Genomic DNA, 141,904 nt, shown 5'->3' with positions numbered 1-141,904 from the left:
CCAGAGGATGAGGTGGGGACAGCGAGTCCCTACTGAGCGCAGAAGCCCCAGAGGATGAGGTGGGGACGGCGAGTCCCTACTGAGCGCAGAAGCCCCAGAGGATGAGGTGGGGACGGCGAGTCCCTACTGAGCGCAGAAGCCCCAGAGGATGAGGTGGGGACGGCGAGTCCCTACTGAGCGCAGAAGCCCCAGAGGATGAGGTGGGGACGGCGAGTCCCTACTGAGCGCAGGAGCCCCAGAGGATGAGGTGGGGACGGCGAGTCCCTACTGGGCGCAGGAGCCCCAGAGGATGGGGTGGGGACGGCGAGTCCCTACTGGGCGCAGGAGCTCCAGAGGATGGGGTGGGGACGGCGAGTCCCTACTGGGCACAGGAGCCATGTCTTGGTGGCAGCACCACGTCTTTCTGAGGTCCAGGAGCCCATAGGCGCCTGGAGAGAAGGACCATCTGTGTGCTCTCCAAGAGACCATTGTGGCCTCTCACAGAGCTGCACTCAACATAGACATAGCTAAGCCACACTGAGACAGGGGGTTACAGTGACAGGCACCACAGACTCAGCCTGCTGCACAGAGCAGCCAGCCCATCCAGAACAAGGCTATCCATGAGACCAACCCGCTCCTACCCCAAAGTGACTGTGTGGTCCCCAGCAAGCACTATCACACTCTCTTGCCTCTGTTTCACTCTGCAGAATGGGAGAGGGGAGCACCTCCTTAGAGGGAATGGAGTCCTGCCGTCTCTGTGGGTCTGCTTCCCGGCCACAGGGAGTGCTCAGCCTGGGCCAAGTGGCCTGCTGCTGCTGAGTGATGTGGCCCTTGACCCTCAGGTTGAGCAGCTGTGAGTAGGTCAGGACACTCCGACAGGCAGGGCTGACACAACATTGGACACTTACGGCCTCACCTCCACGCAGCCACCTGTCCTGCCCAATCCTGCTTCCTCCTTCCCTCTGTCTCAGCCCCTTCCTGCTGCTGTAACAAATTGCCCCCAACTGGTTATTTAGGAAGGTCAGGGACTTATTTCCCACTGTCTGGAGGCTGGGAGTCCAAGATCAGGGTGCTGCTGTTGTCTGGAGAAGGCACCTAGTTCCCAGAAGGCACCTAGTCCCCGCTCCCTCACCTGGCCTGAGCCAGCCACCTCCCCATCTACAAGACACTAATCCACCACATGACCACATCCCAAAAGGCCCTCTCTTGAAACCACCACAATGGGGACAAAGTTTCAATTTTGACAGGGATACCTGCAAACTGAAGCAACTCACCATGCATACCTACGCCCCGAACCCAGCTCACACCGCTCCTGAGCACCCAGCCTGAGAGGCAGGCCACATAGCCCACCTCTACCAGTGGGCAGGGCACACTCAGCTCCGTGGGAGACGGCAGTCTGGGGATCACAACTTTAGTCTGGGAAGAACTGGAGAGGGCACCCCTGGAGGGGACAAGGTGGCAGCAGGGGGATAACGGGGAGGAATGGTTATTGCAAGGTGCACGTGCCCTAAAGGGGGTGCAGGAGCCTGAGGGCCAGGAGCAGGAGGTCAAAACCCAGCCAAGGAAGCCAGGGAGCCTGGAGATTTGAGGGAACAGGATGTCTGTGACCAAGCCTGAGACTCAGTGGCCAGGGTGGCTGGACTTCAAAGACAGTTAAGTGTCCAGCAAGGTGGGTCTGGTCGGGATACTCTGGCAGACATGGCCCATCCATCCCTGTAAAGAGCCAGCCCCCAGTGCACCAAGTCCCTGCCTGGTGGCTTCTGCCCAACACACACCATGTGCCACCACCTCCCCATCTGTAACTAGGGTTGTCACATCACAGCCCCATCAGGGAATAGACAACTATTTCCTAAAGAAGTGGTCAGACCTGGGCAGCGTGGATCAGGGGTAGCCAGGGAAAGACGTGGCATTAGGTTCCCAAGGGACTGGGGCAAGGGACCATATCATAAAATGACATGGGGACAAGTCTGACTTGGCATATTCTCCTGAGATGCAAGATCTATGCCCCGGCTAGGAAAAAATACAAGAACCATCGGCAGAGCCAGAGTGAAGACCTGGGTCCCAGAGCGAGGGCACTTGTGTCCAGAGCTATGAGCCTTTCGTAAGGCCAGAGCCTGGCAGAAACGGGGGCCCAGACCTCCAAGTCCTAGGGTTGAATGTCCTAGGGCCCACGTGAGGAGGGCAGGAAGGCACCAAAAGCTGCAGGAGCAGTTGTCCCAGCCCTCGGCGCCTCCACCAGTGACAGCACCACCCCCAGCTCGCCCCCACTGACAGCACCACCCCCAGCTCGCCCCCACTGACGGCACCACCCTCAGCTCGCCCCCACTGACAGCACCACCCCCAGCTCGCCCCCACTGACAGCACCACCCCCAGCTCGCCCCCACTGACGGCACCACCCCCAGCTCGCCCCCACTGACGGCACCACCCTCAGCTCGCCCCCACTGACGGCACCACCCCCAGCTCGCCCCCACTGACGGCACCACCCCCAGCTCGCCCCCACTGACGGCACCACCCCCAGCTCGCCCCCACTGACGGCACCACCCCCAGCTCGCCCCCACTGACGGCACCACCCCCAGCTCGCCCCCACTGACGGCACCACCCCCAGCTCGCCCCCACTGACAGCACCACCCCCAGCTCGCCCCCACTGACAGCACCACCCCCAGCTCGCCCCACTGACAGCACCACCCCCAGCTCGCCCCCACTGACAGCACCACCCTCAGCTCGCCCCCACTGACAGCACCACCCCCAGCTCGCCCCCACTGACGGCACCACCCCCAGCTCGCCCCCACTGACGGCACCACCCCCAGCTCGCCCCTTGGGCTGTATGGGGGCCCCACGCCCGAGCTGAGGAGGAGGCAACCCTGCGTGCCGAGTGGGTTGGCTCCGTTCGCAGGTGTGAGCTGGAGATGGACAGATGAGGCTGGGAGGATGGGCAGAAAGACCCACCCGTGGCTCCTTCACTGACCGGTCAGGAAAGAACGACGGCTGCCTTAGAACTACATCCCAGGATCAGCCTCGTGTTTCCCTCAAATACTGAATATAAAAACATTTTTCCATTTCCCTTGAAAAGAGTATCAAAAACTGCATTTGAAGCATTTTTTAATATGTATTGCAACTGTCATAAAACCTAAAAGCTAATTTTGTCCACCTGGTCTCTGGATTTCCTAAATAAAGCCTCACAAAGCCTCGAGTTTTTCCCATTCCAAAGTGTGCACGGCAGCACATTCACAGGGCAGACGAGTCACCGTGCCAGAGCGGGTGTGGGGGACGCGGAGAGCAGGAACATGTGTCTGATTCCAGGAGGAAACCAGCCCACAGCTCTAATCCCATTTCATCAGGTTGGCCTGCCCCAGATTCCCGCGCCAGGGCTCCGCCAGGAGTGGGGCCCACCAGGCTCCCCACAGGCTGAGTCAGTTGATGTGGAGGGAAATGGTGGCGCCCGGGCCACCACACCGCCTAGACAGCTGATGGGAGGGCTGGGGCACAGCCGTCTCCAGGCTGACACAGGGGCAGCTGGGGAGGTCCCCACACTCACCCCTGGGAGTTCAGGGCCCTCAGCCCACTGAGCAGGTGCCAAGCAGGGTCCCCGGCCAGCAGTCTACAGAACATTCCAGAAAGGCACCTTGGAGGCTCTGGGTCAACAGGAGCAGCACAGCAACTCCTCCTGGAAGTGCAGACATGACGGGATCTCACAGCCATCCACATGCAGTGGGGAAACTGAGGCCCAGGCAATGGGCCCATGCTGGGACCCAGACCCTCCACCATCTAGCCCCAAAGCCTATGTCTTAACCAACAGCTCATTGACCCCTCCCAGGGCCACCTCGTCCCTCACACCACTGCGGGCTCAAGAACCTCTGGGAGCTCTAGATGTTTCCGGGCACCCCCCATGAAATGCAAGGGGGCTGGAATGGCAGCGTCCCTGGCTGCAGCCCCAAACCTGAGCTCACAGCAAACCCACCCACACTCTGGACTTTGGGGTGAGCGCAGGCGACTTGTGCAGGCTGAAGTCTGGGCTTTAGCAAGGAGACCAGATGGGAACAGGGGACAGAGAGAAGGGGAGGCTCAACCAGGACTCCGCCCCGCAGCCGGGCCCCACCCAGGGCAGGGACCCACTCAGGAGCAGCCACCGAGACTGCCTTGCCTCCTAGAGCCCCCACCCCCCCCACCTCCCTGGGAAGTGGCCCAGAGGAGGAGGAGGAAAAGTTCATTTCCTGAACACGCTGGGGAAGGGGGAAGGAGCAGGCCCAGCCACGTGGCGGAGCCTCTCGGTGCCACCCCGCCACCCAAGGCAGGGGTGGTGGTGAGATCCCAGCCCATTCTCCCCCCAATCTGCTCCTCATTCTCTCTGCTGCAGGGAAGCAGGTCCCTGAGAGATGCCCAGCCCATCTCTCCCAGTCCTGGGCAAGGCTGTCCTGTAGCCACATGAATCCACAAGTCCCCTCAGCATCTTCCACGTGCCCAGTGGGCCAGGACAGGGAAACAGCCAAGGGCAAAAAATGGCTCTGCTCTGGGTCCAGTGAGGACAGCAGATAACGCAGCATGCGGAGACATCTGCCCGGCAGCAGGGAGGCGGAGCAGGAGGAGAGGAGGAAGCAGAGTGGTGCAGAACCCACCTCCTGGTCCATCGGAGAAGGCTCCCTGGCACAAGTGGGCCCAACAGCAAGCAGCAAAGCTCCGAAGTCTGGGAAAGCCCCAGGCAGGGGCCCAGGACTGAGGCCCCCCAGCGAGGCGGGAGGCAGGAAGCGAGGAGGGGAGACCTGAACCCGGCTGCTCAAGAGCCCCTCGCCCCACTTCCAAGGATGCCTCGACCCTGGGGGTGAGTGCAGGAGCATGCCGCAGCTGTGTGTGCCATCCTCACAGTGAGCACACCCTGAGCACCGGCTGTGTGTGCCGTCCTCACAGTGAGCACACCCTGAGCACCGGCTGTGTGTGCCGTCCCCACAGTGAGCACACCCTGAGCACCAGCTGTGTGCCGTCCTCACAGTGAGCACACCCTGAGCACCGGCTGTGTGTGCCATCCTCACAGTGAGCACACCCTGAGCACCGGCTGTGTGTGCCGTCCTCACAGTGAGCACACCCTGAGCACCGGCTGTGTGTGCCGTCCTCACAGTGAGCACACCCTGAGCACCGGCTGTGTGTGCCGTCCTCACAGTGAGCACACCCTGAGCACCGGCTGTGTGTGCCGTCCTCACAGTGAGCACACCCTGAGCACCGGCTGTGTGTGCCGTCCCCACAGTGAGCACACCCTGAGCACCGGCTGTGTGTGCCGTCCCCACAGTGAGCACACCCTGAGCACCGGCTGTGTGTGCCGTCCTCACAGTGAGCACACCCTGAGCACCGGCTGTGTGTGCCGTCCCCACAGTGAGCACACCCTGAGCACCGGCTGTGTGTGCCGTCCTCACAGTGAGCACACCCTGAGCACCAGCTGTGTGCCGTCCTCACAGTGAGCACACCCTGAGCACTGGCTGTGTGTGCCGTCCTCACAGTGAGCACACACTGAGCACCAGCTGTGTGCCTCGTGAGGCAGGGGTTGGGGGGACTCATCTTCACTAGGCTCTAGGTCACAGGAGGGGACAGATGCACCAGCCAGAAGCCACCCCTTGGGGAGGTCCCAGCAGAGCAAGGATGTCACCAAACTCATTCTTAAAGTATCTCAAAATCAGACTTTGGGTGCCCCCCCCACCACCACTGGAGACTGTGAGGATGTAAAAGATGTCACCTCCACGGTGGCGTCAAATGACCGAGTCTGGGCACGGCACAGACCTTTGCTGCCTGCACTGGCCTCCCTTCAGCAGTCACCATCCTCACACCCAAACATGATGCCCTCTCCTCCCACAGTGGAGCAGCCCCAGCATCTGCAAATCCTCCCGCCTGGCTTGTGGTTGGGGTGAGCCCTGTCAAGGAGGTGGACCATGTGTGGCATTTGGTGGAAGAGGGCTGGGAGCCCCTGGTGGTCAGCAGGGTGGGTGGAGAGGTTGGACCTTGCCCTGGGGACAGTGGGCCATGCTTGCCACCTCACAGGGAGGAAGAAGTCCTCACCCTGCCCTTCCTGTTCCTCTCCACTCTCCATCTGTCCTAGCAGTCCACTCCAGTCCTACCAGCCTGGTCTCTCTACCTATTGTCCAAAATAAATACCAAAATCATACAGCTGTGCTGACTGGGGCTGGCCCAGCCCCCATGCACTATAGGAGCATGACTCACACCAAAGCAGGGCACGGTAGCCCCTACTAGGCCCCAGCTCCGGGGCCCCCATCCAGGTGCCAGCTGACTATAGGCTGAGCCACAGAACCCCAGCACCTGACTTTTTTGAGGAGACAGTGAGGCAAAGCCAGAGGTTCCCGGAGCTTCTAAAGCCAGCCCAGGGCCCATGGTCCCCTCACCAGAGCACAGCACTCTGAGGGGCTAGGACCTGGGGCATGGGGGCTGGCATGGCAGGCTTCCCAGACACCGCCAGCCTGCCTGGCCTCCAGGCTGCCCCAGCGACCACCTCTCCTTCTAGCACACTCACAGCTACACCAGCCAGGGCAGTGGCAGGGCAGGCCAGGTGAGGGACCCCACAGCCACATGCTCGGGTGGCTCCAAGAAGCCAAACAGAGCTCCCTCCCTGCATCCCCAGAGACTCTTGCTGTGCAGGGTTCCCAGAGAACACACCTGCCTAATTCCAGACCTGATTGGCATTAAGTTGGACATTCCAGAAGAGGAGGTTCAATTCCAAAATTGTCATGCAAACCGCCAGCGGCAGCTGATGAGACTGTGCGAGCCGGTAGTTGCTCATTTGATTGGAATAAGAGAGCCAACAACTGGACCAGTGTCTATGGAGAAGGCCACTGGCCCTATGGGAGAAGGAAGGCAGGGCGCTGTGATCCCCCGGCTGGCTGTGAGGCCCTGAGGGCCATGCTGCAGCTCCAGGACTCTGGGGTCTGCTCCCCTCCTCCTCCAGCCTCCCTTCACCACCCCGTCACGAGGAGGATGGGGTCTGAGCCTCAGTCTCACCATCCTATACCACCAGTGTGGACTCAGCCTCAGAGCCCACCTGACTGAGGACCTACCACCTGCTCCCCACCCAAAGGAAGAACAAAACAGGAGCACAGGGTGGGGGGATGCCAAAGTCCAGCCCTGTACATACTCAGTAGGCACTCAATTAATGTTGAATTGGCACCTACATTGAACCCGGCCACAGCCATGATCAGATGCTGTTCAACTCCCAAAGGAGGAAGCCCAAGACTCCAACAACCCGAACTTCTGTGGGGCAAAACTGACAATGGGGGGCTGGGGCCTTGGAGCTCCCATTCTGGCCAGGAATGCAAGTAAAGCTGAGACCCTAAGAAGCCCAAGGCCTCTGTCCTGGCCTGAGAGGCCCAAGTCCACACAAGTGTGGCATCCCTGGGCTCCGACCACCCAGATTCCTATTTCAGTGCATGGAAGGGTCCCATAGAGGGTCCATGGAAGCACCTCATGGAGTGGATCCTATGACCACCACTTTGGCGGCAGGAGCCAGCCCTCAGGAGGCACCAAGGGACATCCACAGGTCCTCCACCTTATGGCATGTGCTAAGCCTCCAGACCCAAGGCCCTGACACGGCTATGGCAGGGGACTCTACCCAAGCTGGGAAGCCCACCTCTCACCTCCTGCACTGTGGGTGGCCAGGCCCCTATTCGGCCCTCCTCTGCCCTCTAGTGTTAGCAACTTCAGGGCTGGGGGCAGCCACCAATAGGCTCTCAGCCAGCCTGGCTTCTCCTCTCCAGAACAGCAAGGCAGAAGAAGGCCCAGGCTCCTGTAGAGCTCCTGGCAACCCACCCGAGGGCTAGACACACCCACAGCCTCAGGGCACAGGCCCAGCCCATGCACCACCAGGGTCACCCACAAGAGTGAGAGCTGCAAATCCACAGGCCAGAGGCCCTGACTGTCCCACAGGGTCTCCAGCTCAGGAGGGGCTGGGCTCAAGGGGCCCCTAGGTGCTACTAAACTCCATACTCAGGGGCACCCCATGCTTAGGAGGACCCCCGTGCAGGGGGACCCCATGCTCAGGAGGATCTCATTCTCAGGGAACCCATGTTCAGGGGGACCCCACGCTCAGGAGGACCTCATGTACTGAGAGACCCCCTCCTCAGGACCCTGTATTTAGGGGGACCACGCACTTGGTTTAATGCTTTGTGGTTGTCCTCTTGAAATTCTTAAGTTATGTTTCAATTGCCCAGTCTACAAATTCTGTAGCGTGTCCAGCTGCCAGCTCCCACACTGGGCGGCTTCAAATCCACCACTCCCACCACCACACGTCAGCTGCCCATGTGTGGAATGGTCTGAGTGCCCACTTCCCAGGAACCTCTAGGGTGGCAAGAGAAACTGAGGCAGAGCTTTGCTGTTCTGGGGTGGGCATCAGGCAGGTGCGGGGGAGGACTGGAGGTGGGAAAGTGGGCCCAAGCTCAGTCCAAAGTCTCCAGCTCTCTTTTGGTCCCTGCTTTCCTCCTCCCACCAGTCTCTCCTGTTCACTCAACGCAAGGACTCGGCATGAAGCCCATGGAAAAGAAGTGGCTGCACATTTTCCGAGATGTTTTAAACATTGTTTTGGCAACGCTGTGCCATGGCCCCAAGTCTTCCTGACATAAAACAAGCCTGACCCCAGTATCTTGGTCCCGGGCCTGCGCCAGGGCGGCGGCTGCAGCCCCAACTCCCCTGGCCACGCGGCTCCAGCTGCCATCACTCATGGCTTTCCTAGCCGTGCCCCTCCCAGATGCAGACGCGCTGGGCAGGAGAGGGCAGCCTGCCCTCCTCAAGCAGCCTCTTTGGGGCCAAAGTGCACGTCTTGATGACTTGTCTCTGCAGCTGCTAAGAGAGCCATTGCATCCACCGAGACTCTGCATGGGTCCAAGGCTGGCGCTCCATGCTCTGCACAGACTTCACGGGCCAATAAGGGGCCCAGGTCATCTAGTGCAGACCCCTCACAGTGCAGGGGAAGAACATCGGGCCCAGAGACAGGGAGGAGCTTGCCAGGGTCCCAGAGCAAGTGGCCAAGCTGGAGACAGGTCCTGGCCTTACCTTTAACCTGTGCCTTGTACTGGCCTAGGGAGGGCCGTGTGCTCTGGAGCAGCCTGTGTCACCACTGCCTCATCTCTCTTCCCTCTGTATTGACCCCGTGTAACACGTGGTAATGTCACCTCCATTGTACAAAGACACCAAGGCTTAGAGAAGGGAGGTAACCTGCTCCAGTCACATGGCTGTCCCAGATGGAGTGCAGATACCCTGGGGTTGGCGTCTGACCTCTCAGGCAATCCTATCCTGCAAGCGGATGGGCCTTTGAGGTGTGTGCGGAGGCCTTGGCCTCAGCCTGTGGGGGCTCAGAGCCTGAGATAGGTGTAGGCAGCCTGGCCCAAACCCCACTGGGACCCATCTTCCTGCCTATAAGGAACAGGGTGGCTATAACCCTTGAGCACCTCATTGTGCCTGAACTACCTGGCCCGGGGCTGGGCTCTTTGAATGTAGCAGAACCAGCAGCACCCTTGGAAGGAGGAGGTGCCTAGGACGGGCTTACACGGGGCCGGGTCTCCCGGTGTGCAGCGGGAAGAAGGCCGCCAGACCCCACCCAGACACAAGCCAGCCGCCTCCTCCCCGCACCTTCCTCCCTTCGGTGCTCACAGGCCCCAGGGGCTCCTCCACTATCTTGGACCACCTGACTGCAGTCCCACCATGTAAACTGACAAGAGGCAAATTAGGAAGAGAAAAAAAAATGTTTTTCATATACAGAAGTATGTGGAGTCCACAGGAAATGTGACTCACAGGGAAATTCGAGTGTGGAGCTCATGTACCATGGTGGGGGGGGCAGAACTCGAGCAGGGGAGGGAAGAAAACACCTACAGGAAACAATTGGGTTTTCAGACAGATAAATGGCCCTTAGGAGAGCGGACGAGCCCGTCGCTCTGACAACATCTTCTCAGGCTGCTGTGGAGGTTTCTCGTCTCCTGTGATATGTTAGTCTTCCCTGGCCACTCCCAAGGAGGAGATTTACCAAAATTGGAACTTGTGGGGGGAGGCTCAGCATGTAGATAGGTGAGGTTTAGGCAACTCCAATGCCTTCAGCTCAGACCGACGTTGATGCCACGAGTCTGCTCCAAATCCCTCTACAGCTCTCTCGGCCCCCACCCCATCTCCCAGGAGGGCATCTCCACTTCCTGCTGACACAAGCAGGGGCTCCAAATAGTTCAGACTCACTCAGAGGCCAGGGGAGACACCATGGAGCCCGCCACACCCACATCCCTACAGAAGGCCACACTAACTGGCACTTGGCTGACGCGGGGCCAGCTGATGTGACACCACCCTGGGGGACCCCCAAGATGGCAGCTGGCCAGGAAGGCCTCCAGGCACAGTCCCATCTGCTGACTTCCCCTGAATGTGGGGGCATCCGTCATCACAGGCTGCTGGTCCCAGGGTCCTCCCCCTTCCGACCCTCCCCTCTCATAAACCCTCTGCTAGAAGGTGAGTGAGGCAAAGGAGAGCCCTGGGGAGCAGGCAAGATAGGAGTCAAAAATCAGAAGTGCTCCCTGGAGCGCAGTTCCCCTGCAGATCCCAGGCCATGGGCGCTGAGGGTCCTAACCCCAGGTGGCTTCCCTCCCAGGTGCAGCCTAGAATGGGCGTGTGAGCCAAGCCGGCAGGCCCAGGGGCACGGAAGCAAAGGTGTGGGTCAGTGTGTGCTCGGCCCCTGCAGTGTGGACCTAGGGGGTGGGGGCGTCGACTCATTGGAATTAGAGCCACAGTCCAAGTTGGTATTGTTTATGTCCACGTGACCCACTGGACTGTCAGCTGAGTCCAAAGCTGGCAACTCCCCTGGCCCCCGGCAATGCCATCACAATGCCTTAAAATGCCATGTCCCACTCACACGTCTGCTAGACACCCATGCCAGGCCAAGCCCTGGGCACAGGGAAGGGAGTCTGGGCCTTCACAGCAGTCACAGGGGAACAGGGGAGTGGGCAACTTCGCTTCCGCCCCAAAGGGGCACAGCATGCAGAGGAGGCGCCCACAACCCAGCAGGAGTCTCAGTGGTCTCCGCTGCATACCTGGGGATGCAGAGGGGTCAGCCAGGTAGAAGGAAGGCAAGGAACTGGAGTTAGATGCTCCTGGAAGGGCACCTTGCTGTGGGGTGGAGGGCAGGCACAGAGGTGGCCTGGCAAGAGGCTTCCAGGAGAGCAGTGCTCCCTCAGGGAGGGCTGGGGACTGATAGGCGTGGGCAGGACAGAGGCAGCTCCACTTCCACACAGGTGCTAGAGGCCCCTGGCAGAGACCTAGGAGCGCATGCATCCTGCGAGGCAGAGGGCAGGGCCAGGGAGGGGGCACCCTGACAGCCTCTGTCCTCCTTTCTAAACCTTATTCTTTGGTAATTCAGAGAAGCTTTGGGTGACTGGGAATGAAAGCCCTTGCCATAGAGTAGCTGGAACAGACACTGGACCTGTGACCTGTACAACCAGGGAAACTTGCAGACCATGGGGCGGGGGCAGGTGGCAGACCACGGACTGAGGCCACCCTGTGTCACCAAATCAGCACCCTGACCCATGATTCAAACCTCCTACCAGGCCAGGTTTTATTGTTAAGTTGCCTTAAAAGCTTACTTTTTCCCTTCTTCCAATAAATTTGATGCCCAAGCTCCTCATGCTCCTCTGTCTTCAGACAGAAAAATGCAACAGAGGGGCTCTGTGACTGTCCAGCGTGTCCCTGTGAGGGGGGGGCAGCATTATCTGGCTGTAATACAGAGGTAGAAAATAGGGCGGCGTCTGTGGCTCAGTAAATAGGGCACCAGGCCCATATACCGAGGGTGGCGGGTTCAAACCCGGCCTCGGCCAAACTGCAACCAAAAAATAGCCGGGCGTTGTGGCGGGCACCTGTAGTCCCAACTACTCAGGAGGCTGAGGCAGGAGAATCGCCTAAGCCCAAGAGCTGGAGGTTGCTGTGAGCTGTGATGCCACGGCACTCTACCTAGGGCAACAAAATGAGACTCTGTCTCTAAAAAAAAAAAAGTAGAAAATGTGCAAACACCAAATGCCCGAATGCTTGCAGGAGCCCCATGCACCTTTCACCACGAGCCTGGGTGATGAGGGGGCAGTAGAGGAGGCCCCAGGGGGAAGACCCTCCTCCCGCAGCCTGGGCCCCCCTCCCCTCCCCTGGATCTTGGCACCTGCTGTCCCCCAGGTGGAGTATGGGGCCCGAGCCTCAGGACCTTGGGCCTGTCTCCCAGCTTTCCCACCATAGCCCCCAACCATGGTCTGCAGCTGGGAGGTACGTGGCCCTCCAGCCGCCTCCTCCCCCTGCACCTCTCTTCTCCAGCCCCTCCTCCAGCCCAGCACCTCCCCATGGTGAAGGCCAAGAGCACACAAGAGCCATGTAGCTCAGCTGGCTGTGTGGTCAGGACACAACCCCTTTGGCCAGGGGTTGTGATGCCACCTTCAACAGCTTCCCAGTGCCCACAGGACGGGGGTCTGTCATTATCCCCACTTCATAGACAGGAAAACCAAGGCCAGGGAGCTTAGTGAGGAGCCCAAGGCCACAGGGTGGTGACTAGAACTCTCATGTCACTGCACTCTCCTCCCAAGCCATAAAATGGCCCCCACAGGCCCCCTGGGGTCCAACTAGCCTGCAGGCCTGGGTCAAAGGCAGCTGGGGCCCAGAGACACAGTTCAGCCAAACACATTGACAAGCTCTGCTCATCAGACACAAGGTTCCATTGAGGACAGGAACCTGGCATGTGAGGGAGTGGGCCGTGGGACAGTGACACAAGAGCCATGGTGGCCTATGCGGGACCTGGCCGGCCAGAGAAGGCAATCTGAGAGGTCAGGCGATCATCAGAACAGTGTGGAAGGGACAGAGCATGACTCCCAAGGCTGGCTCCCAAACAACATGGTGGCCTCCAGCTCCACCGGCTGGAAGACTTGCACTGGGGAGCCAGCCCCATGCTGTGAGGACACCCGAGCAGCACTGTGGAGAGGGGCAGTTTGCCAGCCATGAGGCCGAACCCTCAGGTGCCGCAGCCCTGGCCAATGTCTGGCTATAGCCTCATGGGAGACTGCGAGCCAGACCCCCCTGACACTGCTGAGCTGCTTCCCAACCTCTGACCTGCAGGGACTGTGACGACAGAGAACAGTGGCTGCCATCTTAAGCTGCTGCCTCTCAGTAATAAGAGCTGAGACCAAGCTCTGCACAGCCTCCCTGCCCTAAGGAAAGAAGGGGCAAAAGATCCCACCCAGGACCTGCCCTTGCATGTGCCTGTGTGGCACCCATCTCCCGGTGTTCTTTCCCACTCAGACCCCCATGGGCACGTGGCAGGTCCCCTCCCCACATGTGGAGCTCAGGGACCCAATTGGGAGTACAAGTGGGAACTCGCTGTCCTCTGAGACATTCCCAGGCCCTCTGACAGGCAGGGATGTGAACAAAGGGAGACACAGCACTCACTCAGCCCTTCAGAGAAGCCTGGCAGGACGCGGCTGCAGCCCGCGGAGGAAGGGGAGGGGTGGCCTGACCACAGGGCCACAGGCCTTCCTCATTGCCCAGCACCCCACGTCCCCAGAAACAGTGGGAGGGAGAGGCCACGCAGAGCAGAGTGCTGCCTGCTGACACCCACACCTGCCACACCAGGCTCTGCTACCTGCTGACGCCCACACCTGTCACATCAGGCTGTGCTGCCTGCTGACGCCCACACCTGTCACACCAGGCTGTGCTGCCTGCTGACGCCCACACCTGCCACACCAGGCTGTGCTGCCTGCTGACGCCCACACCTGCCACACCAGGCTGTGCTGCCTGCTGACGCCCACACCTGCCACACCAGGCTGTGCTACCTGCTGACGCCCACACCTGTCACACCAGGCTGTGCTGCCTGCTGACGCCCACACCTGTCACACCAGGCTGTGCTGCCTGCTGACGCCCACACCTGTCACACCAGGCTGTGCTGCCTGCTGACGCCCACACCAGTCACACCAGGCTGTGCTGCCTGCTGACGCCCACACCTGTCACACCAGGCTGTGCTGCCTGCTGACATCACACCTGCCACACCAGGCTGTGCTGCCTGCTGACACCCACACCTGTCACACCAGGCTGTGCTGCCTGCTGACGCCCACACCTGTCACACCAGGCTGTGCTGCCTGCTGACGCCCACACCTGCCACACCAGGCTCTGCTGCCTGCTGACGCCCACACCTGCCACACCAGGCTGTGCTGCCTGCTGACGCCCACACCTGTCACACCAGGCTGTGCTGCCTGCTGACACCCACACCTGTCACACCAGGCTGTGCTGCCTGCTGACGCCCACACCTGCCACACCAGGCTCTGCTGCCTGCTGACGCCCACACCTGTCACACCAGGCTGTGCTGCCTGCTGACGCCCACACCTGTCACACCAGGCTGTGCTGCCTGCTGACATCACACCTGTCACACCAGGCTGTGCTGCCTGCTGACACCCACACCTGCCACACCAGGCTGTGCTGCCTGCTCACACCCACACCTGTCACACCAGGCTGTGCTGCCTGCTCACACCCACACCTGCCACACCAGGCTGTGCTACCTGCTGACACCCACACCTGCCACACCAGGCTGTGCTGCCTGCTGACACCCACACCTGTCACACCAGGCTGTGCTGCCTACTCACACCCACACCTGTCACACCAGGCTGTGCTGCCTGCTGACGCCCACACCTGTCACACCAGGCTGTGCTGCCTGCTGACACCCACACCTGTCACACCAGGCTGTGCTACCTGCTGACACCCACACCTGCCACACCAGGCTCTGCTACCTGCTGATGCCCACACCTGCCACACCAGGCTCTGCTACCTGCTGACGCCCACACCTGCCACACCAGGCTCTGCTACCTGCTGACACCCACACCTGTCCAGGCCAAATCTGACCAATTCTCTGAGTAGCAGGGATGGGACTCTCAGATTCAGGGGGCTGTTCCACCCAGGTGAGGCATCAGAGCTTTCCCTCCCTGCCCGCAGCATCTATCTTTCAGCCTAGCCCAGCTCACCCAGGTAAATAATTCGTGTGGGGCAAGAAGCTTGTGACAGGCTCCTGGGTACTGCAGACACACTTTTCCTCAGGGGACCCAAATCCTGTCAAGCTCCTTGTGAATTTTAAAATCGAAATGCTGCCTGGTCCTTGGACCCAACGAGTCCACTGGTAAATTCCATCTAAGGGAAACACTTGCCAAAAGCTGGAGGGGGGGAGGGGTGTCCACGGCAGCAGGGTCATAAGGTTCCCAAGCGAGAGACCTGAATACCCACATCAGGGTCCAGGTGTCCCAGTGTCACCGTTAGAAAGAACAGTAGGTACCAGTGACTGTCCACTCTCCATCCTGGCCTTCCCTTGTCGGGCCCAGGAAAGGCCAGATCTCTGGCCATCTTATCCATTGTCCGAAAGCAGACTGCTGTGTTATCTTGCTCGGGAACAATTAACCTTGCGTGCCTGAGGGCTATTTGCCTTAGCAGAAGGGACAGAGAGAGAGAAACAGTCTTTGAGGAAGAGAAACAGTCTTAGTAAGAAAGTAGATCCTAGCAGTCTTCTTGGAAGGGCCTTGGGCAGAGGCCCTCTGAGCAGAAGGGAAAGAGTCAGAGTGAGCTAGTCCGTGAAAGAATAGCACGCTTACTCCTCTCCTGCAGCTGCTTACAGACAGGATCCCGCGGCTATTTGCACCACAGGTGGAGAGACTGCCAAGCACTGATGTTCTCATCTTGCGAGCTCCCGTGTTCAGAGCCGAATCCCTTCCCCGTGCCCTTATCACCTAGGTGTCATATTACTGAAACGTTACCGGTGTTTCTTATAATTACCGAGTGTTCCAAGCTTAACTCTCGTTTCTCCTACCCATGAAGTTATATAGTCTCTACAAGCAGGTCCATCTGCAAGGTCCAGAGGAGGGCCAGACGCCAGGCTGTGAAGGAGAGCACGTGTGGGACGTGTGCTAGAATGTTCTGGAATAAGCAGCAAACACCAGACAGGCTCACTGAGTGAGACACCGTCACCTTTCACTGAACCCACCTCTGGAAGCCTCCTCTCTCTCTCTCTCTCTCTCTCTCTCTCACACACACACACACACACACACACACACACGCACACACACACACACAAGGCACAGCAAGTATGGAAAACAAAACTTCCCAGCTGAGAAGCAGCCAATGTCGATCTTTCTTTGAGCCCTGGTGTCCCCTTTGCCACCTAGGAGGTCTCCCAGAGAGCCCAAGGAGGTCCAGCGAGTATCCCAGCCCATACTAGGGGGGTGCTACAGCTCCCAGAACAGACGCTCAGCCGAATGGAGGGGAGGGGGCATCAGCGTCTGGCCTCCCCATCCCCCAGGGCTGGACTTCGGCCACAGCTGCAGACTCAGGCTCGATTCTGGTCACAGGGGCCTGGAGCTCAACATCCCCCACCATCTGGGAAAAGTCTCGGGCTACCAACGTGGGCGGTGCTGAGCAGCGAGGGCCGATCCTACTTGACTCTCTATTGGAGGCAGAGCAGTGATTGCCAAAGCCCCCGTAGGCTCCAGATGCACAGATGGGCCGGAGGGAAGGGCATAGTCACAGCGAGATCCCGAGACAAGGCTGGTCTTGACAAACACCAGGAGCAGGTGAGGGTCAGCCTGTGTGGTCCACACGCTGGGCTGCAGCAAAGTCCAAAGGAAGAGAGCTGTAGGGGACAGCGGCCCTGTCCGCCATTCTCCCACCGCTTCCCTACTGTCCAGGGGGAAAGGAAGAAAGAAGGGAGAGAAGAGGAGAGGCCGGGGGGAGAGCCCCCAGGCTGGCCGCGGACCTCCACGCTCATCCACTTCACACAAGCCATATTTAACCACCCCAGACCCCTGTCTATCACACAGGCCCACAGTCTCCTGTGGGGAAGGGTGAAGCCTTTAAGGGGTTCCAGGGAGGATGTCCAACCAGCAGATGGCCAGTGTCCCCCAGTAGAGGACCAGCCAGAGGGAACACAGGCCTCCTCACCAGTGAGTGGGTCTGAGACCAGGGTGCCTTTGGGGACATTCAGGATGGGGCTCCCAAATTCAGCAGCATCATCCAACTCCCAAAAGGTCTGCCACTTTGGTGTCCCCACATTCCCCAGGCTCTAGGACAACCCTAGCCCCCCACCTTGCCCTTGAAAGTTAAAGAGACTTCAAGCCAGATGAGGTCCCGTTACTGCCAGGCAAGTCTTGTCATGCCCCCAGGCAGAGGCAGAACACAGGTTCTGAGGACGGGCACTCACTGGGGACAGCTGGGCCCAGGACCTGCTTGCCTGACCTCTGCCCCACCCCCACTGCTGGAAAGTCCAGCAAAGAGAATTAGCCTGAGAACAGCCGCGGCCCCCACCAGGGCCCCAGCTGGTGTGGGAGGGGGCCGGAGAGCTCCCTGGTAAGCCGAGAGCCAGCAGCTACTTTCTACGGAAAAAATGTCTTTAGCCTCCCCCAGAGACCAGGAGGCCCCAGCCATGACTCAAGGTTCTGCTGCTGCTGCTCCTAAGTCACTCCCGGGCCAGATGGCACCCCTGGCCCTGGGCAGGCCCTGTCCTACCCCCTACCTGGGCCCCAGGACCCCCAGGGCCTACCCTGCACAGCCTCAGCTACAAGCATCTGTGGGGTCTTCAGCCTCCCCCAGGGGCTCGGGGCTCGGAGCCACCCAGCTGCCAGGAGACGCTGGTGGATTTGAGTGCAAGCCCCTTCAGCAGGTGTCTGCTCACCTGCACTGTGTAACTGGGCTTCCCTTGATGAATTACCTCGAGACACATTTCTGAGACTTACCCTGGGGGTGACCCAAGGCTACACCATCTGACCAGACCCCCCCCATCCCATCTGTGACATCCTCAGAATCCACAGCCTTGTGTCCCATGTGGCTAGATGCCCTAACTCCCCTGGGGCCCCTGGCTAAAGAGGCAAGAAGTTGGGGGGCACAGGACAGGCTGTGACCTTCACCCAGAGGTCTCGGCTCCATCAGGGTGATGGTGGCAGTGCCTTTGGGAGCCCCTGGAATTTGAGGAAGGGGAGTCAGCTTCCTTTTCTGTTCCAGGAGCACCACATCGGCTCCTGCAGTTTCAGAGTAGGCAGGACCCCAGCTCAAAATCATGCCAGGAGGGGCAGAGGAGAGCCATTGTCCCCATCCCTGCCAGGGCCGTGGGTGGCCAGGAATTAGGACATAGAGAGGGAGGTAGTGGCTCCTCCCTGGGCTGTGGAACACCATGAGGGACATGGACCCTGGCCCCATACCCCAGGAAACTGTAGAAAGTGCTGGAGCTGGGACAGCTGAAAGTGGGGAGCCCTGAGGCAGTGGACCCCCTGCCAGGCACCACTGCCCCCACAGCAAAGGCCAGAGGGGGAGCAGAGTTGTTCCGGGAAGGGCAGGCATTTCTGTCCCTGGAGCTGGTGGGGTCAAGATGGGGCTGGGTAGAAACTGAGCATGTCAGGAGGCATCACTGGTGCTCCAGCCATCCCTCCATCAGAGACAGCCCAGCCAGGCCAAAGGCAAAGACCCCTGTGTCCCCCTCCTGCTTTTCCATCTCTGGAGCAAGCCCTGGTCATCAGCTGTCAGGTCTGAACGCAGGCCGGGGCCGGCCTGGGCTGCGTTTCGTGTGTGTGTGTGTGTGTGTGTGTCACCACACCATCCCAGAGCTCCATAGTTTCCCACTGACGTCACCAGCGTGGCTTGGATCTAAAGTGACTACAGAACCCTCAGAGGCATAATCGCAGTTGTCTTTGCAAAGTGAAATCAGATGGTTTTTCCAAACCTTCCCCAGCCCCTGTCTCCTCCCCAGCTCCTTCTCGCTCTCTCTTTTTTTTTATTATGTTCCTTGGACCACATCCAGATGTTTCCTGCAACAACAACCCTCCAAAAATTTACAAAAAGAGAGGGAGAGTGCGCAGCTTCCTGCCTGCTGGGTGGAAGTGGGACGTGGCAGGGTGGGGGTGGCCACGTCTGCAGGCTGGGGCAGCAGCAGGCTTCAGGCAGGCCCTGGTCCCCTGCCCCTCACCTGGAGCCCTGGACACCACGAGGACCCAGCCATGAGGCCACAGGGCATTAGGGGTAGCCCCTCTCCCCAGGTGCTGAGGTCCTGGACCCCACTGTGTGCTGAGCAGAGACCATGGTCAGGAAGGAACAGGGTAAGACAGTCCAGACTGGGCTCTGGGCTCAGGCTGGCTGGGTGCCACTCCCAACTGTGCTGCTCACTCTCATGGCCTGGAGAGCCACATCTCCACACAGAACCACATTTCCATAGTGACAAAGGTGTTTCTTGGGAGCTTCAATTAAGATGAACCTCTGTTGAGTGCTGCCGTTCGGAGGCCTTAGCTGGGCCACCTCACCTAGAGGTAGGTGTGGCCTCCACGCACCAGAACTGACCAGGAGGCCACCCATGGGAGAAGCAGATGAACCTTCAAGGAGGCCCAGCATTGCCCCAGGCACAGGCAGGGAAGGGCATCCCAGGCGAAGGAAGCAGCCTCAGCCCAGGCCTGAAGGCTGGGCACACAGGCTGCGGGCACACAGGCTGCGGGCCTGGGGCACCTCCAGCATGCCGTGTACGAGGGGCTATGAGGTGGGGCTAGGTCACCAAACTGTGTCCCTCCTGCCTTCCCTGGACACCACCAAAGCCTAGGTGATGGAGCCATGTGGGCTTCTCCTAAGCTACAGGACAGAGACCCAGATACTATCTCCAGAAGCCCCACCCAGTCCCATCCAGCTCAGCACAAATCTGTTCCCTTGTCCCTACCCTGGGAGCTAGCAGAGGTGTCCTGTCGAGAGTCCACCAGGCTGTACCCCTCCACCATGCCCATCTCCCATGCTCAGAGGACTCAGAGCTGCGGTGAGGCAGAGGGGCCAGACCATGCCTGGGTGCCAGGTAAAGTCTCAGGTGGCAGAGCTGAGAAGTACATGGAGCTGGGACATGGACAGGTGGAAGGACGTGTCCACAATGTCAAGAAGGGCTGGAAAATGCCCAGCAGGTGCCCTGGAACTTGGGCCTCCTCTATGGCTTGTCTGAGAAACCAGCCCTGACTCATACCTCCCCCTCATACCTTTAGGAATTGTCAATAAAACACCAGCCCTGCAGTTCAGACGTCCCTAAGACCACCCCCAGGATCAGGGGCAAGCTGGGAGGACTCACAGAACTTGACCAAGCAGGGACACGTGAGGTTAGGCCTCAGCACGGGGAGAGGACACAGCTTCCGCCAGCAAGGTGCAGGTACAGAGCACAGAGCTCCAGAGAGTCCAGGCTCCAACTCCAGCTGTGCCCTCCCGTGAGTCAGTGCCCAGCGTTTGATTCTCCCAAAATGTATGTGTGCCAACTGGGGAGCCCATCTGGGCCTCAGGGGCCAGGGTCTTTACTGGGGATCAGTCCCGTAGACACACCTGGCTGCCACCAACACATTTCCTGATACAGCCTGGCCATGGCCCCACTGTAAATCACGTCACAGGACTGCTGTAAGCCCAGGACCCCTGCAGAGGCACTCTACCAGGCAGGACCCTCCAAGAAGTGGGTAGAGGTCAGGGGTCAGCACCCAGGAATTGGGTTGGGGATAGACTTTTCTTTCAAAGACATAGGGTGTAGACAGCCCAGACCCGCAGTATTAACCCTTTCCATCGCCATGGAGGTGGTCAGCCAAAGGAGCCCCAACTCGGGCAGGTGGGGGAAGGAGGTGGAACAACCAGGGACAGCACAGCCGGGACAGGTGGGAACCGTGTTCCCAGCGCAGGGGCTGGGGGCTGGAAGAGGGTCGTGATGTGCCCGCAGTCACAGAGCTGCCTGTGGTGGAGCCCTAACCCAGCCCAGGCTCACGTGCTGGCTCCTTCCACCCACTCGCTCAGCCTGCTTCAAAGGCTCCTGGCAGCTCTCTCCTGGGAAGTGTCAGGCTTTCTTCCTTTAACCTGAGGTAGAGTCTGGGTTTTGAGCGGAAGCCCTCTGGCAGTGGCCACATGCTGGGGCCTGCTCAAATCCTCCTCGGACCCCCAAGAAGAAGGAGAAAGGACCTCCTCAGAGCCGGGACTTGCAGCAAGTATCTGCAAGAGGGGAGGACAGTGCTTGGCCCAGTGGGCAGAAGCCCTACCTGGTCTACCTACCTAGGAACCCCAGGTAGCAGGCAGAGCTCAGGGACAGAGGCCCTCCTATGCCCCCACTGGGTGACATGAAGCCACAGAATATGGACTCAGAGCCACTGAGGCCACATGAAAGCAGAGGCCCCAAGAGAGTGGAAAGGGCACACCTGTGGTCACACTGAGATTGTAATGGGCCCACCCCAACCCTGGTCATCTATCCAGAGATGTCCCTGATGTGGGTTTCTTCTTTTGATTCTTGGTAGAAATATTAGGGAATATTCATGTCCATGGGTTTCTATGAAAACAGCAGCTGTCCAGGCCAGTCATTTGGGTAGCATATGACAGCCCTGCAGGGCAGCCCTTACCTCAACCTCAACATTGGGAAGAGCAGTTGCAGTTAGAATAGAGGAAGGCCACCCAAGCAGAGGCCAGATGGACATGTTATGTCACACACAAGTTTCAGGGACCCCCCACCAGCACTGCCTTCCTGGAACACACAGGTAAAGGTCCAGGGATGTCACAGACACAAGCACAGTGTCCTGCACAGCCTCAGTGATCTCAGAGTATCTTTATAAAACAGTTGGACCAGGTGACACAGTCCAACAGCCTGGCCAGTATAGCTCAACATTTGGGGCCTGCTCTGTGGGCAGGGTGCAGGCAGCCCTCAAGGGTCCCCACAAAAGGAAAGGAAAGCTGTGCTTCTATTTAGCTGAGCTGAGAAATTGGGTCCCTGGGCAGTCTTGAGGGATGCCATCTACAGGAGAGGCCAGTCAGCACAAGGGCTGCTCTGCCGGCCCTCAGCAAGCAGCAGGCCCTCCTTGCCCTGCCCCTCTAGCCCCTTGACCAGGTGTAGGACTCTGGCAGAGGCTTCAGATGCTGCCAAACCTCTAGACGTCAGTGTTTTCACTATAAGCTGGGGAAACATCACAACTTGCCCCAGGGGCAGAAACAAGACCACCTGAATGGTGGCACCTGGAAAGAGGTCAGGAAAGGCCCTGATCCCAGACACAGCTGGATCCAGGTGATAAATGGGCTTCCAGGAAATTGGAAGATTTTCTTCTCCCTAATTCGCACCTGAAGAACTGTTCAGCACTCAGGGCCCAGCTCCAGCGCTGCCTCTGCCAGGAAGCGTTCCAGGCTCTTCTCTCTAGGTTCCCCCTCCTCAGTGTTCCCACAGCACCATGAATATGGCCTCATCCTGGCATAGACCAGCTCACATTTGCTGCCTGAGAATGTTCTAGACCTCCACCATCCAATACACGAGCCATTTGCCTCACATGGTCTGGGAGAGCATGAAATGTAGCCTGTACAAATTAAAATGTGCCATAAAAGTAAAATACTCACCAAATCAAAGACCTGCTACCAAAACATGAATGTGAGTGTCTCCTTTATAAGTGTTACATTGATTGTATGAAGAAGTTATAATATTGTTTAGTATATTGAGTTAAATAAAATATTAAGTTTATTTTACCTGGTTTTAATGCGGCTACAGGAAATTTTTAACGATTTACGCGGCTCACACTGGATTTCTACTGAACAGACTGCTCACTCCCAGAGCCAGGCACAGAGCCTGGCCCACACAGTTTCCAGGCAGAGTTTACTAAATGAATAAATGGATAAACCAATGGACGGATGGCTGGGTGAGTGGGGGGGGGTATGGATGGATGAGGGTATAAGTGAGGAGTGGATACATGGTGGATGGGTGGATGGATGGGGGTAGGTGGTGGATTGGATGGGTGAGTAGATAGACAAATGGTGAATGGGTGGGTTGTGGACAGATGGTGGATGGATGGTGGATGGGTAGATGGGTGAGTGGGTGGATAAATGATGGATAGATGGGTGGTAGATGGAGAGTGGCTGGTAGATGGGGGGGGATGGTGGATGGGGGTGGATGGTGGATGGGTGAGTTGGTGGATAAATTATGGTTAGATGGGTAGTGGATGGGGGCAGGATGGTGGATGGGTGAGTTGGTGGATAAATTATGGTTAGATGGGTAGTGGATAGGGGGTGGATGGTGGATGGGTGAGTTGGTGGATAAATGATGGATAGATGGGTGGTGGATGGGGGATGGATGGGGGATGGGGGGTTGGATGGTGGTTGGGTGGATGGATGAATGGGTAGGTGGATGGATCCCTGCATGGATGGATAGGTAGGTGGGCGTGAGAATGACTGGGCACTCAGAGCCAGCACCATGACCATTGCTTTTGTATGCTGGTGATATACAGGCAGCTTGTGAACCTACTGAACCACAGCTCCAAACAGTCATGTGGCCATTCCTCATGTGCAGTCTTGGGGACCTGGAGGCAAAGATGGGGAGCTCCAACCAGTGAAGAGCCACGGAGCTTTGCAAACACACTCATTTGGAGGAAGGTGGGGACAGAATCTCGCTTTGCTGCCCTCGGTAGAGTGCCGTGGCATCACATCTCACAGCAACCTCCAACTCCTAGGCTTAGGCGATTCTCTTGCCTCAGCCTCCCAAGTAGCTGGGACTACAGGTGCCCACCACAACGCCCAGCTATTTTTCGTTGCAATTCTCATTGCTGTTTTAGCTGGCCGGGGCTGGGTTCGAACCTGCCACCCTCAGTATATGAGGCTGGCGCCCTACCCACTGAGCCATAGGCACCGCCTGAAAACACATTATTGACTGAGCCTAAAGGGCACCCCCCCAGCTCAGCAGTACAGGAAGGCTGCATGTAACCCTCCTCTCGGGTAATGCTCTGTGGCACAGAGCAGGGAGGGGGGAGAGGAGGCAATGCTGAGCAGGGCACCCGCTGCCCAGGATCCCCCACCCCTTCCCTCTGTGCTGTGCACACCTGCTTGCTCCTGCCCTGAGCCCTTGCACCTGCTGTACCCACCTGGACCCCCTTTCTGGATCTCCATGTGGCTGAACCACAGGCAGACCACTTGTATCCCCACAGAATTGCTGTGTTGAAATCCTCCCTCCAGGAGTCAGGAGGGGAACTTTGGGAAGTGATCACGTCATGAGGGCAGAGCCTCATGGGTGGGAAAAATGCCCAGGGAGCTCCCCTATCCCTCCTGCCATGTGAGGACACAGGGAAAAGCCGTCTGTGAACCAGGAGGCGGTTGCCCTGCTGGTACCTTGATCTTGGACTTCCAGCCCCCAGGACAGTGTGAATATGTGTCTGTCCTGTATGACTATCCAGTCTGCAGCACTTTGTTCTGGCAGCCCGAGCTGACCAGGCCAGGTTGGTTCCTTGTGGAGGCCCCCCTCCCCCTACCTGTGCTGTCTGGACTGGGCCTCCCTACCCACCCCTCTCTGTGCTCAGCCCTTCCCCACGCCTTGATATTGGGAAACACATAGCTGGGACCAAGGGCAAGACCCACCAGGCCCAAGGCTAGACACCCTGGCAGGTCCCTCTGCCCTCAGGAGACTCCCTCCCAGGCATTCTACAGGCTCTGGGGGAGTGGGGAGTGTTACATTGGGGTTCAAGGTGAACAGAATTTATAACCACTTCACCCAGGGCAAGGTCTGCCATGGAGGGATTCCCATGGAGGGACCTCCCCTGGCCCAGCCGTTGTGATGTCCAGGGCGCCCCACTTCATGCCCCTGCACCCCTCAGCAGCAGGCAAGGGCAGGACGTTCACTCACCCTAGCCCACCCCACACAACTCAGAGAAGTAGCCAGGAGGGAGGAGCACAGAGGCCCTGCCCGGGAATCGCCAGAGGGTCACACCATCCCTGTCCCTGTGACCCTGGGAGCTCCCTGTCCTTACTCGGCTGTGTGCAGAGCGGGAGGTGGGGAGAAGGCTCTGGAGGGAAGGGAGGACACTGCAGCTGAGAGGGACGCGGGGCTTGCGCGGGGCTTCCTGGATGCTTCCACTGCCCGTGGTCCCTCTAGGGTGACCCTTGGGCCTCAGGCGTGGGGACAGACTAAAGCAGGCATCTGCAAATCAAACAAAGGGCGGGCAAATGTGAGCAGGAGGGCCCAGGAGGCGGCCGCCAGGGAGACGGCAGGGTCCAGCCAATCAGTGCCCCCCACTCCCACCCCGCGGTGGAGCTGCACTGGGCAGGGCGACACTGCCCTCTGCTGGTGGATGGGGTGCTCACAGGGACCGGACGGGGCACCTCACAATGTATCCCCTAGTTGAGCGGTGCCTACAGCCCAGGCCGGCCCCTTTGGGGAAGGAAGCCCAATACCCTGATAACCACCCTTCCTCCAGGGAAGTGGCTTTGCTGTCGGGGAGGCAAATCATTTGCAGGGAATAAAAATTGCTCATGACATGCCTTTCCTTGAACATGACTTACCCAATCTACAGTCCACAGAATTCAGGGCCCAAAGATGGGCCTACAACCCTTCCCCACACAGCACTCGGGCCAGCCCCTGGTGCTCCAGAGCAACAGCTCAGAACAGCCCTTCTGTCCACCTTGCGCTGGCTCCTAACTCATTTATTTTGGGGTTTTTTTTTTTTTTGTAAATTATTTGCTTTTCTCTAATTACAGTATCTTTTAATTTTGTAATCTTTATAACTAGATCTTGTTTGTAATTAAAGTAATTTGTTTGAGGGACCACCCCAGCAGCCCGCCGGCGGTATCATGGCAACCCAGAATCCCCTCCCCAAGACTATGAAAGTGATGACGACTCTTATGAAGTGTTGGATTTAACTGACTATGCAACACCACTGGTGGAATCAAGTGTTTGGCCACAGTTCTGGACCAATGGTAGAAAAATACTCAGTAGCTACCTGGATTTTAATGGGTGGCGTGACTGGCTGGTGTGCAGGATTTTTGTTCCAGAAGGTTAGAAAGCTTGCAGCAATGGCAGTAGGTGGCGGCTTTCTTCTTCAGATTGCCAGTCACAGTGGCTATGTTCAGATCGACTGGAAAAGAGTTGAAAAAGATGTCAACAAAGCAAAAAGACAGATTAAGAAGCCAGCTAATAAAGCAGCACCTGAAATCAACAATATAATTGAAGAAGCCACAGAATTTATCAAACAGAACATCGTGATATCCAGTGGATTTGTGGGAGGCTTTTTGCTAGGCCTTGCATCTTAAGGACATGAATGTTCTACTGCGGTGGATTTGGTAATGAAAAGAGAAGTGGTGGCAACAAGGTGGGCTCCCAACAGTATGTGCTGCCAAGGTCTGCAGGGCAAGGAGAAACCAACTAGCTGGACGATACTAAACTTACAACTTAGCATTTTGCCATCTGAAGCTTGGCAAACTTGTCCCTGCTGTTAAACAACCTGTATGTTATGTGAAAATAGTATTCCTGAGTAAAACATAGCTTTCATCAGTTTTTAAAAATTCGTTTAGAAATTAACCTATAAAATATCACCATTGGGTATAGATATGAAGGGAAAAAAGTCTGTTGGATTGAAATATGATTCTCTTTTTATTTAAATAACATGTTCTTTATTGTGGTTTATGGTATAGTGCTGACTTTTTTTTAGTGCTAACTTTATTTTAGAAGATATGTTTGTAATAAATTGAATAACTATAAAGCCCTTTTGTGGAAAGCTTTAGAAATATTATAATTACTGAAAACTTAAACAGAATCTATTGATATAACTTTAAAAAAACGTAATTTGTTTGATGTGTCCAAAGTTCCCAGGATTTGTACTTACCAGCTCATCCCTGGGCCCTTCCCTGTTGATCTGCCCACACCTAGGATCCCTCTGTGACCTTGGGGCCCTCCATGACCCTCTGTGCCCTGCACAGCCCACACTCTGTTGACCCTGAGACCCACAGCCCAGGCGAGCCCCCCGGCTCCCGCATACACACACACCTCGGATTCTCGCAGACCCACACAACCATCACAGGTTCCATGCACAGCACCCACTACCAGCCCTCGGAGCCCAGAGAAAGAACCTCGCTAGAAAAGGGCACAGACTCTGGGAGCGGGACCTGGAGCACAGCCAGGCTTGCCCATTGGAGCTAAGCAGGCCTTGGCTCAGTTGGGCACCACAACCCAGGTGCTGGAAGTCATCCCATTTCATGATGCATACCCTGAGGCCCACTGGCAAGAGAGAGAAAGCTGAGTGGGAGACCCCAGAGCCCACATGAATGACCCTGGGCCCTAAGCTCCTGTCCAAAGCTGCTACCAAAACATTTGCCATGGCAGACTCCCTCAGGGGCCCTCTGCCCACCATCCAACCCCAGACACATGAGAGCTCAGCCCACAAACCTGCCTCTCTGTCAGGACAGCACCATCCTCCAGTGCCCTGGTCCTGGGCCCTTCTGACCCAGCACCTGCTGACCCAGAGCCTGGGGGGTATCTCATAAGACAGTACATGTCACAGCTAGAAAGGACACCATGGGTGTCAAGCCAGGCCCCAGCCTACCTGCAACCCTGGTGTGTTCACAGACACTGAGCCTGGAGGCCAGGCCGGGATCAACCAGGGGGACACCCTCTGTGCATCCAAGCGTAGCTCCACCTGCCCTCGTCCTGAGCTGCTCCTGCATCAGTAGAGCCCAGGCCTTTCAGACTGAGATATAAACACTGAACTGTGGTATACACATGCCACGGGAAGCTCCGTGGGAGGATCATGCCACACCAAACAGTGACCACGCCTGGGGAGACTGAGGCTAACCACAAACAACAGTGACAGCCAGCCAAGAAGGGCCAGGAGCCGCCCTGCCTGCACCCCTCAATCTGGAGGAACCCTAGGGCTGAGTCTAAGACCCTCCAGGCTCCCAGTCTGTCAGCATCCCCCTCCCACCAGCTATCATAGGAGCCTAGTTTCCAGCACTTTCCTCCCTCAGAGGGCTAAGTCCAGGCTGCCCCAGGTGGAGGTGAGGTTCCTGGGTGCTGGTCCCGCTGAGCTCGGGTCACTGTTGCTCATGCCCCTGCCTCAGTTTCCCAGATGTGACAGCTGTCAGAGAACGACCTGCAATGAGAGGTGTGTGTCGGTCAGGAAGACACGCAGCTTCCGGGCCAGCTGCAGCCCAGCAGGTGCCCAGAGTGACAGGAGCCTGTCGAATAGCCTCAGTCACACTGCCCTCCCCGGCCAGACAGAGGGGAGCGGGAGGAGCACAAGGACCCACCTGCTTCCCTCCAGAGTCCTCTCTGCTCACCATGCGGGGATGAGATGTCGCACCCACCTAGGTGTCTGGGCCTGTGCTGTGATACCTGTCCCTTGGCAGGCCTCGGTTTCCTGTCTGTCAACCTGCGTTTTTCACCCCTGCCCAGGCAAGAGCCAGGCAGACAGGAGAGGAGCATGAGGACAGCACTCAGGAGGCACCGGAGCTGCCGACCTGCACAGGCTGTGCAGGACATGCCCCCTGGCCGGAGGGCCAGCCCTGGCTCATTCCATGGCCATCGCAGGTGAGCAGTCACCGGGGGAGCAGCTTCTGTCTCCCACATGCCTAGGCAAGGGTCACTCAGACCCTGACCCCGGAAGCGAGGAAGGAGAAAGGGGTGAGGAGGAGAGCTGGGGCCCCTCTTCTCTGGCTCCCTCCTCCTCCAAATCTCTGACTGTAGCATAGGAACAAGGGCTGGAGCTCCCAGGGGGTTTCCTAAATGCCTCGGCCACAGTTTGTGTGTGTGTGTCTCTCTCTCACACACACACACATACACACATGCATGCACTTTTTTGTTTTAATTTTAGGACAGTTTCAGGTGTCCTGAAGAGTTGCAAAGATAGAACCGCATGCACCCCGCAGCTTGTGCCCCATGTGCTGCCGTGTCACATGATACAGCACGTCAGCTCCAACCCGTGAACCAGCATTGAGGTCTTATCACACACGTCCAAACGTGACATGTAGTCATCCTCAGGCTCCTCCCGCTGTGACCATTTCTTAGCCTTACCTTGTTCGATGGCCTTGACAGTGTCAGGAGTACTGGGTAGTGCTGTGTTGGACACCCGCATCTGGGCTTTGTCTGAGGATTTCCCCTTGGTCGGAGGGGGCAGTGGTTATGAGGGGAAGACGGCACAGGGAGGGGGACGTCCTGTCACAGCATGTCAAGGGCGCTGAGGGCGCAGGCCTGGGTCACCGTAGGGTGTCTGGACCTCAAGTCACTCTTTGTTGTCCTCTTTGCTCTGTACTGTTCTGGGACATCGGGAGGCTCAGCCCACAGCCTCCCTCTGCCCTGAAGGGCCACGTATCTGCATAAACCATTTGGAATTCTGCTGCAAGGGGGTCTGTTCTGCATAGTGTATTTATTTATTCAATTGTTTATTTACATGAGAATGCACTCATGGATATTTATTTTTATACTCTGAGTTATAATCCCATACGATGTTATTTATTTTGTTTCAGCTCATTTTGTTCCTGCTTTGGACAGCAGGGACTCTTCTGGTCAGCTCCTGTGTCCCTTTGACATAGCCTCATCGTTATGTTTACTTTTGATTTTTTCGGCGCGTCTTTACTTTTTACTGGACGATGGTGTTAGGAACCGAGATGGGGGTGCTGTGTGTGCATTGCTACCGGGAGGTGTTCGTTATTTCTCGTCTTTCTCAGCAGACAGAGCAGGAAAATGATGCGGACATCCTACCCTGTACATGCTCCCACATCTACAGATGCTTCTGAATGAAGCTCAGCACAGTTCATGCTGACGTCTGCGACTCCACAACCACGGGGTCGTTCCAGCCTCTCCCCTGAGTGTTGTGTCTGCAACTCCTGCCCCAGCAGACACCAACCCAATCTCCACCCATCTCCACCAGCAGGCCCAGCTCGATAAGGAGTCACAAGACCTGAACCAAGGTCTCTGATAAAATAGCAGTGGTGGAGATGCAGCCAAAACCAGCTCGGGCCAAGATGGCGCTGCAGAATGACCAGGGGTTACCCTCACTGCTCAGTAGACCCCGCTTAGGACGTGCTACCTGCCACTGTCCAGTCCCAGGTCAGTTCTCAAAAACCAAAGCCATGGCAACTCCAGGAAGTGAACATATGGTTTAAAAAGAGGAGAAGCATCAGTAATCTTGTGAATAATCTTCCCTCCACTTCACATAAGGGGGTATAAAATAAAGCCCAGAGCTTCACAAAGTGCTCCTCTCCATGCTCTGACGCAGCACCTCTCTTTTCTTTACTCGCCACAGTAAAGTTGCCTTTGCCTTACTCTCGTATGCTCACTCTTGAATCCTTTCCTGTATAAAGCCAAACACCCACTTGACCTTCAGGCTGGATCCCACTCAGGGACTACTTTCCTGCGTCAAGGCAGGCTCGACCGCTGGAATCCAGCCTGCCTGTCTGCACAGCACGGTGCACACTCGGCTCCTCTCCCTGTGTGTTTACAGACTCTGCTCGCGTCCACGGCTCCCGGGACGGCACCTTCCCCATCCCCATGAGGTCACCTCACACGTGTGTCGTCTCAGTCTGCACCTCCTCCTGGGATCCCCCAAAATCGTACGTAACTTTTTGACATGCACACAAAAAGGTCCACGCTTTGTGCTGCTGAGTGCTGTGGGTTTTCACGAGGCCACAGTGACTAGCACCCCCATCCTGGCCTGTGGCCCCCCTGTCCCACCTGCCCCACCCTCTCCCCTTGTCCACAGAGTGGCCTCCCATGAACATCATGTAATGGCCTTGCACAGTGCAGCCTTTTCCTTTCTGAAGCTTCCTCCCCTTAGAGTCCTCTGGCTTCCTGTGGCTTGACAGCATGTGCCTTCAGATTGCTGAGCACTGCCCCTGACCTTCCGTCCTCCTACAGAGAATGCTGGGCACTTCTACCTGGGGCAGCTGTGAGTGACTTGCTGTAAGTATTCACACACGGGTTTTGGGGTGGACGTAAGTTTTCAAATCAGTGGGGTTCAAACCTTGGAGAGTGATTGCCAGATGATATTTAGCTCTGAAAACAATTGCTGCATGCCTACCGGATGGGTGCAGCCCTGGCCCACTGTCAGGGGTGACAGAAAGGCTAGAGGAAGCCTCCCACCTGGCCCCGCCTCTGGCAGCTCTCACTTCCCAGCCCTCAAACGGTGTCCATAGAGTCTGTCTCTGCAAAGCTGACACACCTCAGCCCCACTGTACCCCTCAGCCCAGCCTGGGCTGTCTCAGGGGACCAACATGCGCCACACTGCCTGCTCCCCAGCCTCTACCACACCCAAGCTCAGGCTGCAGAGATCTGCCCACACATCCACGCTCCACTGGCCGTGGATCCTCTAACACGGGCCCTGGGCCAGTTGTCCGGAGTGCCCTACACACCTCCTCTCCAGCCACATTTCCTACCTGGGCAACAAGCTAAGCTCCTCCTGTGAGATCATTACCTTCAGCTCTTTGGTGAGATTTCAGCCAGGTGTGACCTCCTGAGCTGTTACTACACACAACGCTCACTGTGATTCTTGCCCTACCAGAGAGACTGAGGCCAGCAGGAGAGTTTATGCCCACGGTCTCCAGCATGGCCTGGGCCCCAGGCCTGGCTTCCTGATACCATGTTGAGTGGGGTTACTACTGGACCCACAACAGGTAAACTCATTATCATGTTGAGTGGGGTTTCCAGAGGATCCGACACCAGGTGGACTGATTATCATGTTGAGTGGGGTTTCCAGAGGATCCCACACCAGGTGAACTGATTATCATGTTGAGTGGGGTTTCCAGTGGATCCCACACCAGGTGGACTGATTATCATGTTGAGTGGGGTTTCCAGAGGATCCCACACCAGGTGAACGGATTATCATGTTGAGTGGGGTTTCCAGAGGATCCCACACCAGGTGAACTGATTATCATGTTGAGTGGGGTTTCCAGAGGATCCCACACCAGGTGAAATGATTATCATGTTGAGTGGGGTTTCCAGAGGATCCCACACCAGGTGAACTGATTATCATGTTGAGTGGGGTTCCCAGAGGATCCCACACCAGGTGAACTGATTATCATGTCGAGTGGGGTTTCCAAAGGATCCCACACCAGGTGAACTGATTATCATGTCGAGTGGGGTTTCCAGAGGATCCCACACCAGGTGGACTGATTATCATGTCGAGTGGGGTTACCGGAGGATCCCACACCAGGTGAACTGATTATCATGTTGAGTGGGGTTTCCAAAGGATCCCACACCAGGTGGACTGAATATCATGTTGAGTGGGGATTCCAGTGGAGCCCACACCAGGTGGACTGATTATCATGTTGAGTGGGGTTTCCAGAGGATCCCACAACAGGTAAACTCATTATAATGTTGAGTGGGGTTTCCAGAGGATCCCACACCAGGTGGACTGATTATCATGTTGAGTGGGGTTTCCAGAGGATCCCACACCAGGTGGACTGATTATCATGTTGAGTGGGGTTACCACTGGATCCCACACCAGGTGAACTGATTATCATGTTGAGTGGGGTTACCACTGGATCCCACATCAGGTGAACTGATTATCATGTTTAGTGGGGTTTCCAGAGGGTCCCACACAAGGTGAACTGATTATCATGTTGAGTGGGGTTTCCAGAGGATCCCACACCAGGTGGACTGATTATCATGTTGAGTGGGGTTTCCAGAGGATCCCTCACCAGGTGAACTGATTATCATGTTGAGTGGGGTTTCCTGAGGATCCCACACCAGGTGAACTGATTATCATGTTGAGTGGGGTTTCCAAGGATCCCACACCAGGTGAACTGATTATCACATTGAGTGGGGTCACCACTGGATCCCACACCAGGTGAACTGATTATCATGTTGAGGGGGGTTTCCAGAGGATCCCACACCAGGTGAACTGATTATCATGTTGAGTGGGGTTTCCAGAGGATCCCACACCAGGTGGACTGATTATCATGTTGAGTGGGGTTTCCAGTGGATCCCACACCAGGTGAACTGATTATCATGTTGAGTGGGGTTTCCAGTGGATCCCACACCAGGTGAACTGATTATCATGTTGAGTGCGGTTTCCAGAGGATCCCACACCAGGTGAACTGATTATCATGTTGAGTGTGGGTTCCAGAGAATCCCACACCAGGTGAACTGATTATCATGTTGAGTGGGGTTTCCAGTGGATCCCACACCAGATGAACTGATTATCATGTTGAGTAGGGTTTCCAGTGGATCCTACACCAGGTGAACTGATTATCATGTTGAGTGGGGTTTCCAGAGGATGCCACACCAGGTGGACTGATTATCATGTTGAGTGGGGTTTCCAGAGGTTCCCACACCAGGTGGACTCATTATCATGTTGACTGGGGTTTCCAGAGGTTTCCACACCAGGTGGACTGATTATCACGTTCAGTGGGGTTTCCAGAGGATCCCACACCAGGTGGACTGCTTATCATGTTGAGTGGGGTCTCCAGTGGATCCCACACCAGGTGAACTGATTATCATGTTGAGTGGGGTTTCCAGAGGATCCCACACCAGGTGGACTGATTATCATGTTGAGTGGGGATTCCAGAGGATCCCACACCAGGTGAACTGATTATCATGTTGAGTGGGGTTACCACTGGATCCCACACCAGGTGAACTGATTATTATGTTGAGTGGGGTTTCCAGAGGATCCCACACCAGGTGGACTGATTATCATGTTGAGTGGAGTTTCCAGTGGATCCCACACCAGGTGGACTGATTATCATGTTGAGTGGCGTTTCCAGAGGATCCCACACCAGGTGAACTGATTACCATGTTGAGTGGGTTTACCACTGGATCCCACACCAGGTGAACTGATTATCATGTTGAGTGGGGTTTCCAGAGGATCCCACACCAGGTGGACTGATTATCATGTTGAGTGGGGATTCCAGAGGATCCCACACCAGGTGAACTGATTATCATGTTGAGTGGGGTTACCACTGGATCCCACACCAGGTGAACTGATTATTATGTTGAGTGGGGTTTCCAGAGGATCCCACACCAGGTGAACTGATTATCATGTTGAGTGGGGTTTCCAGAGGATCCCACACCAGGTGAACTGATTATCATGTTGAGTGTGGTTTCCAGAGGATCCCACACCAGGTGGACTGATTATCATGTTGAGTGGGGTTACCACTGGATCCCACACCAGGTGAACTGATTATCATGTTGAGTGGGGTTTCCAGAGGGTCCCACACAAGGTGAACTGATTATCATGTTGAGTGGGGTTTCCAGAGGATCCCACACCAGGTGGACTGATTATCATGTTGAGTGGGGTTTCCAGAGGATCCCTCACCAGGTGAACTGATTATCATGTTGAGTGGGGTTTCCTGAGGATCCCACACCAGGTGAACTGATTATCATGTTGAGTGGGGTTTCCAAGGATCCCACACCAGGTGAACTGATTATCACATTGAGTGGGGTCACCACTGGATCCCACACCAGGTGAACTGATTATCATGTTGAGGGGGGTTTCCAGAGGATCCCACACCAGGTGAACTGATTATCATGTTGAGTGGGGTTTCCAGAGGATCCCACACCAGGTGAACTGATTATCATGTTGAGTGGGGTTTCCAGTGGATCCCACACCAGGTGAACTGATTATCATGTTGAGTGCGGTTTCCAGAGGATCCCACACCAGGTGAACTGATTATCATGTTGAGTGTGGGTTCCAGAGAATCCCACACCAGGTGAACTGATTATCATGTTGAGTGGGGTTTCCAGTGGATCCCACACCAGATGAACTGATTATCATGTTGAGTAGGGTTTCCAGTGGATCCTACACCAGGTGAACTGATTATCATGTTGAGTGGGGTTTCCAGAGGATGCCACACCAGGTGGACTGATTATCATGTTGAGTGGGGTTTCCAGAGGTTCCCACACCAGGTGGACTCATTATCATGTTGACTGGGGTTTCCAGAGGTTTCCACACCAGGTGGACTGATTATCACGTTCAGTGGGGTTTCCAGAGGATCCCACACCAGGTGGACTGCTTATCATGTTGAGTGGGGTCTCCAGTGGATCCCACACCAGGTGAACTGATTATCATGTTGAGTGGGGTTTCCAGAGGATCCCACACCAGGTGGACTGATTATCATGTTGAGTGGGGATTCCAGAGGATCCCACACCAGGTGAACTGATTATCATGTTGAGTGGGGTTACCACTGGATCCCACACCAGGTGAACTAATTATCATGTTCAGTGGGGTTACCACTGGATCCCACACCAGGTGAACTGATTATCATATTGAGTGGGGTTACCACCGGATCCCACGCCAGGTAAACTGATTATCATGTTAAGTGGGGTTACCATTGGCCCCACACCATGTGAACTGATTATCGTGTTGAGTGGGGTTACCACTGGGCCCCACACCAGGTGAATGATTATCATGTTGAGTGGGGTTAACACTGGACTCCAACCAGATGAATTGATTATCATATTGAGGGGGGTGACCACTGTGACCCCACTAGATGAACTCATTATCATGTTCAGTGGGGTTACCACTGGGCCCCAACCAGATGAACTGATTATCATGTTGAGTGGGGTTACCACTGGGCCCCACGAGATGAACTGATTATCATGTTGAGTGGTGTTACCACTGGGCCCACACCAGATGAACTGATTATCATGTTGAGTGGGGTTACCACTGGGCCCCACGGATGAACTAATTACCATGTTGAGTGAGGTTACCACTGGGCCCCCACCAGATGAACTGGGCTAGGTGTTGGCAGCTCCCGGCTCAAGGACATTGGGAGCATGGAGGCCCTGGTGCAGGCAGCTGCCCAGAGAACGAAGCACCCTCTTCCTCATAGGCTCTGGAACTGTGTCTTACACTCAGCAGATGCTTCTCAAAGCACATCCTGGGCCCGCTGTGCAGTTCCATCCCTTGGGGTGCCTGAAAGCTCTGGATTCAGACCCAGATGCCCAGGATTTCAGCCTGTTGTGACTTCCTGACCTCAGGGAAGGAGGAGAAGATTAGAGGCCTTTGGGGCAGATCCTCAGCCTGGTGCTATCAAGTAAATGAATGGAAGGATGGATGAATGGAGGAAGAGAAAGATGGATGGATGAATGGAGGGAAAGATGGATGGATGAATGGATGGGAGGGAGAAAGGAGGAGAGAAGAACTATGGATGAGGGACGTGTAGAAGGATGGAAGGAAGGCCGTACGGAGGGGAGGGGGAAGGGAGGGCAGGTGAAGGAACGGTTGAATGGACAGAGGGATGAATGAATGAATGGAGTAAGGAACCACTTAGCCCCCTGCCCATGCTTTCCAAATGCCCCCACTTGACCTCCAGAGCAGCTCTGATCTGCCTCTGGACCTTGAGGGCCCCACTGTTCACCTTCAAGGGCATCATCCTGCCTGATCTTCCCAGCCCCTTCCCCAGTGGGCAAGATCAGTGATGCCACCTCCTGGACCCCACAGCCTTGGCCTTCTCCAGAAGGGGATCCCCAAGCTGAATCTCCAAGGGTTCCAGCCCCCAGCCCTTGCATAAGGAGCAAACGTCTGAGTTTGCCCATGCCCCTGCACTGGGGTCTCCTCACACCAGGACGCGAGAGCGACAGCTGGGGAACACCTTCCAGATGACCAAGCCTTTGTTCCAATAGCCCTGGGAAGTGGGATTCTGTCCTTGGGGTAAAGATAGGGAAACTGAGGTCCAGAGAAAGCAGGAGCCCCCACCCTGCTCTCACTTTGCCCACCCCAGGCTGAGCTCACCCTGCACACAGTAGGGTTGTGCCCAGCTCTGCACACAGCTGACTCCTGGTGGCTGGGGAGAACCCGAGTGCTGCTGCAGGTGATTCGCACAAGGGGTTGATGAGCCCCTGCAGGAGCCAGGTCCCACTGAGGGGCCTGAAGAACCAGCTCATTCCCATGCCTCCAGCAGGGAGCAGTGTTGTCCAGCATCTGAGAGGGACTCCATAGCCTTGGGGCATCTGTTCCTGGGACCTAGTGTACCCTGACAGCTTTGGACCTCTGAGCATGTCATAGCCAAGGGAGTCAGGCCAATGTGGGCACACTCCCTCGTTCTGGGGCTGTGAACTGCAGTGGGGGGTGGACCTGGGGCTGCAGTCCCTGCCCAGCTTCTTTAGGGTTCTCTGGGCGTCTGTGCAGAAAATTCTAGACTAAATGATCTATCTACTCCAACACTCTGAGTCCAGGAGATCACCAGCAGCCAAGAATCCTGTTCTGGCCCTTCCTGCCCAAGGGCCCCAAGACCTCCCTGACCACCTCTGCTCACTCTGGGGTGCTGCTGTCATCAGGCACAGCAATGGCCCTGCTTCTCTGTCCCAAGTGTCCACTGCCTGCACCAGGGCCTCACTGGGGGGCTCTCTCCATTCTCTCTGGGATGCCCCACTTCCCACATGTGGCCTTTCTTCCAACATGCTGCTTGCTGACAGAAGGACAGCCCTGCCCTGGCCCTCCACTCCCGGGGCCAAGCACAGAGCCTGAACAGTGGGTGATCAGAAACACCCATCCAAGTCCCTCAGCCTCCCCGCCACCAGAGACTTGAGACCCCTGCCCCCACCCTCACTTCTCAAATTACATCCCCCAAGCCCACACTGGTTGGGTGCTGGCTGGCCTGTCACTGCCTGATTGAGCTGGTGATGAACTTATCTAGCCCAGCATCTCTGGTCCAGAGGGACCGCCCTGTGCAGGGGTCACCATGGCAACCAGAGGCAGCAGGGAGGCCCAGGCCAGGCTGCCTGGTGAGGCAGGCAAGCTTCTTGGGGCTTCGGCTCTGCCTGTGAGGGTGGGAGTTGCTGCTCATGGTGCTAATGTCCCTGGGGGGCCAGTCCCTTCACCCCATGCTCACCCAAGAAAGTCCCATATTAGAGCCCTTCCCCACTGCCCACAGGGTCATTAAAAGCCAGCACCAGGTCTGTCCTGCAACTACACACCCAAGTGTTCGTCTCCACACCCCATCTGCAGCCTCTCTGCACCTTCTCTGGCTCACCCGAAGGACACACATCAAGGGAGGCTGTGCCCAACATATGGGGCAGAAGACAACTAGGGACAAGACCTATGTCCACCATGGCTGTCTCACACAGCAGTGCCCAGGGATGCAAGGATGTGCTCTCAGGACTCAGGGCCCCTCACAAGGAGGCAGCACCTGAGGCTGACCCCCCTGAAGGAAGGGACCCACAAGGCTCACAGATGGGAGATTTTATTATAGGCCCAACACGGTCAGGTGCTAAGGCAGAAGATAGGTGGGCACCTTCTGAAGCTACCATTGCACCCAGGCCCTGTGGGTGAAGCTGCAGGGCACATAGCCCAACCAGGTCCCTGGGAGCCATGGCAAGGGCTGGCGGTGTCACCTACGCAGATGACAAATTGCATCCCTCTTTCTAGAGTCCCACGGGAACTCACTCTTTAGCCATAGCTGGGAGCCCAGGGAGTGGCCCAGACATTCACGGTGCAGCCGCCCCTCAACACACACCAGCAAGTGGGAGATTGTAAAATGTAGGGTCCTGGCTGCAAACGTGTGTGCATGTGTAAGAGCATTCGCACATGTGTGCAAGTGTGATGTGTTAGGGTACATGTGAGCACGTTCGTGCAAACGTGTGTGTGCTCTCAGGGGATGACATGAGGAGGGCCTGCCCTTCAGGCTGCTGGCCTTAAGTTTCATCCCAGGAGCTGCCCTTGCACTGGGCCCTGGCCACACTGCCCTCTGTCCCACACCACAGGCAGGCCCTGGGCCCATCTTCAGAGCATATGGTGCTTCCCCAGGAAGGTACCTGGCTGGATGAAGGAGCCTAAGAGGGTTTGGGGCAGCACCTCCAAGTGCAGGCCAGAGGCAGCCCACCTCTAGACAGCACGTAGACAGATGGTGTGACCACAGGAAATGGTACAGATGGTGCCAGCAACCTATTAATCAGGCAGTCAGGTGGAATCGTTTACTCTCTGACCCTCTGGGTGCACCTACTGCCCACTCGGGCCAGTATGGACACAGAGCCTGGGTGGGGGCAGGGCAGGCAGCAACACATGGGCTTTGCAAGCACCCAGGAATGCTGAGGGAGGCTCACTCCAGAGGCCTCGGGTGAACTCCAGCCCCCAAGGCCACCTGGGGGAGCTTCAGGGACAGACATGGAACCTGTGGAGTGTGGTCCAAGATGGGCACAGGAACCCCAAGTCTGAGGTCTCCCTGCACTGGGGCCAGCCAGAAGGCTGGGGGTGTAGAGTGACCACAGGCCCTCCCTCTCCAAACAAGAAAACCCCCACACAGAACAAACGAGAACTAAATGGCGATGTATTTTTAAACGCTCGTATTTTGTTTCTCCTCTCACGTTTTTCTCACTGTTTCTTTTCCACAATTCCAACACCATTGTTCGCCAAACCCTGGCATCTGTGCCGTGATGTTGCAGAGAACAATTATGCAGGGAAGCAATTTCACAAACAGTCGCAGGAAGGCCGGCCGGTAATGGGGACGGAACAGAGCGAGGTTTTAACATTACTCGAAAGGGGAAGGAAACCCTTGATAGCCTCAGGCCCACCCTCCTGCCCCAAAGGAAGAACTACCCACGGGGGCAGCGTTTTCACACAAAGCCTCGACTCCCCGCGAGAACCTCTCCTCACAGTCCCCACGTCCCTGCGTCTCGCTGAGGAAGCTTCGCCTCCATCTCTAGAAGCAGAAACAAACACGCCCCAGCCCTCCCCCCACCATACCCAAGTATACATGAAGGATAAAATTACATTTGTACAAAAATAGATTTTTTTTAACCTTTCCCGATGCTTTAGACATTTTCTCTTCTCTTTACTCTTTGTGGATCTGTCGTCCTCTCTAAAGTATTAGCTACGCGTCCCCGCTAAGGCCTTTGCTAGGTGGGAGCGGTGGGAGCTGTCTGCTCCAAAGCATCTTAAAATAGATGCACCTCCTTGCCTTGAGATATTCATCTGAACCTGATTTCACCAAAGGAGGGGTCCTTATGCACTTGCTTACATGAAGCAAATTTATAGGAAAACAAGGGAAAAGTCTTGATTAAAAATAAACACAAAACATTGGTAACCACTTCGCACCTCCTGAGTGCGACAGTGTGCGGCTCTCTCCACACGCGGCTCTGTACAGCACATACACGTTTACACGACACACCTGTGTGGGATGGGCACTAGGTCACACGTGCCCCAATTCCATGATGGGGATAACATCAGCTGATGACCCACTGGCCACATGTTCCGGCAGGACCCCACAGGGCACCCTGCAGGGAGGGAGCCCGGAGGTCACCTCTACCACTTTGCCACCAAGCCACCAACCTGGAATCCTTGGGGAACGCTGTGACTTGGAAAACCAGGGATGTGGGGCAATGCTGCCCCGGAGACCGCATGCTTCCAGGGTGAGGAGGGTGGTAGCTGACACAAGCCCTCTGCAGGTGGAGCGTCCCTAGCAGGCCAGCTTCCCAGAGATGCCGGACTGGGTCAAGCAGGAGCCTGGCTTTGAAGTATCTTCACTCCTTGGCCACAGGAGCCCCACCTGGACCTCAAAGAAGGGAGGTGACCAGCCAAGGAATGTGCCCCAGGGGCCCAGGAAGTGGCAGCCACATCATCCGGTCAGGCTGAGGTGGGGACGGGCACGGTGGCTAATAAGCTGATGTTAGTGCTATCTTTAGAAAATTAAAGATTGTCCCACCAAAATAATAATAATAATAATTACCAAAAAAAAATCACCTTAATTGAACCAGATTGGTAATACTACTAAAGGTCTGGTTAAATAAAAACTCTACCTCTCTACTGGTAATGTGCCATTTCCCCACGTCACCTCTAAGGACAGCACTGTATGTGCTATAACGATGACAAGACCCTTGAGTGGGCGGGAAGCTCACAGACAGCTGACCAGACTGTGGGGTGGTGGGTAAGGCTGCGTGCACCAGAGGGTCCGGGGCTCTGGTTTAGGGGTGGTGGCCTGGGGGCCTCAGTGCTTTACAGACAAACAGCCAGGGCTGGGAATGACAAAGTTCCCCCAAAAGGATCTGACCCTTGCAACAGAGGGCTCTGTCCTCCTGGACTTTCTCCTCTGGAGCCACCCACATTCCCTTTTGGGCCCCATGGACTGTGAGGGCCCTGGCAGGGGCCTAGGTGAATGAAGGTGTGTTGGCTGCAGAAGGCACCATGCGTTGAGTGTGGACCGTCTCTGGCCTTCCCACAGAGGACTCCAGGCTGCCTGTGTCCTGTCACCATCACACAAAGGCTGCTGAGACTTTCTGGTAGAGTCTGTGGGGAGGGCCAGCTGGCCAGAGCCCTGGCACAGGTATGAGGCTTGCCTGCGCATCACCTCTGCCTCAGGCAGATGAGACAGAGGATGGCTCCTGAAAGCCACAACGTTGAAAGGCAGGGGTGGAGAGAAGATGTTTCTAGAATCTCTGACAGCTTCTGCCCAGGTGCCTCAGCTCAGCTCTGGCTGGGTAATACAGGAAGCAAAGAATGGACACTTCCTTCCCCTTCCCCCACCCTGAGTTTCCCCCTGGGAACCTCCCTCTCCCACCTGCCATCTCTCCACTGAGGAAACCCCTGCCAAGGGCACTCCCACTTCTCTGCTCCAGATGAGGCAAGAGAGTTTAGAAAAAGACAGCCCACTCCCTCTGCTCCAGGACTGCTGCTGGGAAGACAAGACCCCCCCCCACCTCAAAGCCCCTCCACCCCACCGCCCCTCCCTCATTCAGGCACCTGCTACTGGCAAAGGTCCATGGGCCTAAGACGTGAGCATGAGAAGTACTCAAGCCAAAGGGAGGCCTTCCAGTGCAAAAGAGGCTAGTTCAACCTGAGAGCGCCCCTGCACCATGAAAGCCCCACGCAGAGCGTGCAGCACGGGTGCTGGGCTGGAAGGGGCTCAACCAGGGAGGCCCCAGCCCGCCACCCTCAACCAGAGCATGAGATGAGCTTCCCAAATAAGGCTCTGGGTGAACAACACTGTCCACAGAGAACACTGGGCCGGGGGTCCCGAAAGGGCCTGTAGCCCCGGGCCCAAGGACACAGGACCCAGTGGTTCTCAAATTCCGAGAGTCTTCTAGACATAACCAGCCAGCTGGAGAGGGGGCCCGAGCAGGGATCCACACGGCATCTCCCCCACCTGCATGGTTCAAACGTCCACTAGTCCATTCCTGCTGCCTCCTCGGAGGGAAGCCAACCCACAGCCTCCACCCTCCCACCCCTGCAGGGCTTCCGGATGGCATGTCACAGAGCCCATGTGCTTCCAACAAGGTGACTGAGGCCATCACACCTGACCCTGCCCAAGACAGGGCCAGCTCTCCAGGAACCAAGGACTAGGCTTGGCCCACCTCGCAGACCAAGAGAGGAGACTGGGGGCAGGGGAGACACCGGGCACCCAGGTCTGATCATCCCAGGTTGAACATGGAGGGAGAATCTGAAACCAGAACAAGGCAGAGAAGACCAAGGTGGGCGCATGGGTGATCTGGTCCCTATAGCTGTCAGGTGGGCCCAAAGCTCAGCACAGAGGTCAGATCATGTTCTCATTGGCTCGAGGGCGAAATCGAGAGTCATCTTTGGAAAAAGAGGCTCCTCCCCTTCACTCTGAGCAAAGGGAGGCCTATTGGCCCCAAGAGTCCCCTCTCCTCTTCCCAGGGTGGAGGGTGCTTCTGCAATGAAACAGCAGCCTGCCCCCACCTGTCCCCACCTCCTGACCCTAGGGGCTGTCCTGGGCTGGCAGGCACCAGTATCAGAGTGAACAGAGATGGGTCACTCCCAACAGGAGGGCTGCACGGGGAGTTTGAAGACCAGCAACGATAACAGCGACCGAAGCTAAGCCTCCCTGCCCAGCACCTGCAGCCCCGGGCCAGGCCTGAGGAGCCCCAGGGTAGTGGCAGGCCTTACACCAGTTCTTGACACTCTTGGCTGCTGCCCCAGGAAGGCCACTGCACTGAGCCAAAGACAAGTTGTAATAGAATGAGGAGGGTGACAGCGTTATCTCAGTCAGAGCAGTGACAGGCTGCACCCACAGGTCCACGCAGGCCAGGCAGAGAAGGGTAGGGACAGGGCTCAGGCTGAGAAGAGCAGCTGGTGTCCAGGCAGGGTGGCCAGACCAGGTGGGTGGGAGAGGGGCCAGCGGGCCTAAGTCATTTGGTGTGGGGCTTCCAGCATCTCCATGAGGAAGGTGTCAATGGGTGTGTCCCCGATGAGCTTGAAGAAGAAGAGATGTTCCAGGCACTTGAGCCCAATGGAGCGCAGAGCAGGCAAACGGAGCAGGAGCTTGGCAAACCTGCCGGAGAGCAGAAGAAAGAACCAGGTGAGGTTGGGCCAGGCGGGGCTGGGCCAGGTGAGGGTTGATCCAGGTGGATGCTAGGCCTGGTGAGAGTTGGGTCAGGTGGGGGCCAAGGTGAGCGTTGGGACAGGTAAGAAGTGTATGGGGGAGGGGGGTGGCCATTCAGCCAGTCCTGGGCTGGGGATTGACGTGTAAGAGCAAGCCCTTCCCCACAGCACCTCAAGAAGGCTGTGCCCCCCAGATCAGGGCCACTAGTCCCAGAGAAACAGCTCTGCTGGAGCTGGAGCCAGAGGCACAGGTTGGAGGGAGGGAGCTCCTCAGGGCCCTGCCTACTCCCAGGGAATTTTCTGGGTGGTGAATGATGGCGAGGGAAAGTAAAGAAGTCTGGAGGCTGGCAGGGGTGTACCGGGATTAGCTACACCAAGTCCACGGCAGCAGCTGCCACTACAGTGTGGTGTGGGGATAAGGCCAGGTGTCCCCTCTGTGATGTCCACATATGCCCCAGACCTCCCCCTGGGTGCTGCCCGGATCTCTCCACATGAGCCTTCCAGGGGCTACAGGACCCTGTTAATTATTAATGAAGTCTTTTATTTCAGGGGGAAGCCCTGTGGTTGGAGGCCTCACAGTCCTCCTTCTAAAGGCAAAAACGCAGCCCAGAGGCTGGAGCTGGGCCAGGGAACGAACTGTTTTTGCTGAGCTGGCGAGACAGGCCAGGGCGAGAAGCCAGGAAAAACAAGAAGCCTGCCACCCCACCGTCCTGTCCTCCGGGAAGTTTCACTTTAAACCAAACCAGATGACAGCAGAAGCAGGCAGTGTGGACACAGTTAACCATGTGTACACCCAGAGGCGGGAGGCTAAGTGTCCCTTATCTGCTCAGCCCCCACTCCCCACTCCCCTAAAACATGGTTTGCAAATCAGGAAGCCAAGGAATGGCCCTTTCAGGAAAAGGGGCAGATCTGGAAAGCTGACTTGGAATTTCACCATCCAGAAATGTTTCTCTCTTGGACACCTACTACGTGCCCAGCAGCATGAACTTGAAATGAGAAACAATCTCAGCCCTCGGTCCATGGTCATCTCTTCTGCACACGCTTGTGAAATACCTATTAGGTGCAAACATCCAGCAATCTAGCCTGCACACACTTATAAAGGACCTACTATGTGCAGATGTCCGGCCATCTATTCTCTGCATGCTCGTAACGCACCTGCTATGTGCCCATGTTACCAGTCTCCAGTGGTCCTGTGTGGGGGCAGTGGGAGCTGGAACACAGCCTTCACCTATGTACTTAACAAACACAGGCACCGCCATGTGCCTGGTGCCAGGCAGTCTTTGCAGTGGGACTAAGAGTATAGGGTATGTGTCCCATGATCCATGGGCATGGTGGGCTCCCCCACTACCTGCTCAGGGCCCAACACAAAGGGCCTTAAGTGGGTTATGACAAGAACTCCCAGGTCTATCTGAGGGCAGAGGCGGGGGTGCTCACCTGCCTGGCTGTTCAGGGTACTTGTGTTTGCAGTAGGCCTCCAAGGACGCATACACCTTCTCCCTCAGCGCCTCTACCTCAGCAGGGTTCGAGAGCCCCTTGGAGTCTGCCAAGAGAAGAGGACGCAGGTCAGACCCTTACACTAGCAGTCCAGGCCAGAAGTCTCATCAGAGCGGTCTCCGCCCCCTTCGCCCGCCCCACCCTGACAAAGCAGGTGGCATGTGCTCTGCTCTGTCACCTGCAGGCATATGATCTTGGACCAGTCACTTGACCTCTACAGACTCAGTTTCCCCATCAGTTGAGTATGAGGAATCTGCTCACCCTACACCCCAACACACTAACTGGATGAGACAGCTGATGCTTTTATATTTCCCTCCATCACAGAAGCGACCAATCTTCTCCCCAAAACACCCACCCCACACCCCAGAGGGCCACGCCCCAAAGCCCATCTTCAAAGCCCAGAACTCATCAAGTGCTCATTTCAGGCCCCAGGAGTCTGGGGTCAGGGCCAGTCCAGACGGAGATGCTTGGGACTGCAGCCACCAAAACCTCTAGGCACCTGTGGCCCAGTGGGCGTGAGCGGTAGCCTGGGGTCCCCAGCTCCTGGAAATGTGCCAGGCTTCCCCCTTCCCCACCAGCCTGCCACAGCAGTCAGGTCACATGGGACCTGATGGAGATTCCACCGGCTGGGCCGTGGCATGACTCAGCCTCCTGAGTTGGCAGGAATATGGCCTGGAAGCACAAACCTGGGTGACGAAACGTCCCTGGGAACAGGCTCTCCCCACAAGATGACGCTCATGGCCACCCCAGCCTGGTCCCTCAGAGCAGGGGCTAGCACAGGGCAAGGGCAGGCCTGGGAGCTCTGACAGGAGCTCCCGGCTCCTTGTCTCTGCCCAGGTAGCCCCCTACAGCAGCCCTACCCCTGCACACAGTGGGGAGCATTTCCACCAGGGACCCCTCAGGGGTGGGTTCCCACAGCCCTGAGAGAAAGACACAGGTAGATTTCTACAGCTCTGCCTGAGCCACCCTTGCACCCTTGGGGGCTGTCACACCTCCGCCAGCCTACGCCTGACCCCTTGGCCACTTTCTAGATTTTGCCTCCTCGAGGAAGCATCCTGTATACCCCGAACCTCACTGTGTCCCTGGATCACACGGCCATGACTGCTAGTGGGCATTTCCCCCTAAACTCCAAGCTGCATGAGGACAGCCCCGCCCTGGCTGCTCCCAGAGGCCTCGCACACCAGGCACTGAGTAAACACTTACTTGTGGGGAGATGAACTAACATCCCAGAGGCTTCTAAAACAGAGAAACCAGAGGCCACAGAAGTGCCTCACCAGAGGCCAGGAGGCCTGGCCTGTGCTCCCAGCCCACTCAATCCTCACCAATAGGGGTCTTGAACCTGAGGTTCAGAGGACAAGGCTGGCTACCTCCAGGACACCCAGTGGGCCTAATCCGTCACCAGCACTGGCCTGCAGAGTTCTGCCTGGGCTGCAAAGCTGCAGCACCAGAAACACAAGACATAGCAGCCCCCCTGGAAGCAAAGATTCTGGTGCATGACGGTGGCGCCTGAGACAGCAGAGCCCAGAAGGCTCTGCCCCTGAGGCCCTCACGGCAAACGCGGCCCTACTGCATCCAGGCTGTGTCACCCCAGCTGGCCCTTGCAGTTAGGAGAAGGCACGTGGCCATGCTCCCACTACGGGAGAAAGACACCAAGGCTCGTGGACAGTGGGAGTCAGCCTCACACGGCAGCCACCAGAGGCCTGGTCTGGGCACACAACGCAGTTAGGCCAGGCCATACCAGGGTTGAAGAGGACGATGGCACGCAGACAGCCCAGCTCCGTCTTGTCCATCTGCATGTCCCGCATCTTGGACACGAGCTCTGTCAGCACCCTGTGCAGGAAGAGGGCAGACACCAAGGCCCACGTCACACCATGCTCCAACCAGGCCCCACCCCAGGAACACCCAAAGGACTCTGGGAAGCCCAGGGGGCCTGGAGGACAGCAGATGGGCAAGACCAAGCCCCCGTGCCAGGCCTGTCCAGCTCCTCTCCTTTAAGGATCCACCTGTGAGATTTCATTCTGGAACCCTAAGACACCAAGGAGGGATCATGACAGCCAGCCAAGGTAAGCTGGGACTGGGATCCAACGCCTCGCGTGCCCAGTGGGACCGCCATCTCTTGTGCCCAGCTGAGAAGCAGACGCCAAGCCCAACCTCACAGCCTTCTCTTGCTGCCCTGGGACACTGTTCTTCCCAGGACATAGCCTCCCCTAGGCAGGAGCTGCTGTCACCAGGCATTGGTGGGGGAACAACCTTCACAGCCTCATAGGAGGCGGGACCCCTGCATGGTGCCCCTTGAGACATTCTCAACCTTGATGCTCCCAGCGGCTGAATTCTGAACACCACTGGTCTATCTGCAGCATGGGAGTGCAGCTCCCGATCTAGGATTCCTGGCCTGCCCCTCAGCCCCCCAGACCTCACAATCCTCTCGAGGAATAGAAGTGGTTGGTGAGGCTGGGGCCTGGGGAGAGGAAAGGGAGTGGCCCAGGTGAAGCTGGGCCTTTCTCTGTGGACCAAGGGGAGTCCCTGAGGTCTGCAGCCTGGGGAGGGCTATGATCGCTCCTGAGGAGAGGCTGGAGGGGAGGCGGCCAAGAGCGCAGGGACCCCATAGAGTGTATGTCCACCACCATCACCTCTCTGCCTGCTGGATGGAGAACTGTCAGCTAGGGACATGGCTGGAGCTGTTTCCCAAAGCCATGTCCCTTCTAGAGAAGCTTCTGTAGGCAATAACACTGTACCCTGCAGCCCCAAAAGCTCTCCTAGACAGTAGTTTGTTGAAGGCCCTGAGAAGTCCTGCAGCAAAGACCCTCGCACATACCCTCTGCCACGGTACGTGCCCACAAACCCTTTCATACCACGTACACGGCAGGGAACTCAAGTTTCAGGGCCATCCTCAGGACCTTAAGGCCTGTTCATTGGCTCTATCCAGACCACCCTATCAGGCCATGCACCTTACACATTTATTCCCCAGGGGACGCTAATGGGCGGCCTCAGCCTCCCACACCCTCCCACACTCTTAGGGCTCAGCCAGGCCCCTCCTGTCACCTCCCCCTCCCTCATTCCTCACCACTCTTCAACCTGCCCAGCCCCTCCCCAGCCCCCCAGAAACAAAGCAGCTATTGTCCACCTCGCCTGGTGGACACAAACAGGCCCAGTGTTTCAGGGGACCCTCTTAAATGGAAATAGACCCCCCTGCCCCGGGCTGTGGCCCTGCAAGTGTGTCCCCTGAGAAGTGGCCAAGGTGCAGCCAAGTCCCCACCAGGAGGAGTGAGAGCAGAGCCCAGACAGCCTGCTCAGGCATGGTGTGAGGGCACAGTCCCAGCGCCCAGAAGTCTGTGATGTGCTGGATAATCGATGTTTTCAGAAAACTGCACCCACAGCATAATCTACTTTTAACAAAAAGCATAGCTCTCCTTCCCACAGCTAAACGCACAGGATTATGAAGAGAAAGGAAAGAAAAGAAATGAGCCAAAATGTGGTCACGAATTATCCCCAGGTGCTAGACTCAATAAAGGTGTTTTCATCTTCTCTCTTGTACTGCTCTATCTTTCCCAGATCGGTAACCCTCAGGGCCTGAAGAGCGGCAGACGTGCAGATGAGCTGTGGTAGCCTGAGCCCTCCCAGGGCCCACCCCCACCTGTCGAAGATGGCGCCCACTCCCGCGCTGTGGGCGCTGTTCCTGTGGACGTGCAGCCCGGTGGCGAGCAGGATCCCATCCTTCACGGCTATGGACCGGTGGGAGAAGGAGGCAATGAGCAGCTCGTTCCAGCCTGGGGGAGGAGGCACATGGTCACTCAACCATCTCAAGGCCCCACCCTGCCCTTCACCCAATCCCTAGTCCAACCCTCAAAGGCAGCAAGTCACAGGCCCAGCCCTTTGGGCTCCATGGAACCTTGACCCCAGGAAGCGCTCCACTGAGAAGAGGCCATGAGCACCTGCGTGTGGGAATGCAGCCTCTTCTGTTCTCAGCACACACTGGCACAGTAAAGGCCCTGAGACATCCCACACAAAACGTTTCCCTGAGCTGTGTGTGCCATGAGCAGGTGAGAGCTGCTGAGGATTCCCCCCGAGGTGGCCACAGAACCACTGCACCAGTCTGGTCCCAGGAGCAAAGTCCCAGAGAGCAGTGTGAGCCCATGTAATGCCACAAAATGGTAAAGCGTAAGCTGAAACCAGGCATGCCAGAGCCACAGTGCGGCCTGACACTCTTAACTTAAGCGTCCAGAGGAGACAGACTAGAGCAGGCTTCAAAGGGGAAAGAAAAACAAAACAAAAAAGTGTACATGCACAGATTTTGTACTGACTCCTGTAAATCAGAAACATCAACTCATCTTCAATAACAACAATAATTTTCAATGCTCCCTGAATGCGTGGCAGAGCCCTGAGGCAGCAGCACACAGTCCCCCACTTCATCCCCACTGTGATCTGAGAAGTAGGTATCAGCCCTGCTGTACAGAGGGGAAACTGAGACACCAGTGTGCCACCACCTGCTCCCTCTGTCACTTCAACTCACCACGGCTTCCCCACAGGCAACAACCCTTCCAGATGCCCTTCTCAGAAACATGGTTCCTTGTACTCCTCATGAGAACCCTTCCCCATTTCACACTTTGGCGATCAGAGGGCCCCAGAAGGAGGCCACGAAGACCAGACCCCACTGCCGTGGGGTACATGACCTGCACCACAGGAGGGTCTGAAGGAGACCAGAGAGAAACCAAGGCTAGAAACCATCACGGAGACGCAGAACTGGTACCTCCCCAAGTCTCTGTGGGGACCCACGTATCCCCAACATGTCCCCATTCCCATTAGCAGGGAAATAAGGCAGGTGGGGTTCCATGGGTGGGTGAGCCTAAGGACTGCCACATATCACCTAGCTATCAAGCCACAGGCTCGAGTGACAGGCTGGCTGAGGGACAACGGCGTCCCCTTGGCTCCACCCAACTTTCTCTGACGGAGAGGTCCATGAAACATTTTAAGCATCACATCACCCCCCAAACGCCTTCAGTCTGACATTAGGTAACTGAGGCCCAGGGAGGGAAGGGTGTGGCCTGGAGCATCCCAGTGGCTGTGGGATGGTGGATTTTACACCCCAACAAGGAGAGCAAAAGCTCTTCTAGGGAGGGGCTTTCCTCTGCCCCCTCCCACCAGGCCTGGTGTGGACGGACTTCCTGGGGCCAATGGCAGGGGCCCAGGAGACAGAGGACGAGAGCTTTGCCAGGGACCCCAAACCCACTTGCCCTCCCTCACCTGTCCCAGCCTCTGGAGTCCCTCTGCAGTCTCCCCCTCATCCAACAGGCCTCAGGGGTTCCCCGAGTGGCCACCTTTCCTTCCACTGTCCCAAGAGACCCTAAGGCCTGGGCTGGGACTGGGGTAGGGCTCGCCTCTGAGACTCTGGCAGGGAACAGCACGGGCCTGGCACACAGCTGGTGCCAGGAGGCACAAGTGAGCCCGGGTAAAGCTCTCGCCACAGCACATGAGGCAGGCAGGGGCCTGTGGTGGGACAGGGAGGATACCCCCAGCACCCTCCGCAGGCCACTGTGTCCTAGCTCTCCCACCCCGTCCCTCCTCCTCGATATCCTCACTCAGCTGCTTCTCCTCGCGTGCTCTGTATACCTGTAAGGTACCCTGCTCCCCCAAAGAGAGGAGCCCACGTGGGGTGACCTCCAGGGTTCATGTTCTGTGACTGTCTGCACCCCGCGGGCCTCCTGGCATGGCAATGGCTCAGGCATGGTTCATCCTGAGGACAAGGACCTTGGGGACAAAGGAGGGGACACAGGGTCTCCCTGCAGGCTCCAAGCTCATGATAAACAAGGGCCAGTCCTGGGCTGCCACCTTGAATGCACCATTCTCAACCCAGCCAGACACCAACACCCATTCTCAGCCCGCCCAGAGCCCCCCACCTATTCCCAGCCCGGCCAGAGCCCACCACCCGTTCTCATGCTGTGCAGGGTCTGTGGCTGCGGCATCCGACTCAGCAATACAGAAAACCATAGGTGGACACTCCCCGGGGAGGCAGAGGTCCTGGGCCATGAGGCTGGGCTGACCTGCAGCTCTCACAACTGGGAGCCCCCAGTCTAGGAAATAATTCCTGATGTTGTGTGGCAGAAATGGCCCTCCCAGGTCTAGGGGGCACAGCAGGAGGGCCCTGTACATAGGGTGCCAGGGGGAGCACCAACTTCTCTGCCCCCTGGCCAGGGCTGGGTCTGAGCCCACCTGCATCGCTCCCACCACAGACCCTGAGACCCCAGCCCCTGGAGGAGCACACAGAGCCCTGCTAGCTGGTACCTGCCAGCCAGACTCAGCCCTCGGCTGCCCCAGGTGTGCTCCAGCTGCTGGCCTAGTATAGACTTCAGATGCCAGTCCTCCACAGCAGAGCCACCCAAGCCGGGGCATCCTGGGGACATGGAGAGACCATCTGTTGGTGGGGTAGAACCCTAAGACGGCACCCAAGAAACAATGCTGCTGGGCCGTGTGGGCAGGACACAGGAGGAAACTGAGGCACATGGTGACTCAGCCAAGGTCAGATGCTCACAGGCGTGGGGCTGGGACTCACACCCAGCAAGTCCAACTCCAGACCCAGGACCAGCCACCCCCCCACGTTGCCTCTAATGCCAGGGACACATCTGGGCAGGGACCACCCAGATCTGAGCTCCAGTGGGCAGGTGAGTGGGGCAGGAAGCAGCAAAGCCCTCCAGGAGGGACGCCCACCCTGGGATATTGTGGGACTGTTTCCCCATTATCTGAGAGCTTGGGAGCATTTGAGGAGTAAGGACTCTGCAGAGGGAAAGGCCACAAGCAACCCACGAAACGCCAGGGGCTCAACTGCCCACGCAATTCAGAGCACCAACTTCCAGGGATTTTTCCTGAGATCCCAAAGGAAAAGGGCCCTGGGATCAGCTGGGCTGTGCGCCGGTAAGGGAGGGGCCACTGTTCTCTTTGGGTCTTGCCAAAGACCACTGGAGTCAAATGGACTCTGAGGCCAACAAAGTCAGCGATTCAGAACTGAGGGAGCAGCAGGCAGGACCCCTGAAGGCCAAGGCGGAGTTGGCAGACGTGTCCCTTGGTGGGAGGAATACCCACCACATCCTGGCAGCCTGCTCCCCACAAGAGCCGAGGGCCACTACCCAGCCCACAGGGGCAAGAACTCGCCCAGAGGCAGACACAACCCAGATAAGGACTCTGAGCTGGGAGGCTGCTCGGGCCCATACAGGTGGCCCAAGATAATGACAGGGGTCCAGGAAGGTGGGAAATGCAAGACCCCCATACAGCATGGGCCCAAGCAGCGTCCAGAATAGTCCAGGCTTCAAAAAGGGAGTCTACCTCAGCTTGGCTGTCTGCTCCTCATTTTTCACTCAGAGTCTGCCTGATATCGGCCAAGGATCTCAGGCCAGGCTGAGGTGGAGGAGGTCACAGCTCAGCAGCTGGAAACTGAGACGGTCAGGATACTGGCACTGTGGCCATGGGGGGCAAGGAGTGGCGGCCTCAGGTGCTTTGCCTGCCCGCGTCCCCACTGCACCTGCCAGCGTCACGTCCCTGCGTGTGCCCTGGTCCCCTGAGCCTGCCCGCGTCCCCACTGCACCTGCCAGCATCACGTCCATGCGTGTGCCCCGGTCCCCTGAGCCTGCCGTGTCCCCACTGCACCTGCCAGCGTCACGTCCCTGCGTGTGCCCCGGTCCCCTGCGCCTGCCCGCGTCCCCACTGCACCTGCCAGCGTCACGTCCCTGCATGTGCCCCGGTCCCCTGAGCCTGCCGCGTCCCCACTGCACCTGCCAGCGTCACGTCCCTGCGTGTGCCCCGGACCCCTGAGCCTGCCCGCGTCCCCACTGCACCTGCCAGCGTCACGTCCCTGCGTGTGCCCCGGTCCCCTGAGCCTGCCGTGTCCCCACCGCACCTGCCAGCGTCACGTCCCTGCGTGTGCCCCGGTCCCCTGCGCCTGCCGTGTCCCCACGGCACCTGCCAGCGTCACGTCCCTGCGTGTGCCCCGGTCCCCTGAGCCTGCCCGCATCCCCACTGCACCTGCCAGCGTCACGTCCCTGCGTGTGCCCCGGTCCCCTGCACCTGCCGTGTCCCCACTGCACCTGCCAGCGTCACGTCCCTGCGTGTGCCCCGGTCCCCTGAGCCTGCCGCGTCCCCACTGCACCTGCCAGCGTCACGTCCCTGCGTGTGCCCCGGTCCCCTGAGCCTGCCGCGTCCCCACTGCACCTGCCAGCGTCACGTCCCTGCGTGTGCCCCGGTCCCCTGAGCCTGCCCGCGTCCCCACTGCACCTGCCAGTGTCACGTCCCCTGTGCCTGCCCGTGTCCATGTCCCCCAGCTTGCTGGCAGGACTTGCACTAAGGATCCAGGGCTCACAGCCACCTGCTGGTGACTCAGTAGAAGCCACGCTCCAGTCCACACATCTCTGACACCCCTTATAGATGAGGAGAGAACCGGGGCAGCCTGCTCATCCAGGCCCACAGCAGGCCTGGCTCTAAACCCAAAGCCCACGCTCCTGTCTACCGTCCAGCCACTGGTGTCTTGTCCTGGGGCATGTGCTGAGCACAGAACAAGTATTTTTTGTCATCAGCTATGTGCATCAAGATCCCTGTCTAGAAACGTTGGGGGAAGAAGGCCACAGAGGGTGTGTAGCCCCCCCAGGTCCCTTCACGGCCCTGTACCTCAGAGACACTACCCTGCACCCACCTCGCAAGGGAGGGAGGGACACTGAGGCCCCGGGCCGCTCCCATGTGCCCCAGCCGGCCCTGCACTCACCTGCCCGTAGAAGGATGACCTGGTCGTCCAAGGGCAGCTCAGAGAAGTGCGGGATGCGCTTGGCCCACTCAACAAGGGTGAAGAGCTGCTTGTCGGCTGCCTGGCAAATGTTGGTGACAGGGTCGTTGGGCTGTAGTGGGAGGAGAGGGGCAGCCCGTCAGTCCCTGTGCCAAGGCACTCAAAGAGCACAGCCCCACGTAGGCCCCGCCCCGCAGGGGGCCAAACAGTGGCCCCAAAGACGCCCACGTCCTGATCCCTGAAACGCAGGAACATGTGACCCTGCATAGCACGAGGGACTCTGTAGATGTGATTAAGGCGTGGACCTGGAGAAGGGAGATCATTGTTCATCATCAGGCAGCCCAGTGTAATCACAAGGTCCCTCTAAGAGGGAGGCAGGAGGGTCAGAGTCCATGGAGGTGACCAAAGCAGAGGCTGAGAGGACAGAGAGGCTGCTGCTTTGGATGCAGAGGGGGCCAGGAGCCGGGGAGCACCACCACAGGGAGCCCAGCCCTGGGACACCATGGTTAGGGCTGGGGTTTCTGACCTCCAGAACAATGAGATAATGACATCTGTGTTGATTCAAGCCACTGGGCGTGTGGAAGCTCGTTGCAGAAGCCGTGGGAAACCCACCGCCAGACAGCGCTTAGAGTCCCCACATGGGAATGTGGGAGAAGCTCTGACGGTCATGGTGGCCCTTCTAAAGATAGGGCTGGCCCCTTACATTCTAGCAGACATGGGCTCTCAGGAAGGAACATAGTTTGGCCAGATGGCCAGTGCAGGCACAGAGATGAGTGAGTGGTGCCCACCCTCAAAGACCCAGGCGGACCTCAGCAGTGGGGCAGGGAGGCACTCCTTGCCCAGCTCACGGCCAGCAGAGCTAGAGTCACTTGGTCTAGGGCAGAGGGGAAGGGACAGTGGGACCCAGGAATCCCTCATTCCAGAAAGCACCAACTGGGTCATTCACAGGGGAGGAGGGACCTGCCTTCGGGCAGCTCCTGCTCATGGCAACGTGCAGAGGCCTGTGAGGGCTTCAGTGGGGAGGCCACGACAACCTGGCACCCACCTGCCAGGGCCTGCAGAGGCCAAAGGAGCCCCGGGTACTCAAGTTGCAAGAGCTGCTCAGAGGGGCAGGTTGCCTTGGCCACCAGGGGTTAACCCACCATCTATACAGGTCTTCACTCACTCATGCCTCAGCAAACCTTCCCAGAGCAGAGCCAGAGCCCCAGCTCTCACTGGGCACCAGGCTCTGTGCTCGGCCTCGGTCTCCCCTCCTGTCACGCAAAGGCTAGAAAGCACCCACCCCTCTCACCTGTCCACTGGCTGATGGGCAATTCCCAGAGGGGAGAAGCCAGGCCAGTGGACAGAAGGCCTGGGGCCATCATCCAGGATACAGGCCCATGGGGAAAACCAGCCCCAGCACCCGTCCCCACTGGGGACATAGGCACATCCTCATGAGTCCCCAAGGAATTGCTGTCTCTCTGGCCACTAGCCAGCCACACCCTTGAAACCCTGCACAGATCCCAGAGCAAGCCTAGGTGATGTACTGTGACTATGGTAGAACGGACAGCTCAAGCCCCTCTGGGCAGGCTGAGTTCCTGCAGGAGTGGACACGGGTCACCATGTACTGTCCACCTAGAGTAGGCACAGACAGTCCAGGAATAGACACGGGGGCTGGGGAGCCAGATGGCCAGGACTAGGGGGCACCTGCCCCACCAGGACTGAACCAGGAGAGGGCCCTTAGGTGGGGTTCCAGCTCTACCCAGCTTTACTTCTGCTGTGTGGCCTCGGGCAAGGGCTTCCCTTCTGAACCTCCTTCAGCACACACATGATCTTTCCCACCTCGTGTGGGAAGCAGCGTCCACAGAACCAGCCCAAATAGAGGCCCAAGGCCTACCCAGTACAGGAGACTCAATGCCAGGCAAGCTGCCCCTCTCTGGAACTCAGGCTGCCCACATGAGTGTCCACCGTGAGGCCAGGACAGGTGGGAGGGAAACACCCTTCTCTGGAAGAAGGGCTCTTTATGCCGAATAAGCCCCACTCTTTCCGTGGTTCTGACCACCTGAATTTTTATGCAGCAATGGAGAGAGCAGATGGCAGGGTTTCTTCCCGAGAATAACATCCTTACTTGCAAAAATAAAACACGGCGACCCTTTGCTGCCCTGCCAGTGTTTGCCGTGGAGTTTTGCTCCATCACGACACCTCACAGCCATCCTCCCCCCCTCCACTGGTGAGTGGGGTTGGGTGAGGCGCAGACCACACACCATAGTCATGGGTCAGAGCTGGCTGGGTCTGCCCCAGTCGCTACTGGGGAGTGGCCATCCCATGACCCAAGGAGCTTTCCCTGAGAAAAGTGGTTGCCTTTGGGAGCCAGGTGTCTTTCCTTCTGCTGGGCAGCCTAGCTCCCTGCCAGAGAGGAGGACTGTGCAGAGGTAAGGTCTGGGGCACTAGGTGTCCTATCACAGGGAGGGCAGGAAGCAGGGTGGCTGAGGGGCCTCAGGAGTAGACAGCAGGGGACGCTGCTCTCAGACTGTGCAGAGGTGCCAGGGGTCAGGGCGTGGGGGCTGTCAGGACAAGGCTGAAGTTGGGAAGTCTCAGACCCCACCCAGTCTCGAGGGTGGGAATGAATCTACCACATACCTCACCATGCAAACACAGCGAGCCAGCGGCCACAGAGGGACAGTAGATGCTCTACACCCACATCAAGGCGGCCCCTGACAGGGACACAGCGAACACTCAGGATGCAGGGCCTCCCCCCAGGAGGTGACGCCTCGGCTGAGTCCAAAGCCTGAGGAGGGGCCAAAGGGCCATGCTCTAGGCAATGAGATGGGCACAAACCCTACCGGGGCCAGAGGCAGTGGTCAGCAGGGTGAGCCCACTGGGGAGGCCAGCGTACCTGGGCCAGCAGGGGATAGAGGTGGGAGACCTCCAGGTCTGCCTAGGATGAGATCTTCCTGGTCCCAGCCCTGAACCCACAGGGAGACACAGATACAGTGTAGACACCACGCTCATCACAAATCTGGGGCAGGCGTGGGACCCCTGAGAGCCAGGGGCCCCCAACGCACAGCACTGGGGTCGGGGCCAAGTCTATGCTTTGACTTGGTCGGAAATCCCTGCCAACCAGGAGCACAGCTGCAGCCACTGCCCTAGTGAGGGCAGGGCACATGAGGTGACCCACCAGGCAAAAAGACACCTGTAGGCCCCAATGGGGGGCACCTCTCCTTCCAGGAAAGTCCCTCTGGTTGAGGACTGGTCCTAATTGCCCAGCTCCAGTCCTGCCCTGAAAGCCCACACGGCCCCCACCCCAACATCCACTGCTAGCACTCAAGGGTCCCATGGCCCCCAGGCAAGGGAGGCGCCTGGGCTGCACCTGGGGAGGGGACTGAGCCAGCCCCCCCATGCCCTGCCCAGCAAAACCACAAAGAAAAAGGAGCTACAGAGTAACAATGGCTACAGGTGAGGGTCCACAAGGAGAGAGGGTGGAGGCCAGGAAGTCTGAATCAAGACCTCTAAAGCCAACCAGAGCCAGCCTGAGAGGTCAGCCTAGGGTGGGGACTTCAGCACATCTGACCTTGACCTCTAGGCTGCAGAGGCAGAAGGGAACAGGTAGTCTGTGTGCTGTGACCACCGGCGGGGGGAAGGCGGTGGGGAGGCGTGCCGGGGCGGGGGTGAGGTGCGGGGCCCACGGCACAGAGCTGCTTCCTGCTTTAGCAGGAACCAGGCCAGTTGCTGGTCATGAGCCTCCGCATGCCAACTCACAGGGCTGGTCAGCTCAAGGAAAGCCCTGCCCAGGGCCACACAGTTGCAGCACAGCTGGCCTGGGAACACAGCTGTCCACAGGGCCTAACGCTTGAGCCTGCCCCCTCCACACACCTTCTCCAGAGGGGAATCGGCCAGCTCAGAGCAGGGACCCTCTGCACCCAGAGAAGCTGAACACCATAGCACACACGGGGGCCAAGACCCCAGCAGAGACGGTCAAGGCATGTAGGACACGGCTGCAGGGCTAGAACCCAGCTGTGGTTCCCGACCCTACTGAGGACCTGGACATGAGCTGTGCAGAGGAGGCCAGGCCGCGTGGTCCAGAGGCTGCAAGCCCGGCCAGCCGGGGAGACTCTAGCTCGCTGGCTGCTCGGTGGGGGTGGGGGTGGGGGACGAGGCGGGGCCAACTCACCGAGCTGGGGTGCAGCCCCGGGCTTGCCTCCACGCAGGCCCCGGTCTTGGGCTCGACGGCCAGCTCGGCCTCGAGGATCTTCTCCACTGGCATGTCCTCGCTGGCACTGCTCGTGGACTCCACCTCGTTCTCACTCCGCTCCTTGCCACGCTGCCGCTCCTCCTGCACGGCTGCCACACGGGGGCCCGGTCAGCCCCTGCCACCTGGCCAGCGTCCCAGGGAAGGGCTGGCACCCAGGACGCCACCCAGGACACCTGTGTCCCCATCAGGGCTACATGAGGGAGACCCTGGACCCCACCTCTGACCCACGCCTGGCCTCTCTGTGGCCGTGTGCTCTGAGAAGGCGCCAAGGTGACAGAGCCAGCTCTCACAGCACCGATGGTTACCAGGGATCATGACGTGAGAAGGATTCAGTGGGCTAGGAACTCAGGAAGAGCCAGGAAGCTTCCTGGAAGCAGTGATGAGACCAGAGGAAGAGGTAGTAAGAAAATAAAGGTTCAGGCAGAAGGCGCGGCACGTTGGACGCCCAGCGCCAGAGCAGAGCAGGCGCCTGGGGAGGATGAAGGGCCAGTGCAGGGGGCACACTTAGGGGTCTTTAGAGGTTCAGAGTCATACCTGGGCAAGCATGAAATGCCCCTGGACCCCCACATCCCCTGTGACACTGGGCTCCGTCAAAGAGAGAGGATGAGAACCCCACCCCAGCCACGCTTGGACCAAGTGGGAATTGCTTCCCCAACTCCCTGGAGCCCTGAGGCCTGGGGACTGACCATCCTGCTCCACTGGGGGCACCTCACGCAGTAGCACCACGAGAGCCCTGTCAACCTGCCCTGGGATGCAGCCTACGCCTGGGGTAGGGGCACGGAGACCTGCACCCTGGGCCACGCTTGCTCCCCAGGCTGGGGCTCCAGTTGGGTGACCCCAGAGCTGCCTGGCCCTGGCCAGCTCTGGAGATGGTGGCTTATCGAAAGGGACTATGGAATGAGGCCGCACTCCCTCCCCGGAAGCAGCCTCCAGGACAGCCAGACACCACTGCCTCCCTCTCCCAACCCTAGCCCACCTGCATTTATTCCCTGACCGTCCGCTGGTGATGGTGGCACCCATCCAGGGGCAGATCTGGAGGTGATCTGGGCACCTCCAGATCTGCCCACTCCCTCTGCCAGCCTATCTGGGTGCCCATCACTGGCCAAGGTCAGGGGACAGGCCAAGATCTAGATGGTCCTTGAACAAGAAGTGGCTACTTGCTCATGGGCAGTTCCCCAAGACATGTCTCCTTTCCAGGTAGTCCTGCCCTTGAGCAACAGCCCTGAGCTGGAGCTCTGGTTCCCACCCCATCACCTCCTTCTGCTGCCCCATAGGGTAAGCACTTCCATGACCCTCACTTGACAGATGAGGAAAGTGAGACTCAGGCGGACAAAGTGACTTGTCCAAGCAAGTAAACGGCAGAGTCAGGAATGTGATGGAACTGGGGGTCTCCAGCAATTCCTATACCATCCCCCCACTTCTCTGCTCACTCCCTACAACCTCTTCTCCACAGCTCATCAGTCCTGGGACACCAACACAGGTCGATTTCCTCCTCATCCTGGTCTGAGGCCCAAGAGTGCTGCCCACATGGTGCTCATCCCAGCCCCTCCAGGAGACACAGCAATCTCAGGGCTGCCCAGGTGCCAATGACCAAGAGACCAATGCCTCCATGGTCCTGGCTCCAAGGCCTGGACTGGGGCTGCCTCCCAAACCCTCCCTCTCGGCCTCTGGCTCCCAGATGGGCGTGGCAGATGCAAAGAAGGACGGGGTGGAAGGGGCATCTATGCCTCTGGTACCCTCCCTGCCCTGCCATGAGATCAGCAGCCACCTCCCCTAAAGCCAACGCTCCTGCTGAGCACCCCCTTCCCTCACTCCACCCTGCTGCCCTCAAGTCTCTAGCCTGGTTTCCTCAACACCACCCACAGTTCTGCATGGCCCTGCACAGGTGCCCCTCAAGCACCTTGGGCCGACGGCATCCTGCCAGGTCCCACTGGCTATAGCGAGACTCAGGAACTAAAGCCCCATCCATGCCTCTAGGACACAGCTGCTGGGCCAAGGAGCCAGGTGTTTCCATAGGCCTGATCTTCTGGAAAGTTGGACAGGGGCTGGGCAGGGAGCCAGGGGTTGGTGGGAAGATGGTGAGGGGCAGCAAGGGCAGCAGAAGGGTCCTGGCTCCAGCCCCCACCGCTGGGTACCCACAAACCCTCCACAGGGCGGTGCTCATCTGTACACAGTCGTGGGCCAGGACAGCTGACCCCACTGACGCTGAGCAGCCCCATCACACAGGAGGCATCTACACGGATTCATCTCAGCCAGCACCTGGGCTGAACAAGACCAGATCCCCCGCTGGCCTCATGTCCTAGAGACCCTGGGGATAAGGATCTCTAGGCAGGATTATATAGCCCCAGTGCCAGGACACAGCTGAAAGGTATAACCCAGCTCAACTGCTTCATCTCACCAGGTGGGAAACTGAGGCTCAGAAAGCCAAAGGGGCGTGGCTGGGCTCTCAGGACAGATGAACAGTTTAAAGCTACAGGCTCAGTAACCACACAGCCCCATGTCCCAAAGCCTGTTCCATCCCTACCCGCTATGCAGCCCTGGGGAAGCCCCTTATCCTCTCTGTGTCCCATCTTCATCTGTCAAACAAGAATGACAGCACTTGCCCACAGGACAGACACACAAGGAAACACTTGCAGATGGGCAACCACGAGATGCTCAGACTGTCACGGGAGCCTCTAGCCACGCTCCCCTGCTCCTCATCCCCTGACCTAGTGCCAGGGATTTTCTCCCTCTCAAAAACAGTCCCAGGGCACAGGGAGTCCCGGACGAGAGTGGCCCGAGGGAGGGCTCCTGCCAGTTATTGGGGTGCCTGCAGCTGGGCCGTGGGAGCTCCTTAGCACCTGCCTCCTGCACCAGGGCGCCGAGAATTAATTAGCGAATGTTTTGTGAAGCACTTTGAAGCTGTGAAGGGCCCCAGCAGCTCTGAGCAACATCATTATAAACATTATCGTTTTATTTATAGACGGCGCAGGGGAGGAGGGAGCCGGGATCCACATTCTGCAGCCCCATCACCTCTCAGACGGAGTCATGTTTGACTTATGTTCCACTGGCGCCGGAAGCCTCGGGCGGGAGGCGTCTGTAAATACAGGGCCTCATTATCCTCCAGCCCCCAGTGTGGTCTGCAGGGCGGAGGCCGAGGAGGTACCCAGAAGGACGCACCGGAGGGTAGGCGGCAGGCAAGGCAAGGCAAGGGAGGCACAGGGTGCCGGCCCCTGCCCCAGAACAACGGGGCCCATGTCAGGGGGATACCCTGGCACAGGACTCAGGCTGCAGCCTGAAGGGGAGTCTCCTGCTGCAGCCCGCCGGCTCCTGACACGGAAGGGACTGAATTTCGACAAAATGCTCCAGCCCAATGAACCCTTTCTAAGGCTGGGGTGAGGGAGCCCAAGCAAGGGAGCCACACAGCCAGTGAGAGTCTCTCCAATCAGAGACGGCAGCTTCCTTTCCTCAAGGGATTCAACCTATGGCAAGGCGCCGTAACATGGGAACCATGCACACACGCACACACGGGTACACGCACATGGGCACACACACCCAGGTACATGCACACGGGTACACACACGCCCATGCAGGCATGCACACACGGGTACACGCACACGGGCACACACGCCCAGGTACATGCACATGGGCACACACGCCTGCGCAGGCATGCACACACGGGCATGCTGTGGACACCACTCTTCCTGCCTGCCCCAGACACACACAGCGCTATCCTCTGCCACATTCCTCTAACAAGCCCATGAAGAGTGTGGCCCAGGCCCTTCAGCAGGGAGGGGGGACCCGAGGGCTCGGAAAGGCAAGGTGAGTCACTTGCCCAGGGTCACAGGCCTGAAAACAGCAGGCAGGTTCTGGCACTTGAAGCCAGAAGGCTCTTTCCTTCCAGCAGAGACTTGTGGGGTCACCCAAGTCTGTGAACATTATGCACATGCGCACACATACACACGCATACATGCACACACATGTGCACGCCACACACTGCTCTTTCTGCACGCCAGGCCTTCAGAACCAGGGGATGGGGCACAGGCAGCAAAGGCAGTCAGGAAGGAAATGGGGCACAGCCTTCCTGGGGGAGGAGGAAGGAGGCAGAGGTTGGGGGCAGTGGGTGGCCTCGCTAGTCTGGGCCAATGCCCCCAGGCGGCAGCAAGATCTCTCCCAGAACACCGGGAACCCCCAAGGGTGAAGTTTGTCTCCCCCATCAGATGTGGTGTGCCTACAGGCCCCTGGGCCCTGCCACCGCCCACATCAGCAAACAGGCCCAGGCTCGGCCTGGCAGAGAGCCAGGGCCCCACTGTGGCATTTCCCACCAGCCTCTGCCCACCCCCCACCTTGGGAATGCTGCAGAGCGAGTCCCTCCCTGGTGGCTGCTTGTGTATGCAGGCCCCTGCTGTTGCCCAATAGGAGATGCTATCAGCCTGCAGGCATCCCTCATCAGTCGGTGTGTAGGGGGACCCATCTGCCCTGAAGCCAACGCAGGCCCCTGCCAGGGGCAGAGCCACCCCACAGGGGAAGCCTGGGCCATCCCAGTGGTCAGCCAGCCCTACAGACACCGCAGCTGGAGCCTCTGTTTCCAGGATGTGATCACAAGTCCAGCCCAGTCGGGAGGGCTGCCTGCCAGGGGCCTAACACTTAGAACAGCCCCATCCTGCATGCTCTGGGCCAAGAACACCCTGGGTTGGCAACCTGGCCCCATGGCATGGCCAGCAGCCCTGCCCACCACTACCAGAGAGCCCTCCTCAGGCTGATATGCCCTGGGACAGGAGAGAGGAAGAGCTCTGTGCTTCAGGACCAGTCTGGGCCTGGGGCCACTGCCAAGCACTCAGGTGCAGGAGGGGCAGGGACGTGCCTGCCAAGCCCTCTGGCCATTCATCCTGTGGGTGGGAGTCCTTATAGGGCAGGCACCCAGGCTGCAGGAGGCCCTTATCATTCTTCCTTGCTGCACAGTCCACACACCCAGGGGAGTAGGAAGTCCACGGAAAAACAGGACATGGGGCCTCATCCTCTTGGCCACCCACACAGAGTCACCCTCCTCAGTTGGTGAGGCCAAGCTTTGTGGCTGCTGTGTCTGGGGCATGAGGGCAGGCACTGAGGGAGGCTTTCACTGCACGTTCAGGACCCATAAATTCAGCTACAGACAAAGGGGAAGTGGGTACCTTAAAGGGATCAGGTAGTTATCTCCTGTCCCATAAATCAGGTCCCAAGGGCCACATGCTGCCAAGTGGATGGGCCCACGGCACCAGTTCATCTCTCAGCGAAGCAGAGGTGAGGGTAAAGCAAGGGCCGGGCTGGACAAACTGTGGTGTGGCTCAGGCCCAGCCTTGCACTGGCCCGGAGACCACCCCAAGGCCTCTCTTCTCTGTACCCCATTTCTCTTGCAAGGTGTGGAGTGAGCGAGTGTGTGTGGAGAATAGGCAGGGGCTGCCCAGCGCAGCCTAATACAGAGTGAGTGCCTAGAGACCCAGGCACTGGTGAGCACGGGAGTAGGGGGCCAGGGGGTCTAGACCAGGTGATTCCAGGGCCCCCCTGAGGCTGCAGCTCCACTGGATGGTCAGAGGTGTCATCCCCCAGGTCTTGGGGGCCCCACCTCCCCCACTAGCCTAGCCTTGGGCCTCCACCCCACAATAGGCCCAGGTACACCCCATATTCTGCCCACCATGCACTTATCCTAACCCAAGTGTCCATTGTTGAGGGACAAGCTGCCCTCACCATCCCCAGGAGGCCCCCCCCAACTCCCCAACCACATGGGGTGCCCAGAGGAATGGATCTAGGTCCCCCTGGCTGGTAACATGCTCCTGTGCTCTCTCATTGGCAAAAGAAACAAGGCCTAGGCAGGGGCCAGAGGCCAAGGTTCCAGCCCCGCACATGACCTCGAACAAGGCTCAACCCTGTGGCCTCAGTCTCCAGACCCGCACAGCAATGTGGGCCTAAGGAGTGCCACACACCCAGGAAAGGCAGCTCAGCTCTGCAGGACACAGAGCCTGGCAGGGACACAGGGTCCCCTGAGCTTTTACTTTCTCTGAGAAGGTACCTAAAATAAAGGAAGAAAAAAACTGCAGCGCCAGACCATACTTAGGACGCTTCCTGATGGTGGGACAGTGGCTCAGGTCCAGCTTAGGGACCCTATAGGGATTGGTGGGAAGGAGGTCGGACAGGCAGCCCCAGCAGAAGAAAGAGGGAGGGTCCTGTGGTGCTCAGGGCACAAAGCAGCAGACCCTTCCCCAGACGGCACCTCTCAGCCCCGCAGGCTCAGGGTACAGACACGTTAGGATGAACCCCACACACCCCACTCAGACAGGCACACAGTGACCCGGGGTCCTGGCAGAAATGAGCCAGTGTCAAGCTGGAGAACAAGAAGGTATTAGAGAGACTGACACGGGGGTCAGAAGGTCACACTGCACCACAGGTCAAGGGCTCAGATCCAGGTCTAGCTGGACAACCTGATGGTTTCCATGACCTCACAGAGAGGCATTCCCTGCTAACTGTCTCCCCACCACAAAACATCGTGCCAATGAAACAGGCTCCAGACACCAAGGCCCGAGTCTCAAGTCCTGCTGCCCAAAGGTGCAGACATCACCAGGTGCCTGTCAAGGGTGGGACCCAACAGGCTTTGGGGACATCTTGCTGGTTGCTGGAGGCCCCCTTAACCTAAACAGCCATCCCCTAAGGGTCTCCTTGGCTGTCCCCTGCTGCACAGCTGGCCTGTGTATACCCACTCCCCTGGGGCTACCACCTCGTCTGCTTCCTCCTTTCCCGCCTCAGTCCCTGCAGCGCTTCTGTCCGGAACATTCACACTTCCTGTCATCTGTCTCCCAGAGCCAGACAGCCTCACAGGGCCTCTGCCTAATCAGTGCCTATCCCCACAGCCTGGAGGCCAGAGTGGGCAGGACCTGTCTCTTCTGTAAGCCCAGGGCCTGGCATACAGCAGGAGCTCAATGAAGACACAATGCAGGGTGGGGGGTGCTGGAGCGGGCCTGGGCCTTAGGCGGTCCTACAGGAGCCCCCCTGCCTCACAAGAGAAAAGCCAGGTACCTTCCACCCAGGCTCCCAGTGCTAAGCGTGTTCCAGCCTGGAGAGCCTGGGCCTGGGGGCCGGGCAGGCGAGCCAGCCCCTTCCACAGGGAGGCAGTGCCCACGGTGTGGGCAGCCCAGTGGCTGCTGCTGGGGTGCAGCAAGGGGGGACACATGGACGCCTTGGGGGTCGGCCACCCTGCCCCGCGTCCGGCCCAGCGGGCGCCCGCAGCCTACCTTCCCGCTTCATGCCCATGGCCAGGCACTTCTGGTAGCGGCAGTACTGGCAGCGGTTTCGCTGCCGCTTGTCGATGAGGCAGTCCTTATTGTCACGGCAGGTGTACGTGAGGTCCTTGCGCACCGTCCTCTTGAAGAAGCCCTTGCAGCCTTCGCAGCTGTACACCCCGTAGTGCTTGCCTGCGGGCCGGCGGCAGAGCTGGTGAGCAGCCGCTCCTCCATGTCCTGCTGAGCCAGGCTTCGGGTGGCCCTGAGGAGGGCCCTCGCAGCTTCCAGCCCCTGCCTGCCCCTCTGCTCCTCCGAGAGGTGGGTCAGCCTCTGGGGCTAGCAGCCAGACAGCTGAGGCACGGCAGGGCCGCCATCCTCAGGAGAGTAGGGCAGCGCTGAACTCCAGCAGGTCACCGGCCCTCTGGGGCTAAGCTAGTGCCCTGCAAGAGGCTGGGCATCACTCTTCCCTCTCGGGTTGCTGGGAGTTAGTGGCATACGGTGTACGCCCTCAGCCTTGGCACAGCCCCGGGTGCCCCTTTATTGCTGTCACCACCAACAGCCGCTGCCCTGCCCTCCTGGTCTTTCACCACAGGCTGTCTCAGAGACACGAACACCAAAGAGTACGGTGTGGGATGGGGGCACCGCAGAGTGGATGGAGGGGCTCGCCCAGGCCCCCACCTCCCCACACCCTGCCCGTGAGCCGTGGTGGCCCTACCTGAGGAGCGGTCCCCGCAGATGGCACAGATGTGCTTGGTGAAGGACGCCATGTTTCCTGAGGGGTGGGCGGGGACCTTGAGAACGCCATTGAGGCCCACCGGGGGCTTGACGTCCTCACTGCTGCTGGCAGGGTTCATGGGCGAGCTGAGCTGAGGAGGGTCAGCAGGTTCAGGGGGCAGCAGGATGTGCTGCCCCCACAGACACTCTGTCCATTACAGAGACACCAAGGCTGCAGAGGGCCGCACCCCTGCCATACAGCTGAGGCAGGGCAGGGCCGCCATCCTCAGGGGAGTAGGGCCTAGCTCTGCTGAGCCGGCTGCATGGGTCCCTGTCCCACAGCTGAACCCATGGCCCCTCAAAAGACTGCCTGGCACCCCACCCTGCCAGGAGGGCACACAGCCCACCCATCACCCACCTAAGAAAGAGCTGCTGACCCTTATCTGTGCCTGACCCAGGTGGAGGCTCCCTGGACGCTAAGTTAGGCAGAAACTCAGGGGACCATCCCACAGATGGGGACACTGACACTTGAGACCCAAGCCCAGCGAGGAGGGGGCAGAGATGGGGCCCCCAGAGCCACACATGCCCCCTATGAGGCTCTAAGTCAGGGTCTGGGTCTCTGGTCATGTGACACCGGAGAGGGGAGGGACGGCCCCAGGTGTGGACATCGGGTGGCAGGAACACCACCAGCCTCTCCTCGGGGCCCTCCACCCTGCCTGCAGCAGCGGGCGTGGGAAACTCACCCGGTCACCCTGGCAACAGCTGCAGCGTGCGATGACACAGCAGTTTCGGTTCCCCCTGCCTCCACCCACTCTGCAGTCAGTGCAGGGGGCCAGAAGCACTTCCCCTGCACCCTGCCAGCCTGCCCGTCCACCCAGCTCCACTTCTGCAAACCCGTGCCCCCCCGTGCACAGGAATCCTCTCCTTCCTTCCCCTGGCCCCCAAATCCCATCCCCCTTTCTCACGGGACAGGAAGCGCTTAGTACTCAGCAAGCAAAGCAGAAACCACCCCAAAGACGCCTTTCACAGAGGCCTCTGTGCCTGGAGTGATTTTTCCAGCTTGAAACAATTCTAGGTTCTGGGACCCTGCTTGGTCTGTTCAGGTAGGCCGTGGGCCTCCAGTGGGCTACAGCCAGACCAGGGCCAGCCCCGACAGCTCAGTGCACAGGGAAGAGGTGCCACTGCAGAGCAGGGCAGATAATGCCCCCATTCATGTCAGAAGAAGGGGCAAGAGAAGTACCAGACCTTTGCACACACGCTTGCTTCTGACCACACAGGGCTAAGTGGCAGGCTGCGGACTAAGCTCGGGCCTCCCAGAGTCAGCAGGTGATTCCCAAGTCCATGATCCCCACAAGCTGCACAAGGGTAAACTGAGGCCCCAAGAGGAATGGGCTTGCCCAGAACCACTGAGCAGGGGAGAAGCACGTGCCCCTTGTCCCATCCACTGCTGTGCACTGCTCACACAGGCCCAGCCTACCCTGGCCTGGCGAGAACAGTGGGAGGTACCAGGGGTAAGGCCCTGCCCAGCCCTCCAGGACCCAAGAAGGGTCTGTTGCTATCTAACCCAGGGACTCTGTAAGAGACAGAGGTTGATGGCCTCAGCTCTGAATTCTGGCTCTTCTGCTTGAGTGACACTGGAGAAATTACCCAGTCACCAACCTGAGTTCCCCCGTCTGCAAAACTAGAAAGTTAGTGCCCATGCTGAGGGCTGATGTGAGGATTCCAGGGCACGCCTCAGTGCACAGTCCACAGGCGGCAGGCTCTCTGTGACCCACTGCCAAGAAACAGCCGGTACAAGGAGCCCTTGGGCCTTGGGGAGATGGCCTGAGGCCTGGGAGGACGGAAGGGGCATGACAGGCAGGGGGCTGCCCACACCAACGTCCAGAGGTGGAGAAACAAGGACTTTTCTGAAAAAGAAGCTGGGGGAGCTGGGGCTGGGTCAGGTCAGAGCTGGGGTGACAGCAGCAGCAGCGCCTGAGGACAGGAACTGCTGGCACACACAGGGAGGCACTGAGGACGTCTAAGCCGGACGACTTGGAGCAGGAGCTAGACCCAAGAGGCCCCTCCGGGCCACTAACCTTCTCCACACCATGGGCGCTGAGGCCACAGCTGTCCTGGCAGCACCGCGGACAGGGACTCGCTCATTTCCTCCTTCTGTGGTTGCCCCAAGACACAGGGGTGGACAGGGGGCACTGCTATCTCCCAGCCTTCTCGTGCAGGCCATTGGGCCTGGCGCCTATGCTCGGTGAACTCAAGTGGGGCCAGAGAAGCCCTCATCAGAGAAGGAGGCCCCAGGCAGGAGGGAACAGAGAAGGCAGTAACACATCCCCGAAGTTGGCACCATGACCAAGCCAGCTCCCGGGATAAACACCGAGGACATCGCTGCCCTCCCTGGACCTCAGCAGACCAGAGGCTCTGGGAAGTCCAGGGGGTCTGGGGAGACTGAAGCCTGGACCAGGGTGTCTGGCCCCACTGCCGGCCCCGGCTATTCACTCTGCCTCCCTGGGCACCACCAGCATATGGCCAGGTGCGGCTGCGAAGCAAGGCTGAGCCTCGGCAGAGAGACCAGCATCAGGGATGTTGGTTCTTCCTCCCCCTCCAGGCCCAGGCTGTTCAAAGGCCCCAGAATCAAGCTCTGGGCAGCCCTTAGGAGCCTCCTTATGTAGCAGCACAGCAGGCTCCCCAGTGGGCTCCACAGCCCCTCCTACTGGGCACGCCTCCTGCCCATCTCCAGGGGACCCAGCTTCTCCCAGGGTGCAAATAGCTTTTTGCTAGAGCCCCAAGACTCTATGATGGCCAGGGTGGGTGCACCCCATTTCCCCTTTCATATCCTTGACACCTATTTCAGTTCCCACCTCCTTGATGCCCCACCCTGGTCTCCTGCCCATCTACCCCATTCCTTCCCCCACAGACCCGCTATACCCTTCCTTCCCAAGCCCCAACCCAGAAGGCCCACAACCCACAGTCAGACTGATTTCCGAACCCACTGTGGGCCTCATCTGTCCATCCAGGCAGGAACAAACCAGCCCCTCTCCATGTTCCTGCCCAGTTTGGCCCCCAGGCCAGGAGGCACCCCGCACCAGTGCCACCCAGCTTCCCACCCTCTGTCCCACCTGCACACTTGCTCACGTAGACATCACAGCCTGCAAAGCCCCCCAGGCCCTCAGTCAGGGGGCTTTCCTGGAATGCGGAGGCCTCACTTCTGTGCCCAGCACCACCATCAGCCCTCGGGAAGTGTTCCTTGCACAGGAGATAGCACTGTCCCCTAAGCTGATACCTACTATACACCCACAGAGAGCCAGATACAGCCAGGAAACCTCTGGGACACAGAGGTTGTGGGGACCTCACCTGATCCTTGCCCTGTGGAGCCCCCACAACCAGTGAGGAGGCTTTGGGTAGGTGAGGGGCCGGCAGCTGTGGACTGGCTACGTGCCCCTGCTGGGAGAGACCCCATGATACGGCCCTTCCTGGTCCTGGCCTGCAGCAGACAGACTGCCAGGCCATCCCTCACAGCAGCAGAAGTCAGAGGACCGAGCAGGCTCCAGGAACCCTGACTTTGCGGTTGTGGTTTGGGGCTGTGGGTGGGGCAACCCCCCGCCCCCAAAGTCTGCTTGTATTCCCATGGATATGAGGAACCCACATCTCCAAGACAAACTGCTGAAGCTCAGGAGCTGGACTCACTCCCAGGGACAGAGTTATGGGTTCTGGGAAACTTAAGGCCATGTTTGGGCCCAGACTCCAGCACAACTGGGTGGGACTGACAGACCCACAAACAAATGTGGTGCATGTCTGGAGCACATTAGGTCTGCTCCCCAACCACACCTGCCCCTCAGCCCCTTGCCACCCTCAAGGGGCCAGGGCCACCCACTTACAATCCATCTGGCTTCAATTGGGGAGCACCTGCTAAATTCCAGAAACCTCCCCATGAATAGAAGTGATAAAGGGACAGGGTGGAAATGGCCCTAAGCCCTCCCACTACCATGCTGCCCCAGCCCTCCCCCAAGAAAGGCTGAACAGTACTGAGGACACCAGGCACCTCAAGGTTTCCAGGAGCACCCCTTTCCCAGGTGGCACAGACCCCTACACAGCCCTCAGCTCTGCCCCTCAGCAGAGACTTGGACCCAGGCTCCTGCCATACACCGACCCCTGGGTGTCCAGAGCAGGCACCCAGGCTGGAGGCCAGCAAACAGCCTCAGTGTACTGACAGCCAGGAGGTGCCAGTCAGTGGGCCAAGGGTCAGGTGGGGTCCGGGGCATCATGTGCCCTTTCCCTGTCTAGCATCCTGCTGAAACAAGAATAGGAGCAAGGCAGCTATGCTAAAAATAACACTGCCAGGCCAGGGAGGTGGCCTTGGCCTCCCTCACACCAGCTCTGCAACCTTCCACCTGATTCTGGAAGGCCAGGTAATGTGAGAAGGGCGGGGAATAGCTCTTCTGCACAAGTCCCCAGGGAAGAGGGGCTGTGACTAGTTGGCCTAGAAAGAGTAAGGTTCCCTGGGGGGTTCCCTGGGTCTCTCCCAGCAGGGGCACGTAGCAAAGCCCCACAGGCCCTCAGGATGGCCAAGGCCAGCTCTCAACAGGCTGAACAGGTGGGTGGGCGGTGGGCTGGCTCTGACCCCAGCCACACCCCAGTCCTGCAGCAGGAGCAGCAGCTCACAGGCAGCAGGGCCTTGGGAGTCCTCGGACACAGTGCTGTGAGCTCTGTGACTCTGGCAAGGCAGCTCACTGCGCGTCCCTCCCTGCTGGGCTTCCCTAAGAGGGCACTAAAGTTTGCCTACTGGGGAACAAATGGTCAAACCTAAACAGAGAAGCTCCAAGTAGAGAGGGGTGCCTTTGCCTATTTTAGGGGAAAAAATGGAGCCCCTGACAGAGGGAGGGTCTGGGGGAGTCAGGGGAGGCTCCCACCAACCAGACAGAAATCCACCCCCTGTGGCCCTCCCAGGCAGGAACACAGAGGCACTCAGGGCACGCTCCATAAGGGAGAAGTGGAGGTAGGCCAGGCCCCAAGGTCCCCCCAGCGAGACATGGACTATGCCAGACCCTCTCAGGCTCTACCCACTTCCTGACCCAGAAACAACCCAAACAGCCAGACTGTCTGAGGAAGCACCTGAGCAGACCCCAACTAACAGAGGAGGCAGGCAACCAGCATACCCAGAGCCAAGGCTACTGAGCAGCCCTGCCACCAAGGACCCTGGGGACCAGGGCCTGGCATCTGAGAAGGCTACCACCTGAGCTGAGCCTGGACACGCCTCTGAGCAGCCCTGCCACCGAGGACCCCTGGGGACCAGGGCCTGACATCCAAGGAGTGTACCACCTGCGCTGAGCCTAGAGACCTCTTCCCTGGGTCTCGGGGCCCAAGGCACTGAAACCATTGACCCCGCTATAAGGAGAGACCAGGTGGAAAGGACCCAAGCCCACAGGAGCACAGGGCTCCCAGGGATGGCTGCGGGACTGAGGGAGGCAGAGCCCCCACACTGCAGAGCTCCGTGGTCATAAGTCCCTTTCCCTCCCGCACAGGAGGGGCCACACTAGGGTAGAGAACCAGCAACAAGGTTGTTCAGCTGCCGTTCCTGAGGGGTCCAGGCCCAGGAGCCAGCCAGATCTAGGCCCGAACCCCCTCGGGCATGTGTCTCCCTGAGGCACCATCTCCCACGGATCAAAGGGCAAATGTCAATATCTCCTTCCCAGGGTCTGTGAAACAATGTGGACATCCTGCCATGAAGCCCACACCCCTACCACAGAGCCCTCCCCAGCCGCCGCACTCACCTGGGGGCTGCCCGTGCCGTAGCCCAGGGTGGGTGTGGTGGGCACTGACATGGAATGGGGGCCCATGGGAGAACTGATGACTGAGAAGGGCGGGCCCATGCCGTTGATAGGCGAGCTCAGGGTGCTGATGGGCGAGTGTAGCTGCCCTGGGGAGCCCAGCGAGGAGCCGATGCCAGGTCCCAGGGAGGGATGCAGTGAGGGGGCAGCCATGGAGCCTCGCCCCGTCGGGGAGTTGAGAGACGAGGAGTTCACCTGGGTGGAGAAGTCTGTAAGACAAGAATCCATGGGAGAAAGGGTCAGCGTGGGTGTTCAGGGCCAGCCTTCAGAACCCACACCAACTGCCTGCTCCCCTCAGGCATCAGGCCCACGGGAAGACCCCGGGCACCCCCAGAGAGGCCCTGCCAACCCTTTCAGCCCACACAAGACCAGGCCACGGAAGCTGGAGCTCCCCTCAAAGGCACTGCACCCCCACATGGCCGGGCCCAAGGCAGACCTGCCATAAGTGTGCTTAAGATGCTGACCTGGACCCTGCAAGCCTCTCCACCCTAGGCTGTCCACCCAGAAAACAGAGGAAGGAATGCCCATTGTCAGGACTGGACAGCCCCTCTGCCCATCCCCACGCGGGGTCGAGGGGACGGTCCAATAATAACAAAAGTAATAAAGGCCATTGTTCTCAGAGCACGTACTATGTACCAGCAGTTGCCCTAAATTCTCAGCACAGATGAACGTGAGGTTAAGGGAATATCCTATTACGGTCCCATCCTACAGATGAGGAAAGCCAGGCCCTGAGTTCTTAGAGTGCCTGTGGCAGAGCCAGAACCAGCTCCACAAGCTGACCCACTTCAAAGCACTAACTGCAGGTCCACGCTGCCTAGGCCTGTTCAGGTACCACAAAAGTGGCAGCTGAGAATCTGTGACCTGGGGTCTGTTTGGTCTCATGGGGCCCTGGGACAGGAGGGACTGGAATCGTGGAAAGGGGACACCTAGCATTCTGGGTGGCCTCCTGAAGGTGCCCAGGTGTGTGTCAGCTAGGGCTGAGACCTCCCCCACACTAGCCTGTCATCTCCACCTCAGAGATTTCAAAGTCCCCAACAAACTCAGTGAGGGCCCCACCCCACTCTGAGGGCGGGAGGCTGCCTGGAGGTGACTGCACTGCCTACAGGGCTGTCAGACCACCAGGAACCATCAGGAGCCCCATAGCCAACCTGTCCCACCCCCTGCCTCTACAGGATAGACAGGCAGTCACCTGGCTCCAGGCTCCATCATCAGATCTGCCTATCAGCAGAACTTTCTCTCGCTCCCCGCCCTTCCCACCCAGAGATCACATGCCCTTCTAAAAAGCAGAACAGGACCACAGGCATAGGAGAGGCTATGACTGAACCCACAAGCCCCAGGTCGGGGCACACACCCTGGAACGCTCCCCAAAAGCCTCAGAAGGCTTCCCCTCCCTGAACCTCATAGCAGCCCTGTCCTGAGCACTCTGAGCACCAGGCTGCCTCAGGAAGGAGTCCTGTGGGGAAGGAACCTTGTGCCAAAGGAGCCCTGTACAAGGCATCAGCATTTGCCACCTATGCCAACAAGTTTCAGAGGACTGCTGCCAACCACATGCAGGACTAGGGCGGGACCCACCTCCATCCAGAGCCGTGCTCCCGTCACCCACGGCTCAGATGAGCCTGGCATTTGTGCCAGTGCTAGCCTGGAGGCGGCAGGGGCACAGAGGCGCTGATACCATGCAGCGGACCCCTCCCAGCAGTGTTCCCGTTCCCCTAAAGCAGCCTGGGCCTGCTGAGCCCTACTTCTATGTAGAGGAACCAGCCTCAGCTGGGCATCCCTCCATGAACAGGTCTGCAGCATGACGGGTGCACCTGGCTGCCACTTATACCCCATCTGACTCAGGTACAGACTCACTACAAACCTTCATCATTTACAAAATTGGGAAAAAACCATCTCACTGAACTTGGAAATACAACCTTATGGGATTTCCAGAACCACATGCTAGCGGCACCCACTGGCAATGGTCGGTACTACAGCTCAGCCCTACTAGTCACTAATGGGACCTGCCCTGTAGATGGGACCACCTGGAGGTAAAGTCGCCAGGTGGAGAAGGCGGGGGAGGGGGGAGAGCAGCCAGTGGCTGACAAGAGAAGACAGGAAGGAGAGTGTGTCACTGAATCTATGAACCGCCTCTGTAGCCTGAAATAACTAAATTCTGGAACTGTCAGAGAAATGCCCAAAGCCATATCCCAGAAACCTGCAGGTCACCCCCACACAAACACAGGAATGCCTCACCCTGTCTCCGACTGCCCCTGGACAGGGAAACCTCAACCAGTCTCTTCCCTTTCCAAGCCTTAGTTTTCTTCTGTGAAAGGCACACAGGCACACCTAATTCTGCTCATCTACAGGAACGGAGACCGGGCCCTCCTCTTTCAGCGCAGTCCAGAGAGGCTTCCTGCTGACCGCAGGGCACAGGGGCAAGAAAGTAAGACTGACTCGGCACCAGGTGACTTTGCAGGCATCTCCCCAGAGAAGGACCCTGCGGATAACCACCCAGAAGAGGCTGGTCAGTCTGGGGCCCAAACTGCAGGGTTGCCTTCAGAAGCCAGCCGGGCTGCCCTGGCTGCTCTTCCCAGCCTCTGAGGACAAGATGGGAATTTTAAGGCCAGGAGAGAATTCGCTGCTGGATTCTCCCAGCTTCTCCACCCCCACCCCTGCTCCTGGTGTAATCATGGGAGTACTGGAGAGGACTGCAGGGTTTCTGGGACAACCTGCCAGACCACGCTGGGGCTGATCTCCTTAAGCCAACTGTCCCCAGGACAGGATGGCAGGTAGGCCCAGACCCCTGACAGGGGATTCTGTTGCTGGCCAGCTGTGCCTACTCCTGCCAGTGGGGCAGGCCAGTGGAGCAAAGGAGATCTCTTAGCCAGGGCCTGCACAGACAGCCTCGGCCTGGGCAGCTGGGCTGGCTGGTCATCTGTTCACTTGCTCTCCCTGGCAGGAAGAGGCGGTGGCAAAAGAGCGTTAGCCAGAGGGAGGGAGAGAGGGAGAGAGGGAGAAAGGGAAAGAGGGAGTGAGGGAGGGGAAGGAGGGAGAGGCAGGCCCCAAGAAAACTGCCTGCACTCAGCTCAAGTTCCAAGTCCCTGGGGAAGGGAAGCCTGTCAGATCAAGGAGCAAAGTGGTCACAACAGGGCCAGGACTGTCAGGGAGAAAGGGGTGAGAGGAGGCAGCAGGGAAGGAGACTCAGCCCCAGCCTGTGGGTATGCCCCACTCCTGTCCCTGCCTAACCTGCAGGCCCAGCATCAGCCCCAGGGGCTCCCAGCTCAGTGCCACCCAGCCGCGCTGATGTGCCCAATGCCCCCAGGCCCCCCGACTTGGGGGGACGGGCCCTTCCTGTTTACATAGAACATCCGGGGCAGACCCAGAGCCAGGTGAAGATGGGCTGAGCAGGTTTTCTGGAGTCTTGTGGAGAAAGACACTTTCTGGCCAGGAAGGGAATATTAGGAAGAAAAGGCAAAAAATGCCTAAATATCCTTCACTTGCAGCAAAGAGCCCCATCCACGTGTGTGTTCGCTCGGCCTCTTCCGGCCGCATATCCATCCCTACCCTGATAAGCGGCTATGATATTCTGGACACGCCAAGCTTGTCACCAGTTGGTCTCCACCGGCTTATATGATCCTCCATGCCCACGTCATGGGCCGTGGCATGGCCCCTGGGAGCTACCTCGAGCTAGCCTCAGACACCCCAGACTCAACCTGGGAGCCAGTGGACACACAGCCCTCCCAGCCCAGAAGGGTGACAGGGCAGCCTCTAAAGGGCAAGCCCCAAATGGTAAAACCAAATCCCTGAATCTGGAAACCTCAGAACCTATGTCATACAAGGCCCCAATATCTCAGAACTTCATTCCTCTGACATCCACCAGTCCCTCTTCAGGACCAGAAACAGTCAGTGTGCCTCAGGACCCTAGGGAAGGAGAGCACAGCCCAGGCCACAGGGACCTCCAGGGACAAACAGAAAAGGAAACCACGGAGATGCCCCAGCAGCCCCCACATGAGCAAAGGAGCCTCCCTTGGCAGCCAGACTTTAATCCAGGAAGGCTGCATGGAAGAGGCCATTCAGCAATCTTTGCCTTGACACAACGCTATCTGAATGCAGAGACCTGAAGACCCCGCAACAGAAGCCGTGGAGCAGAGATGGAATGTCTGGACACCTAGCACCCACGGCAGGCGCAGAGTAGCTTCCTGTACCCCGCGCTGCAGATCTGGGCTGTTGGGAGTTACAAGTTACATTTAGTGAAGACGAAATAAAAAAATGTCCTCATCACTACTACGGCCCCATGAGGACACAGGCTGCTCCCTGAGCTGATGAGCTCCACCAGCGGCTATGCCCACCGCTCACTGGATGGCCCCAGGATACTCGTGCCCCCAGGGCTCTTTTCAGAAGAGGGAAGTGACATTCCCCTTAACCCAAATTCCTGAGCTGCACGGCTTTCAATAGGACTAGGCCCCTCCTGCTCCTGTGGGCCCCCACAGCAGAGAGCCCAGGGAACCCCCACCAACTCCCCTCTGGCCTCTGCCTGGCAGACAGGGGAGGTGGAGGAGGTGACAGGAAATACCAGCACAACTGCAGCTGGGGTGGGGACAAGCCCCTAAAAGCCAGTCCTCTCCTGGGTAGCCAGGGAAGCCCTGGCTCTTGGAGAGGGGAACTCAAGGCAGGCCCAGGAACAGAAGAGCACCAGGGAAGGGGGGCCAGGACAAGGAAGCCCGTGCGCTGAGCCAGCACCTCTGCACCCATGCTCCCTGCCTGGGGACCCCCCCGGAACTGAAACCCTGCAGTGGGCAGCTAGCAAGCCCTCAGAGCTTCCTGGACACCCACCTCCAGCCCCCAACTTCCGGAAGTACCACTTCCCTGCCCACTGGGGGAGGGAGAAGTGGCAGCCCTGGCAGGGGATGACAGGGACCCAGCAGGACCACGGTGCGCCAGGGTTTGGGGGAAGCTCAGAGAGGTTAGAGCAGAAGGGAGGAGTAAGGGAGTGCCCACAGGCTCCAGCAGGGGAAGGGTCCTGGGGAAGGGTCCTAGGGGACCCAGCAGTGTAGGCAGATGTGCTTTGACACAGGAGCGGCTTCCAGGGTGAGCATGAGCCTGAACTCGACTGAGCCTCAGTTTCCTCCTCTTTAAAATGGGCAAGCCAAAAGCAGAGGCTGCTATGACCCCAGAGGAGTGGGCCCCATAAGCCCTCGCCATGTGCCTGCTTCCCGCCTCCCTCAGAGGGTGGTGTAGACTCAGAACTGCTGCTGCTTCCTAGCCAAGTGTTGGCTTCCGGCTCAGGTGGCCTAGGTTGAAATTTCAACTCTTCTGGGGTCACCCTGTCCTTACCCTAACCAATGGCCCAGGACCCAAATCTCAGCGCCCTCTGACTCTCCTGGGCGGGCAGAAGAAACCCAGGCCTCCCACCAATGAGAACCTGGGGGCCCAAAGCAGGGTCTGGCCTCCCACTGGCCGGAAGGCCCCAGTCACCCCACCCCACCCCCAGTCAGGCCCATCAGGTCCATCAGCTGTGGGTACCAGGACTCAGGCCGCTGTCCTGAGCCAGGGTGACCAGGCCCACCTAAACTCTGGCAGATCAAGAGAGGAGGAGGTGTCCTACCCCAGGCGGGCATCATCTTTAGTCTGGCCCCTCCCCGCCCATAGGCACCCACCAGCGGTGGCTCTTGGGGCTGCCAGCCTTGGGTGCCCAACAGAAGTTTCCTCCCACACACGTCCCACAGGCCTACACCAAGAACGGCTCCTACACCTAGCCCTGCCCATATCCCAACAGACAGGGTCCAACCATGATGACCTGTCCCCATGGCTGGCCAGCGAGCAAGGAGGGGGGGTAAGAAGCGGGTGGGTGGGGTGGACGCAAGAGACCGAGGCCAAAGGACAGGCAGGACTCTGCTGAGAAAGGGACAGAGATTTGGTTCTATGCCAGACACAATAGCATAATCCCACCATCCCTGGTGTGGGGGAGGGGAATGACCAGGGGCTATGGGCTCAGCATGGACAGGCTCCTCCCAGGGCTCAAAAGGGGACCGATGATTCTCTATGAGGCTTGAGATGTCCAGGTCTCCATAGCAAACCCAGGTGGGCCAGCGCAGGTCAGCAGTTGGGACTCACATTGCTTTTGTGAGCTCTGACCCCTCAGGTTCCCAAAGAGACCCTCACAGACTCTGAATGGTAAAGCCACCTTTATGGTCACCAACCCCTATGCAAATCAGGATAAAGCAGGGTCTCAACTCCCTGAAACCTCACCTTAGAAGGAGCCATGCTCTGGGCTCTCTGTCCTGAAAGTCAACCCCTCCCCTCTGTCCTACCAGCCCAGGAGACCTCCATGGATGAAATGGGCCCAGTTCCCCATGTGTGAGACCAGGGACCTGCTCAGACCTAGAGCTTGGGAGATACAGGGAGTGAGGATGTGTGAAGGGAAGGTGAGCACCCCGGGCGCTGCCTGAGGCCTCTGGTCCTAACACGGGAGGGTGAGCAGCAGGCAGCCCAATTCCCCAGGAAACAGACCCAATGGCAAGGACAACCCAGATTGGCAGGACTTCTGGTCAGGGCTCTCCCCCAGAGACCTGGGGGCATAAGAGCAAGGAAGGGTGGGTGATTCACACATCTTGCACACCTCAGCCTTCTCTGACTTACAGCCAAAAAAACCCAACATAAGACCCTTCAGTCCTGACCTCAAACTCCCAGAGCACAGGGCTCACCCCTTGCTATGCCCCTCATAGAGACTGGCCCCACCAAGGCCCAAAGGGTCCAGTGAAGCTGCTCTTGATAATAAAGTTTAGGGTAGGCCAATGTGTGTGATGGCCTTCAGCAAGCACTCAGTGACAAACACCTCTGTACCATTATCACCACCATCAGTACCACCACCACCACCATCACTACCAACATCACTACCACACCATCATCACCATTATCATCATCACCACCACCATGACCACCATCACCACCACCATCACCACCATCACTACCAACATCACTACCACACCATCATCACCATTATCATCATCACCACCACCATGACCACCATCACCACCACCATCACCACCATCACTACCAACATCACTACCACACCATCATCACCATTATCATCATCACCACCACCATGACCACCATCACCACCACCATCACCACCATCAGCACCACCATCAGCATCACCATGACCACCAGCAGCATTACCATGACCACCATCAGCATCACCATGATCACCACCACCATCACTATCATTGTCACCACCACCATCAGCATCATCACTACCACACCATCATTACCACTATCATCACCATCATTACCACCATCACTGCCCTTGCTAACACCTTCATCATCATCATCACTACCACACCATCATCCTGTTATCATCACCTGAGCAACCCCTTGCCCAGGCTAAAGCCCTGAGAGGCTGACAGGTTTTGCCATAAGTGGCAAAGGGATAATTTTGGGGGTTTGCTTGGCCATACTGAGCAAGTTGGGGGGTGGCCAGGGACAGGAGGAACAAGAAGTGGTGCCCAGACTGGCAGCAGCCCTTGCCAGCCCACTCATACATCCCAGAGCGCTGTGGCTGAACCCTGTGGTGGCCAGTGCGGCTGGGGCCCTGCCGTGGTGAGGGAAGTGGGAAGCACAGCCAGGAAGAAGGGATCTCCCTGTGACCAGCCAGCACCTGCACCCAAGAACACTCGGAAGCTGAGAGGCAAAGACACACACTGGGGCCAGGGTCTTTGCAGGAAGCCACCCCCTGTGCCTACTTTCCTGAGAAGCCCCTGTCTGCGGAGCTGTGGACACAGGCCTCACACCTTCCCTAATGCTTATACCAGTTACCATCACCACTCACTGGGTCACTGGGGCTCTGTCAGATGCCCGCAGTGGCCATTATGCAGGGGGGCACTTTGATAACTGAACCACCATGGCGCAGATGAGGAAACTGAGTCCCAGAGCTGCATCCACTCCCAAATCCTTCAGAGTTGAGAGAAATAGGTTGGGGGAAGGAACCATGGGGGCAGAAGGGGCAGGGGAGCTGAGAGGTACAGACCAAGACTCCTGCCAGCCCCTGCCCTCCCTGGCCCAGCCCCCAGCCACATCCTTCCCGCCTCCCTGTGTGCACCTGGTGCTGCAGGGGGAAGACCAAGGGTGCTCACAGCTGGTGACAACAGGTCCCAGGACCTGCTCTGTGCACACCTCCCTGCTGGCTCCATCCTGCACTTGCTGTGGATGCCCCAAGCACTGGCTCAGGAAAGGTGACTCTGTACTGTCACTCCCTCTTCCCTGAGACTCCAGGGCTTCCCAGTCCAGGGCAGAACCACATTTTTAGGAGATCTGTCCCAAGGGACCAAACAGGGGTAGGGGGACTGCAGTCATTGGTAAGTAGCTGTGGGACTCAGAGACCCACCCAAGGGCTGGCTCCCATTCCCAGTCCTGTGCCTCCATCCACCCAAAGGAGGGAAGGAGCCATGGGGGCAGAAGGGGCAGGGGAGCTAGGAGGTATAGGCCAAGACTCGGGTACAGAACAGAGTCCTGAACCCAGAAGGCTGGACCAGGATCCCCATATCTGCAGGCCTTTTAAGAGCACACCAAGGTGTCAGATGTTACTGGGAAATACTCTATATCCTCCCAGAGATGGCTGGGGGGCAAGGAGGGTTCAAGTGGCCTCACTGATAAGGTCACCCACTCTTCCCAAGGACACAAGGGGAAAAGGGCCTGACTCAGTCAGCCAGCACCAAAGGGGCAGTCAAGAGAGCACCGTGACAGGCAGCACCAGCACCAGGCTCACCCAGCCACACTCCCTCAGCCAGCGGGAACAGGGAATAGCTGGGCTCAGGACCACCCCCCCAGAGAGTCCTGAGAGCTATTTTCTAGCAAGCTGGCTAGTGTCCCTGCATGGAGTCCCCTCCCCGAGGCATGTCAAGCAGACCACCCCGACTGGTGCCCAATGTCTAGACTATATCTCCTGACCAATGGCCCAGAAGGGCTGCCTGGGGCAGAGCCCAACCCCTGAGCTGGGTGGAATCCCTATGAGCTACAGAAGGGGTGTGATGAAAGGGACAGGCCCCAGGGAGCTAGGAACCGTGATCAACTGCTGTGTGGCATCCTCCCAGCTTCACCTCTGCAAACGGAGACTCTAGCCCCTGGGGCCTGGTCGGCACTGGTGGGCCAGGCAAATGTCAAGCTTCCCTAAAAACAGAGTCTCTGTGGTGATAAAAGATGCTCTGAGTAGCAACTGCCATGGCCCAGCTATCTGGTCCACATACACACCAGGCTAACATTTTACTGCTTGAGCTCACAGAAGCGCCACAACCAGACAGCTGTCCCCACCTGCAGAAGAGCAACCAAGGCTGGCAGCAAGGTGTTTCCAAACCCAGAGCAAGCACGGCCTGGCCAGGACCAGAGGTCCAGCTTCCTGCCTCCTGTGCCCCCAATACATGTCACTCTTTGGCCACCAGGGTAGAAGCCCAGGGCCCTATCAGTTCCAGCAATGAGGCCCACCTTAGGAGATGGACACCATCCCCGGAACCTGGAAGGATGCTCACCTCTCCAGGGCTTGGCAGGGGCTCCTGGGTGCTGTGGCCTCCCTTTCAGGCCGTCCCCCTGAACCGTCCCCAACACCTCCATGGTGCCAGCCTAGACCTTCGAGGAGGGTGCACATGAAGAAGGGGAATTCCTGGAAAAACCCCGCCTGCTCCACAGCCAACCTGGGAGGTGAGGGGGCCCCAAGCCTGTGGGCTCTCGGGTGCAGTTTCTCTTTAACAGGAAAAGAAATGATTCTTGTTTCATTTTGAGCCATGTTGCTCTTAGTGGTTCAGAGGCCCCTGCCCACCCGCCACTCTGTCGTGGAACGCTGTGCTTTCCACCACCCTGCAGGGCTGTTTTTCTCTCTGGTTTCATGTGCCTCTCCAGCTGCCTTCAGGGACACACGCACAGACACGCAGGCCAAAGTCCAGTCACATCTCACCCACCTGTAGCAGAGCAGGGAGGGTACAGGGTAGTTAAGTCAGGGACTCTGTAGAGGTCAGGGCACAACTCCTGGGGCCCCGTGTGGGGCTGGCCTCTCCTGGGGACATCCCCGAGTTCTCCCACAGCTGGCTGAGCATAACCATGGGCAGAAGTGGTCTTACATGCTCAGAGAGGCCAGGCATGACCACCCAGGGCCATGCAGTGGACAGAAGCAGGCCCAAGCAGGGAATCCCCAGAGGGCAGAACACTAGCATGGCACCCAAGGTTGGGAGCCGGGTCCCTCCAGTGGGTCCCAGCTTTCCAAGAATCCCCTGCTGCCATACCATACGCCTGGCCCACCCCAGCAGGCAGGGTAAAGTCCCCATAGCAGAGGCTCACCCACGCCTCACTGACTCAGACAGCAGAACCCAAGCCGGTGCCCATCATGTGCGGGGGCCTGGCTGGCGGGGTGTCTGCAGACCAGGGACGGAGCTCCACCCACAAGACAGACAGAAAACAGGATGTTGGCCCAATGAGCGGGGCTTCCCCATCCCATCCGCGGCATGGATGCCCGCCCCATCCTCACAGCAGGGCCCGCATGGCAGCTCACCATGCTAGCAAAGGTCTGACCCTCTCTCCTCACCTGCCCTGCCTCTGTGGCACAACAGCAGCCACCACAGAGTTTGGCCTCAGTGCGACATTCCCACCCTGCTAAAGACCTGGGTCAGGTATCCCCAAGGCACCTGGTTGCCTGGGCCCAATGCTGACAGGATTGATTCCTGGCTGAGAATCTGACCAACCATGCAACCACCACTTTCAAATTTGCTGTGTGCCAAACACTCCTACCCTTGCTGCCTCACCACCCAGGGAAAGATGAGTGGGCTCTACTCCTCACCAGGAAGCAGGGACCCAGGAATCTGGTCCAGGGAATCCAGGCAAGTGCAGAGCCAGAGCCACAGACTCCAGAATAGTCACCCTTGTCCTCAGCAGGGCTCCAACCTAGGATCCTTACTGTGTCCCTTCCCATTGATCAAGGGGCCACCCTGGTAGCAGGAGGAGACCTGAGGATGGACAGGTGGCAGGCAGCACCTGTGCCCTTGGCCCCTGCTTCAAGAACCTGAGCTGGGACTACAGTGAGCACCATGGTGGCACCAGACCGGCCAGCAACCGGGAGCAAATGGGGAGCAATGGACAGGCTGGCCAGCTATCATGGAAAGGTCCCTCTGGACTCGGCATGACTGTGCCCCCATTCACATCACCACTCCCGCCAGAATGCCCACCAGCCCCTTGTGTACAGGTAAGTGGCCAAGTTCAGACCTGGCCAGGCCAGGCTATACCCAGCTCAGCAAACCCTCTCTACTGCTGCCCCCTTCCCTGGTCACCTGGAAGGGTGGCCACTGTCTACACTGTCATCACCAGAACTTCCCATGGCCCCCAATGTACCTCTAAAGCCCAAAGCCCCCAGCCCAAAGGGACCTGAGCCCTGGCCACCAGGGACTGGCCTCTGCTGCCCCTACCCCAGCACCCTTCCTGGTCTGTTTGGCCTCACAAGCACCCATTCCTTTGGGTTTCATGAGCAACCCTCAGGGGCGGAATGAGGCCAAGGTCAACATAGGGAAAGGGGAAATCCAGCAAAACTGCAGCTCCATCATTTACACCCTTCCTGGCAAATCTGTGAAAACAATTTCCATGAAATGTTAACAGCATGCATTGGGGTAGGGGAAGTGGAGCAGGCTGGGGACATCCACGACAGGACAGGCGACCAAAGTGGCTCTGCACACCTAGGAGCCCAGGGCTCGGTGGGGATGTGAGGGGACCCACCTAAGGGGCAGGTGAAGCCAAATGCAGAAGCCCCAAGCCCACAGCCTTGGAAGAAGCCGGCCAGGCAGGCAGCAGCCACCAGGTCACACACCCTGCAGGGAGCATAGGGGAGATGGCTAACACAGCACCTGGCCAAGAGGAGCAGGGTACCCAGAGGCTCCCGAGAACCCCTACACACTGGACAACTGGGAAACCTGAGCAGCTGGCCCTGAGAACCCTCAGCTGTCATCTGGATAGTTAGGAGAATGGAGCAAAGAAAGAACAACAGCACGCAACCTCAGGACCACATCCCCTACCCAGACTCAGAAAGACCACAGAAACGGAACGGGCCAGGAAAGCCTGATACACTCACAGCAGCTGCACGGACTCCAGAAGCTAAAAACTCACACACTCGATTTCTGGGAGCTGCCCTTGCTCAGGGCCTACTGACTCAACTTTCTGCATGCTGCTAACATGCTGCTCTGGATGAATTCCCAAAGAGCAAGCAATTGGAAAAGCCAGAAATAATAAACAGGAGGCAATGGGAGGTGCTGAGCCCAGAGACACACAGCAGGCTCCTGGTCCCCAGCAGGTCACCAGGACACGCACGCAGGGCAAGGCACACCGTGTACCTGCCACAACCCGACATCACACAATGCAGGCAACACTCATTCGCGGCACTTTACAGCAAGGCACCCACTTCACAGGCTTCCCTATTCCAGCTATCTGCTCCAAACCAAGTGACCCCCAGAGACTGCCCACCAGCCTCATCTGACATCTACCACCAACCCACGATCTGAGGCGGGTGGGCTAAACACCTGTAAATTGCAAAAGGATTTTCAAAAGCCTCGGGAAAGCAAGATGGCCCAAGCTCTCATACCAGACATCCAGGTGTGATTTGAGTCCCTCCCTCGAGCCTCCCTGAGGCCTTGGGAAAGTCACTTCATAGCTCTGAGCCTCAGTTTCCCCCTGAAACGTGAGATGGCTGTGGAGACAGAAGCCTCCACATGGGCCCCGGCACTTGGCATGTGCCTAGTAACAAATACCAGGTCATGAAATAGAGAAATGGGACATGAGCTGGGCCGGGCAGGAGTGGGCAGGCAGGCCTGGGAGCCTATTCTGGCCTCCCCCTGCATGAGTGGGTAGGGACTGATGCCTTTAGACTCAAGCCTCCAACTCCAGCTCCCCTCCCCACAGAGAGGGGCTGCTAGATGGCAACGAGGCTGCCTGAGCAGTCTCTTCTCCCCACCCCCCACCCACACCACAAACACACCAGCCAGAGCAGGGACCCTGGGCAAGGGCTGGGCTATCCACCCAGGCCAGCTTCGGCAGCCAAGCCTCCTGCCACTCCGTCTTGAGTGCTGGCCCAGATGGATAGGATTGGGTACGCTGCACCCTTCCAGCGAAGGTCCCTGCCACTTGCCCGGCCTCAATTTCCTCACCTGTGAAAGTACAGCTGAACCAGACCCCCAAAGGGTCCTCCATAGAGCCTCAGAGAGGTGAGCAGAGAGAAAAGCCAACCACTCTCCTGACCCAGCACAGAGCCTGGAGCCCCTGTCTTTCTTCTAGAACAATCTAGTCTGAAAGGGACCCTCTGGCCCAGATACCCAGGGAAGGATACAGAGCTCAGTAGTCCGGCCCTCAGGCTGTGCGGTCTGGTAAACCAAGGGCTGACGAACTGTCAAAGGTAGCCAGGGGGTACCAGATACCCTGGCACAGCCAGGCACACAGTGTGTGCAGCAGCTGAGGCCAGATGAAAACCACACTCCATGGAGGTGAGTCTCCTGCCCCCAACACCTGCCCAGACCCTCGTTTCCTAGGTCCTCTGCCCCTACCCTCAGCAGACTTGCCATGAGTCTTGCACTGACAGTGGGCACCCTCCCAGGCCACATGGAGCACCATGCCCACCAAACCCAGCCCTCACCTGCCAGCCACCTGGGGTCCCCCACCCGCCAGGCCAGGCCACCTCCTGAAAGAGAGGCAAGGAGGTGCAGCCTCATGGTGAGAGCAGGGGAGAGGTCCCACCATGGTGGTGGCCCCCTCAACCCCCGGCCGGCTGGCTCAGGCTCCCACAGCCTTGGGCGATACAGTGTGGCGGCTTGGGTAGGATCCTGCGGGAAGAGGCCAGGAGAGCCGGCGTCCCCTCAAGGCAGCCTGGAACTGGCTGGGTGCAAGTGGCACTCACGCTGGCCCAGCAGCCCAGTTCCCCTTTCCTGGGGCCACCCAGCCCACCACCCTCGCCCAGACACCTGTGACCACAGGCCACTCCCTTTGGCCAAAGCCAAGAGCTTCTTGGAAGAGGACAAAGACCCTGGCCTCATTTCCTCAATCTGAGGCGCGACCATCATAACCTGCAGCTGGTGCAGCAGAGGCCGGGGCAGGGGGAAGGCCTGGCATTGGGTAGACCTGAGTTCAAGTCTAGCTCCAGCATCAGCCAGCTACCCAGCTGCAGGCAAATCAGCTGACCAGGCTAATCTGCTTCCCTATCTGCATGCTGGGGGACCGTGAGAACAGGCAGGAAGGACCTCACCCCGTCATGCCCCTCACCTCCCTCCAGCCACACATCAAGGTCATTCCAAGGCACAGAACACCTTTTGGCCCATCAGTCAAGGCCCATGCCCAGGGGCCAGCAGTGGGTGGTGGGGGCCCAGGGACACAGCCTCAGCCTCAGCCTCACCAGGCCCTGGCACACAAGCGGGGACTCCTCAGTTCCTGCCCCTGAGCCCCAACTGGCCCTGTCCGCAATGAGGCTGCCAGGAAGATCACCCACTGATCTGTTCATTTGTGCCCAGCAAGCCTCATGGTCCACACTGGGCTGCCAGGAAGCCAGACTTCAAGGAAAGCTGAGCAGCAGGCACTCACAGCGAACATGCCATTCCAGGCCAAGACTGGGGATGGGCCACCCAGATGTCACCTAAAACCAGAGAGGACCAGAACTCTCCAGTGGTACAACCCTCCACTCACACCCATCTGAAAACCTTTCTGCAGGTGGCACCCAGGTCAAGAGGCCAGGCTGGCCCTGAATCATGGGAGGGCACTGCCCTCATTAGAGCTCGTGAAACTCCAATGGCCATGATAGCTCAGGGCCCCAGCAGTCAGGTGACAGGTGGGACACCAGTAAGTTCCATTCTTCCTGGAACACTCTCACATCTGGGCTGACAGCCAAGCAGCAGCCCTGCCGTGGTCTCCCTCCAGCCCCTCTGGGTCCTGCCCCAGGCACAGCCTGCACAGGTCCCCACAGTGGCTCAAGCACACTCTCCGCCTAAAACCCAGCTTGTCGAGGGCCCAGAATGGGCCCCTTCCTCCTGGGCTTCATCGCCCAGAAAGGTCCATACTCTCCAAAAACCACTACATTCCTGATTCCTGGGCCTGTCCCCACCCGAGGCTGTCCCAAGCTTGCTGTGTCTCTGCCACCTGCTACATCTTTGGACTCAACCCTTAGTCACCAGGGCCCCACATCATGGCTTGCTTCCCTCTGTACCCCAGGCCCAGACACACAAGCCAGTGCTCCATGAATTTTCACCCAGTTTGGGGCTCCAGAATGACGAAGGAAGTCCCAGGGGGTACGTTGTGAAGTGGAAGGGGTCTGAGACTCTGGCTGCAGCCAGGGAGGACCTGCGGCATTTACCATGCTTTCCCCCAGCTCCGGCTTTGTGCCACAGGCACCTCTTATTTTCCTAATGACACAAACAACTCCAAGGCCTAACATTTATCAAGACCATAGCCACATGGTCACTCAACCTCCTCCGTGTTAGCTAGGACCCCTTCTGCTCTTCACTCTGGATGTCCCAGCTCCCTGCTTGCTTGGTTAAGGGCCCAGCACCACACCTGGACAAGCGTACCCAAAGGACAAGGGAACAAGCCAGTCCTGCCTGGAGCGAGGATCACAGCCCAGCCTAAGTCAGAGGCTTTATCTCCGAGAGGCACGTCATGCCAACTCAGCAGTGGCTGGTGGTCAACCGTAACCCCTAGATCTTCCCCAGCTGCCTGAGGGATCCTCGTGGCCCTCACCCACTGATCTGTTCATTTGTGCCCAGCAAGCCTCATCCCTTGAAAACTCACTCTCACACTCCTAAGTGGCCAGGCAAGACGGAGTGCTCAATGTGCCGCCCTTTTCCACCCATCCCCAAGGCATGACCTTAGCCCCATAGGGGACAGGCAAGACCCGGGACTGCAAGGCCACTTTTCAGGGCCAATACAGACTCCTGCCGCAGCAGGGCCCAGAGCAGGGGCCTGGCCTAGTCCTGACCTGCAGTCAGGCTCCAGCTCACCACACCCCTCAGCCTCATGTGGACCTGCCTCAGCCCCTGAAAACGACCCCACATCTACCTTGTCCCACTCTGACATTGCTCCATGATGACAGACAGACCCACCCTGAACCCACAGGGCAAGCCCAGCTGACCTGGTAGAGCCCCATCCACCGGCTAGGTGGCCCTAGGTGTGGCACACAGCTCCCTGGGATGATGCAGCTGGGCGCTCGTCCTGCCACAGCCCACCTATGTGTGCTGGAGCCCGGGAGGTCTCTGGCAGGACTCAGTGCTCACACACATCACCTGTCTGCCCTGCCTCTTACACACCCGGAGATCAAGTAGCCTGGGCTGCAGCACAGCACAGCCAGGTGCTTCCTGGCTGCTTCAATCCCTTAGGCCCAAGTCTTGCTGACCAGGCCTTACCCAGACGGGCCCAACCAAAGGTGCGCCAACATTTAGTGAGTACTAAGAACGAGTAAGTTTCTGAGACCAGCACTGGGGCAGAATCCAGAGCAGTCACGTTGTGTGGCATGGGCGGGAGGGGCCTGCCCAGGGGGAGCCAGCCCTTTGGGGACAACTCTCAGCACATCTCTTCCCAACTCAGCCTTGCAGCATCAGCTCTGCAGCTGCAGCCGGCGTGACAGTGTCCACACCACCGGAACTGGAAAGTGCCTCCACCCAGCCCCCATGCACACAGGGAGCCAGCTGATAACGCACTCACCAGCACACATCACACTGCCCCTCTAGGCGCCCTGAGGGTCCCACCCTTACACCGGCACCCCATGAGTCCCATGGAGCCACTATTCGATCAATGTACAGGGCCCCAACCTGTCCTACCCCTGCCTCTGGGCCACCTGGCCAGTCCAGCAAACCAGGGGCTTCCCTAGGGACAGGTGTGGGGGCAGGACTCTGCCTGTGTCTCGGTTGCAGGCCTGGCCCCTCTCTCCTGCCAGCTGTCCCAGACCTGCCCCAACCCCAGCTCTCATCTTGGCACCCACTCCTGCTCCCTAGGAGGCTCCACCAGCCCTGCTGTGGCCCCCACCCCCACCCCCAGCTTCACCCCTCCCTGTCAAGGTGCTGAAGGCCAGAGCCTGGGCCCTGGCCAGAGCCCACTGAGCCCAGTCAAAAGCAAACACACAGGACACCACCCAAACCTCAGCTTCCTTCCTCCCCGCATGCCGCCGGCAGAGAGCGCACAAGAAGGCAGGGGCACCGAGGGTGGGGAGGCAGGGGCCAAACCAGTGGCAGTTAAATTTAGCCCCCAGCAGCTACCCTTGGATGAGGCACTGCCACTCCCTCTGGCTCACATCCTGGCAGGGGTGTGAGCACAGGGGGTGGTCCTCACAGGGCCACCAAGGAAGCCCAGCTTGCGTGCTGGCCTCTCCCAAACTCCTGGGTCTGGGGACAGAGGCTAAGGCCACACTTGGGACCAGACAATGCAATGCCTATGTGCTCCGATGGTGCTCGCCACCCCCAGGCAGCCCCACCAGAGATTGTGCCCATTCCTCCAGTGGGTCCCCTGCCCAGGGGTTCCCAGAGGCAGCATCATAGAGCATCTCACGTGTGGAACGGGCACTAATTCTCAGTGAAACCACCCATGGCCCTAACCAGGGCCTCTGACAAAGACAGGCAGAGCCAGGAAGCCCCCACCTGAATTCACCCAAGGGTCTCTGTCACTTACCCAGGCCACCACACCTCCCTCTCCCAGAGAGGCCCTGTAGCCACATGGTGGGGTAGGGGACACCATGTAGGTTGTGGCATCCTGCCCTGCCCAGCCCCCACTTCCCGCTGCTGTGGCCATCAGCCCCTCTTGCCCCAGGCCAGGCCCCCAGAGCCCACACAGCACTCCCTCCAGGTCTTCCTGTTAGGGCCACCTCCTCCACAAAGCCTTGCCTCTCCCTCTCAGGCAGAGGCCCCAGCCCCAAGAGACCCCTCAGTGCACTCTGCCCCACCCTGCCAGTGCTGGCCCAGGTCTGGGCTCCAAAGGCAGAGGTCTGCTTCATCCCTGCTCTCTGCACCCTGCCCCTGGCCCTGGCCCAGGCCAGACACTCTCTGGCCACCTGTTCCCCACCCACTGCCTCCTTTAAGCGTCTGCACCCCCCAAGACCTCCCAGCCAGCTGTCCACTGCACCGGGGCCTCCTGCGATGGTCCCAGCCCATATCTGTCCTTCCTCAAATTGGCTCCGAAGCAGCAGCAGCAACAGCAGCAGCAGCTGAAGCTCAGAGAAGACAAAGTCCTCGCCTGAGTCACAGAGCTGGTCAGAGCCACACAGGGTGCAAACCCAACACCTGACTCTGCCCCACTCAGGGCTACATCTCCGCCCTAAGGGCTGCACTCCCAGGCTCCTCCTGGGGCTCTGTTCTCTCTGCTACATGTGGACTGGAGGGATCCCAACCCCTGGTATGGGACAAGCAGCTGTCTGCCTGCAACTAGAAGTCCCCCAACCCCATAAGTGGCAGCCCTAGAGCCCTGGGAGGCCCCTCCTCCAGCCAAACCTGGGTGGGGGGAACTGAAGAAGGTACTCAGTGAGGCTAGAAGGCAACCAGAGAGCCAAGGCCCTTCCCACGTCTGACCCTGGACATGCCAGCTATGACTGACAGGCCTGTTTCCACCTACGTCCAGCTTGTAGCCCTCCTACCAGCAGCATCTGCCCACTGAGAGGCTGGCACCTGGCCCTATGGACACTGGCTTCTGGGACTAACCACAACCCCCGCCTGGCCCCACAGCAGAGACGCCAAGCCCTGACCTGGCACCAGCTCAGGTTCTCCGGGGGTCCTGTCCCGCCCCCCACGCGCCCTGTGCTGTCCAGCCTTTGCATGTCCACTCATGCAGCCTTACCACCCCCACCGCTCGGATTGGCGTGACTCACGGGGTCAGCATGCCACCTCCGCAGCTGCCCCAACATGATGCTGGTGAAAAGCGACAGTGCTGCCACTCTTGGCCCATGGGCAGCAGGACGGACATTAAGGACCTGGGGTCCCAAACCCCATGGGGCCGGCCAGGCACCATGCTGCCAAGGGGCCACATGGCAGAAGCCTGGGAAGGTCATGCTTCTGCCATGCTGGGTAGGGAGCGTAGGAAAGTGGACTGCCAGGCTGGAGTCCCTAACCCCAAAGGCTAAGGGCCCTGAAGAGCCTGCAGGCTTCCTGACCCCAAGGGGGAGCAGCCGGAGGGGTCAGACCAAGTCCATGTCCTCTGCAGTCACCGAACCAGAGACCAATATGCCTGTTGGGCTTTGCTGTACTGTGAAGGGGCTGTAACCTCCAAACCCAGGTCCCAGCGGCTCACGCCCACCCCATGAGGCCTCCAGGTTTTAAACTCAGGAAGGCCAAACTCCGTCCTGGGAGGCACGGCTGGGCCAGGTTCCTCATGGCCCTCAGGCACAGAAAAGCTCAACAGAGCCAGGCAGCCTGGTACCTGCCTGGGCAGGGGCCTGAGATTTTCTGTAAGTCAGGGGTGTCCTGCCCACCCCCAGGGACAAGGAGGGGCTCCAGACAGGAGGGTGCAAGGCCCTGCCCGCTGCCAGGGAGCTGTGGGCACAAGGGGTACGGGCCATACCTGGGCTCAAAGGCTCCATTGAGCCCCTCCTGTAGAAGACTCTGGGCCACCAGCCGCCAGGCCAGGCATTATGCATGCCTGCAGCAGCCATGGCAGTGATGGCCAGTACCCCTCACCTCATTGTCCTGGGGCAGGCTCTTCTTGGACTTCTAGACACGGCCCCTCCCAACCACAGCCCCCAGATGCAGATCCCACAGAGGCCCTTCTTACGACACACCACTGGAGCCCACGCACCACCTCAGCCCACAGTCCTGGGTGCTCACCATTGGGCAGACTGCTTTCCCTATCACCTGTCACAGAGGCCCCCTTCACCCCCCAACCTGTGCACAGGACATCTGCCCCTCAGTAACTGCCAGCACCGTGATGGGACAGACCTAGGCCCAATGTCAGGAGCACACAGAGTGTGGGTAGAGATGGAGAAAGACGGTCACCTGGAGCTTGTGAACAGGATGGGGTCCTCAGCAGAACTAAAGGCAAAGGGATGAGGACTGACCGGACCCCAGCAGCTGAGTGGGCAGCTGAGTGGCCGCTCAGTGGCTGCACTTGCTGACGAAGGGACAGACCACAGCAGAGGACCAGCCCTCACCAGCAGAGGAGAGAAGGCATGGAGCTCGTGTCCCCACCCAAAGACAGAGCAGGACCTGTCTCTGTCAGAGACAGCAGAGCAGGACAAACTGACTCAAGGAAACAGACCAGAGTCACAAGCAGGGACGGCCTCACTCCCATACTGGACAGGCTCCGGAGGACTCTCCTGCGGCCCGGGGCCAGAATCGCCCTTGGATTCCTGTGGGCAGTAGACACAGTGAGGCTGAGGCACTTTGGGGTCTTTGGTCTCCTGGGGACCAGCCTTGCTCAGCAAACCCCAGGACCAGGGCAAACACCAGATGAGTGCCAGAGCTCCCCGGCCCCTCCATGTGACTCTGACCCTCTGACCCAGCCTGGCAGCCCACATTCCCGAGGTTGGCTGGAGATACCTCAGCACCTGCCCCTGAGCATCACTTCTTGGGGACAGGGACCAAGGCCGATTCCCTGGGCACCCAGAAGCCTGGCCCTGGGCAAATAAGCCAACATCCACATTCCCCTCCAGGACCTGGGACCCTCTCAGAGCCAAGCCACGTCTTTTCCCACTCCACCTTCAGGACATGGGGTAGCCATGGCCCTCGGGGAGAAGAGCCAAGCCACACAGTAGTGAGACCCCACACAAAGGTGGGACCCCCACACACAGGGTCAGACCCCACACACACAGGGTAAGACCCCACACACAGGTTTGGACCCCACACACAGGGTAGGACCCCACACAGGGCAAGACCCCACATACAGGGCAGGATCCCACACAGAGGGTAGGACGCCACATACAGGCATGGAACCCACACACATGGCAGGACCCTATACACAGACATGGGACCCCACACATAGACGTGGGACCCACACACAGGCAGGACCCCATATACAGACGTGGGACCACACACACAGACTTGGGACCCACACACAGGCAGGACCCCATACACAGACGTGGGACCCCACACACAGACATGGGACCCCACACACAGACATGAGACCCCACACATAGACGTGGGACCCCACACACAGACGTGGGACCCCACACACAGACATGAGACCCCACACATAGACGTGGGACCCCACACACAGACGTGGGACCCCCATACACAGACATGGGACCCCACACACAGGCGTGGGACCCCACACACAGACGCAGGACCCCACACACAGGGGTGGGACACCAATCCTGGTGCCTCTGTACACAAACATCACACGGCAACACTCCCACTGACAAGGCTCCAAGAGAGGACCCAGCTAACAAAAAGCTGGCCTCTCCCCTGTGACCACAGTAAGAAGCTGCCCCTGACGCGCCCAGGTGGCCTGGCACCCCCAGTTCAGGGCCTTGCCTCACCCCTCCCTTGCCTGGCCCCAAACCCACAGCAGTTGCCAGCTTCCTGAGCTCACCTCTGAGCCCCGGTGTGAAGCCTACTCACCACCCAGGGCACCACCATGCGCCCAGGTGGCCACTGCCCTAGGACAGCACGAGGGACAGTCAGGGACATCCCCTGGGTTCCAGGGCCAGCTGCCTGCCCCAGCTCAGCCCTGACACTGGTCCCTTCCTGGCACTTGGATTACCTCAGCCCTCCGAGGCCAGAAGAGCCCCCACTCAGCACCCCGTCACCTCAGCCCTGCAGGAGAGGGTGAGGCAGGTTTCTGGGGACAGAAGTTGGTCTGGACAGCAGGAGGGTGTGACAGATTAAAACACAAACACAGCCGGGCGCGGTGGCTCACACCTGTAATCCCAGCACTGTGGGAGGCTGAGGAGGGAGAATGGCTTGAGCTCAGGAGTTCGAGACTGGCCTAAGCGACAGTGAGACCCCGACTCATGAAAAAAATGGAAAAACCCAGCCGGGTGCCACAGTGAGCACCTGTAATCCCAGCGGCTTCCGGAGGCTGAGGCAGCGGGGTGCCCGCAGCCCAAGTCTGAGGTTGCGGTGAGCTACCACACCCACTGCACTCTGCTCAGGGGCATAGGGTGGGACCCTGTCTCAACAACAACAACAACAAAAAGTAAAGAAATAAAACACAAACACAGACAGGGCAAAAGAGGGGAAAAGTCAGATGTTGGCATAGAAATCTTAAATTTCTGGAAGAATCAGCAGGCTCCTCATTGTACCCCAAATCCAACACAGAGCAGACACAGCACATGTGGACTCGGGTCACAGAAGCTTGGGGTTGAGACCCCAGTGTCATCCAGAGGCACCTAACACCTGACAGAGTCAGGGGAGCAGCGACACCCACAGGGTAGGGTTCCCCACGGCCTTCACAAAAGGACACGTGGCTAAAGAATCCCGGGGCTGTGAGGTGTCACTCACACACCCCACAGAACCCCGCCACTGCCGAACATTACCCACCCTTGAGGGACCAAGGGCCAGCAACAGCTGGACAGATAATTAACTGAGCACATTCGCACCAGAAATTGAAAAGGACCAAGAGCCCATGGAAGCTCCCAACTCTGATAGAAACCTAAACTCTGAATTCTGTTTTTGTTTTAAAAAATAAACACCGAGCCAGGCACAGTGTCTCTGACGCCTAGCACTCTGGGAGGCTGAAGCCGGTGGATTGCCTCAACTCACGGTTCGAGACCAGCCTGAGCCACAGTGAGACCTCCTTTCTAAAAATAGCCAGGTGTTGTAGTGAGCGCCTGTCGTCCCAACTACTTGGGAGGTTGAGGCAACTCTGGGCACCTGAGCCCAGGAGTTGGAGGTTGCTGTAAGTTGTGACGCCACGGCACTCTACCGAGGACAACATAATGAGACTGTCTCAAATAAATAAATAAACACTGAGATGGGTCATCATCTACCCCAATGCAGAGAACAGCCAGGAAGCCACACCTCAGGTGCAGGGGGTCGGTGGGGGGAGGGTTCGTCGTGTTCTGCTTGAGTTGGGGTGTGCACTACAGAAGCACAGCACCCTGCGGCCCCTCACACAGACTCTCAGCCAAAAGCAAACGCTTAGGTTCCTCCAGAGTGAGGTGTTTCCAAAATGCCACCTGCCCCCGCAGCCCTCAAACCTTCTCCCAAAAGAGCTGGAAAGATACCCAGCTGCCAGCCAGCCCCAGGCCTATCTGCTGGGCACCCCAGGCTGCCCTCTGGCCTGGCCTGTGTCCCCAGCTGTAAAAAAAAAATCAGACAGCTGATCCCACTCACTCCTAACTACCTCCAGGCCCATTACGCGAACGATCTCTAGCTGAACCTGAGATGAACCAGGGTTTATTCTGGGCCAGGACTTGCCTGGAATCCTCCGCCCACCTCCTGGGACCAACTTTCCACAGCATGTGAGACCCACCGGGACCCCACAGCCTCCCTCCAGGAAGCTCACCCATTTCCCAGACCCTAGAAGCCACTATGAGTTAGGAGGGAGGAAGGTTTCCTGGGGGCCCAGCCAACCGCAGACACTGGCACCAAGCCAGGAGGACAGCAGCTATCCCCCAGCCATGCTCTCAGCCCCACCTGCCCCGCCCTCAGCCTTGGGTTGTTCCAGGAATGCACCAGGCTCTCTCGCCTCTAGCCTTGAACATGCTGTTCCCTAGGCCTGAAATTCTCCCACCTATTTCCTGGTTTGCTCCAACCTGTTTTATGTAACACCTCCTCCAAGAAGCCTTCCCTGAGCCTCCCAGCCAGGGTAGGGGCCTCACCTACACAGCCCCTCTCTCACTACAGTACAGGGCTCAGCCAGCCACTCAGGCAAGGCTGCCAAGATCTGTGGGCTACAGAGGGCAGGGGCCCTGGCTGGCCCATCACGGCATCCTGGGGCCTGGCCAGAGCCTGGCATGTAGCAGGTGCCAAATATAGACCTACCAAATTGATGGATGGGGCAGGGGTAGGAAAGGAAGTCCTTAAAATCTGCCACACACCAAGTTTCAAAGAGGCCCCACGTAGTAACCCAAGGCACTGACAAGCTGTGCAGCCCCAAGCAGGTGAGACAACCTCTCTCAGCCTTCATTTCCTCTTCTGCAAAGAGACCACACTACAGGAAGAAGTGACTGGAAGGCAGAGGGTCTGAGTTTTAATGCCCCCTTGACTGCCCACTTGCTGTGCCTCCCCAGCTGCTGGCCTTTTCGAGGCCCTTCTCCCTGCTGTATGCCAGCCTCCACACCTGCACTCTCTGTGTGCACTGAAGGAGTGTTTCCTCAGTGCTGAGCACATGAAGTGGAGGGTCCGGAAGGAAGGCTGAAGGATACCCCAGGACGCTACCCTTTGGCCAGTACCTGAGGGAGGCAGAGGCCCCATGGAGCTGGGCAGAGGATTAGGACACCTCCAGCTCACCCAGCCCACATCAGAAGGGCAGCCTGGGATTCGCTCCCTCTCAGGCCAGCTGGGGGCCAGAGACACCCTCCCGCCAGACGGCCACACTGGGGAAGTGGCAAGAGACCACGAGGCTGGCCCTCCCTCACCCACCCTACAGGTGGTGGGCAGAGTGCTGGCCAAGCCCTGCCCACGGCCCAGGCTGCCGCATCAGCAACTCTGGGTCTGAGTCCTGGCTGCACCACTCCATGCTGGGTGGGGCCATGGGCATCTGACTCAACCCCACCAGGTCTAAGTGTCCTCGTCCTCAGAAAGGGAACGGTGCCCTTGGCTTTAGCTCCCGGAAGCTGTGAGGACTGGCTGACACCATGGACGGGTACTATTCACATAGCACTCAGAGAGCACTTGGTAATGAGATGTATGCCTCCCTGGTTACTCATGCAAGAAACAGGCAGAAAAAAATAAGACCAGGCCCTGGCATGCCAGTCCAGAGTCAAACAGACAGACAGCCTCTTCCAGGAGCCCAAAGGGCTATCAGTCAGTGACACAGCAAGGAGGAGCCATCGAGGAGGGCTTCCTGCAGGAGGCACCACTCCCTCCCTCCAGCTTCCACACAGAAGGCTCCCACATCCCACCCAAACCAGCCCCTGGGCTCCCCACACATGGCTAGGGGACAGAACAGACATGCACACATGCCCACTGTGAGGACAGCCACCCGGCACAGTCCAAGGGAGGGCAACAGACTCTGGGGACCCCAGGCACCAGGAAACGGGGAGACTCAGGTCTAAGGCCAACCCTACTGTCCCCCAAGAGATGCTGTGTCCCTGGGCTGCTGTGTTCCCACGTAGAAATGAGCCAGTAAAGCCTGGGACCCTGCAAGGCCACTGGGCCACTCATGAGCTCAGCTCAGCACAGGGCCTGTGCACGGCAAGCTGGCGCACAGCAAGTGCTCACCACTAGCATCAGCAGCTGCTGTTCTTCCCAGCCCTGCACTCTAGTCGGAGTGGAGCTGAGCACGGCTGTCTGGGACCCAACCACAAAACCACCACCTCACCAGAAAGCATCGTCCCGACGCAGCCTTCCCAGCCTATGGCCCCTTGGCTGTGTGGCCTAGGCCCAGCCCTCACCCTCTCTGGATGGCCACTTCCTCATCCACACCAGACTGGGCACTGGGGCCCTTCCCCTGCCAACAAGTGGTAGACAGAGGCCATATCCCAGGCCAGGCTGGGCCACACAGCTCCTAGAATCATAGGTCCCCCCAAAAGGGGTCCGGCTGAGTCTACAGCAGCTCCTAGGTGGTCTGGAACCCCTCTCCTGTCTCAGGTACTGCCACTTCACCCAGACAGCAGATCCCAGACCTCAGGCCACTCAGTGTTCAGGCTAGATCAGAGAGCCCAGGACACCTGCCTGAGGTCACACAGCCCACACTGGCAGAGTTGGGACTCGCCCCAAGGGTGCACACGCCCCACCGTACCCTCTGCTCCCTGATGTGCCAGAATCCTGGAAAGAGTGGGGCCTTCCCAGCCTAGCACCTGCTGCCCTGCCCTTTGGCTTCTCTGAGCCTGTTTTCTCCTCTAAACACTGACCATAAGAATGGCCACCTCCTGAGGTGACCGGGAGGGCTCCAGCAAGTGCCTGGAACATGGTGTGATGGACGGGTGCCACAACCAGCCTGGCTACCATCGGCCCAACACACGCAGTGTAAGCATCAGGCCCTGCACCCACCAAGAAGAGGGACACAGGCTGGTGTCTCCTGAGGCTCCCCACTTCCGCCACCTCCCGCACTCAGGACCAGCCCCAGGCAGCAAAGTGGCAGGTGCAGAGGGAGTGGGTGCCAGGGCCTCGGGCCTGCGTGGCTTCCCCCGGCCCCTCCGGCATTCACTCCTGCCTCTGGGAGCAGCAGAGCTGGGTCACATCCGGTCCCTCAGGCCACACCATGACTCAGTTTCCCCTCCATAAAATGGATCACATGGGCCCAGGCTGATGTCACCCTGCCTGACGTCACAACCTCTGCTGCTGGCCTTGGCAGCAGCGGGGCGGAGTCTGCGCACCCAAGGGAGGCCTGGGCTGGGCCCAGCCCCTAGTCCTGTGCCAGGCGGGCAGGATGTTGGGAAACGCACAGGCACCTATTGCAACATCGCCAGCCGCGTCAGAGACAGGTTTCAACACGCACTGGCACCCAGGAAGGACTGCCACCATCTGGGCCCAGCCCCCCACCATGCTAGGGCAACACTGGCCCGGGCACTGTGCTCATAGCTGCCCTCAGCACCTCTGACTTGGGTGACAGCCCTTGTCCTCAGGGACAGGCCAAGGCAAGAGTGGGCCACTTCAGCAAAGCAAAGGCCACCTCCAAAGCCTGTTCTGCACACCTAGGCCTCCTGCAGGCCTGGAGAGTTGCGAATGCCAGTCCAAAAACCAATCACTTAGCCCTGCTCCAGGCTCCACAGACAGGCATCAGGAATGGGAGTTCCCTGATGACCTGTCAGGGTGAGGCTCAGGGGAGACTGCTTTCTGGGCAGAGAAGGTCCCCGCAAGGCCTGCGACCTCACAAGCATCTGGGGAGCTCAGGGCCAGCAGGCTGAGCACTGCACATGCTCACGTACTCCCTGTGCACACGGCGGCCCATCAGGCCCTGTGGTGGGTCTGGGGACAGCTGCAGCCACTCAAGGTCCCCAAGCTCCAGGGCAATGGTTCCCTGAGCCCTCATGGCAATCCCACCAGACAGTGAAGGAACCTGAGCCCAGGGAGGTCGAGGAACTCTCTCAGGACTGGAGGACACCGCTCAGCCCCTACAGCCCCCACTGGCAGAAGGAAGACTTATCAGTGATTGGTGCAGGGGTGTGTTGGGGGCAGTGGGTTGACACTGAGTGTGACTTCCTGCCAGGGTGCTCTCTGCATTATCCCTGGGAGCAGAGGTGACCTGCCTGCCAGCCTGTGGGCCCCTACCCTCTGTCTTCAGCTCCAGACTCTGAGGTTTCCAAAACTCAGCCCGAGATTCAGGCCACAAACAGCTTCTTCCCCAGGTTACCCTGGGAGTAGAGAATGGGACACTGCCTTATGTTGATCACCCAAAACCCAGGATGACCACAGTGCCCCTCAGCAGCCACCCACCAGGCCAGCCTCCCTCTCCGGGCAGCAGGCTCTCCTGGAGTGAGGGCGCCTGGACGTGTGCCCACGCCGCCCCAGCCAGTCTGAGCTCAGCTATGCCTTGGGCCCACCACGGCCTTCACTGCCAGCCCCCTGCTCTCCCAGGGTGACACTGTGGGCCCCACAGAGTGAACGTCTCTACGCAGTTCTCCCTGGCACTTGGCACAATGCCTAAGCGGCACATGGGACAAGTTGGTGTGGCAGGGAGGTCACATCTCAGCTCTCTGAGACGCTGAGAGGGTTGGAGTTGGCTAGGCCACACCCAGAGAAGCAAAATCTAGATGGAGGTGACCAGGAGCCCCTTGCCACATGTGGACCTGGGACACAGAAGAGACTGGGAAGGCCCCAGCAGGGGACAGAGAGCAAGCCAGAACACCAATGAGGACAGTGAGGGCGCAGCACAGTCTTGACACGGGAGGCCCAAGGCTCTCCCAGCAGCGCCAACAGCAGGGCAGAGGGTCTGTCTCCGTCTCCCAAAGCTGCCACTGGGCATCATCCAAGATCATGCCCTCAAGGGGCAGTGGGGCCAGGATTCAAACTCAGGTGTGAGGACATTAGGACCAGGGCCCACTGTAAACAAACGTCGCCCTACACGCCCCCCTACAGGGACAGATGCCCCAGCTCTATGTCAGGAGGCCAAGTGCCAGATGCCAGCCATGTCCCAGGGAGTTAGGCATGGGCCACCCCTTCCTACCTGTCCAGGGGCCACCAGAACCCCAGGGACTTCTAACCCACAAAGGTGCACACATATGTCACTGTGTGTAAATGACATACCTTCACAGAAACACACTCACACTCATACCCACATCCACACACACACCTCTGCACACTCATACACACCTACCCACACCCCTACACACTCACACTCAGTAACACACATGCACACATATTCACACACACACATCATGCACACATACAGGAAGACACATCTGATTTCTCACTCAGGACAGCCAGCTCTCTAGAACATTCCACCACCTGTGCAGCTCACCTGCGCTGTCTCAAAGAGCAGGGAGGCCTCATGACTAGGGCTTGTGAATGTACGTGCCTCCCAGGCATGGGGGCCACACCCACACAGGTGGGCACAGTAAGGCCTGGAAGTCTGTGTACCTTGAAGGCTTCATACCCTCCCGGCCAGAGAGAACCACCCCAGGGTACTAACAGCTTGTCAAGGGGGTTAGGAGCCTGCCTAGATTCAAATCCTGTCTCCAGGCAATTGGTTCCTTGCCACTCAGGGCCACAGGTTCCTCATCTATAAAATGGGACCATACCAGTGCAGGGCACAGAGTGGCCCCTGGCATGTCTTTTTTTTTTTTTTTTTTTGCGACAGAATCTCACTTTGTCAACCTCAGTTGAGTGCCATGGTGTCATAGCTCACAGTAACCTGAAACTCTTGGGCTCAAGCGATTCTCTTGCCTCAGCCTCCCAAGTACATGGGACTACAGGTGCCCATCACAACTCCCAGCTATTTTTAGGGATGGGGTCTTGCTCTGGCTCAGGCTGGTTTTGAACCTATGAGCTCAGGCAATCTATCCACCTCAGCCTCCCAGAGTGCTAGGATTACAGACATGAGCCACCACGCTCAGTACCACCACCACCACCCGCATGTCTTCACTGTGTATGGGGACACTGGGTCTGCACAACACAAAGTGTCCTTTCCCTCCTGTAAAGGGCACGGGGTGGGGCTGCGAGGGGCCAGGCTGGACTCCCATACACAGCACCCCCTTCACGCCACCCCCAGAGACTCAGTCCACTGCCCGGTATGGCACTCAGGCTGCCCCAAGGATTGAGTGAAATTCCAAATGTGGGGCAGGCAGACCCACTGGACAGCAGCTCAGACATAGCTGGCAGGGTCCAGCACGGGCTCAGGGCTGACCACAGTAGGTATGGGGGCTTCTTTCTGGAGCTGACGAAATGTTCCACAAAGCAAACAGGGGAGGTGGTAGGACTGCACAAATCTGAAAATGTACTAAAAACCAGGGAACTGTACACCCCAAAGGGTAAAGCATCTCAACCAACCGACCAACCAACCAACCACCAAATAAGAAGCCCAGTGCCGGGCTCAGGCTGAGTGACAACAGGACCTTCCCCCGCTGGGGTTCTGCCCTGGCAGGGATCAGGTCACATGGAGCTCCCAATCCCTGCCTCCCAACAAGAGCCTCCAGGACACCTGGGACTGCACCTGCCCAGCACCTGCGCATCGCACCCCCATGGGGAGGGTTCAGACTGACTCCTGTCCCTGGCATCTGTAACCAGAGGGTGCCTTGCATGGAGTTTGGAGGCCAACTGAGCCAAAGTGCAGACAGAAGAGCAAGCACTCTGGGGATGGTCTCTGTGGGCCCTTCTGACCTGACACAGCCTTTCTAAGTTCAGCTTCTGGAAGCAGGAAGACCAGGCCGGCCAGGGGTGGTTTCTCCAGCCCCACACCCCGACCCCCCACGAGGGCACAGCCCCCTGGGAGAGGGACCTTCCTCCCTGTCACTCCCAGCCAGGCCTGGCAGCCAGGACAGGGGACAGCTGTAGGTGCTGCTAGGGTGGGGCCCCTTCCACTCCCACTCCCGGGAGAGCCGGCCACAGCCAAGCCACTCTGCCACTGACACCCCAGTATAATGCATTCCAGATGTGGCCAGTAGGAGACAGGGCAGACCTGCCCTGCGGAGGAGGCTGGGACAGTCTGAGGTCACATGCAAGTCCTGAGCCCAAACCTCGCTGCTGGGCTGGGGGGCCAGCCGGCAGGCAGCAGTGGAGGGAGAAACTGAACACACCCCTCCTTTCTCAGCATGCATGGGAGCTCTGCATGATGAGAACCGAGGCTCTGTCGCCTCCCTCCAAGCCCAGAGCCTCTCTGTGCCTCAGTTTCTCACCTGCAACCCAGGCCAGCTCCTCCCACAGGGTTGTTCTGAGACACGGCAGGCTGAGCTGAAAGATACAGAGAGAAGGGAGGGGTGCAGGGGGCTTCTGGCTTCACCCTACAATCCAAGGCTCTGCAGGGAGACCACCACCCTGGCCCACACCGCCTGCCGCAGATACCCAGCTCTCAGACCTGAGTGGGCCTCAGCACAGCAAGGCTCAGTTCCAGTGGTGCTGGGCATCCCTGCACCTCCCCCACCAGCCAGCCCCCAGCTCAATGGGTGGGAGTTGAAAGGGGAGCTGCAGAGGACTCTTTCTGGCTTCCTTCCATCCAGGAACTCTACCAGCTGCCAGCCCTGCTCCACCTTGACTCTGCACCTGGCCAGGGCTTTACAGACATCAGGAATAGACCTAAAATTGGTCCCAACTGTTCCTGTCCCAGGCCTGGGACTGAGTGCCCACACAGGAGCCACGAAGCAGGCAGATAGGCCCAGCCCCCAGCCCCCCAGGCCCCATACCAGTCCCAGCCACACCCAGCAGTGACCAAGGCTGGCAGGAGAGTGGGGCTTCTGGTGCACACCAAGGCTGATGCGTGCAAACCCACAGACCAGCCAAGAATATGGGGGTGTCCCTATGGGACAGCGGCAAAGCTGCCTTCCTTACAAGCAGCAGAACCTGCCCAGCTCCACCGGGCCTAGGCCATGTGAGACCCAGAGGTATGGACCTGCCCCACCCTTGCTGGGCAACTGTGGGCAGGGCAAGGCAAGGCACACCCCTCCAGCCTCGGTTTCTTCCTATGTGAGAGAGAGGGCAGGCAGGAGAGATGGAGGGTCTGTAGATCAGAGTCCTGATCTACAGCGTTCAAAGCCAGGTCCACAGGCCAGGGCCCCAGAACCCAGCCCAGCCCAGAGCAGGACATGCAAAGCCCACACTCCAGCTCCACTCACCCAGTCCATAAACACTGGGGGCCTGGAGGAAGCCCTAATGTCCCTGGTGTCAGGCTAAACCAAGCACTGCCCCACAGATGGTCTTCTCCAAACACCCAGAGCACCCCACAGCTGCTACCCAGAGCCAAGCTCAGGGGCTGGGGCACCAGGGACTGTGGAAGGCTGAGGGCCACGGAGCACGAGCATAGGAGTCTCTCCCTTTGTCTACACCTCTCACAGGAAGGGGCCAAGGGGTCTGCAGGTAGGCCTCGCCTGAACCCTGGCCTGGCCTGTTGGGGCCTCAGTTTCCCCAGCTGTAAACTGCCCATGCTGCTGGAAGCATCTGAAGGGACTGAGCCCAGGTCAGCAGGACAGCCAGGAAGGGGCTGCTGTTCCCAAAGGCACTCAAGCCTGGCCCTGCCTAGAATCTGTCTCCAAGGCCAGCCAGGCCGTCCAATGCCAGGTCCAAGCCACACAGCACACCAGGACACAGAGCTCTCTGAAAGACGCTAGCACCCCAGGCCCACTCCAAAGACTATGCAGACCTTTCCCCCCCTGCTGTGAAGCACAGGCCCTGCCCCACGGCTCCTGCCCAGGGAGCCCCAGGCCCAGACTGTACAAACAAGATGCTGTGGAGCTCACACACTCAGCTAAGTGCAAAGTGTCGCAGTTCAGCTCAAGATTTAGGGGGGAAACTATTTGTAATATCCCCACCGTGGAAAAGTCTAGAAAAATGAGTTGGAGAATGAGAAGGGAGAGAAGAAAAACCTGATGGGGACGGGGCAGGGCCACAGCCACAGCCCAGGTACAGCGTCCTCTGCTTTTCTTCTCTCGCCTTCTTTCTGCCCATGACATTCTCAGGTGTCATCCCCCCAGTGACATGCTAGAATAAGGGGAGCAGACAGAATACTGGGAGACAGGGTTGGGAGAGGAGCCCACCCTCACACACCCAGTCACAGACACCATCCGAAGGCCCCAGCTGGCTCTCCAGTGCTGGGCTTGGTGTAAGGCCTCCCCAAGGGCTGTTCCAAGGACAGAGGATATGCTGGCCAGCTTGGGATGCTACCGGCATAGGTGGGACTTGGCAAATGCTGCCACTCTCCTGATAGTTACAGTGCAAATGTGAGCTTAGTACTTGGCACAGTGTGGGGTGAGCTTGTGGTGGCCACAGCTGCCATCATCGCCAGCCCCTCGTGCGGGGACCATTTAGGACCTTCCTAGAGGACAGCATAGTCTAGTCACTGACGCCAAGTTAGAGGCAGAATGCCAACCCCCACACCATGTGGGCTGGGAGCTGAGAGGGGAAGCCAGTGAAGCATAAAATTAGTTGATTCCTTAAACAGACCCCACCACCCTCCCCCACCCTGGGGGAGTGGTGTGAGTGCACAGAACCACACCTCTGGGCCTCCCTGGGGGGCACCTCCAAAGCCCCCCGACAATCCTGCCACACACTAGGCTGGGAGAGGACACTAATCTGTCCTCTCCTGCAAGGTCCCTGTGCCACAAGGAGCACCAGCAGCCACCCAATGCTCTCTAGGGAAGGTGAGCCTGGACTCGGCTCCACACTTCTGTCTGGGGGAACAGTGGGAGGAAGGGGTCCGACTCTGCAACCGCCCGCACCCTCTAGGGAAGGTGAACCTGGACTCGGCTCCACACTTTTGTCTGGGGGAAGGGTGGGAGGAAGGGGTCCGACTCTGCCACCGCCCGCACCCTCTAGGGAAGGTGAACCTGGACTCGGCTCCACACTTTTGTCTGGGGGAAGGGTGGGAGGAAGGGGTCCGACTCTGCCACCGCCCGCACCCTCTAGGGAAGGTGAACCTGGACTCGGCTCCACACTTCTGTCTGGGGGAACAGTGGGAGGAAGGGGTCCGACTCTGCCACCGCCCGCACCCTCTAGGGAAGGTGAACCTGGACTCGGCTCCACACTTTTGTCTGGGGGAAGGGTGGGAGGAAGGGGTCCGACTCTGCCACCGCCCGCACCCTCTAGGGAAGGTGAACCTGGACTCGGCTCCACACTTCTGTCTGGGGGAACAGTGGGAGGAAGGGGTCCGACTCTGCAACCGCCCGCACCCTCTAGGGAAGGTGAACCTGGACTCGGCTCCACACTTTTGTCTGGGGGAAGGGTGGGAGGAAGGGGTCCGACTCTGCCACCGCCCGCACCCTCTAGGGAAGGTGAACCTGGACTCGGCTCCACACTTCTGTCTGGGGGAACAGTGGGAGGAAGGGGTCCGACTCTGCAACCGCCCGCACCCTCTAGGGAAGGTGAACCTGGACTCGGCTCCACACTTTTGTCTGGGGGAAGGGTGGGAGGAAGGGGTCCGACTCTGCCACCGCCCGCACCCTCCTCTAGGGAAGCATGGAGCCCTAACTGGAGTCTGTGCAGGGGACAGCCACATGGGAGTGGGGCCAGCACAGGCCAGGGCATGGGGTCAAGAGGTGGGCAGAGAGGGCCATATCCCAGAAGCCCCTTCCTCCTCTGAGCCCAGCTGCTCAACTGAGCCTCCAGCCCAGGTGTTCACCCAGCCAGGGCCATGGAGGCCAGAGGGGCAGGGAGGATGGGCCCCCCCAAGCTTCTCTGCAGGAGGGCTTCCCCCGAGCCTCCCTTGCTCAGAGACAGCAGCAGGTGACTGGCAGTGTGTGGGGCTCCAGGGGTCAGCTCTGTGCCCAGCCCTCACGCAGCTCAGTGCAAATGCTCTGGACACCTCAGGCTGCTGCACAGATTGGAGACAGCCCTGCTCCTAAGAGGCAGCTCGGAACCCACAAGATACCTGATTTGCTCCCCACATGAATCCCACAGAGGTCTGTGCTGTGCCACCACTGTGCCATGACCACAGGCCACGGCATGAACTGAGGCTAAGGCAGCTCCTACTCTGCTAAAGCTCTGTCCAAGCAGGGGTGTAGGAGACAGGACCTGGGGGGCCTGTAGACTCAGAGTGTAGCATGAAGGCAGTGACACAGGGCTGTGGGGTCTGGAAGGAACCCCAACCAGGCAGGGGTGAGTTAAGGGTGCCCATGTGAGGCCTGGCAAGAGCTAAGACCCATCATGTGGCTACCTCAGGGGCAGGAGTTAACCCGAAGTAAGGGGGAGCCACAGAAGGCTCTAGGCAGGGGGGGGGGGGGGGCCATGAGCAGCGGCTACTCACCAGGCCCTGGGCAGGCACAGCTCACTCCCCTGAGCCCAGCCCACACAGAAGGCTGAGGTGGCCATCCAAAAGGGCCAGGGAAGGCAATTCCAAGCCAGAGGGCAAGGTCAGAATGGGAGCGAGTTCAAGCTACAGCCCCTCCCGCCTGGCAGCTGCCTGGCCAAACCAGGGGTCGGGGTGATGGAAGCCTTGCACTGTGCACATCCAGCTCCCAGCCGCCGCAGAGGGCAGGTGCACTGCTATCTCCATTCCTCAGACAAGAACACTGAGGAAAGGCTGGTGAAATCCCTGAACTACTGAGACCCGGAGGATGCCCAAGGCACTCAGGCCCTGAGCTCCTGTTCCGGAACCTTCACCTCCACCTAGTTGCTTGGGCAGTTGGAGGGTGGCCCTGGAAGTCACAGGCTGGTTCCCAAACAAGAAACCTCCCCAGTCCCTCTGAGTCTAATCAGAGCCATTAGGCACTTGTTCAGCAATTAGGAGACAAATTACAGTGTGAAAAAGCTCATTACCAACCAATGATGGGCAAGGACCACTGACTCGCTGAAGTCCCTGATGAACTGAGCTGGCTAGAAGCATTCAGTCCCCAGGAGACTCAGCACCTCGGCGCCTACAGCCTCATTTGTCACTCACCTTCCCACCACCATTGTCCCTGCCCTAGCGGCCAGGCCACCTGCCAGACTAGATGGACCCTTCCCCATCCGACTAGACTTGAGCTAAAGACAGAGCAACAGTGAGAGCCAAGTTGCGGGTCCCTTAACCAGGCCCCCCTGCAGGAGACACCGGGAGGAGGCAGGGCCCACATGAGGGGTGCTCAGCTTCCCAGAGCGCTGCAGTTCACCCATCAGGGGAATGAGGACACTGAAAGGGACCCCCAAGCACCCTTCTGGCTCTGGGACCCAGTGCCTGACTCGGAAAAGGTTTCAGAATCAGCTATTGATGAATGAATTAGCAAAATGGTCACAGTGTTAACTGGATGAGTCAGATGGTGGGGCACATGAAAACGTCTCGTCGGACAGTGAAAGGCCAGCTCCCTTCCATAGGATAAATTCCCCAGTGGGCAGGGAGAGGAGACATTTACTGTTGGGGGCGCAAAAGGGGCAGGTGAGGCAAGGCCAGAGCCAGGCCCAGCACAGGGCACTCCTTGGGAAGGAGGCATGTCAAAGCTCGCCCAAGCCTCTTAGGTTCTGGGACCCCAGACTAGGGTAAAGATGAAGTTCACCCACAGTTCTGAGGGCCACCAGGACCCCCTCCCCATACCAGGTTCAAGCCCTCTGGGGGGAGCCCAGGGCTTTGGGAACAGCCCCTCAATCCACAGGCAGGCTTCACCCTCACCTTGGCCAGAGCCCACCTTCCTGCCCAAATGGGTCCCCAAAGCTTGGCCTGCCCAAAGCCACCGCCCTTCAAAGGGCCCCAGGGATTGCAATGAGACTATTTCTTCTTAGATTCCAACCAGGACTCTTCTCTCAGTGGCCCCGGATCCGAGATTTATCCCCCATACACAGAAGGACCCATGGCCAGTAAAGCCCCCCGCCCCCCAAAGTGCCAGGCACAGCAACCTGAGGGTCTGGAGGGCACCTCTGTTTCAAAAAAACTTTAATAGGTCTGAGCACAGAGCAGACATGGCAGGGCTTTTGATAACAGCACACTGGCTAGGGCGGCTGGCAGGCTAGAGCTAGCCGCCCACACCATCTCCTTCAGAGAGGAAGACCGAGGCTCAGGGAGGGAATGGGCCTTGCCTACAGCCACACAGCTGGCGCAGCAGAGCCAAAACTTGGACCCAGGACTCAAGCATCTGGCATGCCTGGGCCTCGTCCCAGCACCACCCTGTGCCAAGCAATGTGGGAGGAGCACTGCTGGAAGCACTGCCCCTGCACAATCTGCCGCTGCCCAGCCACAGCAGACCTGCTACCTGTCATCAGCTCAGGAGGTGACCAGACACCCATCCAGGAACCCATGTCCTGGCCAGGGCCACTGAAGGCAGCTGGCTGCCCCAGGCCCTGCCCAAGCAGACTTGCCCACCCCAGGCAAGGAGAGTAGCAGCAAGGGCCCCGAAAAGGGTCTGGGGTGGCTCTGGAGCCACGACAGCTCCCATCTCTGCCAGGGTGTGACCATGGGCCTGAGAGGCAGCTGTACACAGCACTTCTGCACTTGAATCACCACCCCTCCCTGCCTGGTTCCAAGCCCCAGCCCACCCAGGTGGCTCCAGAACCTTCCCTGGCCCTAGGAGGGTAAGAAGGAGCCACCAAGGCTGCCGGACCCTGCAGGTTCACACAGGGCTGGTTCTGTTCCCTGCCAGGGCCACATTTCCCCGGCCCTCAACTGGGATTCAGGGCCCAAGTATTATTGGGCTTTTATTCAGCATAGTAAGTGATGGATCCATCTTTGTCCTTCAGGAGAATAATAACCTAAAAGCACTAATTTGACACCCCCCGCCTCCACCAGGGCCAGGATTTCCAGACCCTGGCACCTTTACCCTCCAGACAACCAGGAGACGACTTGGGTACTTTCCGTGGAGCCGGGCACAGGCAAGCCCAGGTGCAGGAGCACGGCAGGAGCGTCAGGGGATGGGGAAGGATGGGGAGCCACGGGAGGAGGGGCTGGGGGCTGAAGCCGGGGAGAGAGCCCTCCGGGAAGGGCAGGGGAGGCAGCCGCAGCCCCACACCTGCAGCCATTAATTAGCTCATTACTGCCAAGTAATTACTGCCAGGGTCTAGAGGGCCACAGCAACCCCTTCAGAGCCACCCATACACAGAAGCCCCTGCACAGCCTCAGTTGCATGGTGAGCCATGGTTTTTAAGTCCCTCACTAAGCCCCCTCGGTGTGCACAGGGGCCTCCAGCCCCCACAGGAATGAACACCTCTACCTTCCTCAGCTCCACGCAGAATGGTCTGGAAGGTTCTCTGCCGCTGCTGCCCACCCCACAGCCCCTACAGCCAGCTCCCCGCCACAGCCTGCACCTCTTCCTGGGCCTCCCTCCAAACTCCTGCTGCAGCCTCCCCCACGTGGCAGACACTCACTAGTTGCTCAATAAATGCTCCCTGAGGCTCCCCTAAAATGAGCAAGAGGTGGGGGCAGGAGTGCCGGGCTTAATGAAAATGCCTCTACGTGGGGCCGTGCACCTCTCAGCCAGTTCCAGCTTGACCCAGGGCTCCTCCTGCTCCTCTGCTGGGCTCTGGGTATGTGCTGGGAACACCCCCGCCCCAGCCCCCAAGCCCAGAGATGCAAACCCATGGGGTTCCTGGACTGCGGCTCTCCAGTATGCCCAAGGCCACCTCTGCCCCATAGAGACCCCAGCCCTGGCCCAGGTGGTCACCTGCCCATGAAGCCTGCCCTCCAGTCCCACCCACCTAGCTGAGGGGGCCTTCTGCCCGACTGTGGCTGCCCACATCCTACCCCAACCCACCTACTGCCTGAATGTGGCCAGTGACAGCCCGACTGGCCTGGACCCCCCACTGGCCACTCCTCAGCTGGGACACTCTCCAGGCCAGGGCTCGGGGACCATGCAGGCCAGAGGCAGCCGTCCTACCCTGACCTGGGTCCTTAGTCAGAGGCAGCCTGGGCCTGCACACACAGCAGGAGCCCTCATGGGAGTGGCTCAAAGCCCCCCACAGGGACCACAGTGAAGGGGCCAGGCCTCATGTGGGAAACACAGCTAGCACCAGATGTCATCCCACGCCAGCCACAGGCCCCATGAGGACGCCCAGCCTCCACCCAGAATCTGCTTCCCTCCAGCCTTCTGTGCTCTCAGGGGCACCATAGGTGACCTGGGCGTCCCCAGCCCTGCACCAGGTAGCCCCAGGCAGGATGTTCCCCTGCACCCTCCCTGCTCCACTGACCCTCCTCCCTGCAGACCCTGGGTGGGCTACAAGCTGCCCCCGTGGTGTCACCCTGGGATGAGAAAGGGCAAAGGTCGCCAGGGTGGACCCAGTAAGCAAACTCATGAGGAAAACACTGATTCTCTAGGAGTGCTGGCTCTGCTCTGAAAGTAGCCCTTTCTGCTTGCTGCTGTGTGTACACCCTAGAAGGCTCTGGCCCACAGAAATATGACCTAAGATCTGACCTTCCTGCTAGGCCATGACCATCACGGCCAGCCTGGCCCCACACCCAGGCCCACAGCTCTCTGTGGGGCCAGCGAGGGCCTGGGACCTCCCATGCTCACTAACACAGCCAGCTACCCATGATTCACCCTCTGTGCTCACAACGTGAGCTGTCCTTGAGAACATACTGACAGCTTTCAAAGTCATGCACTCCACACCCCGCACAGGGAACCAAGGTGTGACCCCACTCTGTGCCCCCCTCCCCCCGGCAAGGCCCCATCCCCAGGAACAGGCAGGAATGGGGCGGTGGCCCAGCTCTCCCAGCAGTGACCTCTGGCCAGTCTTCTGCTCCTGGCTCTGCAGAAGGGCTCTCCACCCAGGGCAAGAACCAAACCTGTCCAACCACCCTGGACGCCACAGTGCCTGGGTGACTATCTGCCCCATCGCATTTCTCAACCCGCACAGGACAGGCAATTGCGACAGGCTGGGAGATAGATAAGGAGGTTCAGGGTGTGGGCTGGGTGAGTCTGGGGGTGGATTTTTTGTCTTGTTTTGTTTCCACACTGGTTGTACCCTCGTGCCTCCCCAGCTCTGCTCAGGGCCTCCAAGCTTCCTTGGAGGTGCCCTGCACGGGACCTGGGCAGGGGTCTCGGGGCCTTTGGGACTGAGGCTGGGAAGGAAGCCAGGAGAGACCACGGAGAGACACCCTCTTTCAGCACCATCAAAGGTGGTGGGTGGGCAGGCCTCTGGCAGGGTGAGCTTGGGCAGAGCCACTGCCTGAAAAGGCACCTTTCCAATGCTGTGAGAGCACACTTGCCACCAGGCAAGGCTGCCATCTTCCTGGCAGCAGGATGCTGACGAGTAAGCCCGACCTTCCCTGAGTGTGGCTGAGGACATCCACCAAGAGACACTGGCTGGACGCTTGACACCGGCTGGACGCTTGACACCGCTCCAGTACAGAGAGCAGGCGTTCACTGAACAGGGCCGTATCCTCTGGGCAAGGCGCTGACCCAGGGCAGCCAGGCTCTGTCCTGCCACTCCACAGCCTCTGCATGTCAAGCTGCCCACCAGGCCTGGCAGGCACTGTGGGAGCACACAGCAGGCTCCTCGCACCCAGTCCAAGGCCACTGCCATACCCCACAGTTCCTAGCATGAGCTAGACTCTCCACCTCACACAAACCCAACAGAGCAAGACCTGTTCTCCCCGTTTTACTGACTGGAAGACCAAGTCTCTGATTAGTTAATGCCATGTCCAAGGCCCCAGGACTCTGAGTGAGGACCCCCCCAAGGCAGCGTGACAGTTCCCCTCCCCCACAGGGCTGAGGACTACGAAGGCAGGGGAGGACAGGGCAGCTTCCGCAGAAGGCCCCAACTGTCCTGCTCCGCTCTGCCCAGCACGTGCCCTCTCACAGCACAGGCTCCCACAAATGAAGGGCTCCATCATTCTGCAGGGGATCAGGGCCCAGCAGCCCTTAGAGGGCAAGTGGCTGCCCCCACCCCTCAGGCTGCCCTTCCCAGAGCTTATCTGACCTCTAGGAGCAGATCCAGTCTCCTCCAGTCTCTGCTCCCCTGGGATGGGGCAGCCTCAGGGCAGAGGCCCCTGCTGAGAAGGAATTCCTCACAGGGCTGCAGGGGACACAGAGGCGGCCCCTTCCTGCCTCCAAGATGTAGGAAGGACCCACCATTCCGGCTGCCCTCCCTGCCCTCTGGGCTCTGCTGCCCTCATGATTCTGGGCCTAGGCCTCTCCCTCCTAGCAAAAAAGTGAACCCCCACAACCAAAATGGACAAATGGCAATTCCCAGTGCTGGCTGAGCACCAGGGCAGTGCCGTCTGGCCTCATCTCTCATCACCCTCCTGGTGCTTTAGAGGGAGCAGCAGATCAGGAAACTGAGGCTGGGAGGGGCTGCCCAACACCAACCTGCCCCAGAGGGGTGAGTGGAGCTCAGGATGGTTTTTACTGTTTGCCAGTCAGGTGACAGTGTCCAGAGGCAGAGCCACCCTCCTCTCCTGGCCCACTGAGTATAGCGCATAGAGCTGGGGCCCACAGCTTGGATCCAGGACACTAGGGGGCAACCCCTGGGGCAGAAAGTGGACACAAGAGACACAACCTCAATGGCCCCCAGCACCCCTACATGCCACCCTGCCCTCACGACCTGGGCTGGTGCCACAAGGTGGGCACAGTGGGATCCAGCACACAGGAAGGCTCAGAATGCCCAGCTCCTGCCTGCAGGGATGGGGTGGCCACGTCTCAGCCCCACAATGAACCCCAAAGACCAATGTGGGTCTAGGAGAGAGGATCATATACGTTTCTGGAATCACAGTCCTGGACAGTTCTAGAGTGGAGGCCCCCCTCCCTGTCTCTCTCTGGCCCAGATACCCCAAAACTCTAGGGCAGGCTCCCCGACTCCTCACAGAGATTCTCCCCTGGCCTCTCCATGCCTCCATGCCAAAGCCAGCTCAAGCCTAGAAGGCTTGTGGGCACTCACTCCTGAGCACACAGGTCTGCAGGACTCAAGACAGTCGCAACCTGTGGAGACGGTGGGACCAAGTCTGGGTCTCCGAGCAACCACAGAACTTTGCAAGGTTTAAACCCTGCAGGGAAGACCTACACACCCTAGCCACAGCCACCAGCAGAGTTGGGAGAACACCTTTAGAGCACCCGGCCTAGAGCCAGAGGGGATCACCCTGGCAGCAACTTAGAATTACCCTGGGAGCCATTAAAATACCCAGTGGCCGGGCACCGTACCAACATTGCTGCTCCAGCTGGTCAGGGCTGTGCCTGGGTCCCAGGATCCGCAGGGTTTCTCAGGTGATGCTGGCCGGAGGGCAGGGCAAGATGCACCAGGCCAGGCCCACAAGGGCCACTTCCACCTGGGGGTTCAGTCACCCTGCCATGAAACAACACTCAGGCCGGCTCATGCCAAGCCTGTTCAAAGAAGCAGGATCTGAGGGGCCAGCAGCTGGCCCAAAATCCTGCGCAAGTTATGATGAAAACAGGCACAGCCTTGCTACTCAAGTCTGGGTAGAAGAGGGGTATCAGATTCACTGCAGGCAGCCACAGAGCCAGGATGGAGACCCCACAGCAGGCCCAATGCGACTGCCCCACAGCGCTCCCCGCAGACACCACCAGACAGCCACCCACCCAGCCTTCCTTCTGGGACAGGCAGCCCACGCCGGCCAGAACCCAGCTCTCAACGTTCCCAGGCGTGGATCCGCAGGGCTCGCTCTCAGTCCTGCCACTGCCCCCATCAGTCCCCAGAGAACAGATACAGGTGCCCTCGGCTCATACCCCCAGAACAGCTCCTCTCACTCACCCCAGCCCCGTCCCCCCAGCACTGTGGGGACACCATCCCCTTATATAGATGGAGCTTCCTCACTCATCCTCAGCACGGTGCCCAGTGTGTTTGGGGCCCAAGTGTCAATGTACTCAACCAAGGAGAAGGAGGGAACATACATCACAGATGGCATCCAGATGGGGTGCCCCAGCCCTCCTGCCAACAGCACCTCCTACAGGGACAACCACCTTCGAGACGACCGGGGGTCCAGCCAGACATGCAGGGACACACAGGTGCACACACATCCCGGCCGCCAGACCCCTCCCTCCAACAGAAATGCCACTTTGCGGGGATTCACAAGAATTCAGCAGCCTCTCTCTGCATTTAAGAAAATGAACATGCCTCCTTCCCAGCGGGGCCCAGTCTGTTGTTCACACTTCTTTCAAAAGTAAAATTCTGGCTTTTTCTTCATGCCCCAAAACCCCCAGCTACAGGCCTAGCCCACCTAGCCCACCCAGCCGCACCAGCAGCCCAGCCCCTCCTCCTACTTCCAGAGAAGGCCATGTATCCCAACTCTCACACCCCTATCCACAGGGAGTCCGGGGGGCAACAACAGGCTTGCAGACACCACCAGGCCATGCCAAGTGTACAACAGGCGGTGGGGTCAGGGACAAGACCCAGAATAGGGGGGCAATACCCCCAGAGTACTTCTGAGACCTAGCTCCCACGTCCACAGAGAATGGGAGCTGGGCACTGCGGAGCTCCCTGCTGACTGCCCAGACCCCGCGCTGCCCCTGCAATCACTTGACTTCATCAGCCCTGACTCTGTTTCCTGGGTGAGGGGCTTGCTCCCCAAGTCCAGCCAACACTCCAGGAAAAGGAAAACAAGGCCTGGTGGCCCTATAGGAGGGCCGCTGGAGACCAGGTGGCCCAGACACTCAGCCCTGCATGATGTGCTGGGCAGCCAGTCCTGTGCATGCTGGGCAGAAGCAGAACAGGGAGGACAGGGCAGCCTGGCCAGACCCCATGCTGCCGCTGCCCACCAGCAAGCAGAAAGCCCTCCTCCTCCCCCAGTGCCTGACCCACCCAGGGTCCCTGGGCAGTCCTTTCCCGCCCTCGCCCCTCAAACCTTGCCAGTCACCATAACATCCCTGGTCCCCTGCCCCACCCCACATGTCCTCCCTGGAGTTTTTCACACCCTTGACCAAGTCCAGGCAAAACCAGCTTGCCCCTCACAAGTCTTGCCAGACACCCAGTCCACAGCAGCTCCTGCGCCCCACTGTCTCACCCTCACCCTGTGCCCAGACAGCTTCCCCTTGCCATGCCCAAGCCCTGCCTATCCTTCAGACCCCCATCTCCAGCTGTCTGTGCAACCAGAAGCCAGACCTCAGCGACCTGGCACGCCCTCCCAACACATGGACACACACACAGAACAGAGCAGAGCCTCCCACACAACCCAACACCCACACAACCACACACGTGCACATACACAGTACATGCACGCACACGCACACAACCACACAGGCACACAGAACAAAGCCTCCCACCCAACTCAACAGACTCGCATAAGCCAGGCCACAGCCACCATGCGGCCTCCATAAACCCCCCGGAGGCCACACACACCCACTCTGGCAAAACCTGCTTTGCGTCATTCACCTCTCATTTTGATAGTTAAAAATTCGTTCACGGCAGCAGATTGGTTATTACATCTTGGCCTTAATTAAGAGAGCCACAGAATGGCATTTTAATCAGCAATGTCATTTTCTAATTGACACAGCTCCATTATCAAGAAAAATACTCAAACTGGCCTGAGAGCTGGCACCCTCGTCCACCCACCCTCCCAGAGGACAGTTCGGCTTCAATTTTTAATCTGCTGATGAAATATTCAAAGCCAGGAAAGGGATTACCTTTCCCGAGGGGTAGGATCCCTGCCCTTTCAGGGTTCTCTTAGCTGGGAAGACACAAAATTTGGGGTGCCAGAGTCCAGGCAATCTCGGGGAACAAAGCCCAAGTGGATGGGGACTAAGATGGGCTGCCCACAGCAGCCCTGCAGGCCCCAAGGTCACTGCTCCTCCCTCCCCTCTGCCACTGTCTGCCTCTTGTGGGTGACCCCAACTGCACCTTCCCTGAGGGGGACCTACAGCCCCCCATGCCTTCCCACTGGCCTTCTGGGCCCATTCCTACTACCTGTCCACACTGCCAGCCCCAAGTCCAAGCTGGACAGGAGATCAGGCACCACACGCCGTAATTTCATGAGCAAAGCACTCAAGAGTGCCCCCACTCCATGTCAAAATTTCCTCACAGCAAGGCACTCACGCTTCAAGGACTCACGCCTCACACAAAAGGGGACGCTGAGGCAAGCAAGGAGGATGCCCTGCCCACCCTTACCAAGGTGCAGGGGCAGGCCTTCGAGAGTGGGTGACACTCAGTCTCAGCCACAGACACAGCCAGCATGGCCAGGCACCAGCTCAGTGCGCCACCACACAGCCAAAGTGCTGGTGTCAACCCTGCTACCAACAAGGACACAGCACGAGGGAGGCACTGGCTCAGCCCACCACCATCACCCCGCCCTCAAATGCGCCCCCACATGCAGAGGGGACAGGAGAGCAGCGCAGCACCTCTGCCTCTAAAGAATAAAAACATCCTAAAGGGAATAGGTCCCTGGTGTGGGCACATCTCTCCCTGAACAGTGGGGCCCAGACCAGGGCACCTGCACACAGGGGCCAGGGGTCCCCACACGGGCGCTAGGTGAGCCGGGGAACAAGTACGCAGCCCAGAACCATCTTTCATGCCGCATCAGTGGGGGGCCTGCGTGCCCAGGGGGAAGACACTGGTCAGAAACTGCAGCATGTTCACTCTGAGTCACCACCATGAGGCAGGGACAGTCGTCCTCACTTTACAAATGAGGAAGAAACTGAGTCTCACAAGGGCAAAGGCCAGGCCAGGGAACGACGCCAAGGCTGTGTTTAGCGAGCCACCACACAGCACCAGCCCCAAGAACAGAGCCTGTCCCCTTCTTCCCTCAGCAGCTTCCACACATCCTGCCATGGGAGCCTGACACTGACCAGCTGCCCAGTTGGCCCCGGACAGGCTGTTTAATCAAAGCCATCAGCACAGCAACTCCTGGTATCATCAGGTGCACTGCCTAGCCATCTGGACGGTCCATGCTTACCAACCCTGGGCCTACAAGTGCTTTAGACAGAGGATTGAGTCAAGGGTCCAAGGTTTGGAGAAGGGAACCCAGCAGTGTCCCAAGCTGGTCTGGCCAGAAGGACAGGACGGTGTGAAAGACAGAACACGACAGCGCATGCTAGCCACTCCCACCATGGGGCAGCCAGGTGGGAGAACCCTAACATCACAAGAGAAGCTAGCAGGCACATAGGTGACCCAGCCCCACATGGGGTCCCCTGACATCACACGCGTGTATGGCCACCTGAGGGAAGCTCCTGCCTGGCCCACATCCACGCTCTGACAGGTGTGAGCTTCTAGGTCTGAGCAACGCCCCTTGCCGGGCGTCTCAGGGAGTACTGACTCTTAGCCCACCTGGGCCAACCTCTCCCCTCACTCAGCTTGTCCCTGCCCCAGACACCAACCAGCCCATCCCTGTCCCCTCCCTCTTGCTGCCTAAGGTGCCTCCCTGCTGCCAAACCCCACTAAGCCACCCACCCAGGTTGAACGTTCACGTCCAGAGCTGCTCCAAACAAGACGAACAACAACACCCAGACGTCCGAGCACAAAGCAGGGCCCGCCATGACCAGTGAGTGAGGCAGTGGCTCTGTGCCTGGCTGGGGCAGGGACTTGGCGTCTGCAGGCCCAGCCAGATGCCACTCCTTGGTGGCCGGGTGGCACTCAGGAGCCCTCCCAGCCCACTGTGAGTCTGGGGCAGGTGCAGGCCCTTCCCAGGGACAGTGCACATGTGGTGGAGCACCAGCCCCCACAGCAAAGGCCCGCCCTGCACTGCAGGTGACAAAGCTGGGTCTCCCCAGAGCCTTCTGCCTGCTGGCACAATGCCACAGTTTCCACTCATGTGGTGCAGAGTTGGTGTCCAAACAGACGCCCTGCCAAGGTCTGGGGGCCAGTGGGTGGCTCCCAGGGCTGTGCAGGCCTAGTGATACGGGGAGCCACCTTGGTGCCCAGCATCCTGGGGTGGGCGGTGGGGCACGCTGAGTCTTCTTTCCCCTAAGTCCTTGCCTCATGAGGGAGCCTGGCACCCAGCGGGTATCCGACACCTCTGATAGATAAACAAGCAGGTGCCGTGGAGCCACAGACCCCGAGGACAGGGCATAGGCCAGGATGCACTAGACAGCAACCCACCCCATCTCAGCCTGACAAGAGGGCGGCTGTGTGGGCCTGGCTGGACCCAACCAAGATTCAACCCACGTCCCCCAAGATCAGGTCAGTGTTCTTCCTGTGACTGGCCTCGAATCTGCCGGCAGCTCACATAGGCCTAAGAAACTCTTGGACAACACTGGGCTATGGGGACCCTACCGGCCACCCCGAGCTCAGGCTCTCCGTGCCCAGTACTTGCTGCCCTATACAAAGCCCATTACACAAGGACACTGATGTCTGCCACACTGGCACATGCTATTCTGTCCTCACTCTCAAATCCCGGGTCCTGCTGCCTAAATGCTGTATCTGGAATGTTCCAAGCTCAGACCCAGGAGTTCCGGCCCCTGGAACGCACCAGGTCCCCCCACTGCCCAGCATCCATGTGCCCAGCTCTTCTAATCCCCAGGCAGCCCTGACAGTGTCTCAGTGTTAACGGTCCAGCCCAGCCCAGCCCTTGATGCCCCTCCATGCCTCATGGACCCACACATAGCACCACAGGACAGGCCCAACATCATGGTCACCATAAGCCCCCCACCCCAGGGCTATCGCCCATGGCTGCAACCATAGCCCAGACCCACCAGCTCCCCCCGCCATCCACATGGCCACCATTTCCTCCCCACAGGCTTAGACTCTACTCCTGTCCCTGGATCTGCCATCTCCTCACTCCCCCTCTGCGGTCTCCGAGGGCTGCCAGTCACCATTAGGGCTGGCAGGCCCAGCACTGTGGCTGTACCCCATTGGCCCTGCTGCCCACCAGCCCCAACCCCTGCCCCTACCTTGCACTGCCCCCCACAGAGCAAGCCCTGCCACAGGGCCTTTGCACGTGCCACCCCTCAGCCTGGGAGGCCCTTCCCCCACACCCCTGCCTAGCTGCCCCTCCTCACCTATGACCATGCCACTGCCACCCAGGAAGGCTTTCCCCAGCCACTCTTTACCAACCACCCCTCCACGTACCTGGAACCTGACCCTCAACACAGGCTCCTGGCCAGCCCAGCCCAGTTCCCATGGCCCCCAGAGGCAGGGGGTGTGGCAGTCAGGGGAGGATCCCCCCTCCTCCTCAGCAGATGCCCAGACACTGTGGCCCCCCATCCGGGAGGAAGGCACGGTGTCTGCCCCTCAGGGTCCAACCTCTGGGGCAGGCAGGCCAGGCTCAGCTGGGGGCGCAGAGACAAAGGCAGGCTGACCACGAACGCGCGCAATTAATCTCAGTCAGGAGCACGGTGGGTCGGCAGCCCAGCGATTTACATTTTTATTAAATCACACAGGAAAATTAGAAACATTATTACTTCCCTCAGCTCTTTAACCCTTTCTCTGCCACTCTCCACAGCTTCCCTGAGCCGTCTAAGGGTGAGCACTGAGGCTCCCTCCCCAGCCTGTCAGCCTGTCACCCCACAGTCATGGCAGGCTTCAGCCAGACCATGCGGCTTCTGCAACCGTCCCCCACACCCTGCCTGTCCTGCAAAGCTACCCCCAAGCCTTGGTTCTCCTCTCCATAAAACGGGACTGGTCAGGTACTGGGCGGGGCTCCACTAGGCCCAGCTGTCACCTTCTCCACCCCCACACTGCCCCAACTCAGCCTCCCCACACACTTGGTACCTCCATGAGGACACTCCCCCAAGGGCAGCACTTTCCCCCGCCCTGGACTTAGGTGCCACAAGGTTACCAGTGGGCAGAGGTGGTGGGTGAAGGTGGTACACCCAGACACACACTTCCTTCACCCACTTATGCCGAAGCCTGGGTGACACCAGGATACAGGGCAGGTCCTGTAGCCCCTGGGCACCCACAGTCCCCGAAGCCAATTCCCAGTCAGGGGTGGCCAAGAGCCCCACAAACAACCCCATGAATGGCCAGCCTCTCACAGGATGGGCTAGCTGGCCACGGTGACACAGCCAGCGAGGCCCTCATGGAGCCGACATCCAGGCAAAACATCCAGCCACGGAAGATCCACAGAAGGGCCACGGAAGGGCATTCAGGGGAGGGAACAGCATGTGCAAAGCCTCGATGGGGAGGCACTCGGAACTTACTAGCAACGGGAAACAGATCAATCAGTACAACTGGTCCCCAGTGAGCAGAGGGAGGGTGAGGAGGGGCAGGGACTAGTGCCAGGGCCCAGCTGGACTCTTCACCAAAGGCCACGCAGAACCAGAGTGGAGGTGACACGGTCCAAGCTAAGGGCTCTGAATGAGCAAGCACTGGTGGAGGCCGTGGGCCCTGCATAGCCCTAGATGTCACAGCACTCTGGCCTGCCACTCACACCCCCAGAAGTCTCTCAGACTGCTGTCCCCAACTCCCAACACAGTCCCTAAATGGATGCTGTATGATGCACATGGACCAGAACACCCAGACGTGGGACAGCCCTCCACACTGGGAGTCACGGACAGCTCCCTGCAGGAAGAGGCGTCAAGTGTCTCTTGACACAGCAGCACAAGTGTCTCACCCAGAGGCACCCACTCTGTGTTCACCTGCACAGGAAGCTGACCCCGGAGTCACAAATCAGCAGAGCAGACAGTCATGACTGTTATCATTTTTCAGTATTTCCCTCGTCACATATAACCCACTGACAGACACCCCCATCAGGCCCCCATCTTGCCCTGGGACCTGGGGAGCCAGCAAGGCTCCTCCAACCCCAAACCCCAAGCCTCTCCAGCTGCATCCACGCCAGCCCCAGTGGGAGCCCAAATGCAGTGACCCAACCAGGTGCCCCCACCTCCGAGGACCACCCAAGGGACACCAAAATCCACCATGGCTTCAGTCAAGGCACCCTCCACAGGGCTGGGCACGGCACAAACCTCAGCTCCCAGGCCTTCAGGGGAGACCTCATCCTCATGTGCAGTGGGGGGACACTGAGGCCCAGCACCACTAGGGCAGGTGGCAGTGGCCTCTGGGGCACATCCACCTCCTTTTCTTAACCACCGGACAGAACAAGGCTGTCGTACTCACTGGGCTGGAAATAGCTGGAGCCTTGTGGGGTAGAGGACCCTGTCAACACTACAGCCCAGGCACCAAGCCTCGTGATTCTGACCCCACATGGCCCAGAGGCCCAAGAGGCAAAGCCCCCCATGTGGGTGTCACTGCCCTTTTCCCTGAACTCTGCGTCCACTGCCTAACTGTGCTGGGTCGACACCAGGCACTGGGCCCTGTATCAAGGCTGTGTCCTGTCACTACCACCAGCATGATGAGACAGGAGGCAGGGCCCATGGAGGGCGGAGGGAGCCTAACCAATGAGAGCTTCCTGGAGGAGGTGGTACTCAGGCAGAGAACAGTCAGAGTGGAAAACTGGCTGGAAAAGGGGCATCGAGGGGACCTAGAAGCAATGTAAGCCTGACTCTTTGAGGACAGAGAGATGTCCAGGGACAGTGGGCACAGGACAGCCAGGGGGGTTGTGTAGAGAAGCACAGTTCCCAGGGGCTCCCAGGAGTCTATGGCCTGGGTGCCAGCCTGTCCTCAACCTCCTGCTGGGAGCCCCCAGATACAGGAACCAAGGGCTCCACTTCCACCTTTATAAGAGGAATCTGGGCCTTGGGCGGGTGCCCAGGGGGTTGGGGTTTCTGTCAAGAAACCTCTGGTTTCCCCCACTCTGTGGCTACTGAGTCAGGAACACAAGGGCGGGACCCAAATCTCAGCCCCTTCCAGCAGCAAAAGCAGGAAGCTGAGCCCCAAAAGTCTCTACCAAATGCCAAGCTAGAACCCAAGCTGGCTTATAGCATCCCTGGATGGGAGAGGGGCTTCCAACAGCCTGGGGTCTGGCCTGGCATTCACAAGTTGATGCTTAGCAGGGACTGGGGACACTGAGGCCCAGAACATGTCAGGGTGGCCTTGACCAGCAGGCCAGGTCCCTGGGGCCATCATCAAGGGGAGGAGGCACTGGATTCAGGCCTGGGAGGGAGAAGAAGGGAAGAAGGGTGGACGCAGCAGGCAGAGGGAACAGCGTGAGCAAAGGCTCAGAGCAGGGAACACGCCGGGCTGGGCACAGCCACCAGAGTCCTCAGCGCAGCCAGTTTCCCCACAAGGGAGACCACTGCCTCCTGCGGGGAGGAGGGCATGCCCACACACACCTTGGTGAGGCCATGCTGACCAGCAATGAGCCCAAGGGTGAGAGGGCGCCAGGACATGTCCCATGTGCTGACCAGACCCCGGCACCACCCCAACTCAGGGAGGAAATGCTCTTTCCCACAGTTACGAAAGATCCTCCTCACTTGCAGGAGGCAAACTCAGAATCCCAGCCACACTGGGTGCGGGGCTAGTGCCCCGAGGCTGGGGCCCATGACAGAGACTACCAAGCTGGACACAAACCTGTCCTCTGGCCACGGAGTAAGGTGGGGGCATGACAGGACACCCAGTCACTACACCCTCCCTGCCTGGCACTGAGAGTTCTGGGCCCCAAGATAGGTCTGGACCTCGCTGTCCCTGAAAGTACCCTTCCCAGGAGGCAGAACCCTCCTCCAGTGCCCCAGCCCCACAGACACTGACAGGCAATCCTTCACAAGCCCTCAGTGACCCCAAGGAAGAAACTCCTCTCCCCACCCCTCTGACAAAGGCACTGATGTTCGGAGGGGCCTGGTTGTGGGGGTTCTGGCCTGATAGGACGGTGACAAAGGCACTGAGGTTCAGAGGAGCCACTGGCCACTGGTCTTCCCCGGTCCTGGCAAGAACTGAAAGGCAGGCCCTCCATCACCACTTTAGAAGCCAGTGCCATCACCCTGCTTCACAGGTGAGGAAGTCAGGCTCAGAGGGGAGACACATGGCCCCAGGTCACACAGCTTGGAAGAGCTGAGCCATCCCCACCCCCGTGGCCACAGATAGCTTCCCAGGCTCTAAGTCAGGAACCCCCTTCTGCCCTCCCAAGGGCCAAACACCTTCTGCCCAAGACACCTCCCCAAAGGCGGGGCTGGTGGAAATCCCATAATCTGCTGGGGCCTCTCCCAGGAGGAGGCACCTCCCTCCCCCACTGCTCAGTGGCAGGATTCGGTTCCCTGGCCTCTAATCAAAGGATTACCCGACAATCCTGACACCTGCATGGCCCCACCACCCACATCACTCCTGCCAGGAGGGAAGGTCACCCACTACACTCAGTGCAGGACGGGCTAGAGGGAAGGCAGGCGGGTTCCTTCACAGTATCATCCACCCTCCTATCAGGCCAGAATCCCTCCCAACCTACCAGGGCCCTGGGCACTGCGAGGCTACCACGCCAGGCTTCTCAGCCCCGCAGGAACCACATGGGCCTCCTCCTCCAACCCCGAAGCCCACACCTCTCGGGCCCAGGGCAGGTCCTGAACCAAGCCCTCATTCTGCAGGCACAGCGCTGAAGGCCAAGAGGCAGCAATGCTGAGTCCCGGGTGCAGGGCCTGGCCACCTCAGTCCCCTTGTGCACAAAGCATGGGAGATGGGCCCAGGACTGGTCCCCACACACCCACAGATGCTTGCCCTCAGGATCTGCATGTGATCTGCTGGGCCTCTCTGAGCCCAGACCTCATTTATAAACCCAGGACTTAGGGTGCGTAGCAGACTTGACACAGGCTACCATGGGGACTCTGTGAACTGCAGCTTGCCACTCCTCACCAAACCCTGTCCCCACCCCCACTCAGGCCTGCGGCTGTCCCCAGCCTGGTTTTCTGGGTCAGGACTCCCTACCCACCAAGTGTCCAGCAGAGAGTCCTCAGGAAGACGTCCCCAGTCTGGGGTCTCCATGTTCCCTGCTGTCTCACCTAGGCAGGCCCAGCTGGTCACATGCTCTGACAGACCCCATCCTGGAGTGGCTTTCACAGACCCCATGACACAGTGGGACCCCTCAGCAGGCCAGGTCAGGGCTGAGAAGATATGGCCTGAGCAGCCCCAGCCCCACCCTCACTGCAGCTCCAACATCCATGGTCCATCCCACCCTGGGCACACATCACCCCAAACCTCGACCTCCAACAAGAACCAGAAAAGGGAGTAAGAATACTGAGTCACACGCCAAGGCACAGCCCCTGCCACCACTTGCTCTCCACGCTGGCCCCCGCGTTTGGGAAGGGGCCCCCTGCACAACCACAAGGCAGGGAGAGAGCTCCCCATCTCCAGGTGCTTGCCGGCCATGTCACACACACATACACACACACATTTCCTCCGAGGTCCCGAGCCCCAGCCAGGAAGCCACATGGAGACTGAAGGGCGCAGGCCCATCCAACCCCGAGTTGCTAAAAAGAGCCAACGGGGAAGTAAAAATAGGAAATAAAAATAAAATGGCTCCAGCCAGCCCTGGTTGTTTGTGTAGGAAACGAGGCATCTCTCCACCCAGCAAGGCGGGCTCAGCTCCAGGTCCCTCCCAGACAAGGAATGTCCCCCACCCACAGCTGCCACCAGGACTTGAACCATGCACCAGGACCCTGGGCTGGAGTCATCCCAAAGAGGAATCCCACAAACCTGGCTTCAAATCCTGGCTCTGCCACTAACGAGCCATGTGACTTCAGGCAAGGAGCTGAGCCCCCCACCCCACGCCTCAGCCTCCCCTTTGGCAACAGGGGTAAAGGGCCCTCCCTCCTGAGTGTGGAGGGAGGAAGGGAGTGAAAAGGCTCCTGGCTCCTGGCTCCAGCCACTCACCTCTCCTGCCCCTTACAGGGGCCTGGGCTGGACAGTCAGGAGACACTGAAGTCAGAGAAAGGCTGGTCCTCAGCGTGCTCCCAGCCTCGGTGTCCTCGCCTAACAATTAGAGGAAGCCTTCCTTCCTGTCCTCCCCCGCCGGGCCTATGCAGTTCACACTGGTCTCACTTACACTGAGTGTGTATGACTGGCCTGGCTTCAGGACAGAGGGGCTTATTCTCCCAGGGCACAGAGTCTCACAGAAGCACACTCCTTCCTTCCAGGGCCGCGATGCCCCAGCCAGTGGGCAAGGGAGGGCCATGTGAGCCACGGCCTACACATCCAAATAGCCTCCCCACCCATGGCAATGTGGGGCCTCTCCACCTGGGGTACGCCTGGGTTGGCGCCTCCACTGGTGGAGCTGGCCTGTGGCACTGCAGGTGGGTGGTCAGTGGGGCCTGCCAGCCAGGCCTGGGACGGGGGCCCAGAGTGTACAGGAGTCCCTATTGCCGGCTCTACATGCATTGCCCCAAGCCACTCCCAGGGAACTGGCCAGGAGGTCAGGGGTGACATCACTAGTGTGCCCAAACCAACCTCTAGACGACAGCTCAGTCTTCCCAGAACATATCTGCTCCCAGCCCTCCACGGCACCCACTCCTGTGCCCTCAGGAGGAATCCCAGGTTCCCTACACAGCTCACAGTCAGGGGGCCCTGCCCAGTCTGGCCCCCACTATGTTCCTGGCACCATCTGTGTGCCCCACGCTGTCCCCAGCCTGGACCCCACCCCTCGGCCCTCAGCTAGCCAAGGGCACCAGGCTGCAAGGGCAGCAGTAGTCTCAAACCTGCAGGAGCGGGTGGCAGCAGGTGCAGGGCACACAGGCGCACACACAGGCATGGGAAGATGCACACTCACACTAGGCCGCAAAAACACAGGCTCACGTGTGCACAGACACACGGTCACAGATCACACAGAGGTGCAGACATGGACACAGGTGTGCAGATTGATTCACACAGGGCACAGGCGCGCACACAGGCATGCACACAGGCGTGCACACATACACAGCCATATGCACACACACATGCACACATGTGCAGAGCCTCTCAAACACAGGGACACACACAGACACACACATAATCATACATACACAGACTCACACATGAACACTCTGGTGGGAACTCTGGTGGCCTCACAAGTGAACATGCCACTCCCTTCACTCCCAGTGTTTCTGGTTCCAAGTGCCTGAGGAAGGGTCTGGGAAGGACGGTGTGGGGCAGGAAGAAAGAAAACAGCCTGGGACAGCACACCCCCACCCTGGCCCAGCCTTTCAGCCAAGCACCTTTCAGCCTGCAGGGCCTCTGAGCTGGACCAAGAGCACCAAATGGTCCTCAGAGACAAGGCACACAGCAGCAGGACCCTGCCCCTCAGGCCTCCAGGTCCCTGGGCTGGCTCTGGGTAGGGGACTCCACCAGCCCCAGCCAAAAGCCATGCATGCAGTCCAGTGCCCAGGTCCTGCTCCAAGTCCCGAGGTCTCCGCTGGCACGGCTGCCAAACTCCAAGCAAGGAGCCCAGACGGAGACAGACAACGGTGGTGACAACAATTACCTCCTTGTTCTCCGAAAGGCGGCCAAGGAAACCTGGGGGCTTGCAGGAAAGCCAGCTGGGAGGGGTGGGGGTTTCAGCAGGGTGGGGGCACTAGGCAGCCATCTCCAGAGCCCTGGAGGGACCTCTGAGCTCTGGAAGTCCCCAGAGACCCCCCAAGCCCCTCTCCACCCACAGGGCCAGGCAGAATGGTGTCTGGCCTCAGCATCAGGCTGGAGTGATGGCTGAGGGGGTGGAGGCACTGGCTGCCCCTCCGCTAACAGCTTTACAGCTTATCAGGCACGTCCAGGCTGCGTGGACGCCAGCCATCCCCTCCCCTGCCCAGTCAGCCAAGCGTGAGCATCCCTGCTATCCAGCAAGGGACACACAATAACTGCCCACATGCAGATAAGTCCTGGCAATTGGTTCTGGGCAGAGAAGCCCCCAACACCCAGACTGCCCACCATGGCTATGGCTAGACACTCAGGGACACGCCTCTCCTGAGCACTCAGCTAGCCCTGGTGGTGACCTCACCTGTGACCCCATGTCCTGGGGGATACCAGCCCAGGTTGGAAGGCCCAAGGAGCCCCCTGGGCCAGAGGCCCATCAATCTGGAGCCAGAAGTAGCCATGTGTCCTAAAACCCAGAGGACTCCGTCATGCCCTACACCAGGGCAGCCGTGCTGCAGAGATCATCCTGCGCTGTAGACAGCCATGTGTCAGTGCTCACTGCCCTGTCCTCAGGTCCAGTGAGGCTCCCCAAGAGCACTGCCTCCAGACCAGGGGGCTGCTAGCCGGCGATCTCGGACACCCATGCCACTCCCAGTGCCCCCTGCTGCAGCAAGGTGACCCTTCACAAGACTGTGTCAGAGCGCGAGACCCTGAGCTGGGGCCACACCACAGAGCAGCCAAGCCACCCCCCTCTTCTCAGGGTAAAGCCAAGGCTCCAACCATGCTGCTTCACAGCCCCAGCACTGTGGCTCTGTGTCCAGGGAACCCTCAGATGGAGGGCACAAGCCTCCCCAGCAGGAACCAGGCCACCTCCACGCAGCCCTGAGCATGGAGAGGCAAGGATGGGTCCTGCCCCAAGCTGGGCCACCCCAGCACCTCCTCCCCAACCTCCTCTGGCCTCCAGGCTCAGGCCTCTCCCAAGCCTGCACACATGCTGCCCACTCAGCCTCCTCCATGGGGGCGCACACAGCTTGGACTCTGCATGTCCCACGGCAAAATCCCAAAGGCCCCCCAGACCCGCTCCCTCCACAGCATCCAGGTGCTCAGGCCAAAGCTCTGGAGGCCTCAAGGGGCCCCCAGACACCCTTTGCAGTCACCCCTATTTTAGATCCACCATCCTGACCCTATGGTCACAGCCTCCAGGCAATAGCAGAGCCTCCACTGGGCATGCACAGGACCCTGCCCTCTGACCCCATCCCACCCTCTCCCCTCACTCACTGGCCAACACCTCGGGTCGGCGACCGCCCTGGCCGTCAGAGGACTCTGAGGGAGCTGCTCACGGCACCCTCTGCTCAGTGCCACCTGCGGTCTTACCCAGTGCTGCCATTCCTTCTGCAGACCCACCTCACACATTTCCCTCCCTCCTCAGCACCTGCAGACCTGTCTTCCCTATGAGCCTGGCAGCCCTAGGAAGGCAGGACCTGCCTGTCTCAGAGCAGCTCGGGGGATGGGTGAGGGGGGCACTTGAGCACTGGTGACACAGCAGCCCTGTATGTCTCCCTGGCACCTTCGGGGCTGGCAGGCAGCCAGTGTAGCCAAACAAAACTGGCCCACCTCGTCTCTCCTCAAGGGGTATACTCCTCCCTCATTCAAGCTGTGGTCAGATGCAATGCTGGAGAAAAGTCTCACTACAAGGACACCCAGGGTCTTGGACCGGAGCCCACGGAGGAAAGCACACTGGTGGCTTAGACACAGAAACACCAGCGTCACTGGGCTCTTCCCTGGAAGCCTCGTGGCACACAACCAAAACACAGGTGTGAGCGCACAGAGACTGGTGTTCCCATGCAAACTCCTGCTCATCCTCCATGACTCAGTTCAGAAGGCCCAGCCCACTGCACACCAGGTCAAGCTGATGATGCTTCCTGGGTCCCCTCTGCCTGCAAGTACACCTCCCAACGCCACACTCACACGATCTCCACCCCAACCCGGGGTTAGCGCTCTCTTATAGATAAGAAAACTAAGGCCCAAACAGGTTTTAAAAAATCTGGTCCTGGGCGGCGCCTGTGGCTCAGTCAGTAAGGCGCCGGCCCCATATACCGAGGGTGGCAGGTTCAAACCCGGCCCCGGCCAAACTGCAACCAAAAAAAATAGCCGGGCGTTGTGGCAGGCGCCTGTAGTCCCAGCTGCTAGGGAGGCTGAGGCAAGAGAATCGCTTAAGCCCAGGAGTTGGAGGTTGCTGTGAGCTGTGTGAGGCCACGGCACTCTACCGAGGGCCATAAAGTGAGACTCTGTCTCTACAAAAAAAAAAAAAAAAAAAATCTGGTCCAAGGTTACACCCTGTCCAGTGGTAGCACTGGGGTCCCTCCCAGGCTGTGTCTGGCCCCAGGCACCACTCTCCTCCCCTGGAGGGCTGAGCCTGGCTCAGCTCTGCTTTCCAGTGGCCAGTGGGAGCCAGATGGGTGTGAACACACAGGTGGACAGTAGGCAGGTGAGAGGTTTGCTCTTACCCTCCTGGCTGCCTCAACCCCCCACATAGCCAACAAATCTCAACACAGCATACTGAGCAGAAGGAGGGGCCAGGTCCCCGCACGGGCAGGCGTGTAGGCCCGGACCCACCCTCTCTGAGTCTGGGAGTCTGAGCCCAGGGAACCCAGGCCCTGACAGCAGCAGCTGCACCTCAAGGGGCTGAGCAGGGGTGGGGCACACACCCCTAAAGCCTTGGCCTCAGCCTCTCTGACAGGGCTCCCAGGATTCCAGCCAGCCCAAGGACGCCTCAAGGACAGGGTCCTGCTCTCCATTCCCAGTCTCCCATCTCCTGCCAGCACTAGGAGACACACGGCAGGACCTCCCCTTCCTGGAAGTTGGACAGCCCCCGAGAAGGAAGATGCTCAAGTGATGGTAACAAAAATCAACTTTGTGGCCAGGCCCGGTGGCTCACGCCTGTAATCCGAGCACTCTGGGAAGCTGAGGCAGGTGGATTGACTGCCTGAGCTCACAGGTTTGAAACCAGCCTGAGCAAGAGGGAGATCTCATCTCTAAAAATAGCCGGGCATTGTGGCGGGCGCCTGTAGTCTCAGCTACTCGGGAGGCTGAGGCAAGAGGATCACTTGAGCCCAAGAGTTTGAGGTTGCTCTGAGCTATGACGCCACAGCACTCTACAAAGGGAGATTCTGTCACAGATGCACACACACACACAAAAAAAAATCAACTTTGTGAGGAACAAGCTCACCCTCTCACATTTCTGGACCTAGAGGGGCTGAGGGAGAACCAGCTGGAGCATCAATTCATTCAACAAACATTCAGGACGATTCTGAGGTGCTGGCACTGCGGAATCAGCAGCAAACAAGACCCACAAGCCAACTGCCATTGATGGGGCGGGGGGTGATGGAGCTGGCCCCTAGCTGAGGAAGCCTCCGGGGAGCAAGAGCTGCACCCCTCTAGTGCTGCCTACCCACAGTCCTGGCCCGGAGCCAGCAGCCCAACAGCCCAGCAGCCTCATACTTCCCACCTCCAGGTCCATCTGACCTCCTTCCTTCCATTTTACAAATGAGGAAACCAAGATAAAGAGGAAGGAAGTAACACACTCTGAGTGGCAAAGTTCATGTAGCAGAAAGGGAATGGAACAGGCTGATGCCCTAAGCATGCCAACATCCTCAGTCCAGAGGTCTAGAGGAGTCTGGAGACCATCTCCACGCAGCCTCTCGGGGACCTCTCCCTGGACCCCAGAGTCAGGGGACCAGGGCTGATGCCCTTGATCTCATGCCAAGGGAGACAGAGAAGGGTGGCCACAGGCAGCGCTGCCCACCCCAGGGTCGCCCACCACCACCCAGGCTCAGAGTATCCAGGCACCCAGCAACTAAGGCTCCACCTCTCAGCCCTCCTTCTCGACCTTGATCCCGGCAGAAAGTCCAGTTACAGGGGTGGGGTGGGGCGGCTCCACCGCCTCCCATGGACTCTGGTCCTGGTCAGAGCTGTTTTCCTCTCTGCAGGGAGAGAGAGAGACGGCAGGGAGCCAACAGGCAGCCGTCACTCACACAGGACACCCAGGCAGACGATGCCCAGAGCTGCCCATAGGAGAACCAGGGATGGACCAAGAATGTGGGGCACACAGGCTGGTGGGGAAGGGAACCCAGCTGCTCCATCCAGAAAGGACCCAACAACAGCCACTCACCCCAGGGAGCCACAGACCCAAGTTGGAGGCTCATGTGAGCCAGTACAAGCCACCCTCCAGACCAGAGGCCAGGAAGAAGAGGGGATATCGGGACAGCTAGGGGCCACCAGGCACAGCGAGGCCCACTCCCAGCCTTAGCTCCTCACAGGGTTAATTATTCCCAGAACAGCTGGCCACACCGCCCACGTACACAAACCATAACCCTGTCAGCAAGGGGTAGGCTATGGGAGCCTGGTCACACAGTCCGATCCTTCAGAAACCCCTAGAGAGGACCCCCCACACACGCCCACCTGGGTAACCCCTCCCCATACCCTTGGCTAGAGCCAAATCTTCCTAGAGTGAGTCCACTCATTCCTTGATTCCTTGATTCCTTTCCCACAACCCACCAAATAAACTCCTACTCATCCCTCAAAACCCAACTACAACATCACCTCCTCTGTGAAGCGTAACTGACTACCCCAGGCGATTTACAGGTAAGGCAACTGTGACATAGAGAGGGGAAGGAGCTAGCCCAGGGCCACACAGCCCATGACTCCGAGCACTCATCCCATGGGGTGGCCAACCTCACCAACATGTTCAGACATGAGAAAGCCAGGTGGAGAGTAAGAGGTGCTTGATGAGGCAGGAGAGGCTATAGGGCTGCCTGACTCTAGATGGAGGCCAGGTCTCCATGCTGAGGCAATGGGGAGCCACAGAAGGTCCCAGACAGGGGAGATCAGAGCCCAGGGAGAGAGAAGAGGCCGGCCTGTCCTGGAGCAGTAGCTGGCATGGGGACCGACCACACTCATCTGTGGCCCCCAAGGACTCTGCTACCCTACTCCCATTCTTAAAGGCCACTATTTGCCCCGTACGTGCTGCCCACCCCAAAAGTGTTTCACCATAGCACATGCGGCCAAAACCCTGAGCCAGGCCCCACTGGGGTGACCATACACACAACTCTGGCTGATGGCCTGTAACTTCCTATTCCCCAAGGACCCTGGTGCCACCCCAGCCCAATACCTGTCCCCCTCAGCCAGGGGGGCACAGAGCCATTTCCTACAAGCTGGTCCCCAGCTGTCCCCCCCACCCAGATAGCCACCAGTACATCAGAACAAAGCCAAGGTGCCAGGAGGGGAACACAGAGGCCTCTGAATACCAAAAGGCCCCAGGGAAACTGAGGCCCAAAGAGGGGAAGGGCCCTGCCTACAACATACAGCAAGCTAGGAGGAGGGCAGCCCTTACTACACAGAGAGCTGACTCCAAGGACAGCTCCAGACACAGACACTGCTGTGTCCAGGCTCTCAGTACAGCAGTCACTGATAAAGCTGCCCAAAGCCCAGCCCTGCTTCTGAGGGGCAAACAGCCAGGAAAGTGGGTCCTCTGGATACCAGGCAGGTTTCACTGGAGACCAGCCCCATGGCTGGGGCCACCAAGGATGGTCGGAGGAGAAGTCCCACTTCTGAATCAGCGAGTGCTTCCTACGGGCTGTGTAGGGGCTTCAGGGGCGCCCATACCTCAGGGGTCAGGACACCTCGGAGATAGGAAACCATGGAATCCACATCCAGAACGTGTGCCCAGCAAGCACTGAGCTACCAGCTGACACCTGAAGCCAACACAGGCGTGTGCCACCCACAGCCCTCAAGTGTGGGGAAACTGAGCAATGTTAGGCAGAGTGCTAGCAGACCCAACAGAGACAGCAGGATGTGAGAACCAGGCAGGAGAGAGAAGGCCTGGGGGCGGGGGTGGTCTGCTGAAGTGGGGCTTGGACCAGGCAGCTGTGGGAGCCACCGGGGCTGTCAATGCCTGACCTCTGCCCAGGGCCAGTTGGACACTTAAGCTAAATTAGTCAATTATGGGATACTTAGATCCCTCCCTGGGCTCCCCAGCTCCACTTGTTCTGGGCGGCAGCACCAGGAAGCCTGTTGAATCAGTAACCTCATTACAGTCCCGTGGCTGCACCCGGGGCTGGCTTTGAACTCCACGGTTCATCCACAATGGCTGGAGAATTTACACACGGCCTGGCCCAGGCCCAACCCGCCCTCCCCTCCTCTTCTCACTCCTCCCCTCCCCTCAGTGCTGGAGGCTCCAGATTGAGGCTGGCGGCAGCCTGCACTGACACCTATCCCACCAGCCCCAGGCCCTGGACACTGCTGGAGACGCTGAGGCCGGGCTGGAAAACACTGCTGTGCAGATGGGCCAACAGCAGTACAGGGAGGCCAGGGGCAGGCTCTGGGTCACCCCAGAAGCAGGGTGTCGGGCTAAGGGCTCCCCTTCGCTTCCCCGGCCTCAGCAGGCAGAGCCTTGTTGCACAGGGAGCTAGAGCCGAGGGCTCATCGGCAAGGAGTCTCAGCAGTGAGGGCCCTCGGATTAGCTCCTCACACTGAGACCCTCAAGGTATCTGCCACCCCGCAAAGATCCCCAATGTCCGATTCCCCAGCCCCAAAGTCTGGTCTCTACCAGGCCCTCAGGGTCCCTGCCTTGACCCCTGGAGGCCTGGCTACCCCTCTCCCCACCAGCAGCCTGCCCCCAAACTCAGTCTTGGGGGGGGAATGTGAGCTGGTGGGGGATGAGGAAAGGCTCCTCTCCATCCCTGTGCTCAGGGGGCCTCTGGCCAGGAATAGGAAAGGCAGCTCTGGGCCAGCTCAGTCTGCCAAACTAGCCAGGCCTAGCCAGGCCAAGGGTAGATGGCCACTCATAGGAGCCCCAGGCCGGCCTGGGACCAGCACTGGCCACAGGGAGCCAGAGGGTAGCGCCTCCTCTTTCAGCCCTCACCTCACTGCCTCCAACACCCCCATGCACTGTGCTGGAGGCCCAATTCCAACTATAAAGACCACCACCCCAAGACACGAAGTCTCCAGGCTCCCAGGACCACCCTCCCGGCCAATCCCTCCACAGTCTCACGACCCCACACCACCCCTGCTGTGGGCCTTTGTGCCTTGGTCCCTGCCTCTGGGCACTCCCCCACCTATCACAACCCTCCCTCCTTTAAAGCCCAGCCCAGGAGGGCTCCAACAGAAACTGCCCTTTTCAATGGGTATAGGATCAGCCCAGCACCAGCACCCAGGTGACTTTCTCAGGCCACGGTGAGCACTGGTGGAGTGGGGCTCTGTGTGTGTGTACATGCACGCACACGTGTGATATGCATGTGGTGGAGGCGGGACCACAGAGATAACCGTGCCCCTGCCCTGGGTGCCCGGTATGGCCCTCCTCACCCATCTGCTCCCCAAGGCTGCCACACAGCACCTCCCTTGCAGAGTGAGGAAGTGGGTGCCAGGGCATGGGGTCTGCAGGCTGTGCTTCTGGCTGCTCCCCTCATCTACAGCTTCCCAGTCAGGTGGGGACTCGCCCAGCCTACGCACCCCCAGCCTAGGATGACCTACAGGGCTCAGACCCCACAGCCCAGAGAACAGAGCTGACACAGCAAGCCCTTGACCCCTATCAGACCAGAAGCAGGACTCCCAGGGAATCAGGATGCTAACTGTGGAACAGGGACTGAGGACAGGTTCTGGCCAGGTGGAGCTCAGAGCTAACCCCCCAAAATCAATATGCTGAGAAAAAAGCAGAAAGAACCACACGGAGGCACAACAGCAGAGCACAGAGCCCCCTTCATGTAGGGCTCAATTTCCCCATCCATGATATGGGCTTGTCTCTGTGAAGCTCCCCGCCCCCAAGGTCCTGAACACAAGGACCTGGTACACAGCAGGCACCCTCTGTACAGGCGTTGAGTCCTGACAGGTTAGGAGAGATTTAGCATAAAGGGGTGGACAAAACCAGCCGGGACTACGGCGCTCCACATGCACATCTAGAGCGGTCTGGCTGGCACGTAGGCATGCCAGGGAACAGGCGAGGGTGTGCGCACGTGCGTGTGTCAGAGTGTGAGCACGCACACACTCAGGCCTTGCACACGAGCACATACCCCTCTCCCCAACGACAGCCTGGCCAATTTTACTTAGCTGCTTTCTGCTCCATTTCACGCCCATTCAGCTGCTGAGCTAGACAATTGCTTTGTAACTCTAGGGTGCAATTTCCCTGTCTGTGAGGCACTGGGGCACAACTGCTCAGAACATCTCGCACCAGGCTCAGGTGGGTGTGCAAAGGCGCAGTCACTCGCCCCACCCACCTCCTCGGGCCTTTAGGAAGAGTCCCCTTAGCAGGGCTGGACCCAGAGCAGGCCTCCGCCCAGAGGAGGGGCTACTTGACTACTGGTCCACACCCTCCCTCCCTCTGTCTCCCAAGCTGCTCCTACACCTGACAGCACCTGCAATCGTTGTGGCCTGGTTTGGGTTCAACACTAGAGACCTGGCCCCACCCTGATCCAAGCGGGAGACCCAAGGAGCACCTGGCCACAGCCCTCGCCTTGGGAAACAGCGAGACACACCCCACAAATGGAGCTCCTCCAATTCCCAGACAGTCTGCAACATAGCAGGCTGCCTTCCCCAGCACCCTCGGGAGCCGATGAATGCATCCATTTTACAGATGGACAGCCAAGGCCCAGAGAGACCAAAGGGCAGGCCACACAGGCAAGGCCAGAGGACTTGACCTCAGCGTGACCACCAGCCAAGCAACAGAACACAGCCAGTGGGAGCCTCTTCTGGGAAGGTGCCAGTCCTAGGATCCCTCTGTCACTATCCCCCCATCCAGGGACAGCTGGGTCAGCTGGATGTGGACAAGCAGTGACAAAGGGCCAGACCGAGAAGGGGCAAAGTGAAGGATGGAACTGACCTCTGGAAAATGCAAATACTGCCAGTAGATGGGTGGAAGAAGGGGAGGGAGGGGACGGAGGGGCTCTGTGCCTCCACCCCTCTACAGGTGAAACCCACCTACCTAATAAGCATCAAGACAGAGGTCCCCCAAGATGGCCCCCAAATGTACATTAGCCCCCACCAGCCACAGTCCAGACTCCCAGGCTCTCAAGGCTCCAGGCCCTACCCCTATACCTGACCCAGCCAGTGGCCAATTCCCTTGGAAACAGACCAATTAGTGCAGTGGTTCTGAACCTTCCTAAAGCCACTAACCTTTAATACAGTTCCTCATGTTGTGGTGCCCCCCAACCATAAAATTAGTTTTGTTGCTACTTCATAATTGTAATTTTGCTACTGTTATGAATCGTAATGTAAATATCTGATATGCAGGATATATTTTCATTGCTACAAAGGGGTCGCAACCCACAGGTTGAGAACCACTGAATTAGTGGGACACCTCAAGGCCTGGCCACCAAGTCAACTGAAACCAGCAAACTTCAAGCCCAGCAAAGAAGGGAAGGAGGGGCCGGTCTTAGCTTGTGAATCCCCAGCTCTGAACCAGTGTGAGGCTTCTGCTCTGTCTGCTGGGACAGCAGAGCCAGGCCCAGGAGCCTTCTCCAAAAAGACCAGGCCTTCTCCCCACTCAAGGCTCTGGCCCTGAAACATTCAAGCCACAGCAAGACTGGATGCCACCCAAGAAATGAAACTCCCCAGGCAGCCTCAGTTGGCTCCAGGTAGACATTTAAGACTTTCACCCCACCCCCACACCACCTCATATGCAACTGAGGTCTATGTCACCCTCTCCTGATGCCAGAGCCCACCCCCATGTGCACGGCTAGCCCCCAGGGACAGAGGGGTGCACCCTGATCACTCCATCTTCGCCTGCACAGTAGTTGCCCAACAAATCCTCCAGGTACCCTCTACTAAGAGAAAGTGACAACTACCTATAGCAAGGTCAGCACCAAAGAAAGTATGGGAAAGTTGACTCTGGGGAAGAGGCCAAGGGAACAGAGTCAGAGGGGCCTCAGGATGAAGAAGACCCACCAGCCCTGAAGGAACGGCACAGCTGAAGGAGCCGCTGGTGGAGCTGGGAATCAGCCCAGAGCAGCCACCCCCATGTGATCAGAGCTGCTGGTTCGACTTGGCACCCCACCTACCCCAGGGTACTCAACACCTCCTGTCTGGGGGCCCAGCTCAGCCCGCCCATGACTGGGCAGAGGGGTTGGGACTGCACGCTTGGGCCGAGATACAGCAGCCAGCCCCAAGCAAGGATACTGGCCAAGAAGTCCACAGCCATGGTGAGATCAGGCCATTTTTCTCACCTTGACACTTCCCAGTCAACAAAGCCCCCTCCAGAGTTTACCAAAACAAATGCCCCCACAGTGGGCACTGCCAGGCTGAGAAACGAACTGCCTCGTCAGGCCTGAGCTGGACTCCAAGCCCAGCCTTCTGGGAGTCACGTGACCCTGTTATTTCGGGAGGCCCCGGGAATGTGCTCTATTTTGGGTCCCCAGGGCTCTGATGTTACCAGAAGCCCCTCGCCCGGGCTCCAGGGTCACCCAGGTCCCTGAGTGTCCCCCAAGGGTGGCCAGCCACTGGCCACCTGGTCTCTTTGCACAAATGGGCCACTAGCAGCAGAAAGGATCTGGTATGGTCTGAGACCTTTGGATTTTGCAGACTCAGACTTATGAGTCCCACCAGCTGGGCCTTCACAACAGGCACCAGGCAGAAACAGTCCCTTATTCCTCCCTGCCTTCACTGGGCAGTTCATCAGGCAATGACTGGAAGCCTCCCCAGGCCCAAGCCCAGTGGCAGCGAATGCTGGGAAGAGGAAGCCCTCTGTGCCCCAGACCCCAAAAGTGATGAGGCAACTGGTAGGGGCAGCTGAGCCTTAACAGCAGCGCCAGGCCTGACCCAGGCAGCTAGCCACCAGGACGAGCCTGGCTCTCCAACACTCACCCCCCAGCAGGGATTAGGTTGTGTTGACAAAAGGGCTTAGGCAAGTAGCCGCTTAAATGGACCTTCAACTGCACTGGACTTCAGAGCAGGTCACAAGCTTAGAAAAAATAAAACGTAATCAGAGCCTAGGACTCTCTGCTCAGCCCAGGGCGTGGGCTGCCTGGGAGGCCATCGGCCAGTCGGGAGACCAACAACAGAAAATGCCCAGCCTCCTTATGGTAGGGGAGCATTCATCACGGTCCCTGGGGCAGTGGCCAGGCATCACAACCTCTCCTTTGCACAGGGACTCTGAGACAGCCACCCTGTGGCCTAGGCACCAGGCCCTACGTGGGCTAACTCCCAGGACTAGCCCTGTCCCTCCAGGACCATTAGGAACAGAGACTTGTTGCATTCCCAGTACCCAGCCAAAGTGTGGCCAGGGTATGTGCTGGGCATCCTTGTTCCAGAAGGAATCCTCTGGAAAAGCCCAACTCTGTGCGTGTGTGTGCACGTGTAACAAGGCTCCCATGGAGCAAAGACGACGTCACCGTTCTGCACAGAAGCCCCAGCCAGCCCCACAGTAGGCCTGGCCCTAAGTCACAGACAACTAACTCAGCTTTCTTTTCTCTTTCTCTTACACCAGCACCCCACAGGCAGGAGGCTCAAATTCCAAATCCACCAATTGGCAGCCTCGGAGCTCAGCCTCTCCCAGTCAGTATTCTCATCTGCAAAATGGGGACATGTACCCACCTTGGAGGCTGGAGCCCCACAGCTCATCCAAGGAGAGCACCCATGTCTCCAGCAAGGTCTCCATCAGAGAGAGGAGAGGACATAGGGAATGAATGCGTCTTCCGAGATGTAACACACTTGGAACCCCCACACTTACCCTAGTCACCCTGCAGCTGGCTGGCTGGCTGGGTGCTCAAACCGTCTCTGTCACTCCCAGGGGGACTAACTATGCCAGCTCCCCTGGTTGTCCCACTCTCACCAAACGTCCCTGCGCCCATGCTGGGTTCTGAACACCTCCCAGGTTGGCCAAACTGCACCCCCTACTGCAGTGGGGTGGGTAGGCAAGAGGGGCTGTAGTCAGTGGGGCTTCACTCACAATCAGCTGTTTTAATTTCCATTCAGCACAAATCCTTCACCCCGCTGACAGCCTGGCTGCCATCCCACCACCAAATTAATATCCTTCCTGGAGCCCATTTATAAAGTCTTACCCTCCCTGCCTCTCACTGGCTTCCACACCCTAGGGAGGGCACTAGGTGGGGGCCCTTGGCCAGGCCTCCTCCTTCTCCCAGGAAGGTTGGGTACTGGAGTTGGCGGGCAGTCTGGGGATACGACGCTTCTGGCCAGGATAGCAGCCAAGAAGAGTAAGACTGACCCTCCTTCCTCCTCTGTCCTCCCCCCACATGTAGGACCAGCCCCAAAGAGCACCAAGAGTGCCAAAGTGAAGGGCCTCAGTCCTGGGATAGGGGCTTCGAAGGCTTGATGACCCCTAGATGACCCTGCCCACCCGGGCTCCCCTGCTTTAGGGAAAGAAGGGGTCCCAGTCTGCTCCCTCGGCAGGCACACACCCACCAGCCAGCAGCGGCCTGCTGGAAACGGCAGCCCGACGGGCAGGCTGCGCAGAGGCCACTCGGCCCCACCGCGCCGTCGGGTCCCGGGGCCAGGGAGGCCGGGAGCCATCGAGCGCAGAAGTTGCTCCTCCCGCTCAGGCCCGGCTCCTGCGCGGCGGGGCCGGAGCTGGGCTCCAGAGCTGCCTGCGGGCGCGCGGGGCGCAGGGCCGGTGCCAGCGCTGGGGGGACCCCTTCAACCCCAGCCCGCCGCCAGCCCGCTGCCCACTCTGGCGCCCCAGCCAAGTCCGGCCCGGCGCAGGCCAGGGGCCGCCCGCTGCCCTCGCGCCCTCCCGCCCGCCCGGGCCCAGGGAAAAGTTGCCCCGGGCCGACCCCCAAAACGGCCCGGCGCCCCAACTCTCCCGAGGGCGGGCGGGCCGAACGCACCCCTCCCCCTGCCCCAGCCCTGGCCACGGCTCTGGCCCCGATCCCCGGCCCGGCCCGGCGAGCACTCACCGAGAGGCAGGAAATGTTTGGTGTCCATGGCTGCCAAAGAACTCATGCCCGGCCGGCGGCGCGAGCAGCGGGCGGCGAGCGCGGCGGCCCCCGGCGCGGCCGGCCCGGGCCCGGGCGGCGGGGAGCCGGCGGCGGCGGCGGCGGCGGCGGCGCGCGGAGGCCGCGGCGCGGCGAGTTGTTGCAAAAGTCGCCCAACAATGTAAACTACTTGTGTCTGCGCGCCGCCGCCGCGCGCGCCCGCCCCGCGCCCCCGCCGCCGCGCGCCCGCGTCCCGCTCCGACCGCGGCTCTGCGGCGCCGGCGGGGGGGCGGAGAGGGGCCCGCGACGGGCGCGGACTCCGCGCAGCGCCGCGGCCCCGCCCGCCCGCCGCCCGCCGCGAGTTGTGAACGCCGCGCAAACTTGCAAGTTTGCCTCCGCCAGGGGTTCCCGGGAGCCGCGAGGAGGCAGCGTGGGAGGCGGCGGCGGGGGAGGGCGCGGGCGGGGGCGGGAGCAGAACTCCCTCCCCGGGCTGCCAAAAACACACGCGCGCACAGACGCGCGCGCGCGGCCAGCGGGGGAGGAGGAGAGCGGGCCGGGAGCCCAGCGGCCGGGCCATTGTCTGCGGCGGCCACACAAAGCGGCCGGGCGGTGGCTGCGCGGGGACCCCGGCCCGGGTCGGGCTAGCGCCGAGCGTGGCGGGACGGCCCTGGCGCCCACACCTCGCCCACCCTGGAGACGCGTGGGGAAACTGAGGCCCAGGAGTAGCAACGCGCCTCAACGCCAGAGTGCAGGCCCCTCCGTCAGGGGGACGTCTACTCTCTTGGACGCCCCCCCAGCCCGTCTCCCATCTTTCACACCGGAGGCCCCCCCATCCCTACCCCAGCGCTCTGGCCCCCCTACTGCCCACCCGCGAGTGGGGGTGCTCAATCTTCTACACTAGCCCAGACTTCTTGGACCCCTCCTCCAAGGCACCAGGCTGCCGGAGTTAGACATGGACTTTGTGGCCAGTGGCTATTTTTATACCTTGGGTAGTTCTCGGCCCTGACTTTTAAATTCATGATTTGTTTGTTTAAAAACGAAAGGAAGCACTCCTGCCCTGGGACAGTTCGGGCCTTTTCCTCCAGCGCCTGCCCGCCGTCTTGGGCGGCTGGAATTCGTGCTTGGGTGTGAGCTACCTGCGCAGAGCCAAGCCGGCCCTCCGGAGCAGGCACAGCCCAGGCCGCGGTGCCGCAGCCCCCTGCGCCAGGCTGGCCCAGCAGCTGCGCCTCCCTCCTCGCCCCACCCCTGCACGCCCGCGCCCTTTTAGATGCAAGGTCCCAGGGTGCAGACCCAGCTCTGCGAGGCAGGGGGGTTTACCAGAGTCACCAGGCTGCATGGCTCCCAGGTCAGGGGATGTGCACAGGAAGAGCAGCAATGACCAGATGTGGAAGGTCATCACACTGCCGAGTGAAGCCACAGCCCATGACTACAGAGAGTGTACTGCCTGGGTGCACCACTGCCACTCGTGCGGTCACCTTCTGGGCTTCACTTGCTTCACTTTCCTCCTCTGTGAAATGCAGCAGAAAAAAGACACTCCTAAAGTCAGATAACCAGGAGCCAGATCCCAAGAGGACCACTGTGGCCTGTCCAGGAGGGAGGCCCTCATTACACATGGGGCAGGAACACCCTTGCGGGCTGTGAGGGTGATCCCTGTTTGGGCAGCCCACCCCCAGCACAGGCCTATTCACAGCTCTCTCCACCCTTCCCCTATTTGCTGGTTCCTGGGCCCCCAGCAGAGGCTCCACACATCCCCATCCAGCAGGCAGCCTGCCCCCCTTCCCTCCAGCAGCAGCAGCCACTTTCCTAAGGCTCCGCCTGATATCCTGCCAGGCCCCCCAGGGGGTGGGGCGGGCAAACAGAACAGGCCCTGAGAGGGAGGCCCTATGAGCACCGACATGTACTGGTTCCCAGGCCTGCCTCCGTTGCCCCTCTATGGCACATAATCTGTGGCCTTTTGTGGCCCCCGTTCTCCTGGCATGAGTCAGACCTCATGGGCCATGCAGAACAAGTGGCCAGGAAGAGATACTCCTAAGACACAGTACACTCTCTCCTTGACTTAGAGTCACTCTGAGACCCTCTAGCAGCCATGGGCAGTGGGCAGAGCACTTCCCACAGCAGTGAGGGTGAAGCCAGCATTTGAACCGAGGGCCTGTCCTTGGAATCTTGGGGCCACCAAGGATGCCAGCCTCTACAGCAGCAGTTCTCAACCTGTGGGTCGTGACCCCTTTGGACTGTATTCTTTTCAATTTATTTTATTTTATTTTATTTTATATTTTGATACAGAGTCTCAAGCTGTCACCCTGGGTAGAGTGCCGTGGTATCACAGCTCACAGTCACAGCAACCTGCAACTCCTGGGCTCAAGTGATTCTCCTGCCTCTGCCTCCCAAGTAGCTGGAACTACAGGCACCTGCCACAAAGCCTGGCCACTTTTTGGTTAAAGCAGTCATTGTTGTTTGGTGGGCCCGAGCTGGATTTGAACCTGCCAGCTTAGGCAGGCGCCTTAGCTGCTTGAGCCACAGGCAACAAGCCATCCTTTGGACTGTATTAAAGGTTCACGGCATTAGGAAGGTTGAGAACCACTGCTCTACAGGTTCCATGGGTCCTCTACACAGTGACCAATGACACAGCACTAGCTTCCTGCCACAGCAGTGGGCTTTGTGAGCTGTGGACACCCTGTCTACGCTGGCCTCGGGACAGAAAAGATGAGAATAGGCAGAGGGCAGCGGAAGAAAAACGTGAATGACCACTGTTTTCCAACGTTGTGGATAGTTCCATCAGTCAAAAAATATCTGCAGAGCCCTTACCAGGGACCAGACCCTGGGCACTCTGGTGGAGGTGGACAAGTCATGGGCCAGGTCCCAGTTCCACTTCTCACCAGCCATGTGGCCCTAGCCAGGTCACTTTCCTACTTGTTCCTCAGTTTCCTCCTTTGTAAAGTGGAAACAGCCACACCCTCCTCACTGAGTCACTGAGATGACTAAGTGAGATAATACAGGGAGAGGCCTCTGAGCAGAAGCTGCTCAGCAAGTGATAGTTATCGTTAGCATTATGCAATGAGAATGGGTTAGGCAGTCACTGCCCCCTGGGAGGCATAGCCCAGAGGGGAGATGAGACATGCCTAAGGGAACCCAGTGATGGAGGACAGGGCCGTCCAGCCAGGGGGTACAGTGGACTCTGGATCACTGGCTCCTGAGCTGGGTATTTTTTGTTTCATTTTGTTTTGTTTTTTGTTTTTTGTTTTTGAGACAGAGCCTCAAGCTGTCACCCTGGATAGAGTGCCGTGGCATCACAGCTTACAGCATCCTCCAACTCCTGGGCTCAAGCGATTCTCCTGTCTCAGCCTCCCAAGTAGCTGGACTACAGCCACCTGCCACAATGCCTGGCTATTTTTTTGGTCGCAGCCGTCCTTGTTTGGTGGGCCCCGGCTGGGTTCAA

General features: G+C 58.9%; 1 protein-coding gene and 1 pseudogene across 2 annotated transcripts; one reads left to right on the top strand and one right to left on the bottom strand.

Moving 5' to 3' along the window:
* Positions 1–20,555: 20,555 nt before the first annotated feature.
* LOC128575344 (FUN14 domain-containing protein 1-like) lies at positions 20,556–26,016 on the top strand (annotated as a pseudogene).
* A 12,925-nt stretch (positions 26,017–38,941) lies between these two features.
* RXRA (retinoid X receptor alpha) lies at positions 38,942–138,769 on the bottom strand. Of its 2 annotated transcripts, none has more exons than XM_053558692.1 (10): positions 138,451–138,769; positions 71,163–71,428; positions 65,399–65,549; positions 64,696–64,875; positions 57,374–57,543; positions 53,206–53,335; positions 48,097–48,229; positions 46,201–46,292; positions 44,403–44,508; positions 38,942–42,918 (listed from the first exon to the last, which is right to left on the bottom strand). In XM_053558692.1, the coding sequence occupies exons 1-10, from the start codon at positions 138,494–138,496 to the stop codon at positions 42,771–42,773; spliced, it is 1,422 nt and encodes a 473-aa protein (XP_053414667.1). In that variant the 5' UTR covers positions 138,497–138,769; the 3' UTR covers positions 38,942–42,770. The 2 variants fall into 2 exon arrangements, with proteins under 2 accessions (XP_053414667.1, XP_053414673.1); XM_053558698.1 differs by lacking the exon at positions 138,451–138,769 and adding an exon at positions 89,304–89,402.
* Positions 138,770–141,904: the final 3,135 nt, after the last annotated feature.

This window comes from Nycticebus coucang, chromosome 2 (genome assembly GCF_027406575.1).
Source record: "Nycticebus coucang isolate mNycCou1 chromosome 2, mNycCou1.pri, whole genome shotgun sequence".
In the NCBI taxonomy this organism is placed as follows: Eukaryota; Metazoa; Chordata; class Mammalia; order Primates; family Lorisidae; genus Nycticebus; species Nycticebus coucang.
This window is presented reverse-complemented; position numbering and strand designations above follow the sequence as displayed.

Bases quoted from the DNA above. Each gene is read 5' to 3' on its own strand.
- RXRA (XM_053558692.1), bottom strand. From the start codon at position 138,496: ATGAGTTCTTTGGCAGCCATGGACACCAAACATTTCCTGCCTCTCG. The intron at 57,544-64,695 runs GTAGGCTGCGGG...CCCGTGTGGCAG, and splicing joins CATGGGCATGAAGCGGGAAG to CCGTGCAGGAGGAGCGGCAG. The intron at 48,230-53,205 runs GTGAGTGCAGGG...CTCCTCCCCCAG, and splicing joins GGTCATCCTTCTACGGGCAG to GCTGGAACGAGCTGCTCATT.